Below are 108140 nucleotides of genomic sequence, written 5' to 3' on the forward strand. Positions count from 1 at the left end.
GGGTTTGAGGTCTATTGCAACCTCATACAATATCTTCAAAAAATTTCACTTTCATACCTCATGTATTATTTTATTTCAATATAGTACATCCATTACATTTTTCATCCATTGGTCCGTTAAGAGCTGACGTGGCTGCCAAATTCCTTCTTTCTCCATCACCACCACCCATCTCATACAACCACCATGTCAATCCTCCCCTCCCACTGGAGCAACCACCTCCATCTCCTTCATCCTCACAGCCACTCTTTCATCCCTAATCCCCATCCCACCCCAAACCACCCCCCCTCCTCCAATCTCTGAGGCACGCTCCAATCCCAATCAGAAAATTACCTCCACAAACTCGCTCTCCTGAAACTGGCCGTTCAAGCAACGACCCAAACAACAACGGCTGCAACTCGCAGCCATGACCTCCAAACCCTCACACGCTTCACTCCACAACCCACAGTCGAGGAAGATGTTTAGTCTTTTTTTTTTTTTTTTTTTTTTTTTTTTAAATAAATAGGGTAAATTATTATAATATTTTAAATGCATAAAAAATTATTTTTTTACCACATGACACAAATTTGGCAACCAAGTCAGCACAAATGTGGACCTCATATTTGTCGGTTTACTTAACGAATATTCTAACGGATGTACGAAATTGAAATAAAATGATAAGTAAATGTATGAAACTGAAATGTTTTAAGGATGTTGTAAGGAATTGAAATCGACTCCAAACCTAAGTGGGTAAAATGTAATTTACCCAAAATAAAAGTAACTAAGCTCCCAATAGTATAATCCATCAGAAAAATTACAAACATGCACATGCTTAAGGACCATGAGAAAGAAGCAGGGTAGTTCCAGTAAAATGAAAGCAATGACCACAAAAGTAGGAAAATGAAGATGCAAAAAATGCAGAAAACCACCAAATACACATTCAATTTGGTTTGTCCAGAACCAAGAATAAGGCATACTTTTCCACAATTGTACAAATTTGGATTTAATCGAAGGCCACCAGAGTGGTAGTAGATATTCTGCGTAACAGAGTTCCCAGTTAGACCAAAGATGTAAACAGATATAAATCAATTCTAGGCGTTCAAAATTATCACATACCGGTGGCACATTGGGATAGTCACTGGGGAAGCAAACATCAAAGAAGAAGAGACCATCATGGTAAGGAGTAGCCTCCGCCCCAACAATTACAGCTCTCACACGATCCATTCTTGTCTCATAAGCTCTAACAAATATTGTAACAGTGGATGTCAATGAAAAGGGGGCTAAGCACACCTAAGTTTCTATAGTACAAACACCAATCCAACAACTATATTCCATATATTCTCAACTCCAACTTTCAGTACAAAACCAAATTAATTACAACAGTCAGCATCATGTAATGGTCAGTGCAAAATATTTGATAAAAATTAATAGGCTAAGTATGGGAAAACTTCACTACCATTAATTCAAAACAGTTATTTAAAAGGAAATTCAAAATAAAAAAACAAAAGAACTCGCCTGGCAAATTCTTCTCCAGGATCTTCCACTCTTCCTGAATTCTCTTTGCCACAGACAGAATCGTCGGAGCTTGGGAACCGAATCCGTTGTTCGGAACTGCCGCGGAAGTGACCGATGATCAGGACCACGTCATCTCAAGCGGCTGCGGGCGAAGCAAGGTTGAGATAAACAACAAAGAACCATAAAGATTTGATCTTTATTAATTTAGTGAAAAACCCAATTCATATAAAACAAAAGTTTCCACCAAGCACAGAAATATCATATAAAAGAAATTAAAAAAAATTGAAGAAACAGAGGTAAGAACAATACCAAATCCGACGCTTTTGAGCTTCAAATCTGTGCGAACACTTCCATAGCTTGAAGGGGTGCAGAGAAAAATGGGTTTAAAAAGCAGGGAAGAAAGTGCCAGAAGCTAAAACCCCACTAATCATTTTTTACTTCAGATTCTCAGATTCTGTCACTTTGTCGTTGTTTCTCCCCTTTTCTTGTCAGCTCTAAACAAAACAAATATCTTCTGGGTTCTCTTTCTCTCTCTGCAATTCCCACGTCCAGCTCCCTCTCCTCTGTCTCTGACATCCCCCTCTCCCTCAGAGTCTTACCCCCGTTTCGACCCATCCCCTCAATCCCGACACCAACCCTTGATTTGAGGAGAAAAAAATCAACCCTTCCCTCATTGCCATCCCACGCCCATCTCCCTCTCTCTGTCTCTGCAACCTATGCTTTTTGGCAGTATCTATCAGTCCTCTCTCACTCTCTCACTCTCTCTCTCTCACGGCATGGTCTCACTGACTCCCACCGTGGCTCAGAAAGAAAGGAATGAAAGTCTGTCTAACCCATCCAATCTGTTCGATACTCAAGAGACAAAACTTACCATCGCCCGCCTGTCTGCCTTGCAATGCCCTCACCATCAATCCCAATCAGTCCCAACAACTAAGATGACAAAAGTATCCTCCAAACTTTTGACCCCGGCCGTTCGATCTTTAACCCTGGATGGGCATTCCCATCATTTGAACAACCAAAGGGCCGGCCTCATCAACAATTGAGGTAAGCCCAGCAAACACAGCCCAAATCCCAGCCGCAAAAGCAGTGGCAGAGAGACTCAATGGTACTTTCGTAAATAAAATGAAATTCGATCCAAAACACTGTTCATTTGAACAGTGCAATTGAAATCCCTTCTTTAGACTAGAGTAATACGGAGAGATCGAGAAAGAGAGAGATGATCAAACGGGCAAAGACTTGCAGTCAAGGGCAAAACCTAAAACTCATTGCTTGGGCCAATCTTATTGGGCTGGTTTGATGATTTGGCTCATCGTTCTTTTTTTTGTTGGAGCCAAAATTTTGCTCATGGATGGACAAGGCATGCCTAGCTACCTTTCTCCGTCAAGATGCTGCTAACCGGCTTGTGTTTTGGCTTGATATATGCCTGGCTAGTTTGATTAATAATTAAGGCTCAACAACTATTACGATCTGGACAACTTTCTACTTCAATGTCGAATTGGCTTAAATAATACCCTAAAACCGGCTCTTAAGAAGCTTACGGTGCGGTGAAATGTTTTGAAAACCGGGTTTATGATGGTTTTCTAAGCAATCCACAAAACTGAAAATAAGAGTAACTATTAGCGCACAGTTTTTGTGAAAAATGTGATCGTTGGCCTTTTCACTAGAGATATTTTTTATAAGCATTACGGAAAATGTTATAAGTACTTCAAAATGTTGAACATCATTTAACAATCTTGCAGTGCAGAGGAATTTAAAAAGAAAAAAGAAAAAAAATAGGTCTAATGAAGGTTTTTATAGGAATTTGCAAACCGACCAAACACTTTGAGTGCACTTTCAAAGTTTAGTTTTATTCTAGCAAGCACTATAAAAAATACAATGCCTAAAAGGCTAGCAAAACCAACACAAATCTCAAAACTTCTGGACTCCGATCCTGCAAGATTGATCACACTTTGCTCGATTTACTATCGAGGGAATAGTTCAGTAATCGATGCCTCATTAACAGATAATGACAATGAGTTGCTAGCAGGTTGATCAGATGAGCTACAAGTCATTGGTGGCATGTTCGGATCTGTCCTACTGTGCAGGAAAAATGCTGGCTTTTGAGGTGATGGCATACTCAAAGAGGAACTGCTTAGCATGAGAAGTATCTTTTGCATTTTCGGTCTTTGATCTGGATCTTCCTGAACACAGAGTAACCCAATATGGAGACATCTAATTACTTCACTTCTTGAATATGAATCTCTTAGATTTACGTCCAGCAATTCTAAGGGCATCCCGACCCTCCAATGTCTCCAAGCCTGCAAAAAAAATTAAAGACTCATTCAAATGTTGCAACAAAAATGTTTTCAACACTTTTAATAGAATTAACTAAGAAATGCACATCACAATCTTCAACTTATACTCACATGGCTCAAGAGGTCTTCGCCGTTGTCTGAGTTATAGAAATTAGTGTTCTTCTTGCCAGTTACAATCTCTAAGATCAAGACACCGAGACTGTACACATCAGACTTCACAGAGAACTGTCCGTTCATCGCATATTCGGGAGCCATATAACCACTATAAACCAGCAACATCAGTAAATGTTAGTTCGAATAAGGTATGAGGAGATGAATTTTTGAGTTGTTAATTTGGTATCTTTTCTTTTCAGTAATTACATTTTAGGTTGAGAATTAAATCAATCAACTTTTCAAATAGATTATGTGACCATAAACGAAGTTTTGTACTGCTTACTATGTTCCCACAATCCTTCTTGTGTTTCCTTGAGTTTGATCAACTCTAAATATTCTTGCCATACCAAAATCAGCAATTTTTGGGTTCATTTCCCCATCTAACAATACATTACTCGCTTTAAGATCGCGATGTATGATTTTAAGCCGTGAATCATGATGGAGATAGAGAATCCCTCGAGCAATCCCGTTGATAATCTTGTATCTGCTTGGCCAGTCCAAAGTCACTTGATTCCCGGAGTCTATGTAGACATTTGAAAACAAAGATTTTCCTTGGTTTGTTACAAATCCAAGTGTAATAAAATAGCATACGATATCACACATGATACCTAAATCTGATTAGAAGGGTACATACCATATAGAAAGTGGTCAAGGCTTTTGTTCTGCACAAATTCGTAAATAAGTATCTTTTCTGCACCTTCGGAGCAAAATCCTAATATCCTCACTAAATTTCTGTGTTGAAGCTTAGCTACCAAAACAACCTCATTCTTAAACTCCTCACCGCCTTGCCCGGATCCCCTAGACAACCTCTTCACGGCTACTTGTTGCCCATCAGGAAGTGTGCCCTGAAAACATTTTAACCAGTCATTACAAGCATCAAATTGAGATTTCATGACATCAACTTATCACATTGCTCTAGCCAACTTAGCTACGCCCAGCTCTGGAACTGTGGCATATTAAAGTCATAAAATTTGCTATGTGAAAATCACAACCTTGTAGACCTCACCAAAGCCACCCTTCCCTAGCTTGTTATGAACAGAGAATTTGTTTGTGGCTGCTTCAATTGTACCAAAACTAAACTGCAATGACTCGACAGCATTTATTTCCTTCCCCACTGCGTACACAATCAAGAACAGAAATTTATTAATCTTGATTTAGTAAAATAATGAGAATGATCCAGAATCAAATCGTTTAGGAGACGAAATTATATAATTTCACTGGATCGGGAAAAGAATATATAAACTTTTATATTTACCATCTTGTTCTTGTATCACATTGTACTTTTTCATCGCTCTTCTTCTAAAGACAAGGCAGCCTATCAAGGAAAGCAATATGGCAATTGAAACAACAATCACCACTATGATCCATGATGAGATTTGTTCATCATTTCCTAAACAAAATAATATTCTTTTTAGTACACAAATGTATGTGTAAAAATTCTAAACACTTAACTGCCTCGTATAAAATAAATTTACCTTGAGACCTTGGTACTGAGCCTGGAAGCTGAGGTGGAGGAGGAAGAGGTGGTGGTGTTGTCGGAGGTGTGGAAGTGTCAAGGTTATAAAATGGAAAGGATTCATATCTAATAGTACAACTAGGAAACAGAACTCTTCCCCCTTTCCTCCCATCACAGCATTCCGGTAAAAGTTCAATAGCTCCGCGAAGACACTGATCACAATCGGTGCTTGATAGGTCAGGCGTGCACTGCACAAGGCTGTACAGCTGCTGAAGCGCATCATAGTTTTCTTGTTTCACTGCAAACTTTTTAGCACCGGTCTGTGCATTTGCAGCTACCGGCACCACGCCAGTGACAGTTTCAGCCACCAGTTGGTTAAACCGATTTGGTTCTGTAGCATTATACGGGTTCCAGAAATAAACAGAAGGGCTTTCATTCATTTTTCGGAAGAAAGACACGTTTCCGTAGCGTAACATGCACTCATCGTACCATAACAGTGTCACTTTTCTGAAGGGGCAGTACTTTTGAACTGCTTCTGTGGCCGCTGTAGTAACACAATCTTGGCACGTGTTGGATGTGAGATCGCCGCGACATAGAAAAGCACCGTAAACTGCAGAGTTAGAGTCCTGAGAGCTGCTGGTGGTGTAGTAGTATCCGGTGTCAATTGTTGCATTGGAGGTAAGAGAAGAGAGGAGAAGATTAAGGTTTGAATGGTAGGTGCTGTTTTGAGTGAAAGTGGTTGTGCTGTTACAGACATGGTGGGTGTAAGCTGGGGCAGCTTCACTAGTACGGCTGAGGCTAAGAAAGCCGATTAACACAAGAGTCGTGAACACATTGAGATTGATGGAAAGCATTGTGATCATATATCACTTCCTTGTACGCACCCTGTGTACATAAGAAAGGTTTAGGTGAGCTGATGGACCTTTAACCCGCGTTTTACGGTTTCTTCGTCATCGCCTTCTTCTCTTGGTTTTTCAAAGTGATCTGTTCATGATTGAAATGTAGCCATGAATTGACAGGAGTGTTTTGAACCGGCAGACAAGTTCTGTCCTACGAGTTGAGTCGTCTGGAAATTTTAGCCACAGAGATTTGCCTTTTTTCCTTCTCCTCAAATATTCAACAATTACATCTTTGATTTTTTTTTTTTCTTTTCTTCTTACAAGGCTACAACTACTTCAACCATTGCTTTCAAGACTTTCTTAGTCTTCAGCGTCTTGGAAAAGGTTCCTCCTTTGTGGGTCTCGGTTGAAGCTTCTTTGATTACCTACCCCTTTACGTTTTTGTCGCACAAAATAAATTTACAACGTACTAAAATAATTATGGATTTGCAGAAAAATACACAATCTTCCTTTTCTGATCTATGTACGTCTATACGTTATAAATAATACATGAAGAAAAAAAAGAACTACAATTTGATGAAGATGCTTGAAAATGATCAGAGTATCAAAATATTTAATTCGGTTATTACAGGCTGAATGACTCACTAAACCATGTCAATCACATTACGTGGAAAATCAAGATAATGAAGAAACTCATAATTCGGATTACGCTAGCAAATTGTACATGTGCGTTGCTATGGGTTTGAAACATTGTTGAAGATGTAGAAAATCTCGAAAATGGGTCAAATTGTAGTGTTCATATATATATATATCGGGTGTTCCTTACCATCATAAATTACATGACAAAAATTATGGAGCTGGTACGCCATCCTCGGGTGTGGTTTTCAATAGCTATGGCCCAATCTCAAAGAGAGTTTTATGTTTACAACTGCACAAAGTTCAAAAAAATGAAGTTTTGTTCCACTGAAGACACCCAAATTTGTAACTGTGTAAATGGCGCCTTCTTCGTTATGTATGTCACCACTGAACCAAAAATCAAAAGAAGAAAAAAATTAAAACAGAAATTGATTAATGAAATCACCTTAAATTGCATATGAATCACCATAGGTTCAGGTTCTTGCATCATTAGTTTTTGTATTCCACCCATCTAAATACAATTGCCTATTCTTTCCCATGATGTCAGTCCTGTCATAGTTGAATATACGCTTGACATGTATTCAATGTCTAACGAACGATTACCACGTGATAAAATGATAACATGAAAGAGTGTCCCCTAAAGCACTCCCGACAACCTCACCCCAAGGCTCCCTTTCCGACCTAACCCCTTGCATACACCTAAAACTTAAAACTCAATTTCAGTCCCGTCATTGTTGAATATACACTTATCATGTATTCAACGTCTAATAAACGATTACCATGTGATAAAATGATTACACAAAAGAATCTCTCCCCTAAAGCCATCCTAACATCCTATTTACCATTGGTTCAATAAATTAACAGCCAACTACACTTAGTGCAGAAGACATTTAAACTATGTTCTCCGCGGACAGCTGAAATTAAAAGGCATGCAAGTGAAAAATGCATAGCAACATATAATAGGATCAAAACAAACTATTGTAAAAAGATAAAAGCAAGCTAACTATTCTCCATGATGAAAAACTAAAGACGACTTGAAGAGAAGAGGAGAAACTAACCTTCAGAAATAGTCAAATGAATGCAGTCAAATGCTTCGTGGCACTGTCTGTGGAAGCACTCAAAGTTTCAAAGAAAACACATTTATTTATGTCTTTGAGGGAAATCAAATTACCCAACAGAAATTTGTTAATCAAAGGCTTTAACCTCATATTGGATATCAAAGCAGAAACATGTAAAAGAGCTGTGACATACCTGTGGAGCTCTTGAGCATGGAAAGGCTCTGGTTTTTTTTTTTTTTTTTTTTTTTTTTTTAAACAACGGAAAATAAAATAAGAAACCCGCTGAAAAACTCGAAAATCCTCTTTCGAAAAACTGGACATCAACTTACCACTGATTCACCTAAAACCGTAACAAATAGAGGCATGCAAATGGTGGTTTTTGTTCCTGAGATGAAGGGGAGACAATAGTAAAATTCAACACAAAACCAAAATCACAAGGAGGTATATTAAGCTGGCAAAAGTATTTACATGATAGGATTTCACAAATTTTAAGTTAGATGGGAAGTTCATGAATGTTTGAGAATAATCAGTGGGCAACGTGAAACTCGTCATGTTCTTTTGGTGTTGGCACCTAGACTGATACTTGAAACTTGTCATGTTTGGCCGCTTGACAACAGTAACATCATGCATGCAACATGCTCACGAACAGAGTCCTAAAAAAGAAAATAAATTCAGGATTATTCATGACTTCAGTTTTTGACAGATCAACAGCTTGTTGCATGATCAGAAATTCTGAGTCACAGCCATGGCCACATCTCCCACATACTCCTTTTCTTTGTTTCCAAATCAAGGAAACAGAGATCATTTCAAGAGTTCTAGGAATTCAATTTCTTTTATAATAATTATAAAAGAACTACATTTCTAACCTCCAATTCACTGATAAAATTTCAGTTTCTTCGATCACAATTTAGTGGTAAATTTCAGTTTCAGTAAATAAAGCAATCAAGTTTCAGAAATATGTATTGAAACCTTCAATTCCCAATTCCAAAGGCTCCAAGTTTCCAAATAAATTTGTAAAAAGATTCCTCAGCATCATTGTAGCTGGTACTTATGCATTTTATGGGCAATATCACAGAGCATCAGCCAAAGAACAGTAAATAGGGTTTACGGACAATATTTCCAATTTCCAAAATTAAGATTACTTTGTTGTGAATTATGCGTTTCCAAATTGATTCCAACCCAATATTCCCAATTTCCCGGTACCCCAACACATCTATCAAACCCTAATTGAAACTTGTGCTCTAATCAGGCGAACAAAGAACCTCCCCGATTCATTTTATTTTCCAATTTAAAGATCATAACTTTGAATAAATCAAAATTGAGATTACCTTCGTGTGAATTCGCGTTTGAGGTTGAGGAAGCTGCTCTGATTCACGTCTGAAAATTCAAACCCCAACCAAACTTGTAGGTTCTAGGGAGATGATGTTGTGAAAAGCACGTCAGTTTCCAAAAAAAAAAAAATTAACAGTCGGACGCATGAAAGAGAAGGTAAAGATAAACAATTAAATTGAAAAACAAAACGTTGATAGAGAGATGAGAATGGACCTTGGAATCCAGGAAATGCGGAGGAATTCAGACCGAGGTTCGCTTGGAGAAGGAGCAGATGGATAGGTGGTTGGTGGAGTCTTCCTCCAGGGAAAGACAGAGCTGCTGCTTTTGTCTGCAGAAAGTTTTGACTGCTACTGAACTCCATCGGGAAGCAAGAAGTGCGGGAGGAAACGAGAGTGCGATCCCACGTGTCAATAGGATTGTGGCAGAAATGTGATAACACAAATTTAGCAATCGGTATAACAATGCCCTATCAACAGTATTTCAGTTGTGTTTTCTCTTAGTATACTAGAAAATATGCCCGCGTGTTGCTGCGGGACTTGAATGCACCAGCCTTAACTGTATGAATAAGACACATTTAACCTGAATAAATTAAACATAACCATGAATGAACAGAGGAATAGATGAGTGAAAAAGGTCAGTAAGATAAGCAACTTGATTTTTATATACATTCAACATAGCTAATATGAAAAGACATTGTACAATTAACAGGACAATTCTTGATTACAAAAGATGTGGTTGCAAAAAATCCTCTGTTTCCATAAGAAACAGAAGCAACATTCAACCAATTTACATGATAAGTACCGTAAATTGGCATCGCAACAAAAGGGGATCGACTAAACCAGGTTGAATCAGAGAACTACTTCAAAGTTCAGATAGAAGTAAAAAATCAAATGAGCTACAGGCTTAAGGTCATAACCACAAATGAATGAAGGGCTATTAAGTTAAACATTTAGAAATAACCGTCGGTCCCTAGCTATTATGCATGCCACTAATAAAAGGAGGGATCACCATTTATTAAGGTAACCGGAATTCACCAATACCAGGATATTTCCAACCATGCCGTTCAGGATAAGAAGGATACCATAGCTCTCCACACGGACCTAATCCAACTTCAATTTCTGATATCATTCCTTCCTCAAAAATCTCATCAAATTCAACTTTGAAGGTCCTCATGTAGTCGAAGTAAACCTGCATTGGTTCCATTATAATATAACAGAATAGAAACTCTCAGCATTAAACAGTAAGAATGCATAGGGTCTGATTCTTAGAGCATACAAAAGGAAAATTCTCCCATTTTCATCCGAGTCTCACCGATTAAAACTTTCACCCAAAAAAACACTCTCTGATTAAACGAAAACTCCAAAACCAATTCAATGGTTGATTCAACAGGTTTATACTAGAAAGAAAACATCGATACAGTATGGATACCTAGTCTTTTTTTGGTGGAAAAGAATCTTGTTTTATACCAGTTGGAAAACAATGCCTTTGTTTGATACAATCTGGTCTTGGTTAAAATCTAGTATCATTTACAGAAAGAGGAAAAAAGTAGTAGTAATATACCCATAATACGCTGCAACATGCTTGCATTTCTCCGCACCAAGTGTGGTTAATCATGTCAGCATCCAGAATCACAACCTTGGGCCTGATAAATAAAGCCAACTAGATACTCGAGATCAAAAAAGGTGAAACTACATGCAGAGAACTAAAAATAAGATAGAAGTCAGTTCCTTGCAAAACCAACAATTGCATTTACCAAAAAATGAAATAAAAATAAAACCCAACAACCAAAAAAGAGGAGCATGTGCAATAGCAGTCATGTAAGAGTTCAGTTCGAAATTTCAGATTAACCCATTACATCATTTCTATAAAAAAATATTCCAATTATGGCATTATCATTGAGCAAAATAAACATGTTTGCAGAAAAACAAATCTTACGAAAATGGTGTGTGGATTTATAGTTAACCAAAGCATTGATTATAAAACTGACATCTAACTGATCAAAAGAATAATCTTCACATTGATAACATACAAATGCAAAGGTGATATCAAGTTTTTCAACTGCTTCCCCCCCCAAAAAAAAAAAAACACCATTTATAACTTCTAAGTGGTCTTGCTAACTACACCTTAGGTTAAGTCCCAAACTTACAATATTTGGATGTATGATAGTGAAACTGTAACATTGTTCTTTGCATCCAACATTAATTCCTTGAAATATATGTAGTAATACTTGGATCATCTACTTTTATCTCAAGGATTACCACAACTGAGTCTTTCAAATTTTATATTCTCCATTACTTCCCAGCCAGAAGAAGAAGAAAAAATAGGAAACTACACACATTTGATAACAGAAACAGAGATCACTTCCAGAACCTGTTGGGATAAAAATGGCATCACACTGCCGGATAAAACACAAATGTTTGTGGCTACCAATACAATATGTGGAAATATATATACCAGCCCAAGCATCCTTACAGTATATAAGCACATAACTAACATTTTTCTCTGACTTGACCATATGTTTTTTCAAAAATGATGCTCCAAAGCACTAATCCGGCACAACTTGCACCCACACCAAACACCAATCCAATACTTTATCTTCGTACAATTGTCTCACGATCACATAATTGTTAATTCATAACACCAACCAACCCATGTTACTGGTACAAAATATAATCACCTACACCTAATCATCTTATATTAAGAAGACATCATACAATAACAATGAATGTTTTACACTGTGCAAGTGAAGCAGCTTTCATTTGCCAATTTCTCAAGTGATAATGCAAGCTCCATTGCTGGATAAAAAAATAAGGACTGAGAAGACATCAAATCCAATGCAGACAGCAGATAAAATTGAACCCAAAGGGCAAAAGCCTTCTCTAACAAATAGATACATATAAAGAGTCATTTGGGATATAGATATGGGTGTACCTAGAAGAATAGAGACGCACTGAGTCGGAGAGAGTAAAGAGAGATAGTTGAATTTCAGAGGAATACTGGACGACGACGAACCGCACAGCCATAGCTGTTGGCGGCGGTGATTCCGCTGCGAGAGACAGTTTAAAAAAAAAAGTATTCAATAAATCTTACAAAACTATAATAATTCAGTCATGAGCTTCGAATCATTGGCATTTCAATTTTAAGATAGTATTAACTATTTACAAAATTAGAAGCAGCTGATGGCATAGCATACCGGTTTCAAGCATGCTAAAGTTGGACATAATCTTCGGTATGTAGAGGTGTTTTCTTTTCTGAATCTTTCTTGCAACAGATCACAGCTGGTTTCTACAAATTTTGAAAACCGAAGCTGTTAGTATGGATGTCTGTTAAATTTAATCACATAACAGTAGGACGTATAAGAAAACAAAGTGAAGGCGCATATATAATCCATGTTTCCCTCTTTTTCATCTACTCTATCAGATAAATGTGAGTGCTATGTTTCCCTCTTTTTCATATACTCTATCAGATAAATGTGAGTGCTAAATGAGTGCATTTAAATCAAAAAGAGTTGACAGAGGCATAATTGGAGAAAGAAAAGGCCTTTATATCAATAAAAAAAAATGCTTCATAGTTGGACATAGAAAATGAAGAAAATGATTGGATGAAACAAAGAAAGGCCCTTACAATTTTGACAGAGGCATTCTCAGCAAGTTAAAAAAACAGAGGCATTCCCAAACAGAAGATACAATATGCAGTAAAAGGAAAATATTACCTGAGGAGGAAAAATAAAAAGCAAAAAGTAAAAAAATTGTAAACCTCAGTAGCAACATAGAATGCATATGAATGAAGCATTTTTTTTTTCAAATGAAAACTTGTAAGAAAATAAGAAAACCAAGTGAATAATACTTGAATCAAGAAAGTCCCCAACGCAGCACAGGGGGGCATCTTCACTAATAGCACCAATCCAGAACTTTAAAGCAGCACAGTCCAACAAAAGCAAATCCATATACAGCTGAACAATTATCCGCCTCATGAGGTGAACAAACATCCTTTCCAGCAGATACTCGTACATGCTTACCCTAACTTTTCTCATGACCTGGTTAAAAAAATAATAGCAATCATGACTAAGAAAAAGGGAGTCAAGTTTTGAAATATTTCTAAAGATGTTATAAGAATGAGCCCAAAATAAAGATTTCAAAGTGCACAAAGTTCATGCAGAAGTGAAATTCTCTTAATCTCAAAACAACATCTCTGCTGTAAATAATGGTGAAGCCTGTAGCCCAAAATTAGTAGTAGGATTCTAGGCATCAATCCATCAACTATCGAACGTTACGCAATCTACATAAACCGATAGAGAAAAAATCCTTTCGAAGATCTTGGCTAATCGTCTGATTCCTAAATTCTCAAGTCCGGAATTGGTTTCTCAATATCGTCCTATCAGCTTATGCAACTTCTCGTTTTAAATCCTTTCGAAGATCTTGGCTATGTTAACCGAAGTCAATCTGCAGTTTCATCAACTCCATGATTTGAGGAGTTTGTTTAGTTTGAAAGTGTTATCTGATTACCACTCCTTGTTTGTAGGAGATAGGGTTTAGATTTTCTGTTTTGTATTTTTGAATTTCAAATCCCCTTGTAATTAGGGTTTTCAAACCCTCTGATGTAATCATGGACAGCTTATAAATACAAAGCATCCCATAGTTAAATGGGTATGCAAACAAGTGAAAAACCTGTGTTCTTAAGTTTTATATGGTCTCTAGAGCCTTTTTTGTCTAACGACAAAGATCCTAACCTGTTATTCTTTCCATCATCGCTTCCATGGCTGAAAACAATGTCCCTGCTATCAACCCTAACCCCCAAACCACCACCTTTCAACCCTTTTCCATTGTCGTCAATATCAAACTTGATAGAACCAACTACCCACTGTGGTTGGCTCAAATTCTCCTTATTTTAAAAAGCCGAGACTTGATGGGGTATGTTGATGGCACCTTGGTGTGTCCCCCAAAACATGTTGCTGGTTTGACAACCGTGAATCCTGCGTACACAACGTGGGTGCAACAGGATCAAATGATCCTCAGATGGATTAATGGATCTCTGACTGCGTCTGTCTTGTCTGTGGTGGCAAGCAAAAGAACTGCTCGAGCTACTTGGGAAGCTCTGGAGCAAAGGTATGCATCCACGTCCCAGAATCGTATTTTGTTTCTCATGAATGAATTGTTGCAGACCAAAAAAGGTGATCTCTCTGTGGCGGATTACCTTGATCGCACGAATGCGATTCCTGACAATCTTGCTCTTGATGGGCAACCTGTGAGTGATGACGAACTGGTCCAGATTGTGTTGAATAATCTTGGACCAGCGTATGAGATGACTGTGAGCACTGCACAAGCTCGTGACAACCCTATCACTTATCCTGCCCTTGAATCCTTGTTGTTGACAACAGAAAGGAGACTGGTGGAACACAATGTCCCGTTGGTTGAAGGAGCCAATGTTAATGCCTTCGTGGCTTCTCAAGGACGTGGGGGTGGTCGTTCTCGTGGTGGTGGACGCGGGAACTACTCAAATCGTGGTGGTGCTCAACGAGGTCCCAATCCTCGCCATTACAATGCTTCGCAGAATAACCAAGGTACTGGCGAAAGGTTTGTTTCTTGTGGTGATAGAATTGTGTGTCAAATATGTGGCAAACCAGGTTATCCTGCGTTGGATTGCTACCAGCGCATGAACACTGCTTTTGAAGGCCGCATTTCGGCCAAACGACTCTCGGCAATGACTTCTTCACCAATTACTCTTAACAAACAGCAGAATGGTTCTTGGCTCCTCGACACAGGAGCCAATGCACGCATTACTCCTGACATTTAGAATCTGGCCGATCCCAAAGAGTATCACGGGAATGAAGGAGTAGGAGGTGTAGGTAATCACACGGGTATCTCAATTGCACATTATGGTTTAAGTCAACTTAATACTAAATATTGCTCATTTGTTTTACGTGACATTCTTCATTGCCCAATTGCCTCCACTAATATCCTTTCTGCTCATCAGTTTACCCTAGATAATGATTGTTACTTACTCATTTTTCCACATGTTTTCCTTGTTAAGGACCTCAAGACACGGAAGACGCTTTTCTGAGGGAGATGTGAGAATGGGTTGTACCCATTTCCAAATGGCAGTGGCTGTCTCAAGCATTGTGTTACTGCATGTGTGGGAGTTCGAGTGTCGGTTCAAAAGTGGCATGCACGTCTTGGCCATCCTGCAAAACCAATAATAAAGTTTTTAATTTCAAATAAATTGGTACCAATTCATGGTACCTCTGATGTACGCTTTTGTGAGTCATGTCCTATAGGTAAAAGTACTAAATTACCTTTCCAATTGTCCGAGTCTAGGTCTCAATTTCCTTTGCAACTTATTCATTCAGATGTGTGGTGTTCTCCAATTCGTTCTAACGAAGGTTTTCGTTATTATTTGTTGTTTGTGGATGATTATTCGTGATATTCATGGATTTTTCCCATGAAACAAAAATCTGAAGTCTTTGTGATATTTGTGAAATTTAAAGCCAAAGTTGAAAATATGTTTAATCAATCCATAAAAACTCTTCAATGTGATGAAGGTGGTGAATATAAGAATCATTCTTTCCAAAGGTTTCTTGATATTCATGGTATTTCCCAACGTTTTTCTTGCCCTAAACATCCTGAACAAAATGGTTTAGCTGAACGAAAACATCGACATATTGTCGAAACTGCCATGGTTATGCTTGCTCAGTCTTTCATGTCAACTACGTTTTGGTTTGATGCATGCTCAACTGCCACATATCTAATAAACCGATTACCTACTCGTGTATTATTTGATACATCTCCGTTTGAGAAATTATTTCAAAGAAAACCCAATTATGAGTTTTTGAAGGTGTTTGCTTGCCGTTGCTTTCCATGGCTAACACTATACACGCAAAATAAGTTACAACCAAAATCAAAGTCATGTGTTTTTCTTGGATATTCTTTGAACCATCAAGGATACAGATGCTTGGACATGACCACAAGACGAGTTTATTTGTCTTGCCATGTTCTATTCGACGAGGACTCATTCCCTTTTAAGGGACTCATATCTTCTTCTGACAGTATCGACGAACAAGGTAACAATTTTTTACCTCATATATTACCTAACTTTCCGTTACCCACTACTCCTCCAGAGAATCCTACTTTCATTACTATTGATCCACTCCCACAAATCCCTTCTGCCCCGAGCCTTACACCAGCCATAGAATCCTATCCTGATGTAACTTCTCCGCAACATACACCATCAACGGTTGAACCTCTATCCCAGCTCAATCCACCTTTAGAACCTAACCTGTCTATAGGACCCTCACTACCATCAAATGAGCAAGTTTTAGTAAATGAGCATCGTGTGCAACCCACTGTCCCTAGTGATACTGGACATTCTATGACTACACGGTCTAAATCAGGGGTTCTAAAACCAAATCCAAAATATGCTATGCATGCTGCACTTGATAACTCTATTGTTAAGCCTACATGTTTTAGTCAGGCAGTCAAACATCAGGCGTGGAGGGAAGTTATGACGCAGGAGTTTAATGCACTACAAAGAAGTGGAACTTGGAGCTTAGTTTCGTACAATTCTACAATGAATGTGCTACCAAACAAATGGGTGTTTAAAATTAAACGTCACGCTGATGGCACTATTGAGTGTCATAAAGCTCGATTAGTGGCCAATGGTTTTCATCAGAAAGCTGGTGTGGATTACACCGAGACTTTCAGCCCTGTGGTAAAGCATAGCACCATTCGACTCGTGTTGAGTCTTGCTGTGTCAAAGAAGTGGCCTGTACGCCAACTTGATGTGCAGAATGCGTTTCTGCATGGATACTTAAATGAACATGTTTACATGAGACAATCATCAGGCTTCGTTGACAACCAGTTTCCTTATCATGTCTGTAAGCTACATCGATCTCTTTACGGTCTCAAACAAGCGCCTAGGGCTTGGTTTCAACGGTTCTCTGATTTCTTGTTTTAACTAGGGTTTGAGGAATCTACGTGTGATTACAGCCTTTTTGTGTTTGACAAACAGGGTGTATATATTATTCTGTTAATTTATGTCGACGACATTCTTATCACAGGGAACAATCCACGACAGATGGCTCATTTGATTCAGAAACTTGGTAGTTTGTTTTTAATGAAAGATTTGGGACCGCTCAGTTATTTCTTAGGCATTGAAGTGAAGTATAATGGTGATGCCATGCATCTTTGTCAGTCTAAATATGCACTGGATCTCCTCACTCGCACAAAATTCACAGATGCCAAACCTATTCTACTCCCGTGTCGTCTGGTCAGAAACTGAGTGCTCATATTGGCGATCCTTACGTCAATCCAGAGATGTATCGCAGTGTTGTGGGGGCGCTTCAGTACAATCACACGACCTGATCTGTCCTATGCTTTGAATCAAGTGTGCCAGTTTATGCATTCCTCGAAAAACACCCACTGGATGGCAGTCAAGAGAATTCTTCGGTATCTAAAGGCTACTTATAATCATGGCTTACTGTACCAACCAGGAACTGCTACGTTGACAGCTTATTCGGATGCAGATTACGCTGGCAACCCTGATACTCGTCATTCTACGGGTGGTTTCTGTGTTTATTTGGGTTCTAACTTTGTATCCTGGAGTTCAAAGAAACAGAAGACAGTTTCACGCTCGAGTGCAGAAGCGGAGTATCAGCAGTTAGCTTATACTGCTGCAGAATTATCCTGGTTAAGGTCTCTCTATAAAGATCTTCATTTAAATTTGGTTCCACCAACCATTTGGTGTGACAACATTTCTTCAATTGCCCTGGCGTCCAATCCATTCTTCCACTCACGCACTAAGCATTTGGAGGTCGACTACCATTATGTTCATGAGAAGGTGGTTCGTAAGCAGCTCGTGGTAAGTTATGTGTGTTCTCAAGACCAGTTTGCTGACATTTTTACTAAAGGCCTCTCTTATTCACGATTTAAGTTTCTTGTCTCCAAGCTTCCAGTTGTTCCCCCACTTGTTCGCTTGTGGGGGGCTGTTAACCGAAGTCAATTTGCAGTTTCATCAACTCCATGATTTGAGGAGTTTGTTTAGTTTGAAAGTGTCATCTGATTACCACTCCTTGTTTGTAGGAGATAGGGTTTAGATTTTCTGTTTTGTATTTTTGAATTTCAAATCCCCTTGTAATTAGTGTTTTCAAACCCTCTGATGTAATCATGAACAACTTATAAATACAATGCATCCCATAGTTAAATGGGCATTCAAACAAGTGAAAAACCTGTGTTCTTAAGTTTTATAGGCTAATCGTCTGAAGCCGTTGTTGTCCGGTTTAATCTCTCCCATGCAGAATGCTTTTGTTATGGATAAGCAAATCCAGGATAATATTGGAACTGCTCACGAATTGTTTCACTTTCTGAAGCTAAGAAAAGCTAAGTGGAAGTATGAACTGGGTATTAAACTTGATATGCATGAGGCATATGATCATGTCGAATGAGATTTCTTAGAAGCTTTTTTGATAAAGTTGGGCTTTTGTCAGGGTTAGACCAATTTGATCATGAACTGTGTGAGTTATGTGGAATTTGCGGTGTTGTTGGATGGTCAACCTGGACATCCATTCACCCCTTCCAAGGGAATACGGCAAGGAATACCCTTTATCTCCTTACTTATTCCTCTTGGTGAGTGATGTTTTATCCCGGCTTATCCAGCGTGGTGTTGATGGGGGGGCTGATTAATGGTGTTCATATGAATCTTACGGGTCCTACCATATCGCGTTTGTTCTTTGTGGATGTCACATTAATTTTCCTCCAGGCTAATCGACAGAACTGTGATAATATCATGCATATTCTTAACATATATTGCTTAGCCTCGGGGCAACAGATTAGTCTTCACAAGTCCAGTGTGTATTTCAGTCGTAATGTTCCTCCACATTTGCGAACTCAACTTAGCTCCATTCTGGGAATGCCTTCGGTTTCTGATCCGGGGGAATATCTTAACCTGCCGGCCATTTGGGGGATATCTAAAAGACAAAGCCTTGTTTTATGTAAAAGGGAAAGTTCTTGGAAAGATTCAAGGATGGAAACAATCATCTCTATCTCTTGCTGGTAAAGAAGTTCTTATTAAAGCTGTGATACAGGCCATTCCATCCTACCCTATGAATCTGTTTAAATTCCCGACTGCAGTGTGCAAAGACCTAGACTCCCTTGCTGCTCGCTTTTGGTGGGGTGCTGCTGACGGTAAAATGAGGATACATTGGATGAGCTGGGATAAGCTGGGTCGACCTAAATGTGAGAGGGGTTAGGATTTCGGAATTTCCAGGACTTTGATGATGCTTTGCTGGTTAAACAATGTTGGAGACTTATTCAAAATCCCACCTCCATGTGGGCTCGGATGCTTAAGGCTAGATATTTTCCTTACTCGTCATTCTTTGATGCTAAACTTGGAAGTCGTGCCTCGTGGGCTTGGGCTAGCCTTCTGGTGGGCCGGGATATCCTCAAGGCTGGTGCCTATTGGCAAATTCTCAATGGCAAGGCTACTAGACTGTGGATTGATAGGTGGTTGCCGTATATCCCTCTTGGTCATCCGGTTCCCCGAAGTAATACTCATATTACTTTGAACACAAAGGTTTCTTCTCTTATATGCCAAAATACCAGATCTTGGGACATTGACTTCTTACGGCCGTTCATTTCGGAGGAGGAGATCAAAGTTATTCTTGCCACCACGCAGGGAACTTTATCTAATCAAGATCGATTGATTTGGACAGTAGAGAAAAATGGTAAGTATTCAGTTTAATCAGGTTATCACTGGATTCACTCTATAAGGCGAAGTACGGGAGCTTCAATATCTACGGATACTCTGCTTTGGAAGGCAATCTGGATATTTATTTTCTATTGTCATCATGGCCCATTGTGTGACATCCCACATCGCCCAGGGGAATGATCCTTATATGTATATTCCCATCCCTACCTAGCACGAGGCCTTTTGGGAGCTCACTGGCTTCGGGTTCCGTAGGAACTCCGAAGTTAAGCGAGAAGGGGGCTAGAGCAATCCCATGATGGGTGACCCACTGGGAAGTTGCTCGTGAGTTCCCAAAAACAAAACCGTGAGGGAATGGTAAGCCCAAAGCGGACAATATCGTGCTACGGTGGTGGAGTGGGCCCGGGAAGTGATCCACCCCGGGCCGGGATGTGACAATTTGGTATCAGAACCTAACCCTGGTCGTGGTGTGCCGACGAGGACGTCAGGCCCCTAAGGGGGATGGATTGTGACATCCCACATCGCCCAGGGGAGTGATCATTATATGTATATTCCCATCCCTACTTAGCACGAGGCCTTTTGGGAGCTCACTGGTTTCGGGTTCCGTAGGAACTCTGAAGTTAAGCGAGAATGGGGTTAGAGCAATCCCATAATAGGTGACCCACTGGGAAGTTGCTCGTGAGTTCCCAAAAACAAAACCGTGAGGGAATGGTAAGCCCAAAGCGGTCAATATCGTGCTACGGTGGTGGAGCGGGCCCGGGAAGTGATCCACCCCGGGCCGGGATGTGACACATTGAGTGTTACATTTGGCCAATTGAGAGATGTAGCCCCACTTAATAGGAGCACTACAATGACTTTTTACATTAAAAAAATCAATTATGGTGCTATTCATTTTATCCTTTATTTTGTCCTTATAATTAAAACTCAAAATTTTCAAACTATTTTCATTAGTTTTCCTTAAAAACAAAGGTGATTTTAGAGAGATTAAACTAAATAATATGGTTGTTGATAATTGAATTATGTTGATTAACACGCTTATTTTTTATTGGTGACATGTCTTTTAGTTTTAAAATTTAGTCACTCTAATATTATCTTTTGATTAAGCCCACCTTGTACTTATCTTATGTATGTAAGAATGGTTTAGGTCAGCTGATATACCTATAACTCGTGTTTGACGGTTTCTTCGTCTTCTTCTTCTTCTTTTGGTTTTTCAAAGTGATATGTTCATGAATGAAATGTAGCCAAGAATTGACAGGAGTGTTTGAACTGGCAGACAAGTTTTCTCCTAAGAGTTGAGTTGACCGGAAATTTCAACCAAATTTTCCTTGCCTTTTTTTCCTCCTCAAATATTCAACAATTACATCTTTGATTTTTTTTTTCCTTCTTTCATATTACAAGGCTACTATTCTTAAACTTGAACTTGGGTATAACGGGGCCGAAAATGTCTTGACCAACCGACCTAATCAACTTCTGCTATTGAACACGTTCAATTAATGCTTTCTAGACTTCTTTAGTCTTTAGAATCTTAGAAAAGGTTCCTCCTTTGTGGGTATGGGTTGAATCTCCTTTGATTACATGGTCTGGATTGAATCTTCTCTGGTTACCTACCCCTTTAAATTTTTGTGTCACATAATAAATTTACAATGTACTAAAATAATTATGGATTTGCATAAAAGAACATAATCTTCGTTTTCTGCTCTATGTAGGTCTATACGTTGTAAATAATACATGAAAAAAGTAGAATGTAAAATTTGAGAAAGATGCTTAAAAATGATGGTTAAGTTAATGAGTATCAAAATGTTTAATTCGGTTATTATAGACTAAAGGACTTACTAAACCATGTCAATCACGTTATGTGGAAAATCAAGACATTGAAGAAATTCAAAATACATATTACACTTGCATCTTTGATGTTTTCAATCCTAACAATGGTCGATCATCGTAGGAAACGAAATTCAAGTTTTATGTTTTCTAACAAATAAATATAAACAAATACGAACAATTCGAGCACCTCCAAAAGTTTATGTGATTTATTATCATATAAACAGAAATTCCACGTATAAATTCTAAGTGCACAACGTTCATCTTTTTAAGGATGGATGATACCATGTTGGTGCATTTTGTTATTGTCTAGAGAAGGTTGTATATATAAGCAGATATTACAATCCGTAACAGTATTAACTTATCTATTCACACTATCTAGGGTATACTTGAGTGATAGATCCTTCATAAACAGACGGAGATGACTTGTTGATAGATTGAGAGGAGTCCAGTGTTGCCTCTGACATGTTTCCTACTGCTCTACTTCGGAGGAAAAATGCTGGTTGTTGAGGTAATGGCATAGTAACAGAGTAGCTATTGAGCATGAGAATTATTGATTGCGTTGTAGGCCTGTCAGCTGGATTTTCCTGAAGACAAAGTAAGCCGATGTGGATGCATTTGATTACTTCAGTCCTCGAATAAGAGTTTCTCAGACATGGATCCAACAATTCCAAAGGTGTCCCGTCTCTCCATAACTTCCAAGCCTGCATAATATTCAAAAGTTTAATTCATGATGCTATGTCAATGCAGGAGAACAGAACACTACACTTTTCATTTTAAGCTTACATGGCTCATGAGGTCCTCAGCTGGATCCGTCTTAAAGAAGTAACTGTTCTTCTTGCCACTGACGATTTCTAGCACTAAAACACCGAAACTATACAGATCGGACTTGACAGAAAAATGTCCGTGCATTGCATACTCGGGAGACATATAACCACTACAAGGAGCATAAAAATCAATATAGAAATTATAACAAAGATGTAACGTGAAAACATTTCAGATTCAATTCGATAATTGCAAAACAAAAGTGGTTGTGAGAAAAGAATGAAATAGGTAACTTACAATGTTCCAACAATTCTATTTGTGTCTGCTTGAGTTTGATCAACCCCAAAGATCCTGGCCATGCCAAAATCAGATATTTTTGAATGCATCTCCCCATCTAACAATATATTGCTGGCTTTGAGATCACGATGTATAATTCTAAGTCGGGAATCTTCATGTAGGTACATGATTCCTCGAGCAATTCCTGAAATAATCTGGAAACGTCTTGACCAATCCAATTGTCCTTGTTTCTCAGGGTCTGCAAACCATAAAATCCAGTTATTATCGACACATATAGTACTGCTATTGCAATAGGGAAAGACAATCAGATGTTTGACTGCACAAACCAAATAGGAAATAATCAAGGCTTTTGTTGGGCATATATTCATAAACAAGAATCTTTTCTTCGCCTTCCAAGCAAAATCCCAAGAGCCTAACCAAATTTCGGTGCTGAAGCTTGGCCACCAATACCATCTCGTTCTTAAACTCTTCCGCGCCTTGGCCAGAGTCCCTTGATAACCTCTTCACAGCTACTTCTTGACCGTTTGAAAGTATTCCCTGCGAGAAAACATCAATCAAACAATGGAATGTGCACTCATGGCATTCACGGACAGCTTCTGAGGCTCCAAAATTATTCAGATTTTGCATGCACAAAAGTTCGAACTTTGCAGACCTGAAGGAGCACTCATATCATATACTGATTAACATACCTTGTAAACTTGACCGAAACCACCTTCGCCCAACTTGTGATCATCGGAGAAATCGCTCGTGGCTGCTTGGATGGTAGCAAAATCAAATTGCAAAGACTCGACAGTAGTAATGTCATTCTCACCTGCACAAGCAACCAAGCCATGGAAGCACAATGTTTATAGACGAGGAATAAATGAAAGGAGAATCAATGAGAATAAACAAAAGGAGAAGTGGAGAAGGATATATTTTTCTACCGCTTGGTTCGTCTGCTGCTGCTTCATTGTACTTGTATTTTGCTCTCCTAATTATGCAGCAGTAACCCACAACAAAAAGTAGCACAGATACAGATATTGGTACAGCAATGGCAAGAATTGTACTAGTTGGGGTTTTGCTTTTTCCTGCAAAATAAACAAAAAATATTGAGAAATGGGTAAAATCAGCAGCCACAGCACAACACCATATTCCCCTGTTCCAAAGTCCACAATAGCTATCAATTACCTAACAAACTAATCTGATAATACAATAATCACTTGATCGGGGCTTCTAAAAAGGTTAGAACCGTTTTTGTGACAATTCGCTTTTCCGACAACATTTGGGAGAAAAACTTAAACTACATAATAGAAGCACTTTTCGAAGAAGTACATGCCTAGAAGCACTAATTAGAGTTTTAATGAAAGCATTTCAAGCAAAAATGCTTATAAGCAGACGCGTCAGTCACGGTTATACCCTTTATACTCAACTCAAATTTGAACCCCTTTTTTTTTGTATGATATCGCTCGAAAAAAATTTCAACGAATTGATATTTGCTTAAACTTTAAAGTTGTCAACTTTAAAAATTAAATTTGATTTGAAGAATTGGTCACTTCACCTTTAGGCGGAGAAGGAGGCGGCCCTGGTGCAGGCTCAGGTGCTGACGTGGCGTTCTGGGCGTAGAAGGGGTAGACTTCGTACCTAACATTACAACTGGGATACGCGAATCGTCCTCCGATTCTCCCATAACAGTAACTCGGAAGTTCGCCTATGGTCCCCTGAAGACAGCGGTTGCAATCCGTTGCCGACAGGTCCTGCGTGCACTGCGCGAGGCTGTACACCGAAATCAACCCATTAACATTTGCCCGATTCGTCCCGAACTTGTCGGGGTCTCCGACAGCCTCACCGGCCGCCTGGTTCACACTCGCCGCTACGACCTCGTTGAACCGAATCGGGTCGGTGGCGTTCACCGTGTTCCGCATGTAAAAGCTGGGCGAATCGGTGACGTTGGAGAAGAATGACTCGTTGGAGTAGCGTAGCATGCAGTCGTCGTACCAGATCACCACCTGTTTTTCTACGGGGCAGCGTTGTCGGGCCAAAGCGGTTGCGTTGGCTACACAGATTTTACAAACGTCGGTGCCCACGACGTCGCCGCGGCAGAGGAAGAGGCCGTAGACGGCGTTGTTTGTGGTTTGGACGGTGACGTTGTAGAAGCCCGTGGAGGAGCGGTTGGCGTTGGACGAGAGGTTGAAGAGGAGGCGGTTGAGGTTGGACTGGAAGGTGGAGTTTGGGGTGAAGGTGGTGGTGTTTGGGCAGACGGAGAGAAGGAATACTGCTTCCGTACTGATGAGAAAGCTGGGCAGAGTAAAAATGGAGAAAATCAAAACAAGGGTAGTCATGTTTTTCATATTTTGATGATTGATCATAAAATCATAGGTTTTTATATTGAGTATCAACAAAAGCAATGCAGGGGTGGCAGCTTGACTTTCAGTCTTGACTCTTGAGTGTTTGCCAGAAGAGTTTCTCTCATACAACCCAAATTTTACGTATTAAAAGTTGATAATTTAATTATTACTTAAACATTAACGTATTCATTCTTATTGGTGACACATTATTTAGTTTATAAATTTAATTTTTCTAACATTACCTATAAAAGTTGGCAATTCAGGTGGGTTCAAAGGACAATATTAGTGAGATCAAGTTTATAAACTAAAAAATATGTTACTAATAAGAAATTAACATATTAATTAACATAATTTAACCATTAACAATCACATCATTTAATTTAAAAAAATTAATTTAAAATTTGAATCTCTCTAACATCACCGACTTTTTTCATTTGTTGTTTCGTATTAAATGTGAGTTGGTGTTGAAGCTATCTCAGTGGGTCATTTTCTTTATCATCAAATTCATAGTAAAAGCAAACAAGGGGAGAGATAAAAATAAAAAATAGTAGTTTGAAGCAAAATAAAATGCAATGGGGACGGGAGTGGTAGAATGTGACGCCAGAATCGCCAGTTATGTATGGGAAATTCCAGCTTGGTGTGGATTTTTCTGAGGATTATTTAGTTCTAGCATCAAGGAACAAAAAGTCCTGAAAAAAATTATTGATTTTTAACCACAAGGATGTTAGAACTTCGAAGTTCCTTAAACTTCAAAAGTAAGACATATTCAATAACTAAAAGTATAACACTCATTTCATACATTTCGTGAACTCTCATGCAACAGGATTTATTAAAGTAATTTCTCATTCCTCATCATGTGAAAAAGTTAAAAACTTAAATATAAAACAATGTATTATTGATTTGAAAAATTGCTACAATGACATTTTTCGTAGTACTTTTCTCTTGTCATCATGGCCCATTGAGTGTTAAATTTGGCCAATTGAGAGAAGTAGCCCCACTTAATGGTACCGCTACACTGTTAGGTTGTTCTCCCTCATATCCCCATCACGTGATAAGTCATTTCAAGATGTTCGTATTATATACGTTTTGCAGTGGCCGAGCAAAAATGTTCAAATAAAAGTCTTAATTTCAAAAAAAAACAAAAAAAAAAAACTTCGGTGGACCATTTCGTCGAGTACCTAGTGGGTACTTGCCAATTCCTACGGACATTTGCCAAAAGCTTATGCGAACGTATGTCGACAACTACTATGACTAGTCGAGGGCAACAGTAGGAAATTATCGAGTAATGTTGAGGACTGTCAATGTTTGTCAATTAAGGCATTTCATCGAGCATTTGGTTTGCACAATAGAGTCGCATACAAGAAGAGAGAAAAGAAAGACATGGATGATAAAAGAAAACAAAATTAGAAGGAGAAAGTTATGATTTAGTTTGTCGTAACTATTTATAGAGGTCAATACAAATACACAATCAAATATACATAAAGATTTTACCAATGTTAGGATCATAAGCAACCAATGACCCTGTCTGAATTCCGTGATTGCATGTTTGTATTTTAAAATAATCACGAACATTCACTTAAGAAAAAACATACATATTATTAGCCAAATTCATATCGGTGAAAAATAAAAATTGTAATGTTGGAAAAAATAACTGAAACTTTGCAATTTGAAAAGTCACGGCAGATAGTCTTTGTCGAACAGTCTAAAGTCAAACAACTTTAATTTTCCGTGTGACAAGTATCTCACTAGATATGTCACACTCGAAGCAATACAAAACTTTATTTTCTCCTGAATTAGACAATGATGTTTGTGCTTTTTGTAAGTATTAGCACAGACTCAGTCAAATTTGTTGAAGAAACGTAAACAAAGGGGACGAACTGACGAAGAAATTGTGTAAAATTTCAAAAGAACTATGAATAAAATTATTACAACATACGATAGGATGGAGACGTAAGTACCCAAAGCCTAACATATAATATATTATTAAACATGACTTTTCAATAATAATATAAGGGTAAATATCAGTTTACTACCATCAAGTTTCTTGATTTTCAACATTTAGTACATGAAGTTTTTTCATCCCATAGTCATACCTAAAGTGTTAATTTTGAGATAGTCTCATACTTCCGTTAGTTTGGCTGTTAAGTCTCTCATTAACTGATGACGTGGCGCCTGTGTGGACAATGACTGAGGGCCACGTGTCATTAAAGGGTCCATGTGGAAATTAAAATTTCAAAAATAAATTATTTAAAATTAAAAAAAAACACCTTCGTTTTCCCCGAATCCCACCTTCTCACCCCCATCACCCACCCATTCTCCCACCCCTCAACACTCTTTCTCTCGCACCACTCCTACCGGGACTCCCGTGACTCCTTCCCTTACTCTCGTGAAATCGACTGCGACACTCCCGACCAACCCCACTTCGCAACCTCCACCTATAAAGTCAAGTTCATGTGTAGCTACAGTGGCAAAATCCAGCCATGCCCCCATGACCACCAGCTCACCTACGTTGGCGATGACACCAAAATCCTTGTCGTCGATCGCAATATCAAGCTCTCTACTTTCATCTCCAAGCTCTCCTCCCTCTGCGACACCCCTAAAGATGTTGATGGATCCTCTCCGACAGCTCCGGTCACAGCTTCGATTCAAATCGGGTCTCTCGATGCATTCTCTTCGACGGCCCCAGTCACAGCCTCGCTGACAAACCCCAATTTCCTAGGGATCGCCACGCCGGAGAACACGTGATGTCGCAGGTGAAGATTTAGAGGTAGATCCAGGAGTTGCAGAGGATGCAAATCGTTGCTGGTCACGAGCCGAGAGGCACATAAATACTGGGGGTATTGGGTGACAACTAGGGTGGGAGGGTTTGCTGAGATGGGGTGAGTGGGATTTGGGGAAGACGAAGGTGGTTATTTATTTTTTTTTTTTTTAATATTTAATTTCCACGTGGATCTTTAATGACACGTGGCGCCTAGTCATTATCCACATAGGCGCCACATCATCAGTTAACGGGAGACTTAACAACCAGACTAACGAATGTATGAGACTATCCCAAAATTAACACTTTAGGTATGACACTGGGACGAAAAAAATTTCATGTACCAAATGTTGAAAACCACGAACTTAAGGGTAGTAAACTGATATTTACCCATAATATAATTACATAAAGGAAAGTGTTATTGGCACTCCAAAAAATTCATTCTACACTCCTTACAAATGTATTTTTCTTCCTAATATAGAAAGTTTGGAGTGTAGAATGAGATTTTTAGAGTGTTAATAACAATTCTCTTACATAAAATATGTTGATTTGTTGCTGATGAGACTTGTTCTGTTGATCTTGGATAAATATAATTTATGTTTCTTCCCTTACTAAAGATTTGAAACAAAGAAACTTGACAGCGTATATGTTAAACTGTATTAATTAGCTTGAGAAAATTCTCAAAGGGTGAGCTTAAGTTTTTTTCGTTATTAACTAAATGAGCGTTAAAATTCAAAAAAGCCAAACTTGAAACAGGTATGTACAAGAAGCTGAAAAAGGTACAAGAAAAAAAGATGTTTGTAAATTGTGCTATTTAATTTATTTAATTAAACTGAGAGAATTAAAATTAATGTCTAAATATACAATGAACTACAATTGCAAAATAATGAAAATTACATGTAAATTTTTTTTTTCACTGAAAGCTCTAATTCCAGCGAGAAACTTGCATTTAACCAGAATATTATGTGACGAGTGCTGTGAAAACGTGTGAATATATATTTCGTTGGCATCCAAACTCGCCGTATGTAAAATAAGTGCTTTACAGTAATTTGAGATTGGGTTTACCCATTCCATATACAGTTAGTGGATTCCAATGATATATCTCTTGCTCAACGGGCCACAACACTAGAAATCGTCAAGCCATTGACCGAGCAATTGTGAGCACTTACTGCTACTTGATCATGATGATCAATACACCTCCCTGTAAAGAAGGTTTAGAAAGACTAATGGTTTCACTTTTCAACATAAGAACAACTGATGACATGATCGGCCTGTTTGCATCTTCTTGAACACACAATAATCCAACATGAACGTATCTCAGGAATTCATTTGGACTGCATGAGCCTTTCAACAACGGATCCATCAACCCCAACACTTTCCCTGCATTCCGTAATTTCCAAGCCTGCAATTACAATTTCATGCTAATTAAGAATGTAGCGATATATTGATTATAATTTTCTATATACCTACATTAATTTGTTTGAGATATTTTTGTATAAGCTAACTCAAGTAAAGACTTTACGTACATAGCCTATAAGAGTCAGTGCACCATTTGTCGGATGAAAACCCAAAAAGTTCTTTCTCCCCATTGTGATCTCAAGCAAAAGTACTCCGAAGCTGTATACATCAAATTTTATTGAATACAATCCCTCCATTGCATACTCTGGAGCCATGTAACCACTGAATTGCAAAAAAAGATAGGAATTGGAATATGTAAGATAAATTAACTTGTCAACTTGTCATGCCACAATCCCGACATACGTCCACGATTGACACGTGACGTCACCACACCCCTGTTTATCTATCATGTCTCACCTTCGAGACAAGACCAAAACACAATAAATGATTCAACCATGCAGTAACTTTCTTTTATTTCATGGTTGCATCTAACCTTTGAGTTAGACTGCATACGGTCCCTAAGTGCACGATGTTAACATTTAACTACGTTACTCAATCAACAAAATCACAAATTATTTCACGAAATTTAATAAATGAACTCTATATAATTTTGCTACCTGGATTCCAAGTAATAACATGGTAAACTAATTTATAAACACAATGTCTACTGTGAGCAATTCTCATTCACTATATTCTAGGGTTTTAGACTAACTTTATGGAAATGAGCAAGAGCAGGGATTTCGGACCACTGAACGGAATTCAACTAAAATATGGTCGCCTGTCGGAATGTACCAGGTACATCTAATCCTTAAAACGCTAGGTAGGTAGTGATCACCCATTACAGATATACAGACACGCCCCATTCCTGATGTTCCCCGAACACCAGGGAAGGTACGTGCTGGCCGACACCCAGGGGTGACGAAAGTCATTTATTGAAAACGTGAGATCTAAAATGTGAATAAGATAAAAGAAATTTAAATATAATTAATATGCAAATGAGGAATGTGTACAAAGCATACAACTAACTACAACACTAAAAGAAATAATATAAAATTGAATGAATAAAAGAATGGATCCTACACCTAGAGGACTCGAAGATGCCGATGCAGAAATACCTTGACGCCGAGCTTGTACGCCTTAAATTCTAAGTCCTGAGGGGGTGCAAAACAAATATGAGTGGACTAAGTTAATATATATATATATATATATATATATATATATATATATATAATACTAAAACAGTTATCAAATTACTAACTCCCAAAGTTTTATGAAAACTAATAGCATAATAAGTGGTAGGTTTTTCGAAAACCCTAGCATGCCATAAAACATCTCAGAAAGCATATCTCATATATAGTGTGCTAAATAGTGGTATCAAATAATAATATCTCCTGGCCCATTACCAGGTCCATGTCTCTAGACCAAAAGCCAGAGATTATTTCTCCAAGCCCCTGGCCAGCTCTATGTCCTTCGACCCGAAGCTAAGGATTATTTCTCCCAGCCCACATGCTAGCACCAGATCATCGCCCCTGGCGGAATAGTGACCATTAGATACGCACAAAAACATTGAACATAATCTTTCCAAACATAGGTACATATATCTCAAAAACATCTTCATAGTATAAAGTCATTCATCATCTATACTATAAAGACGTGTGTGAAAACATGTTCTAAATAGTATATCGTCATCCATCAGATACCCTACAAGAACATGGGTTCAATAAAAAACATGGTATTCCAAAATATTCTAAGTAAGCATAATATCTCATAAAACGTAATCATTAAATCATGCTTTTCATATATGCATTTCTACTATGAAAACATGCATTTTAAAAGGGGTCCACTCACAGACACTCCGTCATCGTAGAGCCGTACAAAATTGGAATGATGAAATTGCCGCTATTAATTGCACCTAAGTACATAATGGGTACAATTAATAAAACTCTATTCAAACGGTTGTTTGGAAAACGAACGTCATAAACGAGTCCAAGACATCGAAATTAGCCTAGGAGGGGTTCTGGACGAAAACCCGAAAAAGTCAACGTTGACCGATCAAAGTCAAAGTCAACGGTCAGCGTTGACCGGGTCAGTTAAGCCGGTTCGGTCAACTGGGCTAGGTCAAAGGGTATTGGGTCAAAAGGGCCTAAGGGTTTGGGCTTCACAATCGAGCCGGGTTCTAAGGCCCAGAGGCCTTGGTTCCAAGCAACCGGGTCTTAAGGTTCACTAGGCTAAAAGCCCGTTTCACACGGCTCAAAGGCCTGTTTTGGCTTTGGGGTTCTAATGGACCTTGGGCTTGTAAGCCCGGTCCAAAATAAGGGTTTTAGGAAATAAATAAAATAAAAAGCAATTAAATAAATGGGTTAGGTTTAGGGTTAACGAGCCAAAGGCCCTAGCTGGTAAGGCCCAAAAGAGCATGGCTCGAAGGGTTGGGCTTAGGAGCCCATTACTTGCCGAAGCCTTCCAAGCTTCGGTCGACACCAACACGTTACCCTAGTTGCCGATCTAGGTACCAAAATGAATGCTAGGAAGAGAAGAAGAGATTAATACCTGTGATTCACCATGGAATGGCCAAGGATGGTGGGATCTTTGTTCGACAACCACTAAGCTCGCCGGATTCTAGTTCGAGACCTTGTCGAGTTCCATAAGGGCTGAGGAGAGTGAGAGAGAGTCCACGAGGGTAGTGGTGGCGCTGCGTCGTCGTCTGTGTGCCCTTATGTGTGTGTAGATGGGTGCATAGGTTCGATTGGGGAGGGAAAGTGCGAGAGAGAGATGAGTGAGATCTGAGAGAAGGAAGAGAGTAAGTGCTGGCAGAGAAAGATGATGCTGAGTTTAGGGGCTGCCATGTGGCAGCTAAAGAGAAGAGAATCTAACAAAACAGTTCTGGATTGGGTAGAGGTTTAGGGGACTAAAATGAAAAGTTACATAAACCTTTTTGGGGAAATGTAAAATTACACAACAATTTGGGGGTGGGGTTTCACATATACCAAGCATGATCACCCCTAAAATGCATATGGTCCCCATTGCAGACATACCAGGCAAAACCATAAGCATAGCCTAATCGTGCATGTAGTGATCACCTATTGCGGATATACCAAGCATATTCACCCCTAAAGTACATATGGTCCCCCATAGCGGATATACCAAGCATGATCACCCTTATAATGCGTATAGTCTCCCATTACGGATAAACCAAGCAGAATCATAGGTATAGTCTAATAACGTAGGCAGTGATCACCCATCATGAATATACCAAGCATGATCACCCTTGAAATACGTATGGTCCCCTTTCGCAGATATACCAAGTAGAAGTGTACGCAATTACTAAATGCATCATTTTCGACCTCTAGTCTTAATTAGATTACTTGGGACTACTAATTCACACCATCAGATCAAGTATTATTTTGATTAACTTGAAATAGTATGATCAAAATAAATGAAACCTTTGAATGAAAACACTTTAGACAGTAAGTGAAGATGCTGTTTACAAATATAGATGTACCTGAATATACAAGCTTTGGCGGTTGGTACGTACATATTTCTAGAGATACAAGTAAGTTCATTGGGATATACATACATAGATAAATGTACACGGTTACTATATAAGTAAACAATTCCATCCCTTTCAGATTTTATATGCATATATAAGTATTCGTTCAACTTCAGACATTTGCAAAAGTTCTGATAATGTTAAACCAATGAGACCTTAAATAGATATTCAATACGTATAACAATTACCATATCTACTTACAACATTTGTATCCATAAGCAACAAGGCCACTACCAACAAAAATGTCTAAATCCAACAGAACCAATCTCAAAAAAAAAAAAAAAAAACATACATGCATACATAAACCTTGCATACATGTCACACCATCACAGAACATGCACACCAGATCAAAGAAGGCAACAGAATCTTAGCACAATTATTACAACTAGCACATGGTATGATTTTGTAAAAATACAACCATAATGTTATGAGAGTGCCAGTTATAAGAAAGTCATGCATCCCTTAATAAAATAGCCTCCCATGTAAATGTTGAGTGCAATCGAATATATTTCTATCTTTATTTCTCCCATTACATGCCCACTTACACAGTATCGTCTCTCTAGCGGAAACATTCGCAAAATCAATAATATTAAAGGCTATATTATCAGGTACAACAAAAAGAACACACAAAAATGAGAGAAAATGGATACCATTACATATCAGAATGCTATTGGTATGATGGCTCCTTGATATTTTTCTCAAACCCTCTATAACATCAGAAAATATAGTCTTTTGGAAGGTGCTTTTAGCTTATCAAATAACCTATTAGAGTCATAATTCAGCTCCACTTTTCATCATAATTACCAAATTTATGATTAAGAAAAGTAGATTAAAAGCATAATCATATATTTAATATGTTTAATAAAAACTTGAACCCGGGTATAAATGGCAAGGTTAGGCCACCCAATGGCCCCATTCCAGCAGCTTGAGGTTGAAGAATCACCATTATGCAACCCCATACAGCTCCCTAGATTCCCATTGCTTTGATCATGCTCTGATATTTTCGATTCCCTTCCCTCCTTGTGAGAGTTCCTGCGAAAGAGAGAGAAGCCCCCTTCCCCCGAGCTGAGAAAGAACCCGGAACAAAAGAGGGGCGTGGACCCCAGTGAACCCAAATAACCGATAGATTTATCTAGAAATGGAGGGATTTTACCAAAAAATGCCCTTGACTTTAAAGTCCTGTAAAAACTTCGTTCTACATCCAAATCTCGTTTCGTTTGCACCCATAAGTTCCTAGCGATGAGTACTATAATATTATACTTAGTATGACTTCGTTAGGTCTATGAATTTTTTAACGATCGATGACCAAAATTCAAACTTCCTAAATAGTTTTAAGTAAGATCTAAATTAATAAAATTAAAAAATATTCCCGAAAATAATATAAAGTCCTGCTAATACATAATACGTAAATTACAATAGTGAAATCCAGGAACAGGATTTCACTTTAAAATAGAGGAAAGTATATATATGTATAAGTTGAAACTTACTAGGTGCCGACAATTCTTTTAGTGTTTACTTCAGGTTGATCATCGATTCCAAACATTCTTGCCATACCAAAATCTAATATTTTTAGATTCATATTGTCATCTAATAGGATGTTACTCACTTTTAGATCACGATGTATAACTCTATGCCTTAAATCTTCATGAAGATATAAAATTCCTCAAGTGATTCCTCCGGCTTGACCAATCCGGTTGTTCACGTTTTCTGAATTCAATATACTCACTTCACTTCATTAAATATATAACAATAATATTGTATCGAAGTTCGAAATTACTAATTTTTTTTCAGAATGATGTACTCTTACCAAAAAGAAAATAATCAAGACTTTTGTTTGGCACATATTCATAAACAAGTAGGGTTTCCTCTCCTTCCAAACAAAATCCCAGAAGCCTAACAAGATTTCTATGTTGAAGTTTGGCTACCAATGCAACCTCGTTCTTAAATTCTTGGACGCCTTGTCTAGAGCTTTTTGCCAACCTCTTCACTGCAATTTATTGTTCATTAGCAAGTGTTCCCTGACATATGAGGCATTTTATCCAATCAATTTCGTTGGCATGCATCTTATATATGTTTAGAATAGTACAAGTTGAACCCGAGATTCTAAGAATCGAGCACTGTATATTAAGAATCAATAATTTCAAAGACAAAATAAGGGTAGATATATGTTCGCATTTTCAATTTTCATAGCTTGAAAACTACACCAAATCCGCCTTCACCTAACTTGTTATTATTAGAAAATTTGTTTGTGGCGGTTTCAATAGTTCCCAAGTCGAATTGCAAGGAATCAACAGTCTTTGTATCATCCTTAGCTAAGACAATAAGTTTCAAAATATTACATGAAGGGACCAGAAAAACGTAGCGAGCAAATGATAACCATGCACACTCATTGAATTGAATAAATCAAACGAAAACTATTTAATGATAAACTAATCTTACTGTTTTCAGGAAATTAAATTGGCAAAAGTTCCAACATGAGATGAGATAGTGTGACAATAAGCGTTGCACTTACCTTCAATTTCAAGTTGTACCCTTCTTTTCTTGACTCTCGAAGAAACGCATATGCCGCTGAGAATTCTAACAAAAGCAACCAAAACCACGACCACCACGGTGATGATAATTACTTTTGTGTTACTCTTCTTTGCTGCTGGAACCGGAGGTGGAATATTTGCTGGCGGCACTAAAAGTTCACGACACCATAATTTGGAATTGTTATTGAATTACAATTAATATCTTTTTGGGGGCTAGTGTATACCTTTAGGACCTTCTCTGATGGAGGCTGGCGGCGGTGGGGCGGAGGAGTAGAAGGGGTCAACTTCAAACCTAAGATTGCAACTGGGTTTTAGAATTCGTCCCCCAGCATTTCTTCTAGGAATTTGTTTTGCAGCTTCCAGAAGACACCAATTGCAATCTCCAGATAACAATTATCTGGAGTAGAAGGTCCTGCTTGCACTGCCCAAATCCGTACAGCGTAATGAAACCTGAAACACTCGTTTCTTTCGTCGCAAACTTGTGACTATTATTGAAAGTCTGAGCGGCCACCTCGGTGACCGTAGCTGCCAGTACCTCGTTGAACCGGTATTGGTCCGTTATACTACTTGCATTCTGCGTGTTCCACATGTACACGTAAGGCTTGTTAGCGTTTTGTAAAATGGAAGAAGAAGAAAATGCACTGAGAATGATGAAAATGACTGTTATTCTCTCTGCAAGTTACAGAGGAACCTTTTCTTCTACTTGTAAAAGTATATTTTTCACTCAGCACACACAATCGTGCAAAAGGGAATAATTCTGTTAACAAGGCTTAGCTGGATCTTTTCTTCTAGAAGAAAAGATCACAGCCACTCATCTAGCAATAGCTAGGATCATCACACATGGCACTCATGGCCTTACATAATTTGATCTTACACTTGGCAATTTCTAAGCACAAGTGAATACACAATTAAAGACAAGATTATTCTCAAATACTAATCAGCTCATGGCTTATAGTTCAACAAGGCTTGTCGTCCGCCCTGGAAAAGAAGGACTCGTTGGAGTAGCGTAGCATGCAGTCGTCGTACCAGATCACCACCTCTTTTTCTACGGGGTAGCGTTGTGGGGCCTCGGCGGTTGCGGTGGCGACACAGGTTTCACAAGCGTTGGTGCCCACGACGTCGCCGCGGCAGAGGAAGAGGCCGTAGATGGTGTTGTTTGGGGTTTGGACTGTGGCGTTGTAGAAGCCGGTGGAGCGGTTGGCATTGGAGGAGAGGGTGGAGAGGAGGCGGTTGACGTTGGACTTGAAGGTGGAGTTTAGGGTGAAGGTGGTGGTGTTTGGACAGACGTGGTAGAGATAATCTGCTTCTGTATTGGTCAGAAAGCTGGGCAGAGTAAAAATGGAGAAAATCAAAAGAAGGGTAGTCCCATGCTTTTCATTTTTTGGTGATTCATCATAACATCATTGGTTTCTGTACTGAGTATTAACAAGAGCAATGCAGGGGTGGTAGCAAGACTTTTCAGTTTTGGGTATTGACCAGAAGAGTTCCACTCATACAACCGGGTTTTAGCATCAGTGCCATCAACCTCTAATAAGTGAGAGATTTTTCAATGTGATCGGCGCACAAGGTGGTACATCATGTGTAACTATACAAATTGTAAGATTTGTGTGTTAAAAGGTTAATAACCTAAAAAATAAAATTTCTCACCACTTACATAAAAACACGTGATGTATCACTCGTATTCCCGTCACAATAAAAAATTTCTCCTAATAAGTGCTTGCAACTTGTTCAAAAGTTGCACTATTCTGTCCACTGACCAATTGTTTAGTGGTGAATTGGTAAAAAAAAACAAAGGTTATTTTAGGGACACCGAATTTTTAAGCTAATTTTTTAAAACTAAATAACATAATTGTTGATAATTAAATTATGTTAATTAACGTACTTATGTTTTATTGATGACACGTTTTTTAATTTAAAATTTTAGTTTCCCTAATTTATCTTTTGATTAAGCCCACCTTGTATGTACCTTGTGTCCATAAGAAAGGCTTAGGTTAGTTGATAAACCTTTAACCCGTGTTTGATGGTTTCTTCGTTGTCGCCTTCTTCTTCTTCTTTTGGTTTTTCAAAGTGATATGTCCATGATTGAAATGTAGCCATGAATTGACAAGAATGTCTAAACCGCCAAACAAGTTTTGTCCTAAGAGTTGAGTCGATTGGAAATTTTAGCTAAACAGTTCTAGCCTTTTTTTCCTCCTCAAATATTCAACAATTACATCTTTGAATTTTTTTTTTTTCTTCTTTCTTTTTACAAGGCTACTACTCTTAAACTTGAACTTGGGTCTAAGGGGGCTGAAATTATCTTGACCAACCGCTATAATCAACTTCTGCTATTGAACACATTCAATTAATGCTTTTGACACTTCTTTAGTCTTCAAAATCTTGGAAAATATTCCTCCTTTGTGGGTTTGGATTGAATCTTTTATGTTTACCTAATCTGAGTTGAATCTTCTCTGATTACCTACCCCTTTAAATTTTTGTGTCACATAATAAATTTACAGTGTACTAAAATAATTATGAATTTGCATAAAAGAACACAATCTTCGTTTTTTGCTCTATGTACGTCTATATGTTGTAAATAATACATAAAAAAAGTAGTACGTGCAATATGAGGAAGATGCTTGAAAATGATTGTTACAATAGTGAGTACCAAAATGTTTAATTCGGTTATTATAGACTAAAGGACTCGCTAAACCGTGTCAATCACGTTATGTGGAAAATCAAGACATTGAAGAAATTCAAAATACAGATTACATTTACATCTTTGATGTTTTCTATCCTAACAATGGTTGATCATCATAGGAAACGAAATTCAAGTTTCATGTTTTCTAACAAATAAATATAAACATATATGAAGAGTCCGAGCACTTGCAGAATTTTATGCGATTTATTATCATATAAACAAATAGAAATTTCGCCTAAAACTCGTATGTGGACTCTTGTAGAACGTTCACCTTTTTAAGAATGGCTAATACTATGTCGGTAAATTTTGTTATTGTCTAGAGATGATTGTATATATAAGAAGATTTTACAATGTGTAACAGTAACAACTTATCTATTCACACTATCTAGGGTATACTTCAGTGATAGATCCTTCATAAACGGACGGAGATGACTTGCTGATAGATTGAGCGGAGTCCAGCGTTGCCTCTAACATATTTCCCATTGCTCTACTTTGGAGGAAAAAGGCCGGTTGTTGAGGTAATGGCAGAGTAACAGAGTAGCTATTGAGCATGAGTACTACCGATTGCATTGTCGGCCTGTCAGCTGGATCTTCCTGAACACAAAGTAAGCCGATGTGGATGCATCTGATTACTTCAGTCCTCGAATAAGAGTCCCTCAGACACGGATCCAACAATTCCAAAGGTGCCCCATCTCTCCATAACTTCCAAGCCTGCATAAAATTCAAAAGTTTAATTCATGATGCTATGTCAATGCAGGAGAACAGAACACTACACCTTTCATTTTAAGCTTACATGGCTCATGAGGTCCTCAGCTGCATTAGTCTGAAAGAAGTAACTGTTCTTCTTGCCACTGATGATTTCTAGAACTAAAACACCGAAACTATACAAATCGGACTTGATAGAAAAATGTCCATGCATTGCATACTCGGGAGACATATAACCACTACAAGGAGCATAACCATCAGTATAGAAATAATAACAAAGATGCAATGAGAAAACATTTCAGATTCAATTCGATAATTGCAAAACAAAAGTGGAAAACATTTCAGATTCAATTCGATAATTGCAAAACAAAAGTGGTCGTGAAAAAAGAATGAAATAGGTAACTTACTATGTTCCGACAATTCTATTTGTGCTTGCTTGAGTTTGATCAACCCCAAATATCCTGGCCATGCCAAAATCAGATATTTTTGGATGCATCTCCCCATCTAACAATATATTGCTGGCTTTGAGATCACGATGTATAATTCTAAGTCGGGAATCTTCATGTAGGTACATGATTCCTCGAGCAATTCCTGAAATAATCTTGTAACGTCTTGACCAATCCAATTGCCCCTGTTTCTCAGGGTCTGCAAATCATCAAAATCAAGTTATCATCGACGAACTGCTATTGCAATAGGGAAAGACTATTAGATGTTTGAGTGTACAAACCAAATAGGTAACAGTCGAGGCTTTTGTTGAGCACATATTCATAAACAAGAATCTTTTCTTCGCCTTCCAAGCAAAATCCCAATAGCCTAACCAAATTTCGGTGTTGAAGCTTGGCTACCAATACCATCTCGTTCTTGAACTCTTCTGTGCCTTGGCCAGAGTTCCTTGATAGCCTCTTCACAGCTACTTCTTGACCGTTTGAAAGTGTACCCTGCGAGAAAACTTTGATCAAACAATGGAATGTCCACTCATGGCATTCACGGACGACTTTCGAGGCTCCAAAATTATTCAGATTTTGCACGCATAAAAGTTGGAACTTTGTAGACCTAAAGGAGCACCCATGTCATATACTGATTAACATACCTTGTAAACTTGACCGAAACCACCTTCGCCTAACTTGTGATCATCGGAGAAATTCCTCGTAGCTGCTTGGATGGTAGCAAAATGAAATTGCAAAGACTCGACAGTAGTAATGTCATTTTCACCTGCACAACCAACCAAACCATAGAAGCACAATCTTTATAGACGAGGAATAAATGGAAGGAGAATCAACAAGAATAAACAAGAGGAGAATTGCAGAAGGATATATTTGTTTACCGCTTGGTGCGTCTGCTGCTGCTTGATTGTACTTCTTTCTTGCTCTCCTAGCTATGCAGCAGTAACCCACAACGAAAAGTAGCACAGATACAGATATTGGGACAGCAATGGCAACAATTTTACTAGTTGGGGTTTTGCTTTTTACTGCAAAATAAACAAAACATATTGAGAAATTGGTAAAATCAGCAGCCACCGCACAAGACCATATTCCCCTGTTCTAATAAACTACCCAGTAAACTAATCTGATAATAGCAGAAATTAGGGCTTCTAAAAAGTTTAAAATGTTTGTTCACTTTACCTTTAGGCGGAGGCGGAGGAGGAGGAGGAGGAGGAGCCCCTGGTGCAGGCTCAGGTGCTGTGGCGTTCTCGGCGTAGAAGGGGTAGATTTCATACCTAACGTTACAACTCGGAAACAGAACTCGTCCCCCTTGCTTTCCGCTACAACAAATCGGCAATCGCGCTATGGCATCCCTAAAGCACCGGTCACAAGCAGCCGCGGACAGGTCCTGCGTGCACTGCCCGAGGGTATACAGCGTAATCAGATCAGCGAAGTTCGCTTGTTTTGTCGCGAACTTGTCGGTGTCGTTGGCAGCCTCGGTAGCCACCTCGTTCATACTCGCCGCCACCACCTGGTTGAACCGAGTCTGTTCCGTTGTTATGTTCTGCGTGTTGTACAGAGACACGTGAGGCGATTCGGCCGAGGTGGAAAAGAATGACTCGTTGGAGTAGCGTAGCATGCAGTCGTCGTACCAGATCACCACCTGTTTTTCTATGGGGCAGCGTTGTGGGGCCTCGGCGGTTGCGGTGGCGACACAGTTTTCGCAAGCGTCGGTTCCCACGACATCACCGCGGCAGAGGAAGAGACCGTAGACGGCGTTGTTTGGGGTTTGGACGGAGGCGTTGTAGAAGCCGGTAGAGCGGTTGGCGTTGGAGGAGAGGGTGGAGAAGAGGCGGTTGAGGTTGGACTGGAAGGTGGAGTTTGGGGTGAAGGTGGTGGTGTTTGGGCAGACGTGGTAGATATATTCTGCTTCCGTTCTGGTCAGAAAGATGGGCAGAGTAAAAATGGAGAAAATCAAAAGAAGGGTAGTCATGCTTTTCATTTTTTGGTGATTCATCGTAACATCATAGGTTTTTGTACCGAGTATTAACAAGAGCACCTGCAGGGGTGTGTTGACCAGAGGAATTCCTTTCATACAACCGGGTTTTAGTCTCAGTGCCATTAACGTCTCCAATAAGTGCTTGCAACTTGTTCAAAAGTTGCACTATTCTGTCAACTAACCAATTGTTTTATTGTTTATTGGTAAAAAAAACGAGGGTGATGTTACGGAGATGAAATTTTTAAACGAAATGATGTGGTTGTTGATAATTGAATTAGATTGATTAACGTGCTTATTTCATATTAGTGACACATCATTTTGTATGCAAATTTGGTTTAAAATTTGATCTTTCTAACATTTTTCAAAAAATAATCACTGCTTCCGGTTCACAAGTTTAAATTACTATTTTTATACGTGATAATCTAAATTAATTTAATTTGAATTTTAAATGGGAGATCCATTTAGCTGTGTCATAGTAAATGTGAGTTGGGTTGAAGCAATGAAGCTGTCTCAGTGGGTCGTTGTCTTTATCATCAAATTCATAGTAAAAAAAAGACATAGAAGAGATAGAAAAATAAAAAATAGTAGTAGTTTGAAGGAAAGAAAAATGCAATGGGGACGGGAGTGGTAGAGTGTGACGCTAGTTATGTATGGGAAATTCCAGCTTGGTGGGGATTTTTCTGAGGATTTTTTAGTTCTAGCATCAAGGCTCCTGAAAAAAATTACTGATGTATTACCCACGAGGATGTTAGAAGTTTCTTAAACTTCAAGAGTACGACATATTTGGATTTACTATAGTAATATCTCATTTATCGTCATGTAAAAAAGTTAAAAACTTGAAATATAAGACAATGCATTATTGAGTTGAAAAATCGCTACAATAACAACATTTATAGTTATTTTCTCTTATCATCATGACCCATTGAGTGTTACATTTGGCCAATTGAGAGATGTAGCCCCACTTAATGAGACCACTACACCACCGTGTGGAAAAGTATCTCACTAGATATGTCACTGTCTCAGTCAAATTCATTGAAGAAAAGTAAACGAAGGGGACGAATATCAAATTTCGAAAGAATTAAGTATAAATTTATCATAGCATACAGATACGATGGAGACGTAAGTGCCAAAAGGGTACCATATAATATACTATTAAACATGAATTTTCAACAATAATATAATTACATAAAATCTGTTGATTTGTTTGTTGCTGATGAGACTTTTTCTGTTGATCTTGGATAAATATGATTTCTGTTTCTTCTCTACTAAAGATTTGAATATTTGAACCAAAGGAACCTTCCAATGTATGTTAAACAGTATTAATTAGCTTAAGAAATTTTTTATAGGGGTGAGCCAAATTTTTTTGTTATTAAATAAATGCGTGTTAAAATTAAAAAAAAGGTTAAATTTGAAACATATATATACAAGAAGCGATGAGGTAAAAAAAAGTGTAAGGAAAAAAGATGTTTGTGAAATATATTGTATAATTTATTTAATTAAACTGAGAGAATTAAAACTAGTTACTAAATATACGATGAACTACATTTGTAAAATAATGAAAATTACATGTAAAAATTTATTTTTTTTCCCTAAAATTCAGATTCCAACGAGAAACTTGCATTTAACCGGAATATTATGTGACGATTGCTGTACTAAAAACGTGTGAATATATACTTAATGGATTCCAATGATATATGTCCTCATCTCTTGCTCAACGGGCCACAACATTAGAAATCGTCAAGCCATTGACCGAGCAATTGTGAGCACTTACTGCTACTTGATCATGGTGATCAACACATCTCCCTGTAAAGAAGGCTGGTCGCTCAGGTTTAGAAAGACTAATGGTTTCACTTTTCAATATAAGAACAACCGATGACATGGTCAGCCTGTTGTTTGCATCTTCTTGAACACACAATAATCCGATATGAATGTATCTTCGAAATTCATTTGGACTGCATAAGCCTTTCAACAACGGATCCATCAACTCCAACACCTTCCCTTCATTCCATAATTTCCAAGCCTGCAATTATAATTTCATGCTAATTAAGAATGTAGTGATATATTGATTATAAATTTCTATATACCTACATTAATTTGTTTGAGATATTTTTTTATAAGCTAACTCAAGTAAAGACTTTACGTACGTAGCCTATAAAAGACGGTGCACCATTTGTCGGATGAAAGTCCAAAAAGTTCTTTATCCCCATTGTGATATCAAGCAAAAGTACTCCGAAGCTATATACATCAAATTTTATTGAATGCGATCCTTCCATGGCATACTCTGGAGTCATGTAACCATTAAATTGCAAAAACATATGAGAATTGGAATATGTAAGATAATTAACTAAATAGAGAAAAGTATATATTTGAGTTGAAACTTACTAGGTGCCGACAATTCTTTTGGTGTTTCCTTGAGTTTGATCATCGACTCCAAACATTCTTGCCATATCAAAATCTGATATTTTTGGATTCATATTGTCATCTAACAAGATGTTACTCACTTTTAGATTACGATGTATAACTCTATGCCTTGAATCTTCATGAAGATATAAAATTTCTCCAGCGATTCCTCTCATTATCATGCAACGGCTTGACCAATCCGGCTGTTCACGTTTTCTGGATTCTATATGCTCACTTCAATTCATTAAATATATACAATAATATTGTATCTAGGTTCGAAATTACTAAAAAAAAGTTTCAGAATGATGTACGTACTCTTACCAAAAAGAAAATAATCAAGACTTTTGTCTGGCACATATTCATAAACAAGTAGGGTTTCCACTCCTTCCAAACAAAATCCCAGAAGCCTAACAAGATTTCTATGTTGAAGTTTGGCTACCAATGCAACCTCGTTCTTAAATTCTAGGACGCCTTGTCTAGAGCTTTTTGACAACCTCTTCACTGCAATTTCTTGTTCATTAGCAAGTGTACATATGAGGCATTTTATCCAATCAATTTCCTTGGCATGCATCTTATATATGTTTAGAATAGTACAAGTTGAACTCGAGATTCTAAGAATCGAGTACTGTATATTAAAATTTCAAAGACAAAATAAGGATAGATATATGTTCTCATTTTTCAATTTTCATACCTTGAAAACTACACCAAATCCGCCTTCGCCTAACTTGTTATTATCAAAAAACTTGTTTGTGGCGGTTTCAATAGTTCCCATCCCAAGTCGAATTGCGAGGACTCAACAGTATTTGTATCATCCTTAATTAGCTAAGACAGTAAGTTTCAAAATATTACATGTAAGGGACCAGAAAAAGTTGCATTATTCTGTCCACTGAATAATTGTTTTGTTGTTTATTCGTACAAAAAGCTAGGGTGATCAGTTATCAAAAAAAAAAAAAAGCTAGGGTGATCCTATTGGTATATCTAATGATAATACTGTTGATGATTGAATTAGACTGAATAACATATTTATTTTCTATTAGTGACACGTTATTTTGTCTGAAATTTTAATTTAAAATTTTAATATCTTTAACAGTATTCAAAAAGTAATCACCGCTTCCAATCAGAAGCTTAAATTATTATTTTTATAAGTGATAATTTAAATTAATTTAATTTATATTATAAAAGGGAGATCCATTTAGGATGCAATGGGGACGGGAGTGGTAGAGTGTGACACCAGTTATGTACGGGAAATTTCTGCTTGGTGGGGATTTTTTTGAGGATTATCTAGTTCTAGCATCAAGGAACAAAAAGTCCTGAAAAAATGATTGATTATTACCCACGAGGATGTTAGAAGTTCCTTAAACTTCAAGAGTACGACATATTGGGATTTCCTATAGTAATATCTCATTTACCGTCAAGTAAAATAGTTAAAAATTTAAAAAATAAAACAAAGCATTATTGAGTTGAAAAATCACTGCAATGACATTCTTTATAGTTATTTTCTCTTACCAAAGAAAGTAAGTTACTAGAAAAACGTTGTGAAAAAATGACAACTACACTGAAAAAATTACACAAAAATAAGTGTGCGTGTTGTCCCCCAGAGTTTCTTTTAGGAATTTGTGTAGCAGCTCCCAGAAGACAGGACAGGTCCTGCGTGCACTGCCCAGATCCGTACAGTGAAGTGAAACCTGTGTTTGAAAAGGAAGAGAGCAGAACACTTCAGACTTGGTTGGTGTCATTAACTAGCTAGTTAATGGTTGGCGTCTATATTTTAGTAGCCATAGGATCAAATTTGATTAATTGTTCAGATTGTGCAACTAAATTGAGAAAGATTTACATATATGAATATACCGTACTAAATAAAACATTAATATGTATAAACTAATTTTCATATAGCATTTAACAATTGGCACAAAACGGTACAATAACAATGTACTCATGTCGTAAAATTTGCTCTCATACAATGACAAGAAAAGCTAAGCTCATTTGTTCATTCATTTAATTTATAAAATAAATAAAGTAGCAATAAAAAAAGCACAGCTGAGAGAAAAAGAAAGGAAAGTGCAAAGCACAACCCGAACGTGCAATGTTAGGTAACAACACACTGAGGAAGATTCAACAGAACGAAAGAGAAACCCATTGATTTTTTTTTTTTTTTTTGACAAAGAGAAAAGAACCTTTTTCCGATCATTGGCGTGAAAACTTGAACCTTGTCAATCATGTTATGTGGGAAAAAGCTTCATTGGTATTCTTCATATCATGTGGCGAGTCCACCAAGGGTTAAACTTAAAGGTAGTCAGTTGACCCCGTGAAGGCCAAAAAAAGGGTTTGGGATCAACTCCAGTGACCCCTTTGATTGTCTAGTTGATAGCTTTGGTGCCCACCATCTTTTGACGAAATGTCTGAATGAATTGCCTGAAGTTGATGTTTTTGCATACTGGAGCTTTCCTTTTAAAACAACATAGTTTTGAACCTGGTCCTTAGTTCTCAATTTTTTTTCACAAATGTTTTAAAAGAAAAAAAAATAACAAGAAACCTCCTTACATCCACACCCATCCCCGACTATGCCAACCCCCCCCCCCCCCCCCCCCCCCCAAAAAAAAACACCAAAAAAAAAAAAATGAAAGGTTTTAATAAAAATGATAAATAAATGTGTAATGAATAGGATCAGAAAAAGGTAAAAACATGATTTTTCGTTAAGAATAAACAGTACCGGGAGTGTTTCGTTAAACCTTCCAAAAAAAATTCCTAATCACTGTCATATCATCTCCTAAAGTGGACAGCAGCCACCCAAACCCGCCACCACATGCGGCCATTTTGCCACCGAGCCACTACTCTTTCCTCTCTCATATTTTCGTCCCTCAAATTTCAAGTAACTTTTAAATTATAATCCCAAATTTATGGTTTATGAAATTGAATATTAAGGTTAAAAAAAAAAAAAAAACAAAAAATATTTACCAACCCATTGATTATGAATCCTGAATTCGATGCTGCTCACATATATATATAATGGCAGACATATAGAGTAGCTTAAGAATAACAAGGGTGAAATGCCTACTTAGTCCCTGAACTATCACCTCTATAAAAATTAGATTTCTGAATTATTTTTTCGATAAAATAAGTCCCCAGTTAAATTCATTAAAAATTACTAATTTCATCCCTACTATTATATTCAAAGTTATTTTATTTAATTTTTCGTCAATTTAAGTCAATTGAGACACTTTGAAGTGTAATACCGTCATTTTTTCGCCCATAAGCCCTTAACATTTCATATAGATTACAAATCTAACGTATAATTTATCCTCAAAAGTTAACTCCATACACTATTTATTTATGAAAAATTACCAATCAACCCTCCAATGTGTATCACATACAAGTAATATGACTTAAATTGATGAAAAATCGAAAATAGTAGTTTCGAATATAATATTAGGGATGTAATTGGCAAATTTTTATAATTTAATGACTGATTTTTCTAAAGAAAAAAAAAAAAAAAAAAAAAAAAAAAAAGCTTAGGGACTTAAATTTCACTCAGGTGATAATTCATGAACTAAATTAGCAATTCACCCTAAAAATAATTATGGATTTGTAGAAAAGAATACAATCTTCGTTTTCTGCTCTATGTACGTCTATACTTGGTAAATAATACATGAAAAAAAATAGAACGTACAATTTGAGGAAGATGTTGGAAAATGATCGTTACGATAGTGAGTATCAAAATGTTTAATTGGGTTATTACCGATTAAAGGACTCACTAAACCATGCCAATCACGTTATGTGAAAAATCAAGATATTGAAGAAACTCAGTATACATATTACATTTGCATCTTTGATGTTTTCAATCTTAACAGTGGTCGATCATCGTTGGAAACCAAATTCAAGTTTCATGTTTTCTAACAAATAAATATAAACAGATTTAGAGTCCGAGCACCGGCATAATTTTATCATATAAACAAATAAAAATTGCGCCTAAAACTTGTATGTGCAGAACGTTCATCTTTTTAAGGACGGATGATACCATGTCGGTAAATTTGGTTATTGTCTAGAGATGATTGTATATATAATCATATATTACAATACGTAGCAGTAACAACTTATATATTCACATTATCTAGGGTATATTTCAGTGATAGATCCTTCATAAACGGATAGAGATGACTTGCTGATAGACTGAGCGGAGTCTAGTGTTGCCTCTGACATGTTTCCCATTGCTCTACTTTGGAGGAAAAATGCCGGTTGTTGAGGTGATGGCAATGTAACAGAGTAGCTACTAAGCATGAGAACTATCGATTGCATTGTCGGCCTGTCAGCTGGATCTTCCTGAACACAAAGTAAGCCGATGTGGATGCATCTGATTGCTTCAGTCCTCGAATAAGAGTCTCTTAGACACGGATCCAACAATTCCAAAGGTGCCCCATCTCTCCATAACTTCCAAGCCTGCATAAAATTCAAAAGTTTAATTCATGATGCTATGTTAATGCAGGAGAACAGAACACTACACTTTTCATTTTAAGCTTACATGGCTCATGAGGTCCTCAGCTGCATTGCTCTGAAAGAAGTTACTGTTCTTCTTGCCACTAATGATTTCTAGCACTAAAACACCGAAACTATACAGATCGGACTTGACAGAAAAATGTCCGTGCATCGCATATTCGGGAGACATATAACCACTACAAGGAGCATAATCATCAGCATAGAAATTATGACAAAGATGTAATGAGAAAACATTTCAAATTCAATTTGAAAATTGCAAAACAGAAGTGGTCGTGAGAAAAGAATGAAATAGGTAACTTACAATGTACCGACAATTCTATTTGTGTTTGCTTGAGTTTGATCAACCCCAAATATCCTGGCCATGCCAAAATCAGATATTTTTGGATGCATCTCCCCATCTAACAATATATTGCTGGCTTTGAGATCACGATGTATAATTCTAAGTCGGGAATCTTCATGTAGGTACATGATTCCTCGAGCAATTCCTGAAATAATCTTGAAACGTCTTGACCAATCCAATTGCCCTTGTTTCTCAGGGTCTGCAAATCATCAAAATCAAGTTATCATCGACGAACTGCTATTGCAATAGGGAAAGACCATCAGATGTCTGAGTGTACAAACCAAATAGGAAACAGTCGAGGCTTTTGTTGGGTACAAATTCATAAATAAGAATCTTTTCTTGGCCTTCCAAGCAGAATCCCAACAGCCTAACCAGATTTCGGTGTTGAAGTTTGGCTACCAATACCATCTCGCTCTTAAACTCTTCCGTGCCTTGGCCAGAATTCCTTGATAGCCTCTTCACAGCTACTTCTTGACCGTTTGAAAGTATAGCCTGCGAGAAAACTTTGATCAAACCATGGAATGTCCACTCATGGCATTCATGGGCAAGCTTCTGAGGCTCCAAAATTATTCAGATTTTGCAAGCATAAAAATTGGAACTTTTAGACCTGAAGGAGAACTCATATCATATATTGATTAACATACCTTGTAAACTTGACCGAAACCACCTTCACCTAACTTGTGATCATCGGAGAAATTGCTCGTGGCTGCTTGGATGGCAGCAAAATCAAATTGCAAAGACGTGACGGAAGTATTGTCATTCTCACCTGCACAACCAACCAAACCATAGAAGCATAATGTTTACAGACGAGGAATAAATGAAAGGAGAATCAACGAGAATAAACAAGAGGAGAATTGCAGAAGAATATATTTGTCCACCGCTTGGTTCGTCTGCTGCTGCTTGATTGTACTTCTTTCTTGCTCCCCTAGTTATGCAGCAGTAAGCAACAACTAAAAGTAGCACAGATACAGATATTGGTAAAACAATGGCAACAACTGTAAGAGTTGGGATTTTGCTTTTTCCTGTAAAATAAACAAAAAATATTGAGAAATTGGTAAAATCAACAGCCACAGGACAACACCATATTCCCCTGTTCCAATAAACTACCCAATAAAATAATCTGATAATACCAGAAATGACTTGATTGGGGCTTCTAAAAAGTTTTAAAATGTTTGTTCACTTTACCTTTAGGCGGAGAAGGAGGAGGAGGAGGAGGAGGAGGAGGAGCCCCTGGTGCAGGCTCTGGTGCTGTGCCGTCTTGGGGGAAGAAGGGGTAGATTTCATACCTAACGTTACAACTTGGAAACAGAACTCGTCCCCCTTGCTTTCTGCTACAACAAGACGGCAATTGCACTACGATAATCTTAAGGCACTTGTGGCAAGTAGCCGCGGACAGGTCCTGCGTGCACTGCCCGAGGGTGTACAGAGTAATCAGATCACTGAATTTCATTTTTTTTGTGGCGAACTTGTCGGCGTCGTTGGCAGCCTCGGTAGCCACCTCGTTCATACTCGCCGTCAGCACCTGGTTGAACCGAGTCGGTTCCGTTACGTCCTGCGAGCTCAACAGGATCACGGCAGGGTTCTCGGCTGAGGTGGATAAGAATGACACGTACGAGTAGCGCAGCATACAGTCGTCGTACCAGATCACAACCTCCTTATTGATGGGGCATCGCCGGGGAATCTCGCCGGTTGCAGTGGCAACGCAGGTTTCGCAAGCGTCGGTGCCCAAGACATCACCGCGGCAGAGGAAGAGACCGTAGACGGCGTTGTTTGGGGTTTTGACGGTGGCGTTGTAGAAGCCGGTGGAGCGGTTGGCGTTGGAGGAGAGGGTGGAAAAGAGGCGGTTGAGGTTGGACTGGAAGGTCGAGTTTGGGGTGAAGGTGGTGGTGTTTGAGCAGGCGTGGGAGAGATATTCTGCTTCCGTACTGGTCAGAAGGCTGGGCAGAGTAAAAATGGAGAAAATCAAAAGAAGGGTGGTCATGCTTTTCAATTTTTGGTGATTCATCATAACGTCATATGCTTTTGTACCGAGTACTAACAAGAGCAATGCAGGGGTGGTAACAAGACTTTTCAGCTTTGATTGTTGACCAGAAGAGTTCCTCTCATACAACCGGGTCTTAGACAGTGCCATCAACGTCTAATAAGTGATAAAGTTATGAATGAGTATTCACCTATTTGTGAAATTCCAAGAATTCTTAAATTGTGTCTGTTTATCGTATATCGTGCAATCATAAATTATTTTAAATATTTTTATTTAAAATAAATCATGAACCATACCTGACGAAAACTGACCGCACGATATACGATAAACATATACGATTTGAGGATCACTAGAATCCTCACAAAAAGGATATGGAGAGGATCCTCATTAATAAGTTATTTCTAGATGTTCGTATTATATATGTGTTTGCAAAGAGGAGTTAGAATTTTCAAATAATAGAATCTTAATTTCAACAAAAAAAAAAAAGGAAACTTTAATGGACCATTTTATCGAGCACCTAATAACCATTTGTCGATTCCTACCAACATTTGCCAAAAGCTTACGTGAATGTATGTTGACAACTACTATGAGTCAATAGAGCTTGTCGAGGGTAGCTGTAGGAAGCTATCGAGTAATGTTGAAGATTGTCAAGGCTTGTCAGCTGAGACATTTAATCGAGCACTTGATTCGCACCATAGAGTCGCATACAAGAAGAGATCAATGATAAATGAAAACAAATCTAGAAGGAGAAAATCATAATTTAGTGTTTATAAGGATTAAATAAAAGTATACAGTCAAATATACATATATATTTTAAAGCTGTTAGAATCATAAGCAGCCAATAACTCCATATTAGTATGTCATTGCATGTTTGTACTTTAAAATAAACATACATATTATTTGCCGAATTCATATCGGTGAAAAATAAAAATTGCAATGTAGCAAAAAATAATAGGAAAACTAATGAAAATAGCTTGAAAACTTTGAGTTTTAACGATAAGGACAAAATAAAAGATAAAGTAAATAACTTATATATCTATCTTTTTTTATATTAATTTTTAAGATATTTGATGTAGAAAATGAATTTTTTATGTATTTAGCGAATTCTTTTTTATACATATCGATGTACAAAAATCGGGCATTAGAAAACTTTAAGACCCCACTTCAAAAGCTCTTCTAAAACCCCCAAATTTTCGGGGCCTACACTTGATCGGTGATCAACATATCTTCCTGTAAAGAAGCCTGGTTTCTCAGGTTTAAGACCCCACTTCAAAAGCTCTTCTAAAACCCCCAAATTTTCGGGGCCTGCACTTGATCGGTGATCAACATATCTTCCTGTAAAGAAGCCTGGATTCTCAGTTCTGGAAAGACAAATAGTTTCACTTTTTAAACATATGAACAATCGATGACATGGTCGGCCTCTTGTTTGCATCTGCTTGAACACACAATAATCCAATTAATGTGGATATACCTTAAAAATTCATTTGGACTGCACGAATCTTATATCAACGAATCCATCAACTCCAACTCTTTTGTTTCATTCCGCAAGTGCCAAGCCTGGAATCGATCATGGATGTAAGTACTCCAGTTTTGATAGCACATTAATTTTTTGATAGCACACTAATTTTCTTTTGGTCAATATAGCTACATTAATTTGTTCGACAGAAAATTTTATAATGCAACCCTAGTAAAGACCTTACGTAGTATAAGAGTCGATGCATAATCTGTCGGATGAAAGCCTAAAAGGTTCTTCCTCCCCCTTACGATCTCAAGCAACAATACTTTGAAGTAAATACATCAGATTTACTTAATACAATATCTCCATAGCATACTTTGGAGTCATGTTACCACAAAACTGTAATCACAAAATTGTAACCACAAAATGATTGACATAAGAGTTTAAAAAGTGAAAATATATAACTAATACATAGATAAGAGGGACGCATATAATAAAGAAAACTTACTAGGTGCCAACAATTGCAATGGTGTTTCCTTGAATTTGATCATCAACCCCAAACATTCATGCCAAAATATGGTATTATAGGACTCATATTGCCATCTAACACGATATTGCTTGCTTTTAAATCGTTATGTATAACTCTAAGCCTTCACTTTTCATGAAGATAAAAAATTTCTTGAGCGATTCCTCCTATTATCATGCAACGGCTTAACCAATCTAGCTATTTACGATTTTTGGATTCTATATACTCACGTCAATTCATTAGATATAGACAATAATATTGTATTTAAGTTCAAAATTGCTAAAAAAAAAATTCAGAATGATGTACCCTTACCAAAAATAAAAAATCAAGACTTTTGCTTGGCACGTATTCATAAACAAGTAGGGTTTCCTTTCCTTCCAAACAAAATCCCGGAAGCCTAACAAGATTTCTTGTTGACAACCCCTTCACTGCTATTTCTTGTTCATTAGCAACTGTTCCCTGACACACAAGGCATTTTATCCAATCAATTGGATTGTCATATATGCATCTTATATATGTTTAGAATTGTACAAATTGAACCAAGATTCAAAATAGTTCCCAAGTGGAATTGCAAGAACACAGCAGTCTTCGTATCATCCCTACCTAAGAAAGTAAGTGTCAAAATATTTGTAAAAGACTAGAAAAACGTAGTGAACCAATGATAACTACGCACACTCATATAATTGAATAAATTAAACAAAAATATGTGTACATGTAGGGGAGTAGTGTGCAGCTATCATTTTTCTTCTTATTTCATGATAAATTAATCTCACCGTTTGCTGAGATATAGAACTCGTCCCCCAGAATTTCTTTTAGGAATTTGTGTTGCAGCTCCCAGAAGACACCAATTGCAATCTCCAGAGGACAGGTCCTGCATGCACGATGCACTGCCCAAATCCGTACAGCGAAGTGAAACCTGTGTTGGAAAAGAATAGTATTTAGTTTTATTCTGTTGTTTGAATTTTAGGTTAAGCCCATTGGAATTAGAGTGTTGATTTCTTGCCTACTAGAATTAGGTTTCGTTGACTATATATAGTGCTTATGTTATGCAATTGGCTGCAATGTGTGAAAAAACTCGAGATTCTATTTGACTATATATAGTGCTTATTTTATACAATTGGCTGCAACGTGTGAAGAAAGTTGAGGTTTCATTATAAAATTAATTGGCAATATGAAAAGTAGCTTAATCTCTTATAAATCCTTACAAGGTTTCTCCTTTCACCAATGTGGAACTCTTTTGATCTTGACAAATTTTCAAACCAAACACGTGGACAATACGAATTGGGTGACGTAGAGCACATGTGGTCGTTGAGCTTCACACGTGGGCCAACCTGCTCTAATATCATGTAGACCAAAGACCCACACACAACAACACCGATATTGTCTCCAACTTGATAATTATACAATCTATCAGTATGATTTTATCACAAAGAATCTCGATATTAATTGAAGTTAGCTTAAAATATTTAAACTCTTCTGTCTTTCTTTCTGTAGCTAATGTGGGATTTCAACAATGTGGGCTCCAGTGGGATACACCTCGACGTGACGCCCATTTTTGAAGAAAAAAATTCTATAAATATGTTGTCACGCTTGCCACTATAATACAGCTACTCGGAGGTTTCATATTCCAAGTCAATAATGACTCTCACATATGATGGGACATGGTATGCGTGAGTATTACAGCATCCCTTTTCTTGTCTTTTTATTTTATTTTATTTTAACAAAGAGTATAACAACAGTCTTAAATCAAAATATTTTTACTTTGGGTTGTATTCCCCCTTTTTTTACCAAAAAAAAAAATGTTACTTTTTCAAGTTTACCAACTTTGTCACCGAATTTATATGGAGACGTCAAACTAATGAATCAAAAGAGATTCTTTCAAGTACAAATGATAGCGTTTTATCACAATAACGAAAAGCAATTATGTTTATGCTTTAATAATGTAATTTCGATCTCTACCGATTCTTCTTTTTCCGAACAACTAATTATTAACTTAGTACCACTGTTTTTAGTGAAAAAGAAAATAGATTCATTCAAGAAAAATAGAGAGTGATGCAAGATTTGGATTGCCGAGAGGGGCGAATCCATCGTGGGACTTCATGGAGTTGAGAGAGAAGGAGTGAGTAGAACAATTCAGACTTGGTTGGTGTCATTGACCAGCTAATTAATGGTTGGCGTCTATGTTTTAGTAGCCATAGGATCATATTTGATTGGTTGTTGATTTAGATTGTGTTAGTAGATTGAAAAATATTTACATACATGATATATCGTATCAAAAAAAACATTAATATGTATACACTATTTTTCATATATCATTAAACAATTGGCACTCATACAAATGGCAATGAATAGCTAAGCTCATTTGTTCATTCATTTGATTTATGAAATAAATCAAATAGCAAAAAAAAGCACCACTGAGAGAAAAAGGAAGGAAGGTGCAAAAGCACAATCCGAACGTTGGAACGTGCAATGTTAGGTAACAACACACTGAAGAAAATTCAATAGAGAGAGAGAAACCTTATGATTTTTTGGACAGAGAGAAAAAGACCTCTTTCCGATCATAGGCATGAAAACTTGAGCCTTGTCGATCACGTTATGTGGAAAAAAGCTTCATTGGTATTTTTTATGAGGAGGATTCTCTATCTTTCTATATCCTTTTATTTGAACAATTATAGTTTAATCACGTTAATATTTTATATTAATTTTTTTATAAAGATAATAAGGTAAAAAATAATATGTGAGAAGAGAAGATGAAAGGAAATGAAAATAGAAGGGTAATGAATCCTCTTCGGGTCATGTGGCGAGCCCACCAAGGGCCAAAGGTTTCAGTTGACCCCGTGAAGGCAAAAAACAAAGACTAGAATCAACTCGCGTGACCTCTTGATCGTCTGGTTGGTGACGCTTCGGAGCCCACCATTTTTTAACGAAATGATTGAATGAACTGCCTGAAGTCGATGTTTTTGCGTACTCGGCATGCTAGTTTTTTTTTTTTCTTTCAAAACGATATAGTTTTGAACCTGGTTTTTAGTTTTCCTTTTTCTTCAAATATTTTAAAAGAAAAAAAATAATAATAAACCTCCTTACATGCACACCCACACCCGATTACAGCCCCCCTTCAAAAATGAAAAACTAACAAAAAGTTAAAAAAAAATTTATAATAAAAAATAACAAATAAAGGTTTAGTGAATAATATAACAAAAATATAAAAATTTGATTTTTCGTTAAAAATGAACAGTACAATATGTGTTTTGTTAAAACTTCTAAGTCAACCACATGCTACCATTTTTGTCACCGAGCAACTACTCTCTCCTTTCTCATTTTTTCATTCCTCAAAATTCAATTAACTTTCAAATTATAATCCCAAATTTATGGTTTATGAATAATTGAATATTGAGGTTTTAAAAAAATAATTAAACGCTTTTACCAACTCATTGATTAGAAAACCTGAATGCATGGCTGCTCACATGTATTTATTGATTAGAAAACCTGAATGCATGGCTGCTCACATGTATTTATAAAATTCCAATCCATCGATTGCAAGCGGTAGGTTGATAAACATATATTACAATAGATCCTAACGCCTTATTTATGCACACTATCGAGGGTATAATTCAGTGATAGATTCTTCATTAACGGATTGAGATGACTTGGTGATAGATTGATCGGACTCCAGCTTTGGATTTGACATGCTCCCCACTGCTCCGCTTCTGAGGAAAAATGCCGGTTGTTTAGGTGATGGCAGACTGACAGAGTAGCTATTGAGCATGAGAACTAGTGATTGCATTGTAGGCCTGTCAGTTGGATCTTCCTGAACACAAAGTAAGCCGATGTGGACGCATCTGATTACTTCCGTCCTTGAATAAGAGTCTCTCAGACACGGATCCAACAATTCCAAAGATCTCCCGTCTCTCCATAACTTCCAAGCCTGCATAAAACTCAAAGGTTTAACTCATGATGCTATGTCAATGCAGGAGAACAGAACAATACACTTTTCACTTCAAGCTTACATGGCTTGCGAGGTCCTCAGCTATATCAGTCTGAAAGAAGTTACTGTTCTTCTTGCCACTGATGATTTCTAGCACTAAAACACCAAAACTATACAGATCGGACTTGATAGAAAATTGCCCATGCATTGCATACTCGGGAGACATATAACCACTACAAAATTCAGAGGGAAAAATTTGACAAATTCATTAGTACAGATAATGCAAAGAAGAGGTGGTCGTGTGAAAAGAAAAGAAGAAAACGGGGAAATTTACTATGTTCCGACAATTCTACTTGTGTTTGCTTGAGATTGATCAACCCCGAAGATCCTGGCCATGCCAAAATCAGATATTTTTGGATTCATCTCCCCATCTAACAATATATTGCTGGCTTTGAGATCACGATGTATAATTCTAAGTCGGGAATCTTCATGTAGATACATGATACCTCGAGCAATTCCTGAAATAATTTTGTAACGTCTTGACCAATCCAATTGTCCTTGTTTCTCAGGGTCTGCAAATCATCAAAAACAAGTTATCATCGACGAACTGCTATTGCAATAAAGACTATCAGATGCTTGAGTGTACAAACCAAATAGGAAACGGTCAAGGCTCTTGTTGGGCACATATTCATAAACAAGAATCTTTTCTTCGCCTTCCAAGCAAAATCCCAATAGCCTAACCAGATTTCGGTGTTGAAGCTTGGCTACCAATACCATCTCGTTCTTAAACTCTTCCGAGCCTTGACCAGAGTTCTTTGATAGCCTCTTCACAGCTACTTCTTGACCGTCTGAAAGTATACCCTGCAAGAAAACCTCAATCAAACAATGGAATGTCCACTCATGGCATTCATCGACAGCTTCTGAGGCTCCAAAATTATTCGGATTTTGCATGCAGAGAAATTGAACTATGTAGACGTAAAGGAGCACACGTATCATATACTGATTAACATACCTTGTAAACTTGACCGAAACCACCTTCGCCTAACTTGTGATCATCGGAGAAATTGCTCGTGGCTGCTTGGATGGTAGCAAAATCAAATTGCAACGACTCGACAGTAGTAATATCATTCTCACCTGCACAACCAACCAAACCATAGAAGCATTATGTTTACAGACGAAGAATTAATGAAAGGAGAATCAACGAAGAATAAACAAGAGGAGAAGTGCAGAAAGATAAACATTTTTACCACTCGGTTCGTTTGTTGCTGCGGCGTTGTACTTCTTTCTTACTCTCCTGGTTATGCAGCAGTAACCCACAACAAAAAGTAGCACAGATACAGATATTGGTACAACAATGGCAACAATTGTACCAGTTCTGATTTTGCTCTTTCCTGCAAAATAAACAAAAAAATATTGAGAATTTGGTAAAATAAACGGCCACAGGACAACACCATATTCCCCTGTTCCAAAGTCCACAATAGCTATCAACAACCCAATAAACTGATCTGATAATACAATATTCACTTGATTGGGTCTTCTAAAAAGTTTTAAATGTTTGTTCACTTTACCTTTAGGCGGAGAAGGAGAAGGAGGAGGAGGAGGAGCCCCTGGTGCAGGCTCAGGTGCTGTGGCGTTCTCATCATAGAAGGGGTAGATTTCGTACCTAACGTTACAACTCGGAAACAGAACTCGTCCCCCTTGCTTTCCGCTACAACAAGACGGCAATTGCGCTATGGCAATCCTAAAGCACCGGTCGCAAACAGCCGCGGACAGGTCCTGGGTACACTGCCCGAGGCTGTACAACGTAATCACATCAGTGAATTTCGTTTGCTTTGTCGCGAACTTGTCGGTGTCTTTGGCAGCCTCGGTAGCCACCTCGTTCATACTCGCCGCCAGCACCTGGTTGAACCGAGTGCTGTCCGTTACGTTCTGCTCGTTCATCATGAACACGCCAGGGTTCTCGGCCGAGGTGGAAAAGAATGACACGTACGAGTAGCGCAGCATGCAGTTGTCATACCAGATCACAGCCTCCTTTTCGATGGGGCATCGTTGGGGAGCCTCGCCGGTTGCAGTGGCAACGCAGGTTTCGCAAGCGTCGGTTCCCACGACATCACCGCGGCAGAGGAAGAGACCGTAGACGGCGTTGTTTGGGGTTTTGACGGTGGCGTTGTAGAAGCCGGTCGAGCGGTTGGCGTTGGAGGTGAGGGTGGAGAAGAGGCGGTTGAGGTTGGACTGGAAGATGGAGTTTGGGGTGAAGGTGGTGGTGTTTTTGCAGTCGTGGTAGAGATATTCTGCTTCCGTACTGGTCAGAAAGATTGGCAGAGTAAAAATGGAGAAAATCAAAAGAAGGGTAGTCATATTTTTCATTTTTTGATGATTGATCATAAAATCATAGCTCTTTGTATTGAGTATTAAAAGAGCAAAGCAGGGGTGGTAGCTTGACTTTCAGTCTTGCGTGTTGACCAGAAGAGTTCCTCTCATACAACCGGGTTTTACACTCAGTGCCATCGTCGTCTAGTAGGTGCTTGCAACTTGTTCAACAGTTGCACTATTCTGTCCACTGACCAATTGTTTAGTTGTTTATTTGTAAAAAAAAAATTCAATTAGAAACTGTGTTACTATTCTAAACTACATGAGGTGGATCCAATAAATAGTGAGTTGCAAAAAAAAAAATACTCTAATCTTGTAGTTGACACAAGTTTAAATTTTTTTTTTTTTTTAAAAAGTGATGCAATAACAACCAAGCCTTATAGCATTAAGCTGGATCAATTGTACAAATTTTAAAACATAATACGTTCTGTTTTGTGTTAAGTATTCTGTTAACTTCAAGTATTCTATATCTTTTTTAAAGTCTCTTCCCAAATTTCCTAAAAAAATCTAAAGTAAATTAACTTAAATTACAAAATAGACAACCATTTAGGATACAAAGAAGAAAGGATAAGGATTGTCTGTCCTCCCACTTCCTCCCGTGTCCTTTTGTTTGTGTGGTCACGGTTAAATCACGTTAACAATTTATATTACTATTTATTTTTATCTTATTATCTTTATAAAAAAAACGATATAAAATGTTAATATGGCTTAATTGTAATCACACAAAATAGAAAAGCACGGAAAGACATTGGAAGTAAGAGGACAGACAATCTTTATCTAAAAAGAAAACGTTAACCAATTTGACTAAGTCCACTAAATGGCCAACTTTTATGGTTTGTCGTGTCATATTAAGTGTGAGTGGTGTTGAAGGGATATCAGTGGGTCATTGTCTTTATCATCGAATTCATTGCAAAAAAAATACAAAGAGAGCGGAGAGAGAAAAAATAAATAAATAGAAGAAGCGAAGCAGAGTAAAATGCAATGGGGACGGGAGTGGTGGAGGTCAGGCCAGTTTTGTATGGGGAAATTCGAGCTTGGTGGGGATTTTTCTGAGGATTATTTATTTTTAGAATCAAGGAACAAAAAATTCCTGAATAAAATATTTGATTATTACCCACAAGAATGTTACAAGTTCCTTAAACTTGAAGAGTAAGTCTTGTATTCAATCCGAACACTAAAAATATTACTCATTTCGTGCGCATCAAGAACTCTCATGCAACGGGATTTTACTATTGCAATATCACATTCACCACCATGTGAAAAACTTAAGTACTTAAAATACACGACAATACATTATTGACTTTAAAAATCTCTACAATAACATTCGTTGTTGTTATCTTCTCTTGTCATCATGGCCTATTAAGTGTTACGTTAGGTCAATTGATAAATGTAGCCTACTTAATGGGACCACTGCACTACTAGGTTGTTCTCCTTCATACACCATCATGTGATAAGTTATTTACAGATGTTCGTACTATATGCGTGTTTGTAGTGGCGAAGCCATGATTTTCACATAAAGGGGTCATAATTTCAATAAAAAAAAACTTTATCGGATCATTTTGTCGAACACCTGGTGGGCATTGATTATTCCTACTGATATTTGCCAAAAGCTTACGCGAACGTATGTCGACAACTACCATGGTCAGTAGAAGCTTGTCGAGGGCAGCAGTAGGGAACTATCGATTAATGTTGAAGACTGTCAAGGCTTGTTAACTGAGGCATTTCATCAAGCACTTAGTTCACACAATAGAGTTGCATATAAAAAAAGAGAAAATGAAGACATGGATGATAAAAGAAAACAGAACTAGAAAGAGGAATTTATGAATTAATTTGCCATAATTGTAGGCGTCAAATACAAATACACAATCAAATATAATATGCATAGAGATTTTAAAGCTGTTGGGATCATGGGCAATCAACAACCCCATGTTAATTCCGCCACTGCGTGTTTATACTATAGAATAACTACGAACATTCACCTAAAGAAACTGCATACATATTATTTGCCAAATTCGCATCTGTGAAAAATAAAAATTGCAATGTAGCCAAAAATAATTGAAACTTTGCAATCTGAAAAGTCACGTCAGATTGTAATGCATCCCATTGAATTTACAGGCGAAAGATTGATTATCTCTATGGGATTAACTCCCGAGTTATTACAAATTAAAGAAAAATTAAATAATGAGATTATGGAAGTATATATTCTCGCATTTATTGCTACTGCACTGTTTATTCTAGTTCCAACTGTTTTTTTACTTATAATATACGTAAAAACAGTCAACTAAGGTGATTAATTTGAATTAAACTTGATTTTTTTTTTCTTATCAATAATTGTAAAGAAGAAAAGGATAAAAATTTCGCGTCTTAAATGAAATGGGCACTAGAATCAGTCGTAGAATTTAAAGTCCATCAACTTGAAGTTTCCGTGTTGACTATCTCACTAGATATGTCACTATCTCAGTCAAATACGTACAAAAAACGAAAACGAAGGACGAACTGACCAAGAAATTGTATAAAACTTCGAAAGAATTAAGTATAAATTTTGTAGCGAGGGAAACATCGAAACGATGGAGACGTAAGTGTCAAAAGGGATACCATATAATATAATACATAAATTTTCAACAACAATATAATTAAATTAAAAAAATGTTAAAGAGAACAATTTAAAATCAAATTTACAAATCAAATGATGTGTTACCATTAGAAAATAAACACATTAATTGATACTTAATTAAAAATCCAATTATCAACAACCACATCATTTGGTTTACATAATTTAATTTTACAACTTGATCTTCCTAGCATTACCTATTACATAAAATATGTTGATAAAACTTGTTCCGTTGATCTTAGATTAATATAATTTCGTGTTTCTTCCCTTACTATTGTTGCTTGTTATGTTTTCTTTTGGGCTCCCCGACCCTTTCGGCCTTTTCAGTTCGTAAGGGTGGAGTTGAAATTTTTTCATCAAGTAGACTAGCTTAAAGATTTGAATCTTTATAACAAATAAAAAAAATAATTGATAATGTATGTTTCACAATATCAGCTAGCTTAGAAAAAATTTCACATGTATCTTTATTAAATAAATACGTATTAAAATTCAAACAAAGCCAAAAGTGAAATATATGTACAAGAACCAATGAGAAAAATGGTGTAAAAATAGAGATGGTTTGTAAACTGTGCTATATAATTTTATGTAATTATGGGAGAATTAGGATTAGTGGCTAAATATATGATGGCTACATTTGCAAAACAATGAAAATTACATGTAAAATTTTATTTTTCACCCAAAGCTACTGGGACTTTATGTTAGCCTTTAACGTGGCTCCGCCAATGTCTGTTTGGAGCTCTGGTTCCATCAAGAAACTTGAATTTAACTGAAATATTACGTTATGTGTGCGATAAAAGTGTGAAATTTGAGATGGGGTTTACACATTCCATATACGATTAATTGTAAGTGCAGTTAATGGATTCCGATGATATACGGATTCCAGTTAATATCGTGAGCAGTTGCTACTACTAGATCGTGGAGACCAATACTTATATGTGCAAAGAAGGCTGGTCGCTCAGGTTTAGAAAGACTAATGGTTTCATTTTTCAACATAAGAACAACTGATGACATGGTCGGCCTGTTGTTTGCATCTTTTTAAACACACAATAGTCTGATATGAATGTAACTCAGGAATTCATTTGTACTGCATGAGCCTTTCAACAACGGATCCATCAACTCCAACACTTTCCTAATTAAGAATGCAGTGATCATATATTGATTTATAAATTGCCATATACCTTATACCTACATCATTTGTTTGAGATTTTTTTTTATAGGCTAACTCAACTAAAAGGCCTTACATAGCCTATAAGAGTCGGTGCACCATTTGTCGGATGAAACCTAAAAAGTTTCTTTCTCCCCGTTGTGATCTCAAGCAAAAGTACTCTAAAGCTATATACATTAGATTTTATCGAATACAATCCCTCCATCGCATACTCTAGAGGCATGAAACCATTGAATTGCAAGTGCAAACAGATAAGAATTGGAATATGTAAGATAATGAACTAAATAGAGGAAAATATATATATGAGTTGAAACTTACTAGGTGCCGACAATTCTTTTGGTGTTTCTTTGAGTTTGATCATCGACTCCAAATATTCTTGCCATATCAAAATCTGATATTTTTTATTCACATTTTCATCTAACAGGATGTTACTCGCTTTTAGATCACGATGTATAACTCTAAGCTTTGAATCTTCATGTAGATATAAAATTCTTCGAGTGATTCCTCCTATCATCGTGCAACAGCTTGACCAATCTAACTGTTCATGTTTTCTGGATTCTATATACTCACCTCAATTCATTAAATATATACAAATTTGAAATTGCTAAATTTTTTCAGAATGATGTACTCTTACCAAAAAGAAAATAATCAAGACTTTTGTTTGGCACATATTCATAAACAAGTAGGGTTTCCTCTCCTTCCAAACAAAATCCCAGAAGCCTAACAAGATTTCTATGTTGAAGTTTGGCTACCAATGCAACCTCGTTCTTAAATTCTTGGACGCCTTGTCTAGAGCTTTTTGCCAACCTCTTCACTGCAATTTATTGTTCATTAGCAAGTGTTCCCTGACATATGAGGCATTTTATCCAATCAATTTCGTTGGTATGCATCATATATATGTTTAGAATACAACAAGTTGAACCCGAGATTCTAAGAATCGAGCACTGTATATTAAGAATCAATAATTTCAAAGACAAAATAAGGGTAGATATATGTTCGCATTTTCAATTTTCATACCTTGAAAACTACACCGAATCTGCCTTCACCTAACTTGTCATTATCAGAAAATTTGTTTGTGGCTTTTTCATTAGTTCCCAAGTCGAATTGCAAGGAATCAACAGTCTTTGTATCATCCTTAGCTAAGACAGTAAGTTTCAAAATATTACATGTAAGGGACCAGAAAAACGTAGTGAGCAAATGATAACTACATACACTCATGGAATTGAATAAACCAAATGAAAATCATTTCCTGATAAACTAATCTGACCGTTTTCAGGAAACTAAATTGGCGAAAGTTCCAACATGAGATGAGATAGTGTAACAATAAGCGTTGCACTTACCTCAATTTCAAGTTGTACCCCTCGTTTCTTGACTCTCGAAGAAACGCATATGCCGCTGAGAATTCTAACAAAAGCAACCAAAACCACGACCACCACGGTGATGATAATTACTTTTGTGTTACTCGTCTTTGCTGCTGGAACCGGAGGTGGAATATTTGCTGGCGGCACCAAAAGTTCACGACAGCATAAATTGGAATTGTTATTGAATTACAATTAACATCTTTTTGGGGGCTAGTGTCTACCTTTAGGCCCTTCTCTGATGGAGGCTGGCGGCGGTGGGGCGGAGGAGTAGAAGGGGTAAACTTCAAACCTAAGATTGCAACTGGGTTTTAGAATTCGTCCCCCAGCATTTCTTCTAGGAATTTGTGTTGCAGCTTCCGGAAGACACCAATTGCAATCTCCAGATAACAGGTCCTGCGTGCACTGCCCAAATCAGTACAGCGTAATGAAACCTGAAACACTCGTTTCTTTCTTCGCAAACTTGTGACTGCTATTGGAAGTCTGAGCGGCCACCTCGGTGACCGTAGCTGCCAGTACCTCGTTGAACCGGTATTGGTCCGTTATACTATTTGCATTCTGCGTGTTCCACATGTACACGTAAGGCTTGTCGTCCGCCCTGGAAAAGAAAGACTCGTTGGAGTAGCGTAGCATGCAGTCGTCGTACCAGATCACCACCTCTTTTTCTACGGGGGTAGCGTTGTGGGGCCTCGGCGGTTGCGGTGGCGACACAGGTTTCACAAGCGTCGGTGCCCACAACGTCGCCGCAGCAGAGGAAGAGGCCATAGACGGCTTTGTTTGGGGTTTGGACTGTGGCGTTGTAGAAGCCAGTGGAGCGGTTGGCGTTGGAGGAGAGGGTGGAGAGGAGGTGGTTGACGTTGGACTGGAAGGTGGAGTTTCGGGTGAAGGTGGTGGTGTTTGGACAGACGTGGTAGAGATAATCTACTTCCGTATTGGTCAGAAAGCTGGGCAGAGTAAAAATGGAGAAAATCAAAAGAAGGGTAGTCTCATGCTTTTCATTTTTTGGTGATTCATCGTAACATCATAAGTTTCTGTACTGATTATTAAGAGCAATGCAGGGGCGGCAGCAAGACTATTCAGTTTTAAGTGTTGACCAGAAGAGTTCCTCTCATACAACGGGGTTTTAGCCTCAGTGCCATCAACCTCTAGTGAGCGCTTGCAAGTTGTTCAAAAGTTGCACCATTCTGTCCACTGACGAATTGTTTAGTGGTGAAATGGTAAAAAAAACAAAGGTGATTTTGGGGACACCAAATTTTTAAGCTAATTTTTTTAAACTAAATAACATAATTGTTGATAATTAAATTATGTTAATTAACGTATTTATTTTTTATTAGTGACACGTGTTTTAGTTTAAAATTTTAATCTTCCTAATATTATCTTTTAATTAAACCCACCTTGTATGTACCTTGTGTCCATAAGAAAGGTTTAGGTTAGCTGATAAACCTTTAACCCGTGTTTGATGGTTTCTTCGTTGTCGCCTTCTTCTTCTTCTTTTGGTTTTTCAAAGTGTTCTGTTCATGATTGAAATGTAGCCATGAATTGACAAGAGGGTTTGAACATGCAGACAAGTTTTGTCCTAAGAGTTGAGTCGATTGGAAATTTTAGCCAAACAGTTTTTTTTTTTTTTTTTACACTCCTCAAATATTCAACAATTACACCTTTGAAATTTTTTTTTTTTCTTCTTTCTTTTTACGAGGCTACTACTCCTGAACTTGGGTATAAGGGGGCCGAAATTGTCTTGATCAATTGACGTAATCAACTTCTGCTATTGAACACCTTCAATTAATGCCTTCGACACTTCTTTAGTCTTCAAAATCTTGGAAAATATTCCTCATTTGTGGGTCTGGGTTGAATCTTCTCTGTTTACTTGGTCTAAGTTGAATCTTCCCTGATTACCTACCCCTTAAATTTTTTGTGTCACATAATAAATTTACAATGTACTAAAATAATTACGAATTTGCATAAAAGAACACAATCTTCGTTTTTTGTTCTATGTACGTCTATATGTTGTAAATAATACATGAAAAAAGTAGTACGTACAATTTGAGGAAGATGCTTGAAAATGATCGTTACGATAGTGGGTACTGAAATGTTTAACTCGGTTATTATAGACTAAAGGACTCACTAAACCGTGCCAATCACATTATGTGGAAAATCAAGACGTTGAAGAAATTCAAAATACAGATTACACTAGCAATAGTGCCTGCGCGATGCTACGGATTTTAAAATTGTATAAAACATGCAGAAATTTCTAAATACACACGATATGCAATACTATTTACATACATATAGAAATCCATTTACAACCATATGGATTGGCAGTTCTATTGCCATTGTTCTAATATTCACATCTTTTGTATATAGTATTATTTACATATAAAAGATAATATTTGATGTGTATTTACATACTATTTGATGTGTATTTACATACTATTTACACACAAAAGATTGGGTAGATAGCCCCTATTGATATCCTCATGAAATATGCAGATAATCAGCTTATTTTACCCAATCATAACTAAACTGTGTGGTTGCAGCTGACTTTAAGTTATTAATGGAACAAAGTACCTGAAGTCGAAGATAAACCTGGTGAACGTGGAAAACTTTTATTACATAAAATTACAGGAAAAGCTTTTAAAAGTGGAAATAAAATTAAGTCAAATGATTAGGGAACCAGAAGTTTACTAGACCATACACAGAAATAAAATTTAAATTAAAAAAAAAAAAAAAAACAATCTCATACACAGAGCATGACAATTTTAAACATCCAAAAGCGAAACAAAATCATCAGAGTAAATAATAACATGAAAGTGAAAACTCATTAACAATTTATTAAGCATATATAGGTACACCCAACAGATAATCTTATTTAATCACACCGTTTTAGTTTATCAAACTGATTATTTAATACTGTCATGCACGACAATATTTTACCATAATGAACTCTGACAATACCCTCTCATCCCAGTCGCATTTTTTGTTAAAATTTTGTTTGCTTTACTTCCATCCATAAGTTTAATATCTTTTCACTGTTTTTCAAATCTTGACGAAACTATGAAGACACAAACAACATCACTCAACTCCTTTTTCAACCCTTTAACCAGTTACACAAATAAGAATGCAGCATTTTTATTAAAGCATGTAATTCTCCTCTTCCTATATTCTTCCCCTTTCTCTAACCAAATAAAAATTTCCAAAACTATGTACGAATTTTTTTTTATATAAAAAATGATACATAATTAAAGCAAACAAAGAAAAAAAAAAGAAAACTCTTTTGTGAGATTGTATTACATTGTTAGCAACCAACGGCAAAATGTTTCATCTTCTCACCAATTAATAAGTCAGTAAACAAATTACTAAACTTTCTTCATCACAAAAGGCTAAAAGCAAAAAGCAAAAAACAAAAATCACTCACCTTAATGATAAAGCATTTTGAACAGTCGCATCATCTCATTGTGTAGAAACAGAAAATCTGTAAAGTGTTAACATTTAAACAGATATAAAAAATGGCATCATCACTTGGATTAATTCTTTAAGAAAATCGATGACAACTGTAACATAAGCATCCAAACACCAAATTAAATGCAGAAACATGGCAACCCATAACATAACTGAATTCCAGATGAATTGAAAACAATATTACAGCAAAAGAACTCCAAACATAAAAAAAATCCCAAACCAATTGAAAAAAAAAATAACCAAAACCAAAACAGACCAACTCAGGGTCATTGACACAGTTATTTCAAGAAAGCTTCCCAATACTGATGAAGCGACACTTCTCCCTTGCCTTGGAGCAGTCTTTTACTTTCAGACTTCAACCAATGAGTATATTCAACCAATAACTGAGTTTGGAAATATACAGCATAGATAATAATTTTCCTGAATTAAACTCAAATCATATATATATGAAATTTTTTAAAATCATGTATAATCCAAATTCCAGTCCCAAAAACAAACCATATTTTTAAAAACTACAAACATGCAAAACCCAAATCAAATCTTCAAGTCATTTCAGATTTTATCAATAACTCACCAACCCAATACACACAAAAGAGTAAATTACCTGAAATCGCGGCTGCTCAAGTAGTTTCTAAGGACATGTAGATTGTGCGTTTAAGTTTCAAGGTTTTTACTATGGAATTGAAGCAAAACCCAGATTAGATTCTAAGTGGGCTTATCAAAAATAATAATTTATTCAGGAATCAATACTGAAAATAAATAAGAAATTAACATTGAAAATAAATTAAGAATCTAAAAAAATTGAAATTTTCATACCTTTAAGTTTCTGGGTTTTACTGTGGAATCCAATTGAGAACCACCTAAAAAACGAAATCACGTATGCTGAGCAAAAATCACCCGAACACGTTAGACTACGCAAGCAAAAAACGGATTTCAATCGAATTGAAAAAGGCAGAAATCTGTAGCCCCTCCACCTTTCACGAATCGAGTAGTTTTCCGGAAGAAAAACGAAGGTGAAAAATCGGATGGAGAAAGTTGCAAAGGGTGGACACCAAGAACAACACCGGCGTGGAAGAGAAAAAACGTTACACAATTTGCAGGAGCTGAGGATGGAGAGAGAGAAGCGAACGGAAAGGAAAAACAACGAAGAAATTGAAGGAGAAGGATCAGCGATGATAGACGCGTGGCCACCGAGGGCAATGTCGCCATTTCACTGGCCAAAAAGTGGAAAACACGGACAACCAAGAGCAATTTTGGGGCATTCTGGGGATTTCACTTTTAATGAATAGTGTTAGGAAACTGAGTTTTAGTATATACAAGGAGGAAGAAGAAGGAGACGGAGAGGTTATAATTTTGTGTTCCACAGATGTGGAACGAGTCGTTCCAGGGGGGTGAGGTGGAACGAAAATTCACCTAAAACTCATCCCGTGGAACAGCTCGTTCCACCCGTTTTAAGCGCACCAAACGTGGGACGGAACGTCTTGTCTCACTCTATTCCGTCATGTCCCACATACCAAACAGTACCTAACTGATCAAATTGTAGAGTAATCTTATATTTATCCACCTCCAGGAGTTGACTCAGATAATAACTTCCCTGGACATATATGTACATTAAACAGAGGATTTTAATCAATATGACACCCCTAATGTTAAATCCTAATCAATTAAAACGGCAAGACTTGACTTACACTAATCAATTAAAAAAATAATTCTTGCTAACCAAACAGGAAATAAGATGCGGATGAAAAAACACACCTAAAACGGCACGATTGGTTTCTCGACAACAGCCAAAAAAAATCCAAATTGCCTTTTTAGACGATGGAATCGAAATCGAAACCGACAGACACAGGAAGATATAGATTGAAGACCCTTCTAGTAGCTTCAAAAAGCAGGGTGGCGATGACTGACACGTGGCCTGGGAAACAGCCGCTTAAACTCTGAGGAAAAGAAATAAAGAAGATAGCACCCAACAAAAGGGCATAATCGACTTTTCATTGCACAAATGAGGAAACATAAAGGACACTAAGCTGAAACAGAAAAGGAGCCGGGAACCAATATAAACCATAAAAAGTATACAACACGATCACCAACACGTGACACAATCAATGCTCACGTACCATGCAACAGGCGACATGACAGGCACAATCAATCCTCCACAATCAATCCTCACCTACCATGCAACAGGCGACATGACAGGCACCATGCAACAGGCGACATGACAGGCACAATCAATCCTCCACAATCAATCCTCACCTACCATGCAACAGGCGACATGACAGGCACAATCAATCCTCACCTACCATAAGGCAATCATACATGACATGACAGGGATGCAGGGAACTATGGGAGGAGAAGTCAGGAGAGAAAAAGGGCACAAATATCTCAATTTTTAATAATTGTTTTGTCCATGATCTAATTTTTTTTATAATTTTTTAATATGTTGTTTGCCACAAAGCCCGACGTGGAAGACAAAAAAAAGGAGCAAAACCAAAAAAATAAAATAACCAAAAGGCCAACGGGAGACAGGTGGGCTTTTTAAAATTTTTAACAATTATTTTGTGCATGCAATCTAATTTATTTATAATTTTTTATTGTGTTTCGAAGGTGAGATGGCGTGAGGCATAGCAGGTAAGCATGCCAGGGAAGTCAGAAGAGAAAAAGGAAACAAATACCTAGAATCAAAAGGGCAAAACGGCCAAGCCGAGCAACACGTGAGAAAAAAAAGGATGAAGGAAAGGGGTAAAAACGACATTTCATGTAGCATCTTCAATATGCCAAAAAAGTGGATGTTAGATCAGGGGCAAAACCGGAACGGCACTGTTAATGAACAGTGCTTTTCCACGGGCATTTAGTATATATAGAATTTACGTCTTTAATGTTTTCTATCCTAACAATGGTTGATCATCATAGGAAACGAAATTCAAGTTTCATGTTTTCTAACAAATAAATATAAACCTATATAAAGAGTCCGAGCACCTGCAGAATTTTATGCGATTTATTATCATATAAACAAACAGTAATTTCTCCTAAAACTTGTAATCTTGTATGTGCAGAACGTTCATCTTTTTAAGGACAGTTGATACCATGTCGGTAAATTTTGTTATTGTCTAGAGATGATTGTATATATAAGAAGATATTACAATATGTAACAGTAACAACTTATCTAGTCACACTATCTATTGGTTTTATTAAACCCAGAACTCCTCAAAAACCCTAGCAATGCTCTTAAGAATGAAACTCACGTAAAATATTGAATTGTTCTTCTCATTAATTTCAAAGGAAGGTGACAGTTTTTAAAGGGAAAGACTGAAAACAAATAACAACTTCACTCACACAATCATATGCTGATTTCGTGGAGATCTCATCCCTAAGCAACGGAAGCAAACCTAATCGTGGTGAACATGCTCAACCACGACTCCTACAAACTAGGACTTGAGCTTGACTAGGTCTCTACATAGCCAGTCACCATTATTTAATTAAAAAATTTAATTAAACTCGACTAAAAAACTCTCAACACTATCGAGGGTATACTTCAGTGATAGATCCTTCATAAACGGACAGAGATGACTTGCTAATAGATTGAGCGGAGTCTAGCGTTGCCTCTGACATGTTTCCCATTGCTCTACTTTGGAGGAAAAATGCCGGTTGTTGAGGTAATGGTAAAGTAACAGAGTAGCTATTGAGCATGAGAACTACCGATTGCATTGTCGGCCTGTCAGCTGGATCTTCCTGAACACAAAGTAAGCCGATGTGGATGCATCTGATTACTTCAGTCCTTGAATAAGAGTCTCTCAGACATGGATCCAACAATTCCAAAGGTGCCCCATCTCTCCATAACTTCCAAGCCTGCATAAAATTCAAAAGTTTAATTCATGATGCTATGTCAATGCAGGAGAACAGAACACTACACTTTTCATTTTAAGCTTACATGGCTCATGAGGTCCTCAGCTGCATCGGTCTGAAAGAAGTAATTGTTCTTCTTGCCATTGATGATTTCTAGCATTAAAACACCGAAACTATACAAATCGGACTTGACAGAAAAATGTCCGTGCATTGCATACTCAGGAGACATATAACCACTAAAAGGAGCATAACCATTAGTATAGAAATTATAACAAAGATGTAACGAGAAAACATTTCAAATTCAATTAGATAATTGCAAAACAAAAGTGGTCGTGAGAAAAGAATGAAATAGATAACTTACTATGTTCCGACAATTCTATTTGTGCTTGCTTGAGTTTGATCAACCCCAAATATCCTGGCCATGCCAAAATCAGATATTTTTGGATGCATCTCCCCATCTAACAATATATTGCTAGCTTTGAGATCACGATGTATAATTCTAAGTCGGGAATCTTCATGTAGGTACATGATTCCTCGAGCAATTCCTGAAATAATCTTGTAACGTCTTGACCAATCCAATTGCCCCTGTTTCTCAGGGTCTGCAAATCATCAAAATCAAGTTATCATCAACAAATTGCTATTGCAATAGGGAAAGACTATCAGATATTTGAGTGTACAAACCAAATAGGAAACAGTCGAGGCTTTTGTTGAGCACATATTCATAAACAAGAATCTTTTCTTCGCCTTCCAAGCAAAATCCCAATAGCCTAACCAAATTTCGGTGTTGAAGCTTGGCTACCAATACCATCTCGTTCTTAAACTCTTCTGTGCCTTGGCTAGAGTTCCTTGATAGCCTCTTCACAGCTACTTCTTGACCGTTTGAAAGTGTACCCTGCGAGAAAACTTCAATCAAACAACGGAATGTCCACTCATGGCATTCATGGACGGCTTATGAGGCTCCAAAATTATTCAGATTTTGCATGCATAAAAGTTGGAACTTTGTAGACCTGAAGGAGCACTCATGTCATATGCTGATTAACATACCTTGTAAACTTGACCGAAACCACCTTCGCCTAACTTGTGATCATTGGAGAAGTTGCTCGTGGCTGCTTGGATGGTAGCAAAATCAAATTGCAAAGACTCGACAGTAGTAATGTCATTCTCACCTGCACAACCAACCAAGCCATAGAAGCACAATGTTAATAGACGAGGAATAAATGAAGGGAGAATCAATGAGAATAAACAAGAGGAGTAGTGGAGAAGGATATATTTTTCTACTGCTTGGTTCATTTGTTGCTGCTGTGTCGTACTTCTTTCTTGCTCTCCTGGTTCTGCAGCAGTAACCCACAACAAAAAGTAGCACAGATAGAGATATTGGTACAACAATGGCAACAATTGTACTAGTTGGGATTTTACTTTTTCCTGCAAAATAAGCAAAAAAATATCGAGAAATTAGTAAAATCAGCAGCCACAGCGCAACACCATATTCCCCTGTTACAAAGTCCATAATAGCTATCAATTACCTAACAAACTAATCTGATAATACAATAATCACTTGATTGGGCTTCTAAAAAGGTTAGAAACGTTTTGTGACACTTCGCTTTTCCGACAACATTTGGGAGAAAAACTTAAACTACATAATAGAAGCACTTTTCGAAGAATTACATACCTAGATGCACTAATTAGAGTTCTAATGAAAGCATTTCAAGCAAAAATGCTTATAAGCAGAAGCGTCAGTCACGGTTATACCCTTTACGTTCAATTTTGAAATCCTTTTTTTGTATCAGACTAGACTGTCGCTCGAAGAAAATTTCTAACCTATTTATATTTGCTTAAGTTTAAAGTTGTCAACTTTGAAAATTATTTAATTTGAAGAATTGGTCACTTTACCTTTAGGCGAAGGAGGGAGAGGAGGAGGCGGCGGCGGCCCTGGTGCAGGCTCAGGTAATGACCTGGCGTTTTGGTCGTAGAAGGGGTAAACTTCAAACCTAAGATTGCAACTGGGTTTTAGAACTCGTCCCCCAGCACTACTTCTAGGAATTTGTGTTGCAGCTCCCAGAAGACACCAATTGCAATCTCCAGAGGACAGGTCCTGCGTGCACTGCCCAAATCCGTACAGCGTAATGAAACCTGAAACATTCGTTTCTTTCGTCGCAAACTTGTGACTGCTATTGGAAGTCTGAGCGGCCACCTCGGTGACCGTAGCTGCCAGTACCTCGTTGAACCGGTTTTGGTCCGCTATACTACTTGCATTCTGCGTGTTCCACATGTACACAACAGGCTTGTCGTCCGCCCTGGAAAAGAAAGACTCGTTGGAGTAGCGTAGCATGCAGTAGTCGTACCAGATCACCACCTCTTTTTCTACGGGGCAGCGTTGTGGGGCCTCGGCGGTTGCGGTGGCGACACAGGTTTCGCAAAAGTCGGTGCCCACAACGTCGCCGCGGCAGAGGAAGAGGCCGTAGACGGCGTTGTTTTGGGTTTGGACGGTGGTGTTGTAGAAGCCGGTGGAGCGGTTGGCGTTGGACGAGAGGTTGGAGAGGAGGCGGTTGAGGTTGGACTGGAAGGTGGAGTTTGGGGCGAAGGTGGTGTTGTTTGGGCAGACGTGGTAAAGGTATACTGCTTCCGTATTGGTGAGAAAGCTGTGCAGGGTTAAAATGGAGAAAATTAAAAGAACGGTATTCATGCTTTTCGTTTTTGGGTGATTCATCGTAACATCATTGGTTTTTGTACTGAGTATTAACAAGAGTAATGAATGGGTGGTAGCAAGACTTTTCAGTTTTGATTGTTGACTAGAAGAGTTCATCTCATACAACCGGGTTCTAGTCTCAGTGCCATCAACCTCTAGTAAGTGCTTGCAACTTGTCCAAAAGTTGCACTATTTTGTTCATTGATCAATTGTTTTGTTGTTTATCGGTTCAAAAAGCAAAGGTGATTCTATTGGTAGATCTAATTAAGATGTTGTGGTTGATGATTGAATTAAATTGATTAACGTATTTATTTTATATTAATAAAATATTATTTTGTTTAAAATTTTAATTTAAAATTTTAATGTTCCTAACATTATTCAAAAAGTAATCAACGCTTCCTGTTGGCAAGTTTAAATTACTATTTTTATAAGTGATAATCTAAATTAATTTAGGGTATATATAAAACTATTTCAACTATAGGTCGAACAACAATGACACACCTCATGTTTTAAAAGTTATAATGTCATATCTCATCTTATGAATTTGTTGCAATATTATACTCCTGTCATTTTTTCTGTTAATTTATCTGTTAAATACTGACGTGATTTGAAGTCGAGCACATTATGAATTAAAAATTAATTACAATAAAAAAAAAAAAAAATATATATATATATATATATATATATATATATATATAGGATCCGTCACCCTCACCTTTCTGCCCCATTCCACCGTCTTCCCCATCACCAGCGCCTGCCTTGACCTCCTTCATACTTATATTTTCCCTATCAAGAACCAGCACAACCATGGCACAGAGTATTTACACTAACATCCAAATCAAAGGGGAAAGGAACGCATCCAGGAGTTGAAACAAGTCATCAAACCTTATCATTTACCAGTTACATTCCGAACAAATGAAAAAACAAAAGAATTATAAGTGGTAATCAAATTCCCAGGCAATAAAACATCAAACAAATATTCAGTAAAGAAGGAATGAATAGAGGAAGAAAAACCCCAAAAGAACCAAACTTTCAGAACTGTCTGTATCCCAAAAGAGTCCTTGGCATTGCTCTGCCATTACCATTGGCATTCCCTTCCACCATTGCCATTGACGACAAACCCTTCAATTCCTCCATACTCGCGTAGCTCTTCCTCGCCATGACCCCTCCGCAATTGTTGTACCTCTTCTCCCCCGCGCTCACCGACTTACTCCCTCTCGAATTCGACAATATCCCGTACGCTGCTTTCGCCAAACTCTTTGCCGGCATGGTCATCTCCTGCATCGACGGAAGCCTGGACGGCGGATTGCTGTTCTCTTTTCGCAACACGGCTGAGAAATTAGGCACCGATTGAGCGAGAACGGAAGACCCTTTACGCGAATTGGTCAGATGGGTCTTAAATTTGACTTGTTTCTTCAATGGGGTCGATTTCGATTCGAGTTCTTCTGGGATCATGTACTTCCTCCTTAGCCGCGATTCTCTGAGTTCCGCGTAGGCTCTGTATCTAGGTCCTTTCTCCATGGCGAACCTGAAGGAACTGGATGTTGATCTGGGTTAGGATTCTGGGAGAGGGAGGAAGATTTTCTGACCTCCTATTACCATAATCTTCCCGTTACGATTAAGGGTGCGTGAACATTTTATATTAATTCTTTTATAAAAATAATAAGATAAAAAATAATAAAAATATAAAATATTAAGATAACTTAATCGTGATCACATAAATAAATATAATAATCCTTTTATAGAACTCGTCCCCAGAATTTCTTTTAGGAATTTGTGTTGCAGCTCACAAAGACACCAATTGTCCAGAGGACAGGTCCTGCGTGCACGGTGCACTGCCCAAATCAGTGAAACCTGTGTGGGAAAAGAATAGTATTTAGTTTTATTCTGTTGTTTGAATTTTAGGTTAAGCCCATTGGAATTAGAGTATTGATTTCTTGCTTACTAGAATTAGGTTCAGTTGACTATATACGGTGCTTATGTTATGCAATTGACTGCAATGTGTGAAGAAAGTTGAGGTCCTATTTGATTATACATAGTGCTTATGTTATGCAATTGGCTGCAATGTGTTAAGAAATTTGAGGTTTCACTATAAAATCAAATGCAATTTGCTGTAATGTGTAAAGCAAGTTAAGGTTCCAGTATAAAATCAATTGGTAATATGAGGAGTATAACAACACTCTTTCTTTTTTTTTTCTTTTTTTTTTTTTAATAACAAAGAGTATAAAAACACTCTTAAATCAAAATATTTTTACTTTGGGTTGTATTCCCCGTTTCTTTACAACAAAAAAAAATGTTACTTTTTCAAGTTTACCATCTTTGTCACCTAATTTATATGGAGACGCTAAACTAATGAATCAAAAGAAATTCTTTCAAATGCAGAAGATAGCGCTTTATCATAATAGGGGAGCAACTCTATTTATGCTTAAAAATGCAGTTTCGATCTCTACCAATTTTTTTCCTTCTTAACAACTACTTATTAACTCACTACCGCTGTTTTTAGTAAAAAAAGAAAATATATTCTTTCAAGAAAAATAGAGAGGTGATGCAAGATTTGGATTGCCGAGAGGGGCGAATCCATTGTGGGACTTCCTGGAAGTGGGAGAGAGGGAGTGAGCCGAACACTTCAGACTTGGTTGGTGTCATTGACCAGCTAATTAATGTTTGGCGTTAATGTTTTAGTAACCATGGGATCAAATTTGATTGATTGTTAACACTAGATTGTGTCAGTAAATTGAGAATATGAATATACCGTACCAAATAAAACATTAATATGTATAAACTGTTTTTCATATATCATTAAATAATTGGCACTCATACGAATGGCAATAGCTAACCTCATTTGTTCATTCATTTGATTTATGAAAAAAAATAAAATAGCAAAAAAAAGCACCACTGAGAGAAAAAGTAAGGTGCAAGGCACAATCCGAACGTTGGAACGTGCAATGTCTGGTAACAACCCACTGAAGAATATTCGAGAGAGAGAGAGAGAGAGAGAGAGAGAGAGAGAGAGAGAGAGAGAGAGAGAGAGAGACCCTTTGATTTTTTGGACAAAGAGAAAAGAACTTTTTTCCGATCATAGGCATGAAAACTTGAGCCTTGTCAATCACGTCATTTGGAAAAAAGCTTCTTTAGTATTCTTCAGATCATGTGGCGAGTCCACCAAGGGCCAAAGGTGGCCAGTTGACCCGTGAAGGCCAAAGAAATAGCTGAGATCAACTACGGTGACATCTTGATCATCTGGTTGGGGACGCTTTACAGGCCATTATTTTTTGACGAAATAATTGAATGAACTCCCTGAAGTGATGTTTCTGCATACTAAGCACGCAAGCTTTTCTCTTCCTTTAAAATGATATAGTTTTGAACCCGGTCTTTAGTTGTCATTTTCCTTCAAATATTTTAAAGAAAGTTTTAACGAAATATTTTTAGTACGATTTATTTTTAAAATTAAAGATATTTTTACTCTAAATAATCATTTCTAGTACTATTTATTTATACATTTTTATCATTTTGATTAAAATTCAAAATTTTCAAACTCTTTTTATTAGTTTTCCTTATTTTAAAATAAAAAACGATAACAATAAACCACACCCACACCCGATTACTCCCCTACAACCCAACCCCAACCCCGCCACCACATGCGGCCATTTTGCCACCAAGTCACTACTCTCTCTTCTCTTATATTTTCATTCCTCAAATTTCAAGGAACTTTTAAATTAGAAAATTTTAACGAAACATTCAACGTACTGTTCATTTTAACGAAAAACCATATTTTTACATTAAAAAGTCAAACCTAATATTATTCACTTTACCATTATTTATTTTATCCTTATCATTAAAACTCAAAACTTTCAAACCATTTTCATTAGTTTTCCTTTTAAATTATAATCCCAAATATTTTGGTTTATGAATAATTGAATATTGAGGTTTAAAAAAATCAAACGCTTTAACCAACTCATTAATTATAAATCCTGAATCCGCTGCTCCTCACATGTATATATAAAATTCTAATCCATAGTTTACAAAGCAGTAGGTTGAGAAACATATATTACAATAGATCTAACGCCTCATTAATGCACACTATCTAGGATATACTTCAGTGATAGATCCTTCATAAACAGACGGAGATGACTTGCTGATAGATTGATCGGACTCCGACGATATCTTTGGCATGTTCCCCACTGCTCTGCTTTGGAGAAAAAATGCTGGTTGTTTAGGTAATGGCAGACTGACAGAGTAGCTATTGAGCATGAGAACTACCGATTGCATTGTAGGCCTATCAGCTGGATGTTCCTGAACACAAAGTAAGCCGATGTGGATGCATCTGATTACTTCAGTCCTTGAATAAGAGTCTCTCAGACACGGATCCAACAATTCCAAAGATGTCCCGTCTCTCCATAACTTCCAAGCCTGCAGAAAACTCAAAGGTTTAACTCATGATGCTATGTCAATGCAGGAGGAGAACAGAACATTGCACTTTTCATTTTAAGCTTACATGGCTCGCGAGGTCCTCAGCTGCATCGGTCTTAAAGAAGTTACTGTTCTTCTTGCCACTGATGATTTCTAGTACTAAAACACCGAAACTAAAGAGATCGGACTTGACAGAGAATTGCCCATGCATTGCATACTCGGGAGACATATAACCACTACAAGTTGAGAAGGGAAAATTTGACAAATTCATTAGTACAGATAATGCAAAGAAGAGGTGGTCGTGTTAAAAGAAAAGAAGAAAAGGGAGAAACTTACTATGTTCCGACAATTCTATTTGTGTTTGCTTGAGTTTGATCAACCCCAAAGATCCTGGCCATGCCAAAATCAGATATTTTTGGATGCATGTCCCCATCTAACAATATATTGCTTGCTTTGAGATCACGATGTATAATTCTAAGTTGAGAATCTTCATGCAGGTACATGATTCCTCGAGCAATTCCTGAAATAATCTTGTAACGTCTTGACCAATCCAACTGCCCCTGTTTCTCAGGGTCTGCAAATCATCAAAATCAAGTTATCATCGATGAACTGCTATTGCAATAGGGAAAGACTATCAGATGTTCGAGTGTACAAACCAAATAGGAAACAGTCGAGGCTTTTGTTGAGCACATATTCATAAACAAGAATCTTTTCTTCGCCTTCCAAGCAAAATCCCAATAGCCTAACCAAATTTCGGTGTTGAAGCTTGGCTACCAATACCATCTCATTCTTAAACTCTTCTATGCCTTGGCCAGAGTTCCTTGATAGCCTCTTCACAGCTACTTCTTGACCATTCGAAAGTGTACCCTGCGAGAAAACTTCAATCAAACAATGGAATGTCCACTCATGGCATTCAAGGACGGCTTATGAGGCTCCAAAATTATTCAGATTTTGTATGCATAAAAGTTGGAAATTTGTAGACCTGAAGGAGCACTCATGTCATATACTGATTAACATACCTTGTAAACTTGACCGAAACCACCTTCGCCTAACTTGTGATCATCGGAGAAATTGCTTGTAGCTGCTTGGATGGTAGCAAAATGAAATTGCAAAGACTCGGCAGTAGTAATGTCATTCTCACCTGCACAACCAACCAAACCATAGAAGCACAATGTTTAAAGACGAGGAATAAAGGAAAGGAGAATCAACGAGAAAAAACAAAAGGAGAATCGCAGAAGGATATATTTGTTTACCGCTTGGTTCGTCTGCTGCTGCTTGATTGTACTTCTTTCTTGCTCTCCTAGTTATCCAGCAGGAACCCACTACAAAAAGTAGCACAGATACAGATATTGGTACAACAATGGCAACAATTGTCCTAGTTGGGATTGTACTTTTTCCTGCAAAATAAACAAAAAAATATTGAGAAATGGATAAAATCAGCAGCCACAGCACAACACCATATTCCCCTGTTCCAAAGTCCACAATAGCTATCAATTACCTAACAAACTAATCTGATAATACAATAATCACTTGATTAGGGCTTCTAAAAAGGTTAGAAACGTTTTGTGACAGTTCGCTTTTCCAACAACATTTTGGGAGAAAAACTTAAACTACATAATAGAAGCACTTTTCGAAATACATGCCTAGAAGCACTTAAGTAAGCATGTATTAGAAGAGTGCTTATAAAGCAGAAGCGTCAGTTACGGTTATACCATTTACACTCAAATTTGAACCCCTTTTCTGTATGAGATTAGAATATTGTTCGAATAAATTTTCAACGAATTGATATTTGCAAGTTTAAAGTTGTCAACTTCAAAAATTAAATTTGAATTGAAAAATTGGTCACTTTACCTTTAGTCGGAGGAGGAAGAGGAGAAGGCAGCCCTGGTGCAGGCGCAGGTGCCGACGTGGCGTTCTGCGTGTAGAAGGGGTAGACTTCGTACCTAACATTACAACTCGGAAACAAAACTCGTCCTCCGAGTTTCCGATTACAGCAACTCGGAAGTAGGGCTATGGTCCCCCGAAGACAGCGGTTGCAATCCGTCGCCGACAGGTCTTTCGTGCACTGCCCGAGGCTGTACACCGAAATCAACCCACTAACATTTGCCTGATTCGTCCCGAACTTGTTGGCGTCTCCGACAGCCTCACTGGCCGCCTGGTTCACACTCGCCGCCATGACCTGGTTGAACCGAGTCGGGTCGGTGGCGTTCTGCGTGTTCCACATGAATACGCGGGGCGACTCGGCGACGGTGGAGAAGAATGACTCGTTGGAGTAGCGTAGCATGCAGTCGTCGTACCAGATGACCACCTGTTTTTCTACGGGGCAGCGTTGTGGGGCCTCAGTGGTTGCGGTGGCTACACAGGTTTCGCAAGCGTCGGTGCCCACGACGTCGCCGCGGCAGAGGAAGAGGCCATAGACAGCGTTGTTTGTGGTTTGGACGGTGACGTTGTAGAAGCCGGTGGAGCGGTTGGCGTTGGACGAGAGGTTGGAGAGGAGGCGGTTGAGGTTGGACTGGAAGGTGGAGTTTGGGGGTGAAGGTGGTGGTGTTTGGGCAGATGTGGTAAAGGTATACTGCTTCCGTACTGATCAGAAAGCTGGGCAGAGTAAAAATGGAGAAAGTTAAAAGAAGGGTGGTCATGTTTTTCATTTTTGATGATCGATCATAAAATCATAGGCTTTTTGTATTGCGCATCAACAAAGGCAATGCAGGGGTGGTAGCTTGACTTTCAGTCTTGAGCGTTTACCAGAAGAGGGATTTGGAGAATGAGAGATTAAATTTACGGAAAAAATTTTACAAATTAAATAATATGAAAATTGATGATTTGATTATGACTTAAGTATTGATAAAATACTTATTTATATTGATGACACATTATTTAATTTATAAATTTTATCTACAAATTTAATTTTCCTAACATTACCCACCATATTTTAAACGCAATGTTGTTATCATGTAATAAGAGGAAAATTAATGAAAAGAGTTTGAAAACTTTAAGTTTTAATGATAAGGACAAAATAAAGGGTAAAGTGAATAGTATTATGATTGACTTTTTTTGTGTAAAATTGTGATTTTTTCTTTAAAGTGAATAGTACCATGAGCTTTTCGTTAAAACTCTCTTTAATAAGTGATTGAAACTTGTTTGAAAGGTGCACTATTATGTCCAACAACCAATTATTTAGCAGTGAATTGATAAAAAAAAGCAAAGGAAAACTAATGCAAAAAGTTTGAAAATTTTGAGTTTTAATGATAATGACAAAATAAAGTATAAAATGAATAGTATCATGATTGATTTTTTAGTATAAAAATATGATTTTTCGTTAAAATAAACAGTACCGTGAGTTTTTAGTTAAAACTCTAAAAAAACAATGATAATGCTCGAGAAATTAAAATTTTAAACTAATTTTTCTAAACAAAAGTATTGTGGTTGTCAATAATTAAATTATGTTGATTAACGTTTTTATTTTTTATCTATAAAAAAAAATATTTAGTTTAAAATTTTAATTACCCTAAAATTATCCTTTGATTGAGCCCACCTGAATTGCCAACTTTTATTGTTTGTTGTGTCATATTAAATGTGAGTTGATGTTGAAACTGTCTCACTGGGTCATCGTCCTTATCGTCAAATTCATGGTAGAAGAAAACAAGGGGAGAGAGGAAAATAAAAAATAGTAGTTTGAAGCAAGGTAAAATGCAATGGGGACGGGAGTGGTAGAGTGTGACGCCAGACTCGCCGGTTACGTATGGGGAAATTCCAGCTTGGTGTGGATTTTTCTGAGGATTATTTAGTTCATTTTTCTGAGGATTATTTAGTTCTAGCATCAAGGAACAAAAAAGTCCTGAAAAAAATTATTGATTATTAACCACAAGGATGTTAGAAGTTCCTTAAACTTCAGGAGTACGACATATTGGGATTTACTATAGTAATATCTCATTTATCGTCATGTGAAAAGGTTAAAAATTTAAAATACAAGATAATGCATTATTTATTTGAAAAATCGTTACAATGACATTCTTTGTAGTAGTTTTATCTTGTCATCATGGCCCATTGAGTGTTACATTTGGCCAATTGAGAGAGGTAGCCCCACTTAATGGGATCGCTACACTACTAGGTTGCTCTCCCTCATACCCCATCATGTGATAAGTTATTTCAAGATGTTTGTATATATTATATATGTGTTTGCAGTGGCGGAGTTAGAATTTTCAAATAATGGCGCCTTAATTTCAACCAAAAATTTAAAAAAAAAAAATCAATGGACCATTTCTTCGAGCACCTGGTGGGTACTTGCTGATTCATGCCGACATTTGCCAAAAGCTTATACGAACGTATGTTGACAACTACTATGACTAGTAGAGGCTTGTCAAGGACAATAGATGCCGACATTTGCCGAAAGCTTACACGAATGTATGTCGACAACTACTATGACCAGTAGAGGCTTGTCGAGGGCAACATTAGGAAACCATCAAGTAATGTTGAAGACTACCAAGGTTTGTCAATTGAGGCATTTCATCGAGCATTTGGTTCACACAATAGATTCGCATACAAGAAGAGAGAAAAGAAAGATATGGACGATAAAAGAAAAAAAAGTAATGATACTTTGATTCGAACTGATTCTTCTTATGGTCATGTCACGTTTTCTCGTGGTATGATATTAAACGAAGCAAGCAACCTCTGGTGGTTTGGGACTGTTCCGTTTGGAATTCTTGTTTTTGTCCTAGAAATTCTCTTTTTCTTTGGAAATTCATGCATGGGAAAATTGTTACAGATTCTTTATTACAGGATAAAGGTTTTGCTCTTCCCTCCATGTGTTCCCTTTGTTGCTCAATGTGGAAACTCCAAGACATTTGTTTTTTGAATGTTCTTTCTCACTTCAGGTTTGGTCTTCATGTTTAAATTGGTTTGGGGTGATCTCTCCTTTTGATGATATTATGACCTTCTTCACTTATCCTATTCGCAAAGGCTATGGCTCTCAGATTCAACTTTTATGGTGGGGTTTAATTGGTGCCTGTTTATATTGTCTATGGACAACACGTAATAAGCTTCATTTTGACGATATTCAACCTTCCATTACTGCTATTGTTCGCTTAATTAATTGTCAGCTCCTTGTAATTCATTCGTTGAGCAGGGGAAACATGAAAAATTATGTGGAAGAACTTTGTATTCTTTCCGCTATTGTTTTGTCTGGTCGTCCTACCAAGTCACCTCATGTTATTGAAGTTTTATGGAAACCACCTTCTCTACATTGGGTCAAAGTGAATACCTATGGTGCAACTCGTGGATCATCAGGATTGGCAGTATCTTTCATGATCATTTTGGTTCATGCATAGGGTGTTTTGCTACTTTTTTAGGGGTGGCTACCTCTTTTGAAGCTGAATTGCACGTTGTAATTCATGCGGTAAACTTAGCTTGGGAGAAGGGTTAACATTCCATTGGGATTGAGTGTGATACATCCTTGGCTGTTCTTTTCAATTCTACTTCTCATAATCGTGTTCCCTAGCATTTGAAAGTTCATTGGTTGAATTGTCGAGTGTTACTCTTTTCTATGTGCATAAGAGTTACACACATTTTTCACAAAGGGAATCAAGTGGCTGACTGTTTGGCAAATTTTGGAGTGGACCATCCTGGGGTTTATTGGTGGGACTATTGTCCTCCTTGTGCTATTGTTGCGTATCATCATAATCTTTCTCTTCGCCCTAATTTTTGATTTTGTTAGGATGGGTTTTAATTTGTTTTTTTGTAACTGGGTTTTTGTGTTTCAAGCAATTTTCTACTTCTTATTAGGGTTTGGCTGCAAAAGTTGTTTTAGTGGGTATTGGCCTAGTTTCCCGCTTGTATTACGTTTCCTTGTTTCTTCATATTATTAATAAATTCTAGTAGAGAGGGGATGGGCAGGGGGTTTCTAGGTACAATGGTCTTTACTCCTTCAGGAGAGGGTTGGTGTCTTGCACACAACTGTTGACGAAGAGCTAATCTCGCTTAATCCGTCTCTACAAATTATATAAAAATAAAAAATTAGAAAGAGAAAGTTATGATTTAATTTGTCATAATTGTTTATAGGGATCAATATAAATACACAATCAAATATACATAAAGATTTTAAAATTGTTGGGATCATAAGCAATCAATAATCCCATATTAATTTCGACAAGTCACGAACACAAACAACGTGCATATTATTTGCCAAATTCATATCGGTGAAAAATCAAAATTGCAATGTTAGAAAAAACAATTGAAACTCTGCAACCTGAAAAGTCACGGCAGATAGTCTTTGTCGAAGAGTCTAAAGTCAAACAACTTTAATTTTCCGTGTGGAAAAGTTATCTCACTAGATATGTCACTATCTCAGTCAAATTTGTTGAAGAAATGTAAACCAAGGGGACGAACTGACCAAGAAATTGTATAAAACTTCGAAAGAATAAAGTATAAAATTATTATAACATACGATACGATGGAGACGTAAGTGCCAAAAGGCTACCATATAATATACTATTAAACATAAATTTTCAACAATAATATAACAATAACAAAGTTTTTTTTCATTAAATAAAGTTGGCTATATGAATCATAAAATGTCATTGTGTTCGGTTATGTGTCACGTTTTCTGTTAAATCTAAGTACTTTAAGTCTTTTCTTAGAATCTCTTCCAAAGTCTTCCTTGGACTTCCTCAACCCCTTCGGCCATGAACTTCTGTCATGTAATCGTATCTTCTAACTAGAGTGTCAGTAGGCATTCGTTTCACATGTTCAAACTACCGTAACTGATTTTCTCTCATATTTCCTTCAATTTCGGCTACTCTTACTTTACCTCGAATATCCTCATTCATAATCTTATCCTTTCTCTTATGCCCACACATTCAACGAAGCATTCTCATCTCCACTACACCCCTTTTATGTACATGTTGATGCTTCATCGCCCAACATTCTGTGCTATAAAGCATTGTTGGCCTTATTGTTGTCCTATAAATTTTAATTTCCCTTGAGCTTTAGTGGCATTCGACGGTCACATAGCATGCCGGATACACTCTTCCACTTCATCCATCCAGCTTGTATTCTATGGTTGAGGCCTCCATCCAACTCTCTGTTCTTTTGCAAGATAGATCCTAGGTAGCGAAAGCGGTCGCTCTTTGGTACTTCCTGACTTCCAATCCTCACTCATAAATCATTTGAGCCTCTGTTGATTTGTTGCCGATGAGACTTGTTCTATTGATGTTAGATAAATATAATTTATGTTCCTTCCCTTACTAAAGATTTGAATCTTTGAAACAAAGAAGCTTGACAATGTACGTTAAATAATATCAATTAGCTTAAAAAAAATTCACAATGTGAGCCAATTTTTTTTTTCGTTATTAAATAAAGAGTTGTACTATCCACATACTTATTTTTACTTCTTATACATTCTTTTAATTAATGAAAAAGACAAAAGTAACATATAACAGGCCCAAAAAAATTAAACTCCACGGCTGAAAGAAAGCCCAACATGCAACATCAAATCTTTTTTCCAGCTTTGCCCCTAACAGAGGTTAACCCAAATCTGTTAACCTAACTTCACGAAATTACCATCAAGCAGAAAAAAGTCCAATAAAACCAAAAAAATTCATTTTTTTTCTTGCAACAAGCCGTTGCACTACCCACCCAAAACAAAAAAACCCCAAAATTAAAGCTCATATACTGACATGATTATTTATTTAATTTTTTTGGAAACTACTGACATGATTAATTTAAGAACCATCTCCATTTCCATTTTTCCTCTATGGCGTCCCCTATTCCCACTTCTATTTTTCCTCTCCACAATTTCCACAAACTAAAAATATTACTTTTCAAATTCAATTTAATAAACAATGAACTTACACTTCCATTCCATACATATATATATCAGAAAGAACAAAGCTCTTCCCAAACAGAAAAATAATCTACATGTTAAGAAAAAAAAAAAAAAAAGTAACTCATGTAAGTAGTGGATTGCCTTGGCAGTTAAAGTTATAATGTCAACTTATGACTTTGCAGGTTTAACTTTTTATCCCCTTAGAATAAATTAGTATAGGATATTACTTGTACCAAAAAGAATAAGTCATTAGTATAGAATATCGCTTGTACTAAAAAAAAAATTACACATCAAATTAAAATTACATAAAAATACCCATCAATTATCTTTTATATCAGCAAATCAATTGTCTTGGATTATAGCTTTACAAGTCACTTTGTCATGTCCCAGCAACAACCTGAAAACAAATCAACAAAAAATGCATTGGTATCATACTAGAAATTGATACTTTACGATTCCACAAGTAATAAAAAAAAGTCAAATAGCTCAAATATTTCCACAAGTAAACAAAATTAGCAATTATAAACAAATGAAAAGTCTCCAAAATCTAAAATCTTCGAACTAAGCACTACCACAATATTTAGAAGTGAACAATGACTATTTCTAAAACTAAGCACTAACACTACCACTATTTCTAGAACTAAAAACTAACTATTTTTAGAATGAACTCTAATTATTTCTAGAACCGAGCACTAATTATTTCTAAAACTCAACACTGACTATTTTACTGTAGTTTTAGAAATAGTGTTTATTTGTTCCCTTTCAGAAATAATGTTAGTTATTTTGATTCATTTTTTAGAAATAGTGTGCAATTTTGTTGTAGTTCTAAAAATAATGTGGGTTATTTTGATTTTATTTCATAAATAGTGTTGGTTATTTTGATGCAGTTTCAAAAATAATGTTTATTTTGTTTTATTCCATAAATAATGTGAGTTATTTTGGTTCAATTTCAGAAATAGTGTCAGTTATTTTGTAGCAGTTCAAAAAATAGTTTGAGTTATTTTGCTGTAGTTTCAGAAATAGTATGTATTTTGTTCTATTACAAAAATAATTTGGGTTATTTTGTTGTAGTTCCAGAAATAGTGTTTATTTGTTTAATTACAAAAATAGTGTGGACTATTTTAGTTCAGTTTTTAGAAATAATGTGGGTTGTTTTGCTGCAATTTCAAAAATAGTGTGGGTTACTTTGGTTCAGTTTCAGAAATAATGTGAGTTATTTTGCTGTAGTTTCAAAATAGTGAGTTATTTTGTTGTAGTTCCATAAATAGTGTGGGTTATATTGGTTCGGTTTCAGAAATAGTATGTGTTATTTTGTTGTAGTTCCAGAAGTAGTATTTTGCTGTAGTTCCAAAAATAGTGTGGATTATTTTGGTTTAATTTCAGAAAGAGTGTAAGTACTTTAGTTCATTTCCAGCCAAAAATAGTGTGGGTTATTTTAGTTTGATTTCAGAAAGAGTGTAAGTATTTTGGTTCATTTCCAGAATTAGTGTGAGTTATTTTGATGTAGTTTCAGAAACAATGTAAGTTATTTTGGCTCAGTTTCAGAAATAATGTGAGTTATTTTGCTATAGTTTCAAAAATAGTGTGAGTTTTTTTTTTTTTTTTTTTTTTGGCTGTAGTTCTGAAAATAGTGTGAGTTATTTTGGTTTAGTATCAGAAATATGATGAGTCATTTTGGTTCTGTTCCATAAATAGAAGCCATTATTCATGTTTGTAAATTCTCGTTCTTTAGTTTAAGTAAACTTATTAAATGTTATATAAATAAATGTCTATTTACACTTAAAAAAAAAACCATATTTGTATTACGAATTTGGATTCATTATTTAACATATAACATATAAATATTAGAATTTTAGAATTTTCTCTTTAGTATCTTAGTAATTTGATGGTATGATATGAAATGCAAACTCAAATGATTACGAGTTAGAAGTACTTTACAAAATATTTTTCAGAAGTCTCATGAATTTATAATAAAGTTTAAAATAATTAATGATGCTTTGTTTTTTAATAAAAAAACATAAGCTGATATAAGAAATTGCATCATACCTCCCAATTTTTTTGTCGGCATGTGTATCACCTCCCAATTCATAAGTCCTTAAGTTAGGGCTGGTTTGGTATTACTGTGCTTTGAAAAAAAGCTGCTTCCGCTGTGCTGTGAGAATAAGCAGCTGTGAAATAAAGCAGCAGAGTGTTTGGTAAACTTTTTTGTAAAAGTGCTTTTGAAAGAAAAAAAGCAGTATTAGAGTGTTTGGTAAACTTTTATGTAAAACAGATCTGAAAAAAAAGTCAGTTTTTCAAAGCTGGGTTTTGCAGCTTCTTATTTTTGGCTTTTTTTTCATTTAAGACTCTGAAAAAAAGCTGAAGCTGAGTGTTTACCAAACACAAAAATAGCTTCCAGCTTTTTTTTATAGCAGTTTTTTTCAGAATCACCTCAGTACCAAATCAGGTCTTACTAGGATGCTAGGTGGCGGAAGCTCATAGGATTACAATTACCAAAGAAGACTTTGTTTGTCATGTGGGAGAGAGAAGATAAGATTGAGGTTTCAGTTTTCATGAAGACACACGAGAGACATAATGGCAGAGAGAAGGAAGAGAGATATTAAACGAAAAAGGCAAGGGCAAAATCAAAAATTTAGTATTTAGGTCATTTTAATTGGACTGATTTAGTATTGGGTTTTGTCCTAACCATTAAATAAAGTTATTACCTGGTTTTTGGTTAGGATTCAAACTTTTCAAGTCATTTTCATTAGTTTTCCTTATATTCTTTTTCATACTGTATATATCATCATGTCATCATATGTACCTTGAAAACTTCCCCGAATCCGCCTTCACCTAACTTGTTATCTTCAGAAAAATTGCTTGTGGCAATTTAGATAGTGCGCAAGTTAAAATACAAGAGTTCAATATATCCATCTGAGTAGATTAATTAATAACAATCGGTTGCATATAAACCATTGGATTAATGCACGTCTTCATGGATGCGCGTGATCGAGCACACACACATATCTATATAGGCTAAATAGCCAAGATGGTCCATGAGATTTACATAATCAATAAAAATGGTCTTTGAGATTATCCACCATCCATGATTTTGATCATTCCATTAAAAACTCTTTGGGCAATTTTTAAAACTTCGTAACTCAATCGATTCTTAACCAATTTCGACCCATAATATATCAAAATGAAGATAGGAAAGTGTAGAACAAGATTATACCTATATGGAAGCCCAATGGTTACCGGAGATGGCCAGAAAATAGCCTGAAAGGTGACTGGTCCGTGGAAAAATTGGAAAACTTGCCGGAAACTGGATAAACTTTAAAAGTTCATAACTTCTTCACTACTCAACAAAATCAAGTGATTCAAAAGTGAAAATCATACTTTCTCGAAGAGAATGGTACCTTTCTTGATTGCTAACTTGTCATGGTTTGGCCGGAAAGTGGCTCAATAGTGGCTAACTCGAAAATGGTTAGCCAGTTTCGAGCCATTTTTCGGTCAAAACACGGCGATTTAGCCATCTAGAAAGGTACCATTATCTTCTTCTTGTCGAGCAGTATGAATTCCATTTTTGAATCACTCGATTTCGTTGAGTATTGAAGAAGTTATGAACGTTTAAAATTTACCCAGTTTCCGGTGAGTTTTCCAATTTTCCCTTGGACCATTCACCTTTCAGGCTATTTTCTGGTCATCGCCAGCAACCATTGGGCTTCCAAATAGGTATAATCTGGTTCTACACTTTGCTATCTTCATTTTGATATATTATGGGTTGAATTTGGTTAAGAAACAATTGAGTTACGAAGTTTTGAAAATTGCCCAAAGAGTTTTTAACGGAATGACCAAAATCATGGATGATGGACAATCTTATGGACCATTTCTATTGATTATGCAAATCTCAAAGACCGTTTTGGCTATTTAGCCATATATATATATGTATATAGGGATAGAATCAAGGGACAAATATTTTAACAAATATTTTTACACTTCTTTTAAACCCTTAGATTACAAAACATCCGAAAGTCCATATTCATTCATTAAATGACATGGATGCTTAAGTGGATTTTAACTAATATTAAACATAAAAATAAAATTCAAAAAGCATAAATTATGGAAGGTAATTAAAAATAAAATTAAAAAGGAGAGAGGAAAATAAATCACACTTTAGAAAGGATTTTTTTTTTTAATGGATTCCTTTAAACCTACAGATGACTTTAACATGAAAGATGGTTAATCCATGCAAACCCATCATCTTCAGTAATGCCTTCGTGGTGCGTTTATGTAACGGTAATGAAAATATGAGGAATTGAATTGATGAGGAATTGAATTGAGGAGGAGTTGGAATGAGGAGAAGTCAGAATTGGATTCCTGTTGAAGCTGTTTACTTAAATGTTCTGGAATCAGAATAGAATTCCATAAAGTTGTTTACTAATTCACTAGAATCAGAATATAAATTAGTATGATTACTAAACTGCCCTTGTCCTAAATCAAATATTTTATATACTTTAATGAATTTATAAAGAATAGTCTTGGAAATAAAAAAAGTAAGTGAAGACATAAAAGAAAAAAAAAAGTGTCATTTCAATTGTCCAAACAAGCAGGAATTGGATTCCCACCTATATCTAGGGAATCCAATTCCACCAATACAAGGAATTGAATTCCAAAATTTGTGTGGGCCCCACTGCTTTTTTGATTCATTCATGTTTAGTAAACACGGGAGTACTCCGTAATCAGAATTCAATTCCACATTTTCATTCTGATTACGGATACGTAAACATGTCCGGTGTTGCTTCTACAATTGTAGATTGAAAGTAGTTATTTTCTCATATTTTTTTTTAATAGATTTGGTGTTTTACTCGAGAGTATAGGTCTAGGGGCGGTTTTGGTACAGTACCGTATCAAAACCTCTGTACCAATTATCATATCAAATATTTGGTACGGCAAAATCTATTACCATTACCGTACCAAACTTTCGATATACCGAATATCGGTATACCAAATAGTTTGATTGGTATGGTATGCCAATTTGTTTTACGCCACTTAGTTTGCTCAAAATCTAATATTTTTTAATTAATGTAGAAGTGTAAAAAATATAGAAACACTTGTAATGACAAACTTTACAACTTTCATGAGGAACTTAACTTTGAAATTCACCATTATAATCATATAAATCATAGATCAAAATTTAACCGTTGATTGTTGTTTACATTTACGCTTCATTTTTCTCATCAAATTTTGTTTTTGTTTCGGATTTTCATTTTTGAAAACATGATCTATTAGAGGATACAGGAAGATGAACAGTTTGGATTGTTGATATTATGTTCAGAGTTTTACGGTTAGTGAAAATATTGTTTGATGTTTATTAAGTTTCCACAAACTATATGACATCAACTCATATTTCAATTAATCGTAAATATCGAAACGTGATATCAAAGATCTGAACCGTTCATCTTCTTACATTCGCCAGATGATCATGTTTTCAAAAAATAAAATTCAGTAAGAAGAATAAATCGTAAATGACAATCGACGGTTAAATATAAATTTAAGGTTTATGGATTAAAGTGTTGGATTTTGAAGCTGACCTCTTCATGAAAGTTGTAAAACTTGTCACTATGAGTGATTGTATACTTTTTTTTTCTTTTTTACATTTTTTACACTTCTACTATAAATATTATTAATTTTTTCCTCAAATAATTATATGAATCAATACATAATATAATATTAATAATATTGGTAGGTACGGTATACCACCGGTACTAGTTTTGGATACCAATACCGTACTGAAACAATATGGTACAGTACAAATACCCTACCATTACCAATTGGTACAATTTTTTGGTAATAATTTGGTATGGTATGGTTGGTATGGCAGTTGGTATGGTAATTTGGTAAAAATTCCCACCCCTATATAGGTCTAGTTGAAGGGGAATCACCATAAGTAGTGGAAACAAATTCATTAATTAACTCATGGCTTTGTTGAATTATTTCTTGGCAATCTATCTTTTGCTCATTCTTTTTTTTGTTATTTATTAGGGTTCAATAATGAAAGAGGAGAATTCATCCAAGGCAGTGCAGGGAAGGAGATGGAGGTTACAGTATTTTTATGTTTTTGTTTTCCCTATTTTTTGATTTTTTTATGCTAGGTTCAAAGTTTGATTATTGGTTTTTTCAATTTTATCCTATTAGATATTAATTTTTAATTTAGATTAGTGTTTTCTTTATTAGTTATAATCCACATATCATCCAAGTCATTTAATTTTAAAACTCTCTACATCACTTTTAATCTAGACCGTTGAATGTTATAAAATCTAAAGGCTACAAAAAAGTATAAAAATGTTTGTCCCTTGATCTTATCCCATATATATAGAGAGGGTTAATCTTTAGAAATTGTGTGCAGCTTTACCATTTTCTTGTTGTTTGGCAGTATTAACGTGCGTCTCCAATTCTCTTCTTCGTACGATGTCGTAGGCCCCCAAAGCTACATGCACCACACAGGCAGAGACAATAAGGGCAAGAACAACGGCAACAATGTAGAAGATCAGTTTGCTCCTTGATCCAGCTGCTACAGTCCTTAATTTTTTGAAGAACGGGAAAAGTCGGTGCCTAATATTACAATTGTGATACAGAAAAAAATCCCTCTAACTGGTCCCTTGAAACTATATCTGCTACGGCCGCTTGAAGACACTGATTGCAATCTGCTGTGGGCGTGCACCGTGCAAGGCTGTACAGCGTCATATTTGACCCCTTAACTTGGGCTTCTTTGGTAGCGAACAATTTGTCAGCTTTGGCAGCCTCAGTGACTAATTTATTCATAGTAGCTGCAAGCAACCGATTATAGCGGCTGATGGGTTTGGTGATCACATTCTTCCCCATCAAAACTTTGACGTAGTCTCTACATGAGTTGTTCGCCATGGGATTTATCCGTTCATAATCATTGGAGATTCGATACAAGCATTTGTCGAACAATAGTACAGCATCTGTTGCATTGGGGCAATTTTGAAAGGCGAAGGTGGTTGCGGTGTCACACATTCTCTACAAATGTTTGAGGTGACATCACCGCGACAGAGGAAGGAGACGTAGACTTTTTCAGCTGAGTTTGTGCCTACGTAGGTGGCATTGTGATAGCCATGGTAGGCATTGGAGGAAAGGGTAGTGGAGAGCAGGTTGTCGAGATTGAATCTGAACTCTGCGTCGCCATTGCTGCCCCCGTCTTGGCTCACGCACGTACCACGGGTGATGTGATCAAAAGCATTTGCGGTAATAGTAGTAGTGCCCGAGCAGCTGAGCAAGCTAAGCATGCATATGAAGATAAACAAAAGCTTCATAATTGTCATATTTCGTAATTAATAGGTTAGTTAAGCAGAAGGGATTTTAGATATACACTTGATACAGAATATATATTGACCCATAAGAACTTGCTCGAGATATTTGGTCTTTGGGATCATCATATCATATCATAGGTTTGAGGTCGATGATGCGAGGACCTTGATCTTAACCAAAAAAACCAACAAAGCTCAAAGCTGTATAAACATTTTTTATGAACTCAACAGTTCTTTTTACTGCATGAGTCCAGAACATTATATTGAAAGATTAATGTTAGATAGACTAAATTAATTTGTAGACAAAGCTTTGAAAATTAAAGGACATGGAAGTTGATGATTGGTTTATTACTTACACGTTAATAAATGTGCTTATTCTTATTGGTAACACATTATTTAGTTTGTAAATTTAGTCTCCAAATTTGATCCTCCTAGCATTACCCTACATTGAAAGTATCGAATTGACCTATCTTTGGCCTCGAAACTAACAAATGCACTCTCTCACAGCCAAAAGCTTTAAAACTTTATCCTGTTGCTACTTAGTACTACAGTCTAGTGATATTCCTCTTCATTTGTAAGTGAGAGGTCTTAGGTTTGATTCTCACCAAAGGTGGATTTGAACCACATTATTATTAACCCATTGTGAGACTAAACCCACCCCTCCCCTTAGTGTAGATAAATATCGGTTGTTAAAAAAAAAAAACTTTATCTTGTTGCACATTTTTGTTTTTTTTGTTTTTTATTGGAGAGTTTCGAATTCTAGATTTAGCATACTAATAGGATTTTTATTACTTGTAAAAATAAGGATAAAAACACTTAAAAATATTTGCAAGAGAACAAGATAATCGTAGTATAGCAACTCTAGTAAGGCTACTTTCCATAGGAATTGGACGAATATCGAATTGACCTATCTTTGGTCTTAAAACTAATGAATGCACTCTCTCACGAGCCAAAAACTTTAAAACTTTATCTTGTTGCACTTTTTTTTTTTTTTTTTTGGACAAAAAATATGAAAAATCTGCTCAGCCACAAATCAGCCATGTTTCTAGATCTTCAGGGCTAAAAAGGGCCCAAAACGACTAGAATTAAAGCTTGAGATGTCCCGAACATAATTGCAGAAGGCGTCCAACCCAAAAGACATCATCTCAGACACCAAAAAGCCCAAATAAGCACAAAATGTCACTTTGAAAGCACTATTCGCTGGACCTTTATTTCATTGCTATAAATAAACCACTCGGTAGAAAACCCTGATTTGAAACAAATAAGTAGAAAGACTAATGAACATCCTCCAATTAGAATCACTTCGAAATTCATCTGTTTGGCCACTTTTTGCTCAAGAGGAAGTCAAATGTCCTACATTGGAAATATAATTCAAAGTATCCAAATTTCACCAAAATAACAACTTAAATATACTTAGAAAGTTAGAATATGGTCAAATATATAATATGAAATCGATTCATCCCATACTCTTACACATCACATTACTCACACTCTGATAGGGGGACTGTTATAGGGCAGAGAATCAACTAGACGAACACTAGCACAACTAGAGAAGGAGACTAAGATAAAGAGGCAAGCTCTGTTCATAAATTCATTCACATACCTCCCCACCCAACCCACACCCCCCCCCCCACACCCCCCCCCCCCAGCCGAATCAAGCTTTTGTTGCGACATGCTATGTTTTCTCCCCCATTGCTAGTAGGTTGATGGATCGCACACCCGGCACACATGTTTTGGCCTTGTGTGTCCATAACTCAAAATGTGGGGAAAATTTTTTAAAAAGCCTAGCCAACTGCTTAATTAAACGCTAACACAACTTCCTAGTCTTACCAAAATATAAATTAGCCATGAAATATGATAGCTCAATGAATTTCTCTTTCATGCACTGCATCACACTCTCACCTTTTTTTTTGGCAATTTTCATTTCATTCATCTTTGAATTAAATGAAACGTTTTAAATTTTTTGGTTGCTACAGCCTACAGGTCCTGAAACCAAAACCAATGAAATTACCAAAATCCCTGGAGACCCCATACAGGCTATAACTATATTCAACTACAAGAGAAACCCAGTTAGGTTTGTTAACCTAAGGCCTCATTTGGTTCACGTAATGAAAGTGAAAGGAAAATGAAGCTTGTGTTTTTTTCTAGGGGGACGAGAATGCATTGTTTTGTTGGCGTGAATTTAAATGCATAAAACACAATATTACATGACACATTCTACCTTATATGTTAAAATTGCTTGGGAAGTTGGACAAATGGCCCTCTTTTTAAAAGAATATGCCACAAGGAAAGCGAAGAGAGCAAAGAAGAATTAATACACAAGGTACGTTTGAATTCCTTGATGATCCTGAGGATCCTAACTCACTGGGGGCTATTAAGTTTTTTTTATTTCAGCGATATACATATAGCCACTCGAGAGCTAGGATCAAACCACTTTTGAGCCCCCTCAAGCAGTACTCGAACCAGCCTCGAGGAAGCAAAATGGAATTCCAGTCAGAGCTAGTTCACCTCGGTGAAATGATGGAAAGAGTGAGCCCATTTGAAGCAGGATCAGTTGCAGACTCACTGATTGGGGCAACTCTTCGTACTGCAAATATTGCCGGTTGCTTTGGTTCAGGAAGATCTATGGATTCACTTCCCAGCAATACAACTACAGTTGACATTGTAGGTCTCTCTGCAGGGTCTTCCTGGACACACAAAAGACCAATATGCATGCACTTCAAAACCTCAGCTGTTGGGCAGGTTTCCATCAACGAAGGCTCAATAAATTCCAACTGTTTTCCGTCCTTCCATAGCCTCCATGCCTATCAATTATTTAAGCCGCAAAATATTTTAATTTCACATAAATTAAGTCAAGTAATCAAAGTGGACAAAGAAACGTACATATGCAAGGAGTGTCTTGGCATGTTCTGTGAGATAGAACCCACTATTCCTTTTCCCACTAATAGTCTCTAGCAAGATTACACCAAAGCTGAAGACATCAGATTTGACCGAGAATAGACCCTCCATTGCGTACTCTGGAGCCATATAACCGCTGTTTCAAGAATTGAGTATAAGCATTAGCATGTTCTAAAGATAAATATGGGAGCTGTAAGAGGCAAACTCACAGTGTTCCTACAACTCTTTTCGTGTTAGCTGTGTTCTGGCTCTCACAAAATATCCTTGCCATGCCAAAGTCTGATATTTTGGCAACCATTTCATAGTCCAACAGTACATTGCTAGGCTTTAAATCCCTGTGAATGATTTTAAGCCGTGAGTCCTCATGAAGATACAGAAGCCCTCTAGCAATGCCTTCAATAATGTTGTAATAAATTTTCCAATTGAGTTCAGCTCGCCTTTCCAAATCTGAAAATTTAGTACAATTTATCATGTGAAGTGTTCGTTTCAATGTAAAAGTAAAAGAATATTATAGCAGAAGAGTAAGATGAACAAACCAAAGATAAAAACATCAAGGCTTTTATTTGGCATGAACTCGTATAAAAGCAGCTTTTCCTCTCCCTCAAAGCCGCATGCCAAGAGCCGCACCAGGTTTTTATGTTGAAGTTTTGCAATGGTTACCACCTCATTTTTGAACTCCTCTAAGCCTTGCCATGACTTCTTCGACAGTCTTTTGACAGCAACTTCTTTCCCATCTGGTAGCAAACCCTGAAAGAATATTGACAAAATCAGATGACATACATTTTTCGGCCTATAATTGAATCATTACTATTGTATAATTAAGCCTACTTAGAAACATAATACATAGTATCATTACCTTGTAAACAGTACCAAACCCACCTTGTCCAAGCTTGTTTAAATCCGAAAAGTCATTCGTAGCTATCTTTATAGTAGCTAGATCCATGAAGGCCAGCTCTTCAGAAATTATGAACATCCCTTCTTCTGTGATTGTGACTCCAGTGGGGCTTGACAAATCTTGTAATAGCACTTGCTCGCTTTTTTCTTCATCTGCAAAAAAAACATCATAAGTAAATCTTACAAGGTAATCCTCAAAATTCAGAATAATTTTTTAGTTTTGATATATGTACCTTTGACATCCTCTGATCCTTTTTTGCGCCGGAGATGGACCGCACAAAATACAATGACTGCTAACAGTATGATGGATGCAGATACAAGTATAACCACCTTCCAATTCTTCCATCTATCTGCTGCTTTTTAATAGAAAGAATTTCCTTCAGCCACAATGTGCATGCAGTGCACAGATGATTAATTCACAAAAGAAAACTTTCAAGGAACTAACCTTTGGACTGTGGATAAATTAACAAAGAATTTGACGTGTCGTTAAAAAAGGGGAACAGCTCAAATCTCACATTGCAATTCCTACTGAGAACAGTTCCACCTTGTAGAGAAGAGCAACATCCCAAAAGATCTGTGAGAGCAGAATTCAAACAGCTATGGCAGTCACTTGCAGAAATGTCTCTAGTGCACTGCTGTAAGCCATAAATTGTATCCTTTCCTGAAAATTTAATTCTCCCAGTTGCAAACATATGCTTAGAAGGACTAAACGCAGCTGCTTCAGAGAGGTTTATCATTAAATAGGTCAATACATTATTGAAATGGTGTGGATTTGATACGTTCTTCTCCTGACTATCCTTGTCCAGATACTTTCCGGTGTAAACCATTAGTTGAAAGAACATCTGGTAAGAATATCGAACTTGACATAGCTCGTACCAAATCATTGCATCTGTTGTTTTGCAACTCTTGAAGATTTCCTGCCTTGCTTCATCGACACAGTTTTGGCAGACTGTGGAGTTGACATCCCATCTACAAAGTGCTTGTCCATAGACTATGTCAAGTCCATCTCCAACCGTATCGTTGTAGAAACCTCCTGCGATGGAAGTGTTGGAAGATAATGACTCAAGTAGCCGCTCAAGATTGCTTTCAAATTGGCTATTTCTGGCATCAGCTGAACAAAAAATTGAAAGGGGATCTGTAGCAGAAAGGGCAGCTGGCATCAACAGCGAAATAATTGCAAAAAGCATTACAGGAAGTTTATCTTTATCCATGTTCTAGAAAAGGGTTCACAGTGAACACAGAATTAGGACAATGGCAAGAAACACTTTGATGATTTATTTTGATCACTTTTCAGTTTTGACATCGAAGTTCCAGCTACTAGTTTTCATCTGGTCAACCGTTTATTACACCTCAGAAACTTCCTTGCTGATTGAAGAGTAGAGACAAAGAATAGCATATGGTATTCAAATGATTTGATTAATTGTTGATTAATTAATCAAGGACTTTGCAGATTAGTCACATATAAGGCATGCTTAAAATACTTGATTAAAATGTGATTATCTTAGAGTTCATGTATCTAGAGTAGTGGTAAGTCTAACTATTTGTTTTACCATTCTACTTGAAGGGAGCAGCCATGGAATTACTAGTAATTTAGTATGAAGTGTTTTGACTGTAGCATAGAATTTGGCAGAAAAAAATTGGAGGTGAGGGTAACGACGTGGTGAGTGCTATAGGAAGATAGGATATAATCACGTGAATTGGACCTGTAGAAATTGAAATATATCCAAGTGATCTTATTGGATATGAAATTTCCTTGAGGTGACATCAAATTAACAACAGCATGTGTTTTAGTGTTTATGCAGGCACTATTTTGATCGTCTGTTATATAATCCGAGAGTGAAGTTTAACCTCTAGCAGGTTGCATCCGGTTAAAAGTATCGATTTGATTGTATCACCGGGGCTTCCTTGCTGATCGAAGATTTGACGATATGCAAGCCGGCTGAACAAAGTCATGCTGACTGAGACCAAGGATATTGCATTGATCAAGGGATTTGAATGGTTGGATTATCAAAGACTTTGCAACTTGATCACATGTAAGTAAGTCATGCTTACAGCACTTGATTAAAGTGTGATTATTTAAGGATTGGCTAAACAAGTTGTGTCTCTTTATTTAACTATTTGTTTGACCGGACATCTAGAATTTGACATAAACAAGGCTCCAAATCATCTTATTTCAAATGAAACCTCAGATTAAGCAGCCTCTGGTTTTAGACTTTTAGTCATTAATTAATTACTAATTTTGTGTGTCATGTTGGCTATTTTTTAACCTGAACATGCTTACAGCCATCTTAACAGTGAATTCAAATCAATGAGCAATACTGATGATATCATAGCTTTAGACTTTAGTGTCAAGTTATGCTAAATCTAGCTTTCATTTGCTGCTATCGTAATACGTCATAATGATTATTACAGATTAGTAAACGAGTTATCAGTGCCATTTCCAGGTTGGTTCGGATAGTGGTTGACAAACAAATGCAATTTTTTTAAAAAAAAAAAAAAAAAAAAATTGAATGAAGTCAAATTCCTTGAATCGAATCCATTAGAATGATGAAAAATAAATAAAAACCATCAATTCTCATTAGAAATGAGGGCAAGTCTTAGCGCAACAATAAGGTTGCTCTTTTGTGACTGAAAGATCATTGGTTTGGGCCTTGGAAACAGTCTCTTTGTAAGGCAAGGGTAAGGCTGCGTACGCTAGATGTTTATCTCCCAACCCGGCAAAGAGGGAAGCCTTGTTGGCTTGGTGTCCCCCTTTTAATTCTCATTAGAAATGAATAAACCAGTTCTTAGCAACTTGTATCACCTGAACTACCGGTGTTCTGTATTTATTAATAATATACACACAACAAAACTAAGAAAAACTTTGTGCTATCGAGAACATGGGTAGAATTTCATGACAAAGAACACCATAGGAAAGCTTCAACTTTGTACAGATTCATGAATCTTATGGTGTTATCGCGGCATGACATTAGAAACTGTTAGGCCATTAATAGAACTATTACCAGCAGCTGTCTCAGTATAATGATCGGTGAATCTTCCCGTGGTGAAAGCAGGTTTCTCGGGTTGGCTAAGAGTTACAGTTTCACTTTTCAACATTACAACAGCAGAAGACATGGTTGGCCTGTCATACGCGTCTTCCTGGACACACAACAATCCGATATGGAGATATCTTAGAAACTCATGTGGATCACATGAATCGAGCAGTAGTGGGTCGAGTAGCTCCAACCCTTTTCCGTCATGCCATAATTTCCATGCCTGCATCATAATCAATTGGATAAGCATTAAGCTGCTGTTTAATTGCAAAAAGTCTTGCTTTGAGAGAAGTGCATAAAGTAACTTACATATGTTACAAGGCTAGGAACACGTTTTATTGGATGAAAGCTGGCGTTCCTTCTCCCAGTTATGATCTCAAGCAATAGTACTCCAAAACCATAAACATCAGACTTGACGGAATATACTCCCTCCATTGCATATTCTGGAGCCATATATCCGCTATTCCAATACCAAAATCCAGAACAAAATGTTGAGTACCGTAAGTTTCCCTTTAGTGGAAAGGAAAATTTAGACAAGAAGCACTTACTAAGTCCCAACTATTGTAGTCGTATTTGCTTGGCCTTCACTTCCTGCAAAGATCCTTGCCATGCCAAAGTCGGAGATCTTAGGGTTCATGTCACTGTCCAATAAAACATTGCTAGCTTTCAAGTCTCTATGGATGATTTGAAGTCGAGAGTCCTCGTGTAAATAAAGAATTCCCCTTGCAATTCCACTTACAATGTTTACACGTCTGCTCCAATCAAGTTGTGCTCGTTTCTCTGAATCTAAGCATCATTGGAGGAGAATTTACAGACTAAAATATTTCTGACAATAAAATCTTAGCCATAGTATAAAGCAGTTGAAGTTAGATCCCGAATACAGAAATTTTCGAGAGATCATAAGAGAAAACATACCAAAGAGGAAGACATTTAGGCTGCTGTTTGGCAGGTATTCATAGACAAGCAGTTTTTCCTCTCCCTCAACACAAAAACCCAAAAGCCGAACAAGATTTTTATGTTGAAGTTTCATTATCAGCAGAACTTCATTTGTGAATTCCTCCGAGCCTTGCTCAGAATAGCTTGAAAGCCTCTTGATTGCCACTTCTTTTCCGTCACTGAGTACACCCTTCAAAAAACCAGATTTTAAATCAAGCCACTGCAAATACTAACCAAGCGGAAGATAGTACTACAAATAACGATTTAATCTTCGTATGTGAACTTTTTGTCCATAGTTTTGTTAAAGAAACAGCTTGCTTTTACTTTTTACCTTGTAAACAGGCCCAAAACCACCTTCTCCAAGCTTATTTGAATCAGAGAATTTATCCGTAGCTGCATGTATAGATGCCAAACTGATATAGGGGTACTCCTCAGCTTTCGGGTTTCTGCCTTGAAAACGTTGTTCTGGGAACAATACATGTTGTCTTAAAATCTCACTACTCACTGAACAGATCAAAAGAAAAGCTGCTTTCAGAAAACATATTAGAGTGATGATCAGCTCTAAAATAAGCATTTCCCAACGCATTATTTTACCCTTTTTGTTTCTTTTTCTCATTGCAAGATAGAAACAGGAACCCAAAAGTAGTATGGCTAGACATGCTGACACAACCGTAAGGATCGTGATCCACCATCCTCTACCTTCATTTGGAAACAACCAGGCATTTGCAGTTAATTTATAACATTGTAATGTCGAAATTGACACACACTTTTAAAAGTACTCACCGTCCCCTTTGTTATTCGGAGAGCTAGAAATAGAAGCTTCAGTTGCACCATTATAGAAGGCATACAATTCGTACCTCAGATAGCAACTCCGGCTCAAAAGCCGTGCACCAATGGAGAAATAAAACTCTCTCAAAACGTCTTCTATGGCGTGCTGAAGGCATTTATCACAGTCATCTCCAGATAAGTCTCTAGTGCACTGCACAAGAGCATATATCACTTTATCTTCAAATTGTACATCTCCAGTAGCATACATTTTCGCTGAAACATTATATGCCGCTCGCTTCGCAAGCTCACTCAGCTTCTCCTTCACGGTATACTCAAACTTTTTTGGGTCTGAAACGTTTTCCTTGTTAGCCAACGCAATGTTGTCTGCCATATTCAATTCACCATAGAACTTCACATCGGAGTAGCGCAGTTGGCACGTCTCCTCCCACACAACTGATTCTGTTGAGTTGGGACAAATCCTCACAATGTCTAAATGCGCGGTGTTGATGCAGTTGTGACATGTCTCATTCGTAACATAATCGAGGCACATATAAAGGCCATAAACTCCATCTGGTTCATTTCCGGCGGAAGTATTGTACAGCTTGGAAACAGAAGCATTTGAAGGCAATGAATTGAGCAGGCTCTGGAGGTTTTTCTGAAACGTACTATTTTCGACATAACCGCGAACATCTGAGCACAACTTGTATGGAGGATCAGCATAAGCAAGATCAAAAAGGAAGGTGATGAGATAACAAAGCAAAAAAAGAGAGATTCTTTTCGGAACACTAGGGAAATTAGCCATGTTTTGATCTCTAATCATAGAAAAAGATTAGGGAAACTTTTATATATAGCTTTTAAGTCTTCTCCTTCCTGCTCGAAATATGGTTAAAAATCTCGGAGTACGAGCACCATTGAATTTTTGTGAATTGATAGGTAGTTTCTTGGAAGACTTGTTTAATTAAATTAGTTAACATCACGTCAGTACAAATTCTAAGAATACAAAGCCTTCGACTGGCTGTATTTTCCAGGAAATTGCTCACGGTTGGTCATGGTTTTGCTTGTAATTCAGTCAATGTCAGACCACAAGTTGAAAGATATATTAACTCAAAACTAATAGATAATGACAGAGACTTCTGCAAACCATGAAATAATATAATAGTCACACATGTTCTGCTGTGGTTTAATTATTTATTTATATACATGAAAGATTAGCACGTCCGATAGGTCACACAGCTAGAATTAAACTTCATTGCCTAGCCTACTCTCCAATATGCATGCATGCCTGATTTTCAGACAAATCTAATTGATATTATGAGTTTCATTTTCATTCAATTCTGTCGTAACCCAAAAGAAAAAAAAACAATCAAACTTTCAGAAAAGTTGGTAACTTATGTCTCAAAAATAGTTTGGCACTTGAAAATGCGCAACATTTTGAATTTTGTTTACAATATATTCTAGGGTAAAGTACGAAAAACTACCTCAACTATTGGGGTCACGACAGTTTCATACCTCATCTTTTAAAATTGACAATGTCATACCGCATCTTACGAATTTGTGACAATGTTATACCTCCGTCAATTTTTATGTTAGTTTTTCTGTTAAGTGTTGACGTGGCTTGATTCGGGACCTACTTTCTATTAAAAAATTATTAAAAACTAAAAAACAATTATTTAATATTTTTTAAATATTAAAATAATAATAAAAAGTAGAGAGAAAAAAAAAAAAAAAAAACCCTCATTTCGTCCCTCCCCTCCTCCCTCCTCCCTCCTCTCTCCTCTCCCCATCTTCATCTTCTTCCCCCACCTACAAATCCCAACAAAAAAAAAAAAAAAATCCAATTTGTCTTCCCCCACACCCACACTCAGTTTCCCCCACACCCACACCCACACTTTTCTCCCTCCTCCAACCCAGACAAAAAAAAAAAAAAAAAAAAAAAAAATCCCAGATCCCGTCGGCGGGAAGATGGGTGCGCAAAGAAGGTGGAGGATGGGTGTGGAAGAGGATGTGAAGAATGGATGAGGATGGTGGATTCCTTCCTACTTTTTTTCCTCTTCTTCTTCTTCCGCTGGAGAGTTGATGGTTTTCAAAACAAAAAATTATTTTTTTTCCTCTTCTTCTTCTTCCTCCTCCTTCTCCTTCTCCTTCTCCTTGTTCTTCTTCCGCAGGGGGTGTTGATGGGTTTTCAAATTTTTTTTTTTTTTTTTCCCTTCCTCTTCTTCTTCTTCCTCCTTCTCCTTCTCCCTTCTTCGTGCCGGGACGGGGGGGGGGGGGAGGAATTTTTTTTTTTTCCTTCCTCCTTTTTTTCCTCTTCTTCTTCTTCTTCCTCCTCCTCCTCCTTCTCCTTCTTGTTCTTCCGCAGGGGGGTTGTTGGGTTTTCAAAATTTATTTATTTATTTATTTTTTTTTTGGGTTTGCAGGTGGGGGGAAGAAAATGAAGATGGGGAGAAGAGAGAGGAGGGGGAGGGGAGGGACGAACTGATGGTTTTTTTTTTTTTTTTAATTATTTTTTTATTATTATTTTAATATTTAAATAATATTAAATATTTTTTTTTAGTTTTTAATAATATTTTAATGATTTTTTAATAGAAAGTGAACCCCGAATCAAGCCACGTTAGCATTTAACTGAAAAGTAAACGGCCAAGTAACAGAAGGTATAACATTGAACCAAATTCTAAAGATGAGGTATGACATTATTAATTTTAAAAGATGAGGTATGAAAGTGTCGTGACATCAATAGTTGAGGTAATTTTTTGTACTTTACCCTATATTCTATGTGGTTATTAGATCGTATTTATTTTATTATGAAGTTAATCAGCGTAAATAATTTGAAACCTTAATACGTTCCTATAAAATATATTGAGATTATTAAAATTTTTAGATGTACATCCCAGTTTCGATCCATATTATTTCAGAATTTTGAAGGTCAAATTTCCTTTGGGTTCACCAAAATTGAAAGTTTTCTTTACCATCTTGGTCAGAAGTGATAAAAATCGAAATATCCAATCCAACTTGCACCTGTTCTCAATAATCTATTGGCTTGGACTTTCAAGCCCAAGACCAATGTTTGTTGACCCAACGTGAATTTAGGAAACGAAAATGCCCTACATTCCAAAAGCCCTTCCGGTCAAACACGGTGGATACTGGATACGCAGGTTCAAACAATGTTTGTTGACCCAACGTAAATTTAGGGAAATTAGCCATGTTTTGATCTCTAATCATAGAAAAAGATCAGGGAAACTTTTATATATAGCTCTTAAGTCTTCTCCTTCCTGCTCGAAATATGGTTAAAAATCTCGGAGTACGAGCACCATTGAATTTTTGTGAATCTATAGGTAGTTTCTTGGAAGACTTGTTGAATTAAATTAGAGGAAAACTAATGAAAATGATTTGAAAACTTTTAGTTTTAACGATAAGAACAAAATAAAGAGTAAAGTGAATAGTAACATGATTGACATTTTAGTGTAAAAATATGGTTTTTCGTTAAAGTGAACAGTACTGTAGGCTTTTCATTAAAACTCTCTTAAATTAGTTAACATCACATCAGTAAAAATTCTAAGAAAACAAAGCCTTCGACTGGTTGTATTTTCCGGGAAATTGTTCACGGTTGGTCATGGTTGTAATTAGACCTGTAAACGGGTCGGGTTCAATCCGACCCGTTAGGTTAACGGGTCACCCGAACCCGACCCGTTAAGCTAACGGGTCATCCGTTTCACCCGTTAACAACTATTATTTTTTTATTTTTTTTTTTTGCATAGTTAATTTTTTGTTGTTAAGATTTTACTGAAATTACTAAAACATCCTCAACTAATGAATGCTAACGGGTTGACCCAAAGTGATCCGTTATTTAACGGGTTCACCCGTTAGCGACCCCACTCATTAAGCATCCACCAAAATACTAATATTAACAGATCGGGTCCAAAATGCCAGGTCTAGTTGTAATTCAGTCAATGCCACGCCATAAGTTGAAAGATATATTATCTCAAAACTAATAGATAATGACAGAGGCTTCCACAAACCATCAAATAATATAATAGTCACACATGTTCTCTGTGGTTTATTTATTTTTATATATACATGTGAGATTAGCTTGTCCAATCAGGGCTGGGCACGGGCCGGGCCGGGCCCAAATTTGGAAGAACCGGACCTACCCGTTTTAAAATGTAACAGGCCGAGCCGGGCCGGGTGTAGGGATTTTAAGTTTGGGAACCGGACCTAACCCGTCCCATATCAAACGGGCCGGTTTGGGACAGGTCCATGGGTCCAATAATTTTTTTTTTTTTTTTTTTTAATCTGGTTATGGGCATACTAAGATTGAAGCAGAATGAGGTGTGGTTCTAGTGCCGATCGAAAAGGAAAAAGCTTGTAGAACCAAATAGCAGAATGAGGTTATGTGCTAAAGTAGAATTGCTTATATGGTTCACAAAAACTGAAATAGAACGAGCAAATATTCATCCTTTCATCCAGAATTTCCAATCCATAAAATGACTCCCCATTATGATCACGACGCATGTAACAAAAAAAATATAAGACATCGCATGGACAAGTCAAATGTAAAAAGAGCCAATGAAACATAATAACAACAATAATGCCAAATATTCGACAAATCCTACTGCTAAATGTGATCTGGAGCTTCAACTTCAGTGTCTATCTAACATACAAAGAGACAAGCAACTAATGGGGGAAGCACGTTCACTGTTTTCAAAACACACACAGCTAAGCTCAACACACAACACATAAATGCACACCACACAGAAATGCACATTGCACAACACAGAAGAAGCAAAAACTGCAGTTCTGCACATATTCAAAAACTGCACAAAACTGCACAGCATCAAAACTGCACATATTAAAAAACTGCATAGATTCAAAACTGCACATGTATATATCCAACAACAGAATATATATATGTGCAGATTCAAAAACTGCACAGATTCAAAATTGCGCATGTATATATTCAAAACTGCACATATTCATTCATCTAAAGATCTCTACCATATTCCAAGTTTCCAACTATAGGGACAAACAATGAACTGTAGTTTTATTGCATACATACCTAATCCAACTAGATTGTTTGTCTGATCACAGAACTCAAACCAATATATTATATATATCAAATATTTTTCAGTAATCAGCTAGATAATCAAACCCAAATCAGAAAAACTAAAAATATAGAGAATACTGAGACGAAAAAAGAAATAGGAGAAAAAATATCACCTTTTTTGGCCAGCAGTGTCCCAAATCTGAGCCTTGATGAGCTTGGAATCAACGGTCAAAGTCTTGGTGGCGAACTCGACGGCGACGCCAATGGTAGACTTAGACTCCGAATTAAACTCGTTCCTGGTGAACCTGGAAAGCAGGTTCGACTTTCCCACCCCAGAAAGTCTTGGTGGCCAACTCGACGCCGATGGTAGACACTACTAGACAGTAGCCGTTGAGGGAGTCGAGGCTCGAGGGAGTGACAGTGGAGAGGTGTGGGCGTGGGAGTGAGAGAATGAGTAGCAAGGTACGTGTGCTTGTCTGTGTGTGTGGCTTGCTTGTGGCTGGCCGGAGTTGTGTCGGAGAAGGTGGACAGAGGAGCGGCGCCGCGAATTTGAGAGAGGGTTGGAGTGTTGGAGAGATCGAGACTGAACACTGAAGTCTGAAACTGATTTGGAAACCTAGGTTACAAATTAACGGTTCAGATTGAATGATAGGTTATCATTCAATCTCGACCGTTGATTATAATATGAAACGGGCCGGTCCGGGGCCCCGTTTTTCTAAGGTTTAGGAACCGGCCCACCCCGTAAATAACCATGCCCCGGCCCGCCCTGCCCCGTTTGTTCCCAAAAAAAAAAGGACCCGGTCCGTACCCGCCCCGAACCTACACTACCCGCCCCTACCCGCGGTTCCTCTACCCGTTTGCCCACCCCTATGTCCAGTAGGTCACACAACAAGAATTAAACTTCATTGCCTAGCCTAGTCTCCATGTATGCATGCCTGATTTTCAGAAAAATCTAATTGAAATTATGAGTTTCATTTTCATTCAATTCTATCGTAAAAATAATAATAAATAAAAGAAAAACTAATGAAAAGAGCTTGAAAACTTTGAGTTTTAACGATAAGAACAAAATAAAGGGTAAAATGAATAGTACCATATTTGAATTTTTAGTGTAAAAATGTGGTTTTTTGTTAAAGTGAACAGTACCGTGGGTTTTTCGTTAAAACTCCCATAAATAAATAATGATAATAAATAAAAAACAATAAAATATTCAGAAAAGT

The 108140-nt window shown here is 37.0% G+C and overlaps 12 protein-coding genes, 2 long non-coding RNA genes and 1 pseudogene across 22 annotated transcripts; all 15 read right to left on the reverse strand.

The window, feature by feature from the left end:
- Positions 1-293: 293 nt before the first annotated feature.
- On the reverse strand, positions 294-2381 carry LOC148693911 (uncharacterized). The gene is made up of 3 exons (XR_015952120.1): positions 1801-2381; positions 1093-1633; positions 294-425 (listed from the first exon to the last, which is right to left on the reverse strand). It is a non-coding gene; the product is annotated as an uncharacterized LOC148693911 (long non-coding RNA).
- An 883-nt stretch (positions 2382-3264) lies between these two features.
- On the reverse strand, positions 3265-37654 carry LOC137727838 (cysteine-rich receptor-like protein kinase 25). 2 transcript variants are annotated; one of them, XM_088678290.1, is made up of 8 exons: positions 37523-37654; positions 5414-6439; positions 5194-5328; positions 4931-5052; positions 4573-4783; positions 4222-4459; positions 3897-4047; positions 3265-3788 (listed from the first exon to the last, which is right to left on the reverse strand). In XM_088678290.1, exons 2-8 carry the CDS (start codon positions 6255-6257, stop codon positions 3453-3455), a joined length of 2037 nt encoding a protein of 678 aa, XP_088534416.1. In that variant the 5' UTR covers positions 6258-6439; positions 37523-37654; the 3' UTR covers positions 3265-3452. The 2 variants fall into 2 exon arrangements, with proteins under 2 accessions (XP_088534416.1, XP_068322774.2); XM_068466673.2 differs by lacking the exon at positions 37523-37654 and adding an exon at positions 21105-21241 and having other exon boundaries at positions 5414-6307.
- LOC137727837 (cysteine-rich receptor-like protein kinase 15) lies at positions 21969-25289 on the reverse strand. Its single transcript, XM_068466672.2, has 7 exons — positions 24375-25289; positions 23761-23904; positions 23527-23648; positions 23164-23374; positions 22838-23075; positions 22562-22712; positions 21969-22479 (listed from the first exon to the last, which is right to left on the reverse strand). The coding sequence occupies exons 1-7, from the start codon at positions 25180-25182 to the stop codon at positions 22150-22152; spliced, it is 2004 nt and encodes a 667-aa protein (XP_068322773.2). The 5' UTR covers positions 25183-25289; the 3' UTR covers positions 21969-22149.
- LOC137727833 (cysteine-rich receptor-like protein kinase 15) lies at positions 29091-36795 on the reverse strand (annotated as a pseudogene). The gene is made up of 8 exons (XR_015952463.1): positions 36366-36795; positions 35620-36001; positions 35315-35544; positions 35057-35267; positions 34666-34884; positions 34352-34571; positions 29446-29599; positions 29091-29321 (listed from the first exon to the last, which is right to left on the reverse strand). The product of XR_015952463.1 is annotated as a cysteine-rich receptor-like protein kinase 15 (transcript).
- Positions 37655-38262: 608 nt separating the features above from the next.
- Positions 38263-41342, reverse strand: LOC137727829 (cysteine-rich receptor-like protein kinase 10). The gene is made up of 7 exons (XM_068466666.2): positions 40403-41342; positions 40105-40248; positions 39871-39992; positions 39508-39718; positions 39188-39425; positions 38869-39019; positions 38263-38786 (listed from the first exon to the last, which is right to left on the reverse strand). Exons 1-7 carry the CDS (start codon positions 41322-41324, stop codon positions 38457-38459), a joined length of 2118 nt encoding a protein of 705 aa, XP_068322767.2. The 5' UTR covers positions 41325-41342; the 3' UTR covers positions 38263-38456.
- Positions 41343-42881: 1539 nt separating this feature from the next.
- On the reverse strand, positions 42882-44373 carry LOC137728595 (cysteine-rich receptor-like protein kinase 10). Its single transcript, XM_088678132.1, has 5 exons — positions 44292-44373; positions 43923-44132; positions 43585-43824; positions 43346-43500; positions 42882-43221 (listed from the first exon to the last, which is right to left on the reverse strand). The coding sequence occupies exons 1-5, from the start codon at positions 44371-44373 to the stop codon at positions 42913-42915; spliced, it is 996 nt and encodes a 331-aa protein (XP_088534258.1). The 3' UTR covers positions 42882-42912.
- Positions 44374-47596: 3223 nt separating this feature from the next.
- On the reverse strand, positions 47597-50894 carry LOC148693912 (cysteine-rich receptor-like protein kinase 10). Of its 2 annotated transcripts, XM_068466657.2 has the most exons (7): positions 49618-50894; positions 49311-49454; positions 49077-49198; positions 48714-48924; positions 48394-48631; positions 48118-48268; positions 47597-48035 (listed from the first exon to the last, which is right to left on the reverse strand). In XM_068466657.2, the coding sequence occupies exons 1-7, from the start codon at positions 50561-50563 to the stop codon at positions 47706-47708; spliced, it is 2142 nt and encodes a 713-aa protein (XP_068322758.2). In that variant the 5' UTR covers positions 50564-50894; the 3' UTR covers positions 47597-47705. The 2 variants fall into 2 exon arrangements, with proteins under 2 accessions (XP_068322758.2, XP_088534414.1); XM_088678288.1 differs by lacking the exon at positions 48118-48268 and having other exon boundaries at positions 47836-48035.
- A 4897-nt stretch (positions 50895-55791) lies between these two features.
- Positions 55792-58935, reverse strand: LOC137727824 (cysteine-rich receptor-like protein kinase 10). Its single transcript, XM_088678292.1, has 8 exons — positions 57889-58935; positions 57568-57711; positions 57333-57454; positions 56971-57181; positions 56655-56892; positions 56403-56553; positions 55882-56320; positions 55792-55839 (listed from the first exon to the last, which is right to left on the reverse strand). The coding sequence occupies exons 1-7, from the start codon at positions 58703-58705 to the stop codon at positions 55991-55993; spliced, it is 2013 nt and encodes a 670-aa protein (XP_088534418.1). The 5' UTR covers positions 58706-58935; the 3' UTR covers positions 55792-55839; positions 55882-55990.
- Positions 58936-62747: 3812 nt separating this feature from the next.
- On the reverse strand, positions 62748-65170 carry LOC137727839 (cysteine-rich receptor-like protein kinase 25). Of its 4 annotated transcripts, none has more exons than XM_088678303.1 (5): positions 64344-65170; positions 64049-64220; positions 63807-63964; positions 63484-63605; positions 62748-63280 (listed from the first exon to the last, which is right to left on the reverse strand). In XM_088678303.1, exons 1-4 carry the CDS (start codon positions 64587-64589, stop codon positions 63513-63515), a joined length of 669 nt encoding a protein of 222 aa, XP_088534429.1. In that variant the 5' UTR covers positions 64590-65170; the 3' UTR covers positions 62748-63280; positions 63484-63512. The 4 variants fall into 4 exon arrangements, 3 of the variants coding, with proteins under 3 accessions (XP_088534429.1, XP_088534428.1, XP_088534430.1); XM_088678302.1 differs by having other exon boundaries at positions 62748-63311; XM_088678304.1 differs by lacking the exon at positions 63484-63605 and having other exon boundaries at positions 62748-63311.
- A 919-nt stretch (positions 65171-66089) lies between these two features.
- On the reverse strand, positions 66090-68715 carry LOC148693913 (uncharacterized). 2 transcript variants are annotated; one of them, XR_015952526.1, is made up of 4 exons: positions 68100-68715; positions 67888-67956; positions 67240-67296; positions 66090-66392 (listed from the first exon to the last, which is right to left on the reverse strand). It is a non-coding gene; the product is annotated as an uncharacterized LOC148693913 (long non-coding RNA). The 2 variants fall into 2 exon arrangements; XR_015952525.1 differs by having other exon boundaries at positions 66090-66410.
- A 1816-nt stretch (positions 68716-70531) lies between these two features.
- LOC148693914 (cysteine-rich receptor-like protein kinase 10) lies at positions 70532-73966 on the reverse strand. Its single transcript, XM_088678289.1, has 7 exons — positions 73017-73966; positions 72405-72548; positions 72171-72292; positions 71808-72018; positions 71488-71725; positions 71212-71362; positions 70532-71129 (listed from the first exon to the last, which is right to left on the reverse strand). The coding sequence occupies exons 1-7, from the start codon at positions 73927-73929 to the stop codon at positions 70800-70802; spliced, it is 2109 nt and encodes a 702-aa protein (XP_088534415.1). The 5' UTR covers positions 73930-73966; the 3' UTR covers positions 70532-70799.
- A 712-nt stretch (positions 73967-74678) lies between these two features.
- Positions 74679-75408, reverse strand: LOC148693915 (uncharacterized). The gene has a single exon (XM_088678306.1). It carries the CDS (start codon positions 75331-75333, stop codon positions 74845-74847), a length of 489 nt encoding a protein of 162 aa, XP_088534432.1. The 5' UTR covers positions 75334-75408; the 3' UTR covers positions 74679-74844.
- Positions 75409-77757: 2349 nt separating this feature from the next.
- On the reverse strand, positions 77758-81032 carry LOC148693916 (cysteine-rich receptor-like protein kinase 10). Its single transcript, XM_088678301.1, has 7 exons — positions 80074-81032; positions 79476-79619; positions 79242-79363; positions 78879-79089; positions 78559-78796; positions 78308-78458; positions 77758-78222 (listed from the first exon to the last, which is right to left on the reverse strand). The coding sequence occupies exons 1-7, from the start codon at positions 80504-80506 to the stop codon at positions 77893-77895; spliced, it is 1629 nt and encodes a 542-aa protein (XP_088534427.1). The 5' UTR covers positions 80507-81032; the 3' UTR covers positions 77758-77892.
- A 14492-nt stretch (positions 81033-95524) lies between these two features.
- Positions 95525-98505, reverse strand: LOC148693917 (cysteine-rich receptor-like protein kinase 15). Of its 2 annotated transcripts, none has more exons than XM_088678295.1 (7): positions 97592-98505; positions 97380-97499; positions 97109-97299; positions 96789-96999; positions 96462-96699; positions 96238-96388; positions 95525-96158 (listed from the first exon to the last, which is right to left on the reverse strand). In XM_088678295.1, the coding sequence occupies exons 1-7, from the start codon at positions 98355-98357 to the stop codon at positions 95859-95861; spliced, it is 1977 nt and encodes a 658-aa protein (XP_088534421.1). In that variant the 5' UTR covers positions 98358-98505; the 3' UTR covers positions 95525-95858. The 2 variants fall into 2 exon arrangements, with proteins under 2 accessions (XP_088534421.1, XP_088534420.1); XM_088678294.1 differs by having other exon boundaries at positions 97380-97502; positions 97592-98438.
- Positions 98506-99917: 1412 nt separating this feature from the next.
- LOC148693918 (cysteine-rich receptor-like protein kinase 25) lies at positions 99918-102840 on the reverse strand. Its single transcript, XM_088678293.1, has 7 exons — positions 101898-102840; positions 101709-101813; positions 101446-101618; positions 101094-101304; positions 100727-100964; positions 100488-100638; positions 99918-100401 (listed from the first exon to the last, which is right to left on the reverse strand). Exons 1-7 carry the CDS (start codon positions 102700-102702, stop codon positions 100099-100101), a joined length of 1986 nt encoding a protein of 661 aa, XP_088534419.1. The 5' UTR covers positions 102703-102840; the 3' UTR covers positions 99918-100098.
- Positions 102841-108140: the final 5300 nt, after the last annotated feature.

The sequence above is a fragment of the Pyrus communis genome, chromosome 10, assembly GCF_041283825.1.
Source record: "Pyrus communis isolate YQ-2024b chromosome 10, ASM4128382v1, whole genome shotgun sequence".
NCBI lineage: Eukaryota > Viridiplantae > Streptophyta > Magnoliopsida > Rosales > Rosaceae > Pyrus > Pyrus communis.

Coding starts and splice junctions, on each gene's coding strand:
- LOC137727838 (XM_088678290.1), bottom strand. CDS start 6,257: ATGATCACAATGCTTTCCATCAATCTCAATGTGTTCACGACTCTTGTG. Junction 4,460..4,572: donor CCTTGACCACTTTCTATATG/GTATGTACCCTT, acceptor ATGTCTACATAG/ACTCCGGGAATCAAGTGACT. Junction 4,048..4,221: donor AGAAGGATTGTGGGAACATA/GTAAGCAGTACA, acceptor GCTGGTTTATAG/TGGTTATATGGCTCCCGAAT.
- LOC137727837 (XM_068466672.2), bottom strand. CDS start 25,182: ATGATCAATCATCAAAATATGAAAAACATGACTACCCTTGTTTTGATT. Junction 23,076..23,163: donor CCTTGATTATTTCCTATTTG/GTTTGTGCAGTC, acceptor TATGGTTTGCAG/ACCCTGAGAAACAAGGACAA. Junction 22,713..22,837: donor AATAGAATTGTTGGAACATT/GTAAGTTACCTA, acceptor TGCTCCTTGTAG/TGGTTATATGTCTCCCGAGT.
- LOC137727829 (XM_068466666.2), bottom strand. CDS start 41,324: ATGGCACTGAGACTAAAACCCGGTTGTATGAAAGGAATTCCTCTGGTC. Junction 40,249..40,402: donor TCCTCCGCCTCCGCCTAAAG/GTAAAGTGAACA, acceptor TTTATTTTGCAG/TAAAAAGCAAAACCCCAACT. Junction 39,020..39,187: donor AATAGAATTGTCGGAACATA/GTAAGTTACCTA, acceptor TGCTCCTTGTAG/TGGTTATATGTCTCCCGAGT.
- LOC137728595 (XM_088678132.1), bottom strand. CDS start 44,373: ATGGGAACTATTGAAACCGCCACAAACAAGTTTTTTGATAATAACAAG. Junction 43,501..43,584: donor CAAAAGAATTGTCGGCACCT/AGTAAGTTTCAA, acceptor TTTTGCAATTTA/ATGGTTACATGACTCCAGAG. Junction 43,222..43,345: donor CACCGTCTTTTATAGGCTAC/GTACGTAAAGTC, acceptor TTATAATTGCAG/GCTTGGAAATTATGGAATGA.
- LOC148693912 (XM_068466657.2), bottom strand. CDS start 50,563: ATGGCACTGTCTAAGACCCGGTTGTATGAGAGGAACTCTTCTGGTCAA. Junction 48,925..49,076: donor GTTTCGGTCAAGTTTACAAG/GTATGTTAATCA, acceptor GTTTTCTCGCAG/GCTATACTTTCAAACGGTCA. Junction 48,269..48,393: donor AATAGAATTGTCGGTACATT/GTAAGTTACCTA, acceptor TGCTCCTTGTAG/TGGTTATATGTCTCCCGAAT.
- LOC137727824 (XM_088678292.1), bottom strand. CDS start 58,705: ATGATCAATCATCAAAAAATGAAAAATATGACTACCCTTCTTTTGATT. Junction 57,182..57,332: donor GTTTCGGTCAAGTTTACAAG/GTATGTTAATCA, acceptor GTTTTCTTGCAG/GGTATACTTTCAGACGGTCA. Junction 56,321..56,402: donor CTGAGGACCTCGCAAGCCAT/GTAAGCTTGAAG, acceptor AGTTTTATGCAG/GCTTGGAAGTTATGGAGAGA.
- LOC137727839 (XM_088678303.1), bottom strand. CDS start 64,589: ATGGCCTCTTCCTCTGCTGCGGCGACGTTGTGGGCACCGACGCTTGTG. Junction 64,221..64,343: donor ACCAATACCGGTTCAACGAG/GTACTGGCAGCT, acceptor CAGTGCACGCAG/GACCTGTTATCTGGAGATTG. Junction 63,606..63,806: donor GGGTACAACTTGAAATTGAG/GTAAGTGCAACG, acceptor TTACTGTCTTAG/CTAAGGATGATACAAAGACT.
- LOC148693914 (XM_088678289.1), bottom strand. CDS start 73,929: ATGAACTCTTCTAGTCAACAATCAAAACTGAAAAGTCTTGCTACCACC. Junction 72,293..72,404: donor AGCAACAAATGAACCAAGCA/GTAGAAAAATAT, acceptor TTGGTTGTGCAG/GTGAGAATGACATTACTACT. Junction 71,130..71,211: donor CTGAGGACCTCATGAGCCAT/GTAAGCTTAAAA, acceptor AATTTTATGCAG/GCTTGGAAGTTATGGAGAGA.
- LOC148693915 (XM_088678306.1), bottom strand. CDS start 75,333: ATGGAGAAAGGACCTAGATACAGAGCCTACGCGGAACTCAGAGAATCG.
- LOC148693916 (XM_088678301.1), bottom strand. CDS start 80,506: ATGCTACGCTACTCCAACGAGTCATTCTTCTCCACCGTCGCCGAGTCG. Junction 78,797..78,878: donor CCTCGACTGTTTCCTATTTG/GTTTGTACACTC, acceptor GATGATTTGCAG/ACCCTGAGAAACAGGGGCAG. Junction 78,223..78,307: donor CTGAGGACCTCGCGAGCCAT/GTAAGCTTAAAA, acceptor AGTTTTCTGCAG/GCTTGGAAGTTATGGAGAGA.
- LOC148693917 (XM_088678294.1), bottom strand. CDS start 98,357: ATGGATAAAGATAAACTTCCTGTAATGCTTTTTGCAATTATTTCGCTG. Junction 97,000..97,108: donor GGTTTGGTACTGTTTACAAG/GTAATGATACTA, acceptor ATATTCTTTCAG/GGTTTGCTACCAGATGGGAA. Junction 96,389..96,461: donor AAAAGAGTTGTAGGAACACT/GTGAGTTTGCCT, acceptor TTCTTGAAACAG/CGGTTATATGGCTCCAGAGT.
- LOC148693918 (XM_088678293.1), bottom strand. CDS start 102,702: ATGATTAGAGATCAAAACATGGCTAATTTCCCTAGTGTTCCGAAAAGA. Junction 100,639..100,726: donor ACTACAATAGTTGGGACTTA/GTAAGTGCTTCT, acceptor GTATTGGAATAG/CGGATATATGGCTCCAGAAT. Junction 100,402..100,487: donor TTCCTAGCCTTGTAACATAT/GTAAGTTACTTT, acceptor ATTATGATGCAG/GCATGGAAATTATGGCATGA.